The following is a 132,374-nucleotide window of genomic DNA, read 5'->3' as shown; positions in this document are numbered from 1 at the left end:
GCTGTCTGTGTTTTGTAGTTTTCTCCATGGACCTTCCTCTTACAGCTCTTCACTTCTGTCTCCATGATCTCATCATCACTAGCTGTCTCTTCTTCCTCCTCTTTATTATCTTCTTCATTGTCTTCCTCATTTTCCTTCTCGTCCTCTTCTCCTTTAAAACCTATTGACCCTCTCTCCTCCACGTAGCGTCCCAAAAACCTAACCTGCCTACGCCGACCCCATCGGAGCATCCCAGCGGATATCAACTCAGACCAGCACAGTCCTTTCTTAATCACCATGTTGACATAGCTGGTAATAACAGCTGGGCTTGGGCTCGGGTTCTTCCCTATTTCTTGTTCCTTGGGAGAAGAAACCCCCATTACCCAAAAACTCCATCGATTCCTTTGCACTGCAATCACATGCGGTGGAATCCTACGATATAAAACATCTCCAGCAATCTCCGATTCCATGGAGTACTGTTCATCTAATGTGGGTAACATCTTCGCATCCACTTTCCTCCGGTTCCGTTCGCTGAAGTGTGCTCGAAGAGAATACATGCTTGGGTACCTTAACGACACGCTGCACTTAGACTTCTTACTCACCTTACAAACAAAAAACACCAAGCACACAGTTATCGCCAGGATTCAAAAACTAAATTCATAAACAAAAAATTTATTTATCTATTACCATGATAACACGAACTAACTTGAGGTGCTCTGGGGTTTTAGTGGGAAGCTTGGAATGATCAATTTCATAGTAAGACCCAACTCTAATATGAGCAACAGCATCTGATATAAAATAAAAAAAAATGAAAAGGTGGGCATTAATGGAGCATAATGAAGAAAAAAAAAAAAGTACGTACCATCGAGTGAGGAAGGGAGCAGCAATTGTCTGCCCAAAGCAATCTTCATTGCGGCCTCAAATCTGATATTTACAAAAAAGAAAAAACCATAAAAAAGAAGAAGAAGAAGTAATTTGAATATAAAAAGATGCATGGAGAGGAGTGAGTCAGGGCTTCCGAGAAATACTGAAAATGTAATATACTAAACACAGAACCGAAGTTATAACAATGGCGGCTTTGTTTATTGATTTTAGCTCCATCTATAAATTTTTAAATGACATATAAAAAGAAGAAAAGGGAGATAGCTAAATGAAAAGATCAAGCAAGAGAGGTAACGGAAAAACTTGAAAGTACAAAAAAAAAAAAAACTAAATTAGTTAGTACTGCATATTTTGTTTTCTCTGAAAATGCAAAGCAAATGCTAATGATCAAAATGAAAAAGAGAGAGAGAGAGAAACAGGAGATAACATACACTGGGTTTGTTGAATTAATCTGAGCACAAAAAGCCTGGAAATCAACAATAAGAAAACAATGGAAGACGTGAGGGGTGAAACGAAAGGAATAGCAGAAGAGAAGCGAGGAAATGAAGGCAGGCAGGATATTTATAGAGTTGGGTTGTGAAATTAGAAAAGTGGATCTCAGTGTGTGCGTGAGTCTGTTAGTAATGAGTGGAAGCAAAAAGCAAATAGCAGCATTTGCAGAGAGAGAGAGAGAGAGAGGCAATGATGACTTTTATTCCTGTTAGTGTGCATGAGCTATTTTTCCCGCTACCCCCCTAACTAATATCCAAATTTAACATTTAAAATTAAACAAAATTCGAATTATTTGGAATATAAACACACGGGGGTGGAGGTTAATTATAATAAACATATTAATTTAAAATTTCTATATAATTAACTTTATAACTTATTTTAAAAATTAATAATTATTTAATATATATACTTAATTAGTATATAATTATAATTTTTATAGCGAATGAATAAATTTTTGAAGACTTTTAAATTCGTTTATTGTTAGAGTAGCATATAATTAATAATAATTTTATTACTCAGCTTATTTTATATATTTATAACATAATTACTAATATTTGTGTTTGATTATTTTATATCTAAAATAAATAAATATTTTTATTTTTATTATTCATGAATATTATTTTTGAACATTATTAATTATATGCTCACGAACATATAGTTTAATGTTTACAATCATGTTTATTTAATATTCACAAATAAATTCATTTCAAGTAAAAGAACAAAAATTAATACATAGTTTTGGATAAACAAACACGGACATAAATTTAAAATTTTTAACGAACAATAATAAACTTTAAAATAATTAACAAACATGAACAAAAATCTGTGGTAAAAGTAGCTTGAATTAGTTTCACCACGTAAAAAATTGCATTCATTGCACTCTATGTAAACAAACTTAGCCATTTTTTCTATTAAAAATTCTATCAATTTTGCTTGAATTAATCCCTCCACTTCAGCATAGGGTACATATGGTACGTCACGTATCATTTTTTTATTGCTTCATCAATTATGTCAACAACTAACCGGAGAAATAGATAATTTTTTTTAACAGAAAAATAATTTACTCTTTAATTTAACATATTGATTTATCATTTTTTTCGATAAAAAAAATTATAAAACAATACAAAACCTTGATGGTACTTTTACCATTATCCAAACTTAGGTCATTTACATTCACCAATCTCCATCGAGGCCAAGCCTACTTCCCGTCCGACCAGTGAACAGGCCTTACTTCTGGATTTGTGAACATAGTAAGCAACTCAGTGTCCTTAACATTCAAGTCCAATAAATTAATTTCCATCGAGGTGCACAAAATTTTGGATATTATTTTTGCACCACTGATTTTCTTTTAATCCTATTTTAACTTCATCATTACATAAATCATGTGTGCGTATATATATATACATGCTTAACTAATAGCAATAAGTTATTCAGCTGCGGCTTCAAGCCTTCAACATGCACTTCCATATACATAGATCAAGTTCTAACATAATCCCACACGTTATAGTTTTTTATTTTTCTCATGCAATGGGTGTTCAAAGCCACAACCGAGATGCTTTCATGGAATCAACACAATTGATCCAGTTGTTCTGCGATTCTCGAGGTCTGCATGTGCCTGCGATGCTTCTGACAAAGGGTACTTGTGATTCACCCGAACCCGCAATACGCCCGATGCAACATTAGCAAACACTTCCCCTGCAGTTTCCAGCAGTTCATCCCGAGTTGACGTGTATTGCATCATGGAAGGCCTAGTCAAGAACAATGATTTGGGTGCAAGTGCAGACAACGGAACCGGATCTGGTGTACCGGATGACTGCCCAAAGCTCACCATATAGCCACGGGGCTTTAAACATGCCAACGAGCCCTAACAAAATATAAAACTTTTAGTAGAATCCTACAAAGTTCAGTGAAGTTATATCATCTGTGGCTGTGGATATTGTAATCCTTTAATGCCTTAAGAATAGATTCATCCTAAAAGTAAGAACGAGCAAAGTAGATGATAGAGCATCAGTCTCAGAACCGTGATTACCTCAAAGGTATTTTTCCCAACAGAATCATAGACAACTTCCACCCCCTTGCCGGATGTCATCTCATTGACACGGGAAACAAAATCCTCTTCCGTATAAATAATAACATGGTGACATCCATCTTCCTTTGCTTGAGCTGCCTTCTCTTTGGTCGAGACAGTTCCGATGACAGTGGCACCAAGTGCATTTGCCCATTGGCATAATAAAGATCCAGTCCCACCAGCTGCAGCATGGACAAGAACTGTGTGTCCCGGTTCGACCTATATTACATGATATTGTGTTAAAACCTTTTGTTAATACAATTATGAGTCTGTTTCTACATTTAAATGAGATTAATTGATGAGAGTTAATGTCAGGATAAAGAGAAAATAACCAAGCGCCAAATCTATAATATGATTTAAGTTATGAACAACTTGTATCCACGCAACCTACCTTGAAGCAACGACGTACTAGATACTGGGCAGTCATACCCTTCAGCATGATGGATGCAGCGATAATAGGGTCAACTGAAGGAGGAACTGGCACAACTTTGTCTGCTGGAAGAATCTGCTCCTCGGCATAGGAACCCATACGATCACCAGCATAAGCTACGATATCTCCAACTTTCCTGCCAGTCAGTCCAGGTCCCACAGCAGTCACCTCTCCAACAACTTCCATACCTGTAATTAAAGAATGGAAACAAATGATTTCTGTGATAATCATTACTGGCAAAGACTCATGCTAACATAGTGAACACATCCTTTTCCCAATCCATGGGGTTGGCTACTACGTGATGAGATGGAAGAGAAAGAAAATCTCGAAAATAAATTCAGTGTTCCATTTACTTCAGGACATGCAAGGAAAAACAAATACAGAATACTTACTGAAAAAGACCAAGAGAGAATTAATTCATTCAGATTTTAATTTAAGTTTAATATAGCCTGCATCGGACATCTAAAGTTCCATTGGTTAAAATAGTCACAACACCTTTCTGATCCATAAAAGAGTCCAAGGCCTAGCATTTAGACAATACTCGATGAGAAGAGACTAGAAAGACTTTCTGTATATCAACTAATCTGCAAAACACGTATCATATCAGCCTGGAATGTTCTGCATTTCTCATAATGTAAAAACTTGTTCTACTTTTAAACTTTCACACAAATCGAACCAACCTGGAGTGAAGGGCATGGTAGCAGCCTTATAAACTCCTTTCCGAAAATAGATATCGATGAAATTCAGTCCAACAGCTTTGTTTTTAATACGTATCTCACCCTCTCTGGGTTCCCCAAGTTCCACATCCTCCCATTTAAGGACCTATATAGCCAATGCAAAGAAATCAATTCAAGCAAACCATAGCCGTAAACACTCCAACCTAAGCTCCGTTTTAAAATTCGCAGGATGTAAACGACATTCATAACAAGAGTATGATCCTTCTTTATCAAAAAATTATCTTTCTAAAAAACCCAGAATTAATTCAATCAAAATTAAATAAAAAAGGCCAAAACAACAAAACCCAGAATAATTGAATCAAAGTTGAATAAAAAAGAAGGGCAAAACTGCAAGCAGCAAAGCATGAAAACAAGAAGAACACATATTTTTAATTTCCCAAAAGAACTATTCAATGAAACTCATAAACATTGTAATAGCAAAGTAATGAAGCATTGGAAAGGGTAAGAAGAGACCTGAGGTCCACCGAGTTGATGAACCCTGATAGCTTTCACCATTTTTATTGGCTGTGCTGTGGCAGCTTGGTCAGTACGTAGTGCCTTGGCTATTACAGAATTAATCCTGGGAGTATAAGATAACGATGAGTGGTTGGTGGTGTTATTGTTGGTCAGATTTTGCACCCAAAAGGTAGATGGGGAGACATTGGAAGACTGTGGTGGAATAAAGCGAAGCAAATGGAAGCGTTGATTGTTGAACCCAAGTTTTAAGAGGCCCACTCGGTTAACGTTTCCGAATTTGACTTGTTTAGCTTACATAATCACAATATCTGTCGTCTTCAAAGCGGCGTAGAGATAATCAGATGCCGGCTCCCTTTAGAAACTGGCCAAAATTTTTAATTATTTATGAAAATGACTTGCAAAAATTAAATTTCAATTGTTGACTTCATTTACGTCCTCAATCTACATAGCTGGCCTTATTTCGTCTATCTTGGCATCGCCGGTGACCGGAGCCTTTGGCCGCAAGCCCTCCATCCTTATAGGAGGAGCTACATTCCTTGCTGGTTCAGCACTTGGTGGTGCGGCTGTTAACGTCTACATGTTGATACTCGGTCGTGTCTTGCTAGGCGTTAGGGTTGGATTTGCGAACCAGGAATGCACAATAGTTTTATTTTCGGTTTAATTATGGTTTTAGTCCCTCCATTATGCTTTAATTTTGAGATTTAATTTGGCATAATTTTGAGGATGAAACGAGAAATTTTGTATTAGGAGGTTGAGATAAAATTATAAGCTTTTGGAGAGGTCAAGAATATAGGGGATTAATGGGAATTTCCTAAAAAATATCAGTCTAATTAAAATTTTAAAGAGAAAATTTTTGAAAATTTTAAAGGTTTTAAATGAAATTTTCAAACATTTTAAAAGACTCAATGACAATTTTCCAAATTTGTTACAAGGCCAAGACCTCCTTTTTCTCGTTCAACCCCTGAGGCTTATAATACAATTTCTTAATTTAAAGCAAGGGGGCCGAAGCATCTTCCCTTTTGGATCCCTCTCTTCATATTTCGGTCCTCTACTTTTATGGTATTATTAGTTTGTCTAAATTGACAATAGGATTAGTTGTTTTCATTAAAGTGAAAATTACATGGATTTTTTGGTTTTATCATAAATAATTCATTAAATATTTTTAACTAATAATAAATTTATGTCTATCAAATGCTTAAGATTGTTAAAAAAAAAATAGTGTACACCTAAGTCAAATTAGAGTAGAGGGATTAAATCTTAAATTTTAACAGTATAGAGGGACCAAAACCATAATTAGATCTTCTCTTTGAATTTGTATATATTTAGGGACCTAATTGTGTTTTTGCTTTGTTGCATTTGGTTTACAGCCAGTCACATTATATATCTCTGAAATGGCACTTCCCAGACACGGAGGAGCAATGACCATTTGCTTCCAATGCAGTGTTAGTCTCTGTAACACCCCTAACTCGCATCCTTCGCCGGAACAGGGTTATAGGATGTTACCGGAGTTTACAAAATAATTGCACATAATTTCATTATTTACTTTGTTCATATCAAAGCAGTCCACGAGAGTCATAGTCATTAAATCATTTATATCTTGAGCTACGGAACTCCGAATTAAGATTCGCTAAATTTCTCTGAAACTAGACTCACATATCTTCTTACCATACAATTTTTAGAATTTATGGTTTAGCCAATAAGTACAGTTTATTCTTTAAATTCATCCCTGTTCTACTGTTTGATAGTTTCGACTATTCTTCACTAAAAATTAATTATCTCCTTGTACGGGATTCGAATGATGTTCCTATTTGTTTCTATTGAAAATAGACTAATTAAGAAATTTAAACAGATAAATTATAACCCTTAATTATTTTTATACAATTTTTAATGATTTTCCAAAGTTAGAACAGGGGATTCCAAAATCACTCTGACCCTGTCTCATAAAAATTCAAATATCTCATAATATGAAATTCTCTTGCTTACACCGTTTCTTCTATGTAAAACTAGACTAAATAAGCTTTAATTTCATATCTCATTCAACCTCTAATTCAACTTTCATAATTTTTGGTGATTTTTCAAAGTCGAACTACTGCTGCTGTCCAAAACTGTTTTAGTAAAAAATGTTAATAACCAAGTTTATAACACCTTCACTTCCTCTCAATTAAACCCTATACATGCTATATAAAACTTATGATGCACAATAAAATTTACTGAAGTAATCTGGATAGTGTGCCCTGATGTGTTGATCCGATCCACCGATTTCACATCAATCTACAAAGAACATTAAACACACAGGAGTAAGCTTACAGAAAGCTTAGTAACTTCATAGGCCCATAATAAAATCTTATCAAGATTTCAATAATAATTTTAATAAAAAAGTATAATTCAACATTTCCTGCTAACCACAATCTCAAATAATGAATTTACTCAATCGAGCCCAATATCAGATATCAACTTGTTTCCAACATTTAGCTTCAATTGCACTTACAAATACCTGTCAAATTGAGGATCGTCTTACGGATTTGAGTACATCGTTTGCCCGGTGCCACGATTTGCTTGAATCTTTGGCAATGCTATAACTCAGTATGATTTTCTTCACTGAAACATCATACCTACTTCTCACAACGCAGTATGATTTTCTTTACTAAAATACCATACCTACTTTTCACAACTCAGTATGGTTTTCTTTACTAAAATACCATACCTACGTTCCACACTTTGCCATGGATCTACCATGGACTTATTCGTTAATTCATCACTGGTTACTGAACGTACGTACTCAACCTGCGTACCCCTTAATTTGAACTTACAATTGGATTTTCACATTTTTACAATAATCATAATTCAACAACAATACACAAATTAATACATTAAACCATTCCCACATTAACAATTAATCATAAAATTTCAGCCGTATGAACTTACTTGGGCAAATTTGTAGGAGTTGTAATATTTCAGGGACTAGTTTGATATTTTCTCTTTTTCGCGTTTATCTTCGGATTCCTGATCTATAATATAAATTCTTTTTCCACTCATTAGCATCTATTTCAATACTAATTCACATCACAATTCATGCCCTTCAATTTTCGAAATTACACTTTTGCCCCAAAAATTATAGTTTTTACAATTTAATCCCTACTCAATTAACACTTCAATTGAACAAATTTTTCCTCAAATAACACTTTATCTAATCATTTTAGGCTATTATACAGCCTTTGATATTCATAATTTCAGTACAAAACCCCAATTCCTAGCTTTTTCATAATTAGGTCCTAAAATAATTTTCTACTAAAATCACTTAATAAAATCATAATATAATGAAATTAAAGCTTAAAATCTATGATAATTCATCATAAAATTCCAGCACTTATTCATGTTAACTTACAAAATCACCCATGGAATCAAAAACTAATGAACTCAATAATTGGACCTAGTTGTAGAAGTCACAAAACATAAAAATTTTCAAAGAAAAAACAAGAATTGAACTCACATGGTGTAAAAATATGAGAAGCAAACTTGTTTCAGACCTCCTATGGAGTTTTTTCTGATGAATTATGAAGAAATCTCTAGATTTTTCAATTTTATCTTTGTTTTATATGTTTAATTTACAAAATTTCCAATTTTGCCCTTGTTTCTCCTTACTTTCTTGCTGATTTTCTTGCCCAAACTGTCCAGCTCATATAATTTAGGCCTAATTGTCTTTTAAATCCCTCCTTATTTGTAACACCCCTAACCCGTATACGTCGCCGTATAGGATTACAAGGCATTACCGAACAAACACAACCATTTTTTTTCCACACCAAATCTTAATACAAAACATACATATCCGTTAATTCAATATCATAGCACAACCGAAACTCATCCTTTAACCAATTTACAGCATAAACACCACTTCAAATTAAGGTTAGATCATGGTCAAATATACATTATGTTCTTTCATACTCTTTAGCCGAATTGTTTAATAAAAACTTACAAGCATTTTTACTATGTTTCAAACTTACTAATACAAACTAATTCATAATTTATTCATGATGTAACCAATCAAGAAATATAATCAAGTTATCAATCATACTAATTATCATTTATACAAATAGACTTATACCATAGTCGAATCATTTAAATCAATCACATTGAACATTCAACCTAGAATATATAAAACTAAGTTTAAACATAATGATCAAGCCATTTTTAACTAAACCGAATTTAAGCATAAGAAATAGACCATTAAAACATATTCGTTAATACCAAATTCAAAACGAAAAGTGACAAGCCATTTTCGCATGGCTCATATTCACATATCAAAAAAAAAATTAAACATATTAACTAGACTATACATGCCATAGGTTCGAGTTCAAAATATATAAAATACCAAGGACGGTCGATAGTGTGATAGACTATGCTGATGATCCCCGAGCTCATAACGCGTCTCCAAAATCTATAAGAATAGATAGACAAAGATAACCAAAGTAAGCTTTTATAGCTTAGTAAGTCTATAGCGTATCTAAAAATACATATAAAAGAATCACATAATTATTTAAGTAAATTTATCAAATCACAAATATCAAATATAATTACTAACCAAACATTTCTATATTAAGTCATTTCGTTTAAATCTAAAAGAATGTATATTTAACTAATATACATAAACGGACAAAGGTATATACATTATATGCATAAAATCAAATTACTAACATAATCATTATCTGCATATACAAATTTCTAGAGTACTTGTTGTTCAGTACTTCATCGATCCATTTATATATATAATTGTTCAATTACATATACCAAAAGCATAATTTTATACTTATAAACTATAAAGGCCGAATGCACATATTCACTATTACCCACCTATGCCGAATGCATACATATATACACTTATATCTATCTATGCCGAATGCAACAAATATATATCCACCTATGCTTAGAATGCCTAAATATGCACACATAAATATCCAACAATTTTCATGACATCCGATATATATATATATATATATATATATATATATATATATATATATATATATATATATATATATATATACTCACTAATCACAAAGATTCGAACAATTATATACTCATCAACATCTTGAAACAATGTTCATACATTCATCCATTTCATATAAAATCATATCTATATTTATACCAAATGCTTAGAATCACTTAATTCATCATATTCGGATCACGGCACTTAGCCCTTTAGGCTTATAGCCTGATTTAGATCACCAAGCACTTAGCCTGCTAGGCTTATAGCTTTGATTCGATCACCAAGCACTTAGCACTGCTAGGTTTATAACTTTGATTCAATTCACCAATTCCAAACTTAAAAATTCAATGATTCAACCGAATACATTTATATATATATTTTGAATCTATCATATACATGTATAATTACGTACTCATAATCAAAGCATGAATTTATATTTGTGTACTCATACATATTCAATCTAATATATATACATCCATAATTTCATTCCCAAATCCATATAAGGTATCATACATGTATATGCAAGCTTGTTCGATCCACATATATATATATATATATTACACACATATATATATTAGCACATTATATAAACACAACCATAACATTTGAACTTTTAATTGGATCCAAAATTTTTTACTTTTATTTACATACCTATTCGAACATCACATGTATATGTATGAAATTCACACATCAACTAACATAAATTGTATACTTGTAATTATAACTCATTAATTATAAAATAAATATACTTATATATATATTGATTTGATAACATGAATTTTTGCTAACAGACTTACCTCGGATATCAGCGGACACGATCGACTATTCGATTACTTTCGTTTTTCCCCGATCCAAATTCGTTTTCTTCGTTTCTTAATCTAAACATAATCAAATTTAACCTTTTTATTCATCAAAACATTGAATTAAGTTCAAAAATACATAAATGGGAAAATCACCATTTTGCCCCTAACATTTTGCACTTTTTGCAATTTAGTCCTTTTTGCACAAAACACAAAATACACAAAATTTGCCCATACCACACAAGAGCCGAATATTCATGGTTCTCATACAAGTCCACACATTGCATTTATTTCATATTTTAGTCCCTCAAAAATTTATTTTCACAATTTAACTCTAATTACTCAAATTCACTAAAAATTCAAAGACAAAACATGTTAATCTAACACATATATTTCATATTTCATCAACTAACATCACAAAACTCAAACATTCATCAATGGCACATTTCAAAATCATCAACAATTCACAAAATTAATACATGGGTTTTGAAGTATTCGAAGCAACGATCTCAAAAACGTAAAAATTATCAAAAACCGAACAAAGAACTAACCTTAAATTTAAACACAACAATGGCCGAACCTAGCTAGCTTTCTTCCTTTTTTTCTTTTGTTCCAATTCGGCTAGAAAAGATGATAAAAATGGCTTTATTATTATTTTTTAGCATATATTATCATTTATTTTAGTTACTAAAATAACCTTTAATAATTAATAAACAAAACATATATAATAAGGTTATATTAGTCCTTTGCCACCCACTATCTATGTTTTAGTCTAATTGCATCATAAATCCCCCATTTTAAAAAGACAACAACAATTAGGTACTTTTAGATTTAACCCCTAAATTTTTATTTTAAGCGATTTAATCCTTTTATTTAATCGGACACTCAAATGACAAAATTAAAACACGAAAATTTCACACAATTAAATTCACACATAATAAACACACAAAATAATATTAAAATATTTTTTTGACTCGGACTTGTGGTCCCGAAACCACTATGTCCGATTAGAGTCAAAATCGGGTTGTTACATTATTAGTCACTTAAGCTATTTAATCACAATTTAACAAATTTTGTACTATTTTCAATTTAGTCCTCTTTAATTAATTGATTATCCAAACGTTAAAATTTTCTAACGAAACTTTTATACTAACTCAATGACACTCCATAAATATTTATAAAAATATTTATGGCTCGGCTTATGAATTTGAGGTCTCGATACCTCATTTTAGACCCAATTTACCTATTAAATTCTTTTTAAATCACAAAATTCACTAATTCAAAAATTCTTCTAAATTCACACTTCATAATTATTAATTTATTAAATTTTCAAGCTTAATTTTTGGATTTAGTGATCCCAAATCACTGTTATCGACACAACTGAAAATTGGGCTGTTACAGTCTCGATGTTCTTTTGACTAACATTATAAACTTCAACACCTAAAAGATCAAAGGTGGATGGAGTTGGCGAATCTCCCTTGCACTTGCCGCATTACCGGCCTCAATCCTAACAATTGGAACAATCCTCCTCCTCGAAACACCCAACAACTTAATCCAAAACAACAATAATCCTGAGAAGGCCAAAACCATGTTGTAAGGTATACGCGACACCATCGATGCCTAAGAAGAACTAAATGATCTCATCAAAGCAAGCTTGATTTCGTAAATCATCAACCACCCATTTCGAAAAATTATAGATAGAAAATATAGGTCTTAATTGGCAATAACTATACCATTTTTTCCAACAAGTAATATTAGGCATAAATGTCATCACATTTTATGCACCAATTTTATTTAGGACCATTGGCCAAGGTGAAACTGCTTCGCTCGTGCCCGCAGCTTTAACTAGCCTTGTTGGTACTATCGCGACATTCATATAAGCACTCGTGGTCAATAAACTCGGTTAAAAGGCCTTGTTTATAATATGAGGAATTCAAATGTTTGCGACACAAATAACAATTAGAGTAATTATTGCTATTTTGTGAGGGATCATGGCGGATTAAGCAAAGGCTATGCTTATTTAGTTTTCGCTTTAATTTGTGTATATGTAGCTGGTTTTGCATGGTCATGGGGACCATTAGGATGGTTAGTTACTAGTGAAATTTTCCCACCGGAGATTAGATAAGCAGGACAAAGAAATTGCAGTGGCAATTGGATTTCTCTTTACATTCATCATTGCACAATCTTTTCTAGCTATGCTTTGCCGTTTCGAGTCCGAGATTCTTCTTTTTCGGAGAATGGGTTGTGGGCGTGGCAATGACCGCATTTGTGTACTTTTTGTTGTAGGAGACAACAAATGTGTTGATTGAACAAATAGAAAAAGTGTGGAGGGATCATTGGTTTTGCAAGACAATTGTTGGAGAGGTGAATGATGAGAAGAAGGCTTACACACAACAAGGGACATAATGCAAAAAAAAAAAAAAAAAAGTTTGCATGACCTTATATACAATGCATAATGAAATTCGATAAAAAAGTTGGAAAAAACTCATGTGAAGAGCTTTTTCTTAAGAAAAATATAGCATACAAAATAAATGTTTTTCTCAATGCTATTATTTTCTTTTGGTCTAATTTTGTTTTAGTCCCCCTCATGAAATGACATAATTGGATTCCTTTTAGTAGCCTAAAAGATTCGGTTAATGTAATTAGATAAAAAGATCTCTCCAGTCCCTCTCAAATTTGAATTGAGCAAATTAGTCCCTCTCAAAAAAATTAAAGTAATTTAATCCTTGTTAATTTTGAAAGTGACCAAATAAAGACAATTAATCACGAGATTAATATTTTCCATCAATTGTACATGATTTTGATTGGTATAATAATAAAATTAGCCCTCAAAGTTTACATATTCTGCCAATTTGGTCCTAATTTAACAAACTTGTCCCGTAACATTTGTGTAATTGTGTAAACATTGAGGTTAAATTTGTTGAATTTATAAGAATTAAGGTCAAATTGACAAAATATGTAAATATTGAAGTATAAATTTGTTACCATACCAACCAAATTTATGTACAATCGACGAAAGACATTAACGTAATGCTTAATTTTCCTTAGTTGCTCATTTTTGAAATTGACAGAGAATAAATTGTACAAATTTTTTTAGAGCGACCAATTTACTCAAATTTGAAGTTGAAAGGAATTGGATAGGTTCATTACTGTAATTTTATTACTAGTTGAAAATGGTTCACTGTGTAGTTCGTATTGTGCGATGGAATAACAATAGAAAAAATCATACCATCATTTTGGCGACAACAACTAATGGTATTTTCAATTTGGATCTACTAATAACATTTTAAAAATAAAAATAAATAAATTTATGCCAAATTAAAATAATTAAACTCCAAATTTCTATGTCGACCAAACCCGTGATACAGTGAAGTCCTAACATCACAATTAATCCTTTTCATTTTCAACTATAGTTTGTAGTGAAGTAACACTAAATTTCTTAAAACTAATGTGTAGACAGTCCAAAATGAAAAACCTTGGGAAAGTGGTCCATAATTTCATTAAATTTGTCACTATATAAGCCACAAATTAACAGGAAAATAAGTGCAAAAATGCACTATTCCACTTGATGTGCATCTTAATCTTAAGCGTCAAAATAATTCAATGTTAGTCTGTGTCATTTGATCATCTTTATCATAGTATACACTCGACCATATCTTTCTTGTTTTATTTTAAACAATTAAAATTTCAAATCTTTTTTTATGGAAATTCTAAAATCTGAGTCCAAACATTTATACTTCAAAATAGGTTAATTTCTAAATAAAAAATTATAATGAAATCATAAAACGACTAAAAATCAAGTTTAACTATACTAACAAAAATCTGTGGTAAAAGTAAATTAGGAGGTGGATTGTAGTTTACCTTAACTACTTGAAAATGGGTAAATTAGTCCATATACATTAGATCAAAAAAGTAAATTGGTCATTCTATTAAAAATTTTACTCATTCTATTGCTAAGTGATGGATGTGTTATTGTCTAATTGCTTGAATTAATTTCACTATGTAAAAGTTGCATCCACTCTATCAAAAATTTCGTCCATTTTGTTTGAATTAGTCCCTCCACATCAGCATGAGAAACATATGATACGCCACATGTCATTTTTTGATTGCTTCATCAACCATGTCAACACCCAACAGTAGAAATAGATAGATTTTATAACAGAAAAATGCAATCCATGTACTAGCATAAAACCTTCATGGTACTTTAATCCAAACTTAGCTCATTTACAACCACCAATCTCCACCGAGGCAAAGCCTACTGCCCGTCCGACCAGTGAACAGGCCTTACTTCTGGATTTGTGAACATAGTAAGCAACCCAGTGTCCTTAACATTCAAGTCCAATAAATTAATTTCCATCGAGGTGCACAAAATTTTGGATATTATTTTTGTACCACTGATTTTCTTTTAATCCTATTTTAACTTCATCATTACATAAATCATGTGTGTGTGTGTATATACACATGCTTAACTAATAGCAATTATTCATTCAACTGTGGCTTCAAGCCTTCAACATGCACTTCCATATATATATATAGATCAAGTTCTTACATAATCCCACACGTTATAGGTTTTTTTATTTTTCTCATGCAATTGGTGTTCAAAGTCACAACCGAGATGCTTTCATGGAATCAGCACAACTGATCCAGTTGTTCTACGATTCTCGAGGTCTGCATGTGCCTGCGCTGCTTCTGACAAGGGGTACTTGTGATTCACCCGAACCCGCAATACGCCTGATGCAACATTAGCAAACACTTCCCCTGCAGTTTCCAGCAGCTCATCCCGAGTTGACGTGTATTGCATCATGGAAGGCCTAGTCAAGAACAATGATTTGGGTGCAAGTGCAGACAACGGAACCGGATCTGGTGTACCGGATGACTGCCCAAAGCTCACCATATAGCCACGGGGCTTTAAACATGCCAACGAGCCCTAACAAAATATAAAACTTTTAGTAGAATGCTACAAAGTTCAGTGAAGTTATATCATTTTTCACCGTGGATATTGTAAACCTTTAATGGCTTAACTTATGAATAGATTCAACCTAAAAGTAAGAACGAGCAAAGTAGACGATAGAGCATCAGTATCAGAACCGTGATTACCTCAAAGGTATCTTTCCCTACAGAATCGTATACAACTTCCACCCCCTTGCCGGATGTTATCTCATTGACACGGGAAACAAAATCCTCTTCCTTATAAATTATAACATGGTGACATCCGTCTTCCTTTGCTTGAGCCGCCTTCTCTTTGGTCGAGACAGTTCCGATGACAGTGGCACCAAGTGCATTTGCCCATTGGCATAATAAAGATCCAACCCCACCAGCTGCAGCATGAACAAGAACCGTGTGTCCGGATTCGACCTATATTACATGATATTGTGTTAAACTTTTTGTTAATACAATTATGACTCTGTTTCTACATTTAAATAAGATTAATTGACGGGAGTTAATGTCAGGATAAAGAGAAAATAACCAAGCACCAAACCTATAATATGATTAAAGTTATGAACAACTTGTATCCATGCAATCTACCTTGAAGCAACGACGTACTAGAAACTGGGCAGTCATACCCTTCAGCATGATGGATGCAGCAGTAATAGGGTCAACCGAAGGAGGGACAGGCACAACTTTGTCTGCTGGAAGAATCTGCTCCTCGGCATATGAACCCATAGGATTACCAGCATAAGCTACGATATCTCCAACTTTCCTGCCAGTCAGTCCAGGTCCCACAGCAGTCACCTCTCCAACAGCTTCCATACCTGTAATTAAAGAATGGAAACAAATTATTTCTGTGATAATCATTACTGGAGAAAACTCATGCTAACATAGTGAACACATCCTTTTCCCAATCCATGGGGTTGGCTACTACGTGATGAGATGGAAGAGAAAGAAAATCTAGAAAATAAATTCAGTGTTCCATTTACTTCAGAACATGCAAGGAAACAGAGTACTTACTGAAAAAGACCTCGAGAGAATTACTTCATTCAGATTCTAATGCAAGTTTAATATAGACTGCATCGGACATCTAAAGTTCCATTGGTTAAAATAGTCATAACACCATCCTGATCCATAAAAGAGTCCAGGTTTAAATATTGAATATATTTGATTGTGCAGATCATTATCTTGAAGACCTAAAATCCGGTTTAGTATGGTTAAGTAAGCCAAGTAAATTAAATTATGAAATGGAAATAAGTATCAACAATCAACCATAAAGAGTAATTTACAAACTTTTATGCTACTCTTTTCATCTCTTGCTAAATGTTAACTCAGCTATTTTTTCCGGAACTTAGGTGCATTCACATTAATTTGTTCAAAGAAAGTACCACTAAAATTCAAGTGACAAGAGTCCAAGGCCTAGCATTTAGACAATACTCAATGAGAAGAGACTAGAAAGACTTTCTGTATATCAACTAATCTGCAAAACACATATCATATCAGCCTGGAATGTTCTGCATTTCTCATAATGTAAAAATTTGTTCTACTTTTAAACTTTCACACAAATCGAACCAACCTGGAGTGAAGGGCATGGTAGCAGCCTTATAAACTCCTTTCCGAAAATAGATATCGATGAAATTCAGTCCAATAGCTTTGTTTTTAATACGTATCTCACCCTCTTTGGGTTCCCCAAGTTCCACATCCTCCCATTTAAGGACCTATATAGCCAATGCAAAGAAATCAGTTCAAGCAAACCATAGCCGTAAACACTCCAACCTAAGCTCCGTTTTAAAATTCGCAGGATGTAAACGACATTCATAACAAGAGTATGATCCTTCTTTATCAAAAAATTAACTTTCTAAAAAACCCAGAATTAATTCAATCAAAATTAAATTAAAAAGGCCAAAACAACAAAACCCAGAACAATTGAATCAAAGTTGAATAAAAAAGAAGGGCAAAACTGCAAGCAGCAAAGCATGAAAACAACAAGAACATATATTTTTAATTTCCCAAAAGAACTATTCAATTAAACTCATAAAAATTGTAATAGCAAAGTAATGAAGCATTAGGAAGGGTAAGAAAAGACCTGAGGTCCACCAAGTTGATGAACCCTGATAGCTTTCACCATTCTTATGGGCTGTGCTGTGGCAGCTGCTTCAGTACGAAGTGCCTTGGCTATTACAGGATTAATCCTGGGAGTATAAGATAACGATGAGTGGTTGGTGGTGTTATTGTTGGTCAGATTTTGCACCCAAAAGGTAGATGGGGAGACATTGGAAGACTGTGGTGGAATAAAGCGAAGCAAATGGAAGCGTTGATTGTAGAACCCAAGTTTTAAGAGGCTCATTCGGTTTACGTTTCCGAATTTGACTTGTTTAGCTTACATAATCATAAATATCTATCGTCTTCAAAGTGAGTAAACATGGATAGGTCTAGACCCGACCCTAAATCACACAAAAATTGAAATGGATTTAATTCGTCCTATTCTTAAATCTAAATTCACATTTGATATTCTTAAATGTATTTATTTAAAAAATAGATATACATTAGATAAAAAAAATTAATCTTTCTATTAAAAATTTTATCTATTTTTATCTTTGAAAATTGATTAATCTATTGTATATAAACTGATATTCCTATTTTTGAATATATAAATAAAACAATTTCTGTATTACATTTGTTAGGCTAAGCAAATTTAAATTTACATTGTATATGGTCTGTTTATTTAATTAGTTTAGGCATGGGCGAATTCTATTGATAAAAATGGTTAAATTAAAATTAATTTATAATAAAAATGTAATTTGCCTTCAAATGAAGAGAATTATGTTTGATATTTTCAATCTTTAAATTTTAGCCCTTAAATGAATTTTTGAATTCCTCATTGATATGGATACCGGTGGAAGCTGTCTTCTCCATGGTTAAGACGAGAGATAATGTGAATATTCAAACAAAATTTGGCAAGATGTTGTTAAGCTCTCTCAAATTAGAAGAAGAGTTGGGTGCTGAATCACCATTATTTTGAAGCTTGCGTGGAGTGCCTATATCCACTCGTTTTGGTGAATCTCATAAACCAGAAGCTTACATTTTAAAGAAGATTAAAAGAGTCAAAGAAGACGGTACAGTCTGGTCTTATTTATTAGCTCTATAACACAATATTCAAACAAAGTCTGCTCCATTATCTCAAATCTCAAATCTCTCTCACTAGGTGGAATTGAGCCATGGCAGTTGGGTTAGCTATAGCCAGTGAAGGTGGCCAATACAATGGCAGGCTAACTTTGCTTGTACTTGTTTCATGTATGATGGCTGCTACAGGAGGAATCATCTTCGGTTATGATCTTGGAATTTCAGGTTCTTTTCTACTTTTATCTATCTAACATCAATATGCAAGATGTTGTTTTATATTTCATCTAAACTCGAGTGGGTTAAATGAATCAATTTGGATCATTCCGAATTCGTGCACTTATTCTCTACTCTTGTATATAGTCTCTATTGTCCTAGTAAGGGAAAAAATTGCATCCTTTTGAAGTTGATGTAATCGCCTACATAGGCATTGAAACACTGTCAATAAGCTGGATAACCTTCTTGGCATTTGCTTTGCTTGAAACAGAATGATTGGAACAACTTCATTATTGGCTGAAACTTTTTGTTAAAGCAGTGACTATTTTATGAATTTAAGGCTAATGAAACTTAGTTTAAATCGTCTAATTAAGTTTTAGTCCCTCTGCTGTGTTGAAATTTTGATAATTTAATTTCATCTTCTACTTTTATAATAATACGAGTATGGTGCTCAACCCACTCTTTGCGTTGAGTTAATTATTTGATTGGAAAAATTATAGGGTAAAAATTGGCATTAATGTTTTAGTTAACAATATTAACTATATAAACTAACTAATGACAATATAAAAGTAAAGAGATAAAATTGTACTAAAAATTAAAGTATATATATTAAATTTCAAATTTTAACTTAATATAAGGATCAAAATTAAAATTTGACCATCATATTATCATGTCAAAAAAAAAAAAGGCAAATCAGGGAGTCACTTGTTAATTTCCAGTAGTATAGATAAGTAGGACCAAATTTAAAACACAGCTAGTAGTAGTTGTTGCCAGATTTGATATTCTTTTACAGCTTTAAGCCTCTTATTGATATGTAAATTTGTTATTAGTTGAATTCTATCGATTTAAATTAAAGTGGTTAAATCTCAAAATTTAATATAATTGAGGGGTTAAACTACAATTAGACCGAAACAAATTGACACTTCAACTGAAGAAAAGTCAAACTTATGGAGGCATGTGCTGTGTTGTAACAAAGGTGGAGTGACGTCGATGGAGCCATTTTTGAAGAAGTTTTTCCCAAAAGTTTACACAAAGATGAAAGAAGATACCAAAATCAGCAATTACTGCAAATTCGACAGCCAACTGTTGACTTCATTTACGTCCTCACTCTACATAGCTGGTCTTATTTCGTCTTTCTTGGCATCGCCGGTGACCGGAGCCTTTGGCCGCAAGCCCTCCATCCTTATAGGAGGAGCTGCATTCCTTGCTGGTTCAGCCCTTGGTGGTGCGGCTGTTAACGTCTACATGTTGATACTCGGTCGTGTCTTGCTAGGAGTTGGAGTTGGATTTGCAAACCAGGTATGCACAATAGTTATATTTGCAGTTTAATTATGGTTTTAGTCCCTCTATTATGCTTAAATTTTGAGATTTAATTTGGCATAATTTCAAAGACGAAACTAGAAATTTTCAGGTCGAGATAAAATTATAAGCTTTTGGAGAGGATAAATCCAGAGTTTTTTTTTATCAAAAGGGCAAAAATGGAATTATAAACTTTTAGGAGGGTCAATAGTGGTGGAATTTAGCATAAGTTTGAGGGATCTAATTAAAGTTTTCAAAAATTGTAGAAGTCTGATTAAATTTTTCGAGAATCTCAGGGATTAAATGAGATTTTTTTAAAAAGGGGTCTAATTAAAATTTTTAAAAATTCTGAGAAAATCAATGAGAAATTTTGAAAATTTTAAAGGTTTTAATTAAAATTTTCTAAACTTTTTTAGAGCTGAACATTTTGAAAGACTTAATGACAATTTCTTAATTTAAACCAAGGGGCCAACTCCTCATAATTTGGTCCTATACATTTATAGTATTATTAATTTGTCTAAATTGACAATTCAGGGTTAATTGTTTCCATTAAAGGGATAATTACATCAAGCTTTTTTGGTTATATTTGGTCACATAGCGAGGGCAGCATGAAAATTTCATTAAATATTTTTAACTAATAGTAATTTTATATGTATGTGAAATGTTTAAGATTGTTAAAAAAATTGTGTACAACTACGTCAAATTAGAGAATAGAGATTAAATCTCAAATTTTAGTATTATAGAGGAATCAAAACCATAATTAGACCTTCTCTTTGAATTTGCTTATATTTTGGGACCTAATTGTGTTTTTGCTTTGTTGCATTTGGTTTATAGTCAGTCCCATTATATATCTCTGAAATGGCACTTCCCAGACACAGAGGAGCAATGAACATTGGCTTCCAATGCGGCGTTGGCCTCGGTGTTCTTTCGGCTAACATTATAAACTTCGGCACCGAAAAGATCAAAGGTGGATGGGGTTGGCGAATCTCCCTCGCACTCGCCGCATTACCGGCTTCAATCCTAACAATCGGAGCAATCCTCCTCCCCGAAACACCTAACAGCTTAATTCAAAATAATAGTAATCCTGATAAGGCCAAAACCGTGTTGCAACGTATACGCGGCACCACCGATGTCCAAGCAGAACTCGATGATCTCATCGAAGCAAGCTCGATTTCAAAAACCACCAACTGCCCGTTTCGAAAAATTATACAAAGAAAATATAGGCCTCAACTAGTAATGGCAATAGCTATACCATTTTTCCAACAAGTAACAGGCATTAATGTCATCACATTTTATGCACCAATTCTATTTAGGACCATTGGCCAAGGTGAAAGTTCTTCACTCATGTCCGCAATCGTGACCGGCCTTGTTGGTACTACCGCGACATTCATATCAGCACTCGTGGTCGATAAACTCGGTCGAAAGACCTTGTTTATGATAGGAGGAATTCAAATGCTTGTGACACAAATAACAATTGGAGTAATTATGGCTATTTTGTTAGTGGATCATGGTGGATTAAGCAAAGGGTATGCTTATTTAGTTTTAGCTTTAATTTGTGTATATGTAGCTGGTTTTGCATGGTCATGGGGACCATTAGGATGGTTAGTTCCTAGTGAGATTTTCCCACTGGAGATTAGATCAGCAGGACAAAGCATTACAGTGGCAATGGGATTTCTGTTTACATTCATCATTGCACAATCTTTTCTAGCTATGCTTTGTCGTTTCAAGTCCGGGATTTTCTTCTTTTTTGGAGGATGGGTCATGGTGATGACCGCATTTGTGTACTTTTTGTTGCCGGAGACCAACAATGTGCCGATCGAACAAATGGAAAAAGTGTGGAAGGATCATTGGTTTTGGAAAATAATTGTTGGAGAGATGGATGATGAAAAGAAGGCTTATACACAACAAGGGGCATAATGCATAAAAAAAAAAGTTTGCATGGCTTTATATTTGATGCATGATGAAGTTCAATAAAAGGGTTGAAAAAAACTCATGTTGAGAGCTTTTTTTTAAAGAAAATTATAGCATACAAAATGAAAATTTTTCTGTAATGCTATTATTTTCTTTTGGTCTAATTATATTTTAATCCCCTCATAAAATGACATAACTAGATTCTTTTTAGTAGCCTAAAACATTTGGCTAACATAATTAGATAAAAAAGACCTCTCCAATCCCTCTCAATTTTGAAATTAAACAAATTGGTCCTTCGTAATAAAATCAAATCAATTTAATCCTTGTTAATTTTGAAAGCGAGCAAATAAGGACAATTGATCACGAAAGTATCATGATTTTTATTGGTATAATAATAAATTTAACCTTCAAAGTTTACACATTTTGTCAATTTGGTCCTAATTTAACAAATTTATCCCGCAACATTTGTGTAATTGTGTAAACATTGAGGTTGAATTTGTTGAATTTATAAGAACCAAAGTCAATTTGACAAAATATTGAAACATTGAAGGCTAAATTTGTTAGATTTGCCAATCAAAATTATGTACAATTGATGAAAGACATTAACGTCATGCTTAATTGTCTTTAGTTTTTCACCTTCAAAATTGATAAGGATTAAATTGGTCTAATTTTTTTTAGAGGGATTGAAATTGAAAGGAACTGAAGAGGTTTTTTACTGTAATTTTATTACTAGTTGAAAATGATTCACTATGTGCTTCATATTGTGTGATGGAATAACAATAAAAAAATCATACTATCATTTTAGCGACGACAAGTGATGGTATTTTCAATTTGGATATAAGGATAACATTTCAAAAATAAAAAAGACAAATGTATGCCAAATTGGAAGAACTAAACACCAAATTTCTGTGTCGACCAAACCCATGGTACAATGAAGTCCTAATGTCACAACTAACCCTTTTCATTTTCAACTATGGTTGGTAGTGAAGTAACACTTGACATTTCTTAAAACTAATGTGGAGACGGCCCAAAAAGAAAAATCTTGGGAAAGTGTTCTATTAAAACACCCCAACCTGAATCAATCGCCGGATTCGGACTACAAGGTGCTACACTCCATTACTAAATCTACCTAATATGTTCATTTAAAAAATACCACCAATTCAAGTCATGTAGTACTAACTCTTATTTATAAAAGCTTATCTTAGTACGACTCGCATGTTGAATCAAATTAATAGTAACCATTTATAACCTAGTTAAGTAATTTATTTCGTCAAGGGAATTTAATACAATTTTAAGACCCGTATAAAACAATTTACATCGGAAGTTCTACTATATTGAGATAGCTACTTGCTTTTAAAAGTTGATATAAAATTTCCAAACTTAATTACAACTCAACTCGGACCCTGAGACTTCGTTTCTGGGTCGCCCTGCTGTATGTATATTATATCAAATAAGGAAAGTCGCATGAGCTCAGCAAATCCTGGCCTGATCCCTCATCGAATCCTTGAATCGACATAATACTTGCAATTCATGACAAAACACTGGTAAGTTCAATTGAACTTAGTGAGTGATCCATACCTGAAGCCATCATAATGCTAATGTAACACCCCTTACTCGTATCCGTCGCCGGAATAGGATACGAGGTATTACCAGATTTTACTGATTTTTTTTAAAACTCAATATAACCCCTTTATAAATATCTAATCCTCCCTGCAAATTTTAAACCGAGACCAAGCCAACACAACCAATCCATTTCAACATATTTTCAAGATAGATTTATTGTATTCATAAGATAATCTCATCACATGCCAAAACCAAAATTTGTTAGCCATACCAATGGCTAACCATACATTCATTCCACATTAACATCTACTTTACTAGCTTATACATGCCATTGATTTCCAAAATAAAGTTTCTTTATATACCGATATTTTGAGGTTGATAGTGTGATGCGTCTCCGACTAAATCCGACCTCCGAGCTCTTAACACTACAAAACAGGGGAAAAAGAAACAGGGTAAGCACTTTGTGCTTAGTAAGCTCATGTAACAAGAATTAATCTTACCTAATATTTTCCATACAATGTAATAAACATTCATACACCCATTCCATACATTATTCCCCTATCATGCACAAACTCAACATTCAAATTAGTCCAATAATTTCCATGTATCAATAATTTATACCATGATTGATGAGCTCATCAATACCATGATTTCCATTTCCTTGTTATTTTTCCATATTTACCCCGTTGAACTACTTGGAATTTCGATGGATTTTCAGAGGTACACTTTAGTGTACAATTTCGGGTCTGTCAATTCATATTCATGTGTGCACATTTCCATTTCAGAGAGCACACTCCCTCGAACCTCATCCTTACAATGGATTACCGGTCGAGCTAAATCCTGTAATATAAACTCACAGAGTATTGTCGGGATTACCAGTCCAGGCTAAATCCCCTGCAATGACAATTACTCTAATGAGCTTGGATCTGAATTACCAGTCTAGGCTAAACTCAGACCCTAATTCGGATTACCCGTCCGGGCTAAATCCATTTTCCACATATTCTTCGGGAGGGCTATATCAGGATAGGATCACTCGTCCGGGCTAGATCCTTTTTACCGTCACTTCCTTTTCAGAGATCCATCGAATTTTCCTTTCATTCAACCAGGATTTATTTCCTCTTTTCATCAAGTATATCAATACTTCATCAATTATCATATAATAAACATACAACTCATATTCACAACAATAACAAACATTTCAAGCATTTAAGAATATAATTCAAGTTACACGAACTTACCTCGACACTTGTTCGTAACCAAAAATCTACTAATCCCGAACTTTTTCTTTTCCTCGATCTTGCTTCGTATTTGAATTTTCCGGATCTAAATAAATAAATTTAATCATTAATCTAATACATTTCATGTTCATATGTAACATTCTCTAAAATTCCATTATTATTTATAGTGCATTCAAAGCTCTCTTACTGAGTCACAGTCACTAAATTATTTATATCTTGAGCTACGGAACTCCAAATTAAGATCCGTTAATTTTCCCTGAAACTAGACTCACATATTTTCTTACCATAAAATTTTTAGAATTTTTGGTTTAGCCAATAAGTACAGTTTATTCTTTACTAAAAATTAAGTATCTCATTGTACAGAATTCAGATGATGTTTCCATTTGTTTCATCTGAAAATAGACTCATTGAGGATTCTAAGAATATAAATTATAACTCATAATCATTTTTTTACAATTTTTAATGATTTTCCAAAGTCAGAACAGGGGAACCCGAATTCATTCTAACATTGTCTCACAAAATCTATTATATCTCATGATTTACAATTCCATTGATTAAACCATTTCTTCTATGAGAAACTAGACTCAATAAGCTTTAATTTCATATTTTATTCATCCTCTAATTCGATATTTACAATTTTTGGTGATTTTTCAAAATTGGACTACTGCTGCTGTCCAAAATTGTTTTAGTGTATGATGTTAATTACCATTTTTCCCTAAACTTTCAATAAATGATAATTTCATCCCTACTCAATTAACCTCTCAATTGAGCTGATTTTTCTCAATTAACACTTTATCCCATCACTTTAAACTACTTTATAAGCTTTGAAAATCATAATTTTAATACTAGTCTTTAATTCCAAAATTTTTCACAATTAGGTCCTATAAATCAATTTCTATTGAAATTACCTAATAAAATCATCTCATAAACAAATTAAAGCTTCAATTTCATCCTATTTCATCATAAAATTCCAGCACATATTCATAGAAACTTTCAAATTCATTCATAAAATCAAAAACTAATGAATTTAGTAATAGGACCTAGTTGTAAAAGTCTTAGAAACACAAAAATTACAAGAAAAAGGCAAGGATTAACTCACTTGGTGCAAAAATTATTAAAAACCAGCTTGAAGAAACCCTTAGGACGTTTTTGGCTGATGAGAATGCAGAAAATATGAAGAGAATTCTAGATATTCCACTTTAGTCCTAACTTTTAAAGCAATTTTTGCAATATTCCAATTTTACTCTTAATTCTTCAATTCTCCTGATTTTTCTCAGCGTATGCCGCCCAAAATATCTCCTTTTGGGGTTATTTTCAATTTATGTCCATTCTCATTTAACAATTGAGTTATTTAATCCTTCTAGTAACTTTTACACGTTTTCAATTTAGTCCTTTTTACGTAATTGACTATCCAAACATTAAAATTTTCTAACGAAATTTTTATATCATATTACTAATATTTCATAATTATTTATAAAATTATTTTTGACTCGGTTTCTGAGATCAAAGTCTCGATACCTTATTTTTACCCAATTTCTTCAATAATTTCTTTTCTAACTAACCACTAAATCGGTAAAATTTTTCTATCAATATTTTCATACGATTTTCCTATCATATCAATATTCATGCAAAAATATTAAAATAAATTTATCTTTAAATCAGATTTGTGGTTACGAAACCACTATTCCGATAACCTTGAATTTGGGTCATTACAGCTAACAAGCTAATACTTCAAGGATCTGAATTCATATATGATGTTTTCTTGTACAAGAACATTTCATCAATCTTGCTGGTGTAATCTTGAGTTCAGGCAGTTTAACTTAGTTGGTACTTCTTTGAGAACAATTCAGCTTGCTAGGTTGTATTAGATCCAGATCAAACGATGGATATCAGGAGAGCACACATTCTGGACTACTCGCAGTCTTGCCCATATAAGGCTTTCCCTTATGAGAGTTCATAGATAGGTAATCACGAATATTGGTCGATATAAATTTGATATTTTGGCGGACAATACTTGCGGATTCTTTCTTCAATAGTTGTCCTTGCAGAATCTTGTGCAACAATTTCCTTGAGAGTTATTCTTCGTGGATTCTTACTTGGGAACTTATGAAAGAAAACCTATAGATAAACCCCATAGCACATTTGTACTAATAAATCCAGATAACCAATTAAGACAAATCTTGGCGAATAGTTCTTTTTGCGGACTGCTATTAATAACTTGTCCTAACGGGCTCAAATTCATAATACGATCCAAATAGGTTTTGGTTTCAGACCCAATGATGCATATTCATACTTTGTGAAACATAACTGTGGATCCATAAAGAAGACCCCATTAAAGATTAAGTGGAAATCTACTCACCTCAATTAAGTAAACATTCTGGCGGACTGTCATATCCTGCCTCTGTCTCGCAAAAACAGATAGCCCATTCTTAGTGAACTGCTCTTAGAAACAGATAACATGTAGGCGAATTCATACAAGTGAATCCTTTTCTGTGAAATTTTACATATGAGATAGCCTTAACGAACTGTCATATATTTTATATATGGACTCACATAAACAGATAGCTCGTACCTTTAGAGTTGCACCATACCATAGATTACCAAAAAACAAACTCATTTTTGGCGAATTTATTAAGTAGACTCCATATTTATGGAAACAGAGTTGTGGACATAAACACGAATTTGCATACGTGAATTATCTCGCGGACCTCCATTGGATCTTGCCTTATAGGCGATTCTAACAGATGCGTAACCGTAAACTATTTCGCGGACCTCCCTGGTTCATGCCATAACCATAGACTTGCATTCATTTATACGGCTTAAAGCATCTGACTCTGTAAAGTCTTTTACTACCTATAAAGGGTTTTCATACGTCCCATAAAGGGCTCTTGTATACTGGTGCGCACATTTCTTCGTACAGTCCGCCCAAACCTCTGCAAAGCCAATATCATTAATATTCAGGTTCTGTATAGTTCGACCGGACCTCTAAAAATCCTCCTTGTTAATTTGAATGCATAAGTGTTCCCCCATAAGACTGGGGTCATTTGCCAATCTCGATTTGCATTCACATGCTACACTAGAGGCAAACTTTATAACATATCAAATTCTCATTCTCCGTCTTCCATCTCAAACACACTTTGACAGCTCTCCACTACTCCGCACAATTCATACACATGTATTTCATACACAAACAATCAACCAATATACTGTTTAAACATGAAACATATTATGTTAACATTTCATCCATATCACATGAATAAACCTACGTCCAATCATACATTTTCATGTCAAGACATAGCACGCATCTTTTGAGACCTAAGTTAAACATACTCAGCACATGATACTAAAAATAAATAGACATCCTTTAAGACCTAAGTGCTGGAACTAACCTGGAGGTTGACACCAAGTCTACCTACTTAGCTTTTCCATTGCTACATGAACCTCAATAGTCAAAAAAGTATAACAATCAATTCAGAATTCAAACAAAGATAATTCATCATCATAAAAACCATAATTCCTTTACATGCAAAGGCCATTTAAAATGATTACACGTAAATTTACCCGATACAAAACAAAATCAATGAATTAACTGAAATCCTTAACTTTCTCTCTTTTCTTTAAATGTATGAACACAAAAAGATTAAGAAGCTTATCAGCTTGATAAATCATCAGTTACTTATGCACAAACCTTATTTTCTTTCCTCCATGCAGACCGCTTCTTAATCTTTCTCTCTTATAACCAAACCAGTGAAGAAGATGAAGAAAGAATAGAAAAATGAAAGAACCACCCCAAAGAATAATGTCTCTCTCTCTCCCTTATATACTACTCCCGCACTTCCTTCATTAATTTCAAATTCAACACCCAAGTGTAAAAATCCACGATTACCATGTCTCCCACTATGATATATTTCTAGTTCAAATGTAACAAAACCAAAGTTGAAATCCAACTTTTCCTCAACTAGTCCTCAATTCCTCTTATTTCTACTAGAATCCGCTCAATTTGTAAACTTTTCAAATAAATACCCAAAATCACAATTTCAACTTAAACTTTAACATTTCGGGGTGTGACATCCATAATTACTTACAATTTGTCACTATTCCACTTGATGTGCATATTAATCTTAAACCTCAAAATAATTCAATCTTAGTCCATGCCATTTGATAATCTTTATTATAGTATATATATTTGACTATATCTTTATTGTTTTATTTCATACAATTAAAATTTCTTATTTTTATAAAAATACTAAAATTTGAACTACTCGTAAACAAAGATTGGAATTGAATTTAACAAATTTAAGATTGAAGTTTTAAATAGATAACTTAGAAAGATAATTGGAAGTCACCTTCAAAGTCAAGCATTTATACCCAACATTCATGCAATAGATTACTTATAAATTTTGAGAAAATAGAATGTCGGTAATGACAATATATCACAAAGAAAAGAGAAATAAAATAAAGAACACACAGATATTTTAAATGGAAACCCTTTAGGGAAAAAACCACGGGCAGTGGAAAAGAAAATTCACTATGTCGAATTTGAATAATTACAAGAAGAGTTTCGACTACATTTATTTATAGGTTGAAAAAAAACCTAATTCTAATCAAAGTCAAATATATTATGCTAATAAATGCTAAATATATTATACTCATAAATACTAAATCTTCTAGAAAAAAGATATATTTTGTTTAACTTGACTTGCAAGCAATCTCTTAGAATTTGGGTTACACAACTCTAATAATCTCCACCTTCACACGAATTCTCAACGAACAAGTTTTTCACATTTTCCATAAAACCCTTTAAAGGTTTAACTTCAACAATGAACACCAACCAAGTCTAAGCAATGCTCAAACTTGGTTATAGGAAGTGACTTAGTCATCATATCTGCAGGATTTTCATGAGTACTAATTTTGCTCACAATAATATCACCACGAGTAATAATATCACAAATAAAATGATATCTAATATCAATGTGTTTTGTTCTCTCATGAAACATTTGATCTTTTGTAAGGAAAATGACACTCTGACTATCACAAAATATTGTACTAATTTGAAGGTCTTCATTGAGTTCACTAAAGAGTTCCTTCAACCAAATAGCTTCTTTACAAGCCTCGGTAATCGCCATGTACTCAGCTTCAGTGGTAGACAAAACGACTGTAGTTTGCAAAGTGGCTTTTCAACTGATTGCACAACTTTCGATTGTAAAGACATAACCTGTGAGAGATCTTCTTCTATCAAGGTCTCCAGTAAAATCAGCATCAACTTACCCAATGACTCCATCTCTAGTTCTTTCAAATTGTAAGCAAACATTAGTAGTACCTCGTAAGTATCTTAAAATCCATTGGACTGCTTTCCAATGTTCTTTACCAGGATTCGCCATGTATCTGCTAACTGCACTGACTGCATATGATAAATTTGGACGTGAATAAACCATAGCATACATGAGAAATCCCACTGCACTAGAGTATGGAACATGTGACATGTACTCAATCTTATCATCTAATTGAGGAGACAAAACCGATGAAAGTCTGAAATGGGCTGCTAAAGGAGTATTAATAGGCTTAGCACTCTGCATATTGAACTTGAAAAGAACTTTCTCAACGTATCTCTTCTAACTTAGGTACAATTTACTTGCTTTTCTATCTATGAGAATCTCTATACCAAGTATCTGCTGGTCCCAAATCTTCCATCTCAAATTCTTCACTTAGTTGGGCTTTGACATTTCTTTATCTTTCCTTTATCTTTTGCTGCTATCAACATGTCATCAACATAAAGGAGTAGATACACAAAAGAACACCACTATTTTTCTTAAAGTAAAAACAACTGTCAAAACTACTTTTTTTGAAATAATGAGAAGTTATCAAGGAATCAAACCTCTTGTACCACTATCTTGGTGACTGTTTCAAACCATAAAGGGACTTTTCAGCAAGCAAACATAGTTCTCTTTTTTTGAGACTGTAAAACCCTCTGGTTATTGCATGTAAATATCCTCATTAAGTTCTCCATGCAAAAATATAGTTTTTACATCTAACTGCTCAAGCTCCAACTTATGTATGGCTACAACACCGAGCAAAGCTCGAATCGAACTATGCTTCACAACTGGGAGAACACATCTGTGAAGTCCACTCCTGGAATTTGACTATAACCCTTTGTAACAAGCTTTGCTTTATATCTGGGTTCTTCAACTCCTGAAGTCTCTTCTTTCTTTTTAAACACCTATTTACAACGAACAACCTTTTTACCTTTAAGAAGTTTCACAAGATCTTATGTTCTATTTTTGTGGAGTGATTTAATCTCCTCTTGCATAGCAAACATCCACTTTTCTGAGTCTTCACAGCTAACCACCTCAGAATAATTAGATGGCTCTTGGTTTGCATCTATATCTTCAGCCACATTTAAAGCATAAACAACTAGATCAACTTTGGTATACTTCTTTGGAGGTTTAATTTCTTTTCTAGTTCTATTTTTGTGATAGAGTATTGTGGTAAAGAAGCAACTATATTCTGAATTTTTGTACTGGCTTGATGAGTCGGCTCTGTTGTAGATTTTGGATTAATTTGATACTTCACTTACTTTTGATTTTCTTTATTGGAAGAGTCTTTAAGAAATAAGTTAAGTAGCATAGCAGTTTGATCAAAAACAACATCTCTGCTAATCATAACTTTTCTATTTTCAGGACACCATAACTTATAACCTTTTACACTAGCTTTATAACTAAGAAAAACACATTTAATGGATCTCGATTCTAATTTTTCATTATCAACATGAGTATACGCAGGACACCCAAAGATCTTTCAATCAGAATAGTCAGCAGGATTACCAGACCATATCTCTTGTGGAGTTTTTTTCTCAATGGCAATGAATGAAGATCGATTAATCAAAATACATACAGTAGAGGCTGCTTTGGCCTAAAACGACTTTGGTAAGTTGGCATTTGACAACATATATCGAACCTTCTCCATGATCGTTCTGTTCATTCGTTCTGCAATGCCGTTTTGCTGTGGAGTATGACGAACTGTCAAGTGTCTCACGATCCCTTCTGACTTGCACAGTTTATTAAACTCATCAGAACAAAACTCTAAACCATTGTCTGTGCGGAGGTATTTTATTTTTTTTCTCATCTATTTTTCAATCATAGTTTTCTAAGACTTAAATGCGGAAAACATATCACTTTTCTGCTTCAGGAAGGACGCCTAAACTTTTTTGGAAAAATCATCAATAAAAGTTAGCATATAATTAGCTCCACCTCTCGAAGGCATTCTGGGTGGCCCCCACAGATCAGAATGAATATACTCTAACGTTTCCTTTGTGTTATGGATTCCTCTAGTGAATCGAACTCTCTTTTGCTTCCCAAAAGCGCAGTGCTCATAGAATTTTAGTTTGGAAATTCCTTACCCATCAAGAAGTCCTCTTTTGCTCAATTCTGCCATGCCATTCTCACTGATATGCCCTAGGTGCATATGCCAAAGTTTAGTAATATCATCATCTGATAAGGAAGAGGAAGCGACAGCTATATCTTCAGTAATAGTAGAACCCTACAAAATATATAACTTGACAGTCTTTCTCTGCCTTTTCATCACAACTAGAGAACCTTTGGAAATCTTCAAAACCCCACTTTCAGCTGTGTATCTGTACCCTTTTGAATCAAGAGTACTAAACGAAATTAAATTTCTCTTCAATTCTGAACATGTCGCATGTCACTAAGTGTTCTGACAACTCTGTCAAACATCTTAACTTTAATTGTTCCAACACCTGTAATTTTACATGAAACATTATTTCCCATCAAAACAACACCTTCAGATACTGTTTCGTAAGTTGTAAACTAATCTCGATTGGGACTCATGTGGAAGGTGCAGCTAGGATCAAGGATCCACTCCTCGCTCACTTTAGAATTGTTGACAGAAGCGACTAGAAGTTCACTATCGCTGTAGTCTTCTACAACATCAGCTTCATCAAAATTTTCTGGTTATTTTCCCTTTTGATTCACAGCCTCCCTTTTGATATTGTTCTGTAGCTTATAGCACTCAGATTTAATATACCATTTCTTCTTGTAGAAGTTACAAGTTTTACCTCTGTTTGAAGACTTCGATCTACCCTTAGATTTACCGCGAGGATTCTGTTTATGTGTCCTTCCATGATCATCATCAGCATTTTGTTCTTATCTCCCATGAACAATGAGACTCTCTTTCTTAAAGTCGAGTTTAACCACAAGATGCTTCATCTTATCATACGATGCCAAAAAATCATAAACCTCATCAATTGTGAGAGACTCACTACTATATAAAATCATGTCTTTAAAGGTTGAATAAAACGGGGGCAACGAACAAAGTAGAACCAACCCTAGATCTTCCTTATCATATTGAACCTCCATGACCTCCAAGTTTGAGAAAATTTCTTTAAACACTGGTAAATGTTCGTGCACAGACGCACCTTCCTCCAAACGATGAGGATAAATACGTTGCTTCATATGCAACTTGCTAGTTAGAGTTTTCGACATGCATATTTGTTCCAGCCTTTTCCATAATGCAGCGACGGTCTTCTCCTTCATCATATCCTGTAAAATTTCGTTTGACAAATGTAGATGTAATTGTGTTAACGTCTTTCGATCCTTATGCTTCTTCTCTTCATCTGTTAATGATGAAGACATCTTATCTATCCTTAACAGGGTATTCTCCAGATCTATCTACACAAGAACTGCTTGCATCTTAATCTGTCATAATGCAAATCTGGTTTTGCGATCCAACAGCGAAATTTCATACTTCAAAGACGCCATTACCGTGATCGAGATGAACAACCCAGAAGCTCTGATACCAATTTGAGAAAATAGAACGTCTGTAATGACAATATATCGCAAAGAAAAGAGAAATAAAATAAATAACATATAGATTTTTTACGTGGAAACCCTTTCGGGAAAAAACCACGGGCAGAGGAGAAGAAAATTCACTATGTCGAATTCGAATGATTACAAGAGGAGTTTCGACTACATCTATTTATAGGCTGAAAAAAATCTAATTCTAATCAAACATATTTTATGCTAATAAATGCTAAATATATTATACTCATAAATACTAAATCTTCTAGAAATAAGATATATTTCGTCTAACTTGACTTGCAAGCAATCTCTTAAAATTTGGGTCATACAACTCTAACAAATTTAATATTCACCTACCTAAGTGTCAATATCAATGACGATAATATTAATTCTTTTAAGGTAGACAATGTTAAGTTTTAATTTTGGGTTTTACTACATATTTTATTAATTCACAAAAGTTAAGCACAATTTCTCAATTTACATAAATTAGAATCACGATGAAATTTTGTAAATATTGCCTATTCTCTGCTCTAAAACATTTGATTTAATTGATATAACGAGTTAATATATATTTAAAAATTGATTTTTTTAAAATAATAGATCTTTTACGGATATTTTGGGTTTTATAAATTTTATATAATGTATTTAAATAAAATAACTTAAATTACCCTTAAAAACTAGACAAACAGAACTTAAATATTGTCAAATATCATTATTTTTAAATATATTTTATTACACCTTAAAAGAAGACTCTGGCACTTATTTAACTTTGGCCATCAATGTCCTTAAAAATCAAAAAATTTTTAAAATAAAAACCTCATTTAAAAATAATCTCTTAAAAGAAAAACTATCATTTATTCCTTCTTAAGAAAATACTATTAATTTAAAAATAAGTATATATTTTTTCTCAGTCAAAATATATATTTTTATATTTTTCTTTAACCAATATAATGGAGGTGATAAAAGCTAATTTGTACTAGAAAAACTTGTTTTGATTGATTGATACTGATTGTTAAGGGTATTTAAATTTCAGTTAAAATCGAATTAATTGACTGAATCAATCTAATTCGGTTAATTGATTTAATTTGATTGGAGATCGATTAATGATTTTTAAAAGTTCGATTATCGGTTAATTCGGTTCAAATTAGGTAATTAACCTTATTAACCAAACTTAATTATGCAGTGTTTCAAAACTTAAAATTTCAATTAACTTTCAAGACAAATGAACATTATCAATGTATTTTTGATATGTTTTATACTTGTTTTAACAAAAAGGAAAACATATAGATTTCAATTAATTTGGTTAACCAACGAATTAACTGAAATATTTCGTTCGATTATTTTTTTAAAAAAATTCAATTTAATTAACGATTAAAAAGTATACAATTCAGTTAATACTAATTCAGTTCGGTTAACCATTACCTCTAACCACTATAAACATAGCTCATGAAAAGTGTGGTATATATTTTATTATAATTTTGTACATACTACCTATATTATATTATTTTTAGTTTAAAATAATAAATTTGATTATTTACTGTATGTAATTTTCCACGCACATGTATATTTTAAATATGAATATGTCATACTTGTGAGTCTTTTAGTAATTATTATTTTTAATAGAGATTAAAACAAATATAGAATAAAAGGGTAATTCCTAGCTTCACTAAGCATGCTTCATATGTCATTTAAGACCTTTATTTGGTGGAATTTTATTTTAGATAAAGAATCTAAATTTATTTAGCTCTAACATTAATTATATATGATACCAACATTATTTTATAGAATTTTCATCTTAATTAGTTAATAATTAGTTAATTTGCAATCATATTTACTGGCCGTGGAGTAAATATCACTTTCTCTTGTCAATACCTTCTATCTCTTCTATCTGACCATTAAGTATATTGACCGTAACCAAACAATTACTTCCATCAATAATTGTTTTACGCCTCTTTTGTAAGTTATATTCAATCCGTCCATGATTGTCCATAGTTTCACATCAAGTGCAGAACAAACGCCTATATTCCAACTGTAATCAGTAACCCATTTACTTCAGTGATCCCAAAATAGATCTCCAGAAGTTTGGTCGAATATTCTTTTAAAATAATTTTATTTATTCAAAATAATGGAAAAAGAAAAAAAAAACATAGTAGCATGCCATAATTGTGACAATATTCTTGCCTCCTCGATATGTCTAAAATTATCAACAACATAAAAAAGCAGGGATTAAGTTGTTGATATTTCAAAAATTAAGATTTAATCCCCATATATATATCTTTTAAGTCAATGAAAATGAAATTTAGTTGAATCTTATATACAATAAAATACATGCATGGGACCAAATCTACAAATTAAAGATTAATACCTAAAAATAATATGCAACCAAAATAAACCCATTCTTTTGATTTAATTATGCTATTATTCCTTGTATTTTTATATATTTAAGATTTAATCTCGACCAATTAGTTATTTAATTTTTCATTCTTTCAATTTTAATAATTAAAATTTAATTCATAATGCAATAAAAAAGTAAAAATAATTCTCACGTACTAATAAAATGTTATAATTAGATTTTAATTACGAAATCAAAAAGTAAAAATATTAAAATTTAAATGTGTGAAGAACCATAAATTAATAGCAAAAATAAACCCACTGCCATCGAAAATAACTTTGAAAGGAAGAGCTCTAAGAAACTGCCAACTTTTATTGTGTGTGTGTGTTTTTCCAATAAATATCCTTGAATACACCCTTTGGTCCCAGATTTCATCATTCTATTATGTAAAAATTAAGAAATTAATCCTTATATTTTATAAATAAAAAATAAAAAAGGTTAATAAATATGTAATTTTGAATATTTGATTTTCACTTTTTTTTTTAGGATAGCAATTTAACCCAAGACATTGTTATCCAATTGGAATAGTTCCCAAAGTAGAGGGATTAAATTAAGAATTAAACCCAGCTGAATTCAGCTACGACTCAATCTCTTTGAACTAAACAAATTTGATAAATCTTACCATATTATCCGAAAAATATGAAGTCTTTTCTGATGATTTTCTTGGAAGGAATATACCAAATATTTGCATTTTTATACTAACCAGAAGCAACCAGCCATTTTCGTTTCCTTTAACATGAACAAAAAAAACCCAGTAGCAGTGTGAAAAGAAAAGAAAAAGTCAACTAAAAATTGATGAAATTGTCGTCATCAAATAATGGTAAACGCTTCACGGCATAGTTGTCTCTGAAATCTGAATACATTATATGTTATATCAGTAATAGTAAATATATATATATATATACATATATTAAGTATGATTAGTTTAGTTTCTTGTTTAAGTATGATTAGTTTAGTTTCTTGTTTAAGTAAAATGGTGGATTTCTTGAAGCTGTTGAGCTGCAAAGGAAGTTGGTATGTTTTTTTAGTACTTTTTTTTCTCTTTTTGATTTGATATTTGTTTTACTTTTATGGGTTTCTATTAGTTCTTGAATTATCTGAATTAAGGGTATAGCTTTTCATTTATGTCTGTTTTCTTTTTCAAGCTTAAGCTCCAATGGAAAATGCCCTTGTTAATATATATAGATTTTAATTTGTACATTTCTATACTTATTTTCATGAATTTGTTTCTTTAACTTGCCTTGATTGATTGTATGTGTATATAGGTATATATATTGTAAGCAAAAGGGACATTATCTTTATCTATTGATTACATACCAAAAGAGTACTAAATCTGCAGGTTCTTTCCTTGTATTCAAGTTCTAAGCCAAGTAGAGTTGCTAATGAATAATGAACAATGAATAATTGTAACATTGTATTTTCTATGAAGCTGCAGATTATTTGGTCTTATAAGAAGAAACTGGCAGAATAATGGAGAAGAAAGAAAAAGAAGCAGAAAATGAACTGGTGTTGCCACCTTCTCCAACTTTAACTATTGGTATAGCTATCAATGGAAATAGAGAAAGCAAATATGTGGTTAAATGGGCATTGGAGAAATTCGTTCCTGAAGGAAATGTCATGTTTAAGTTGTTACATGTTCGTGCGAAGATTAAACTTATTCCTACTCCAAGTGAGTCAAGGATCTTAAAGATTAGTGTATCTGCTCATGGATGATAGTTAACTTTTTTGTTTCTCAAGAAACTTTTGTTAAATATTTGGGAAAATTTCATCAATTTAAGAATGCTATGTTTAATGCAAATTGACTGAAATCATATCGATTCTAGTGGGGAACTTGCTTCCGATTTCACAAGTTCGAGAAGATGTAGCTGCAGCTTATAAGAAGGAACTGGAATGGCAGGCAAATGAAATGCTTCTTCCTTATAAGAAAATGTGTGCTCAAAGAAAGGTATATTCTTGTTTTTCTTATTGAACATTATTGTGCATGTTCCCCCAAAAAGTGAACTAAATTTGCTTAAATTTTGAAGGTGGAAGCTGATATTATAATCATTGAATCAGACCAAGTGGCGAATGCAATAGCAGAGGAGGTTTCAAAGAACACTATCACTAGACTTGTTATCGGAGCTTCATCTCGTGGGATGTTGACAAGGTATTTTAACACAACATAGTGAAAAAAAGCAATTCCCATACCTTTTTGGATATGAATCAGTTGCTGTTGTGTAAAATCTACTGATGCATTGATTTTCATATTCTCGGAAACGGGGTATTCATATCGAGTTTTCCTTTTCTGGTTCGTCCTAGGAAAAGGAAAGTGAGCATCAAAGAGCCAGTCTTTGCATATCTGTTTACTTATGTGCTCTATATTTACTGTTATCCACTAGCTCCACCAATAATTTTGTAAATATGATAATATCTGTAGGAAGCTTAAGAAAAATAACTTGTCCTCGAGAATATCAGCCTGCGCTCCAAGCTTTTGTACACTCTATGCTGTTTCTAAAGGAAAGTTGACATCAATTCGGCCATCTGATTCAGAGATGAATGGAAGCACTAAAGATGACAGTAGTGAAACAAGTTTTTCTTCCAAGAACTCATCGGACTACAGTTTCAGTTTGCAGACAGGTACTTATCTTTCACTAAATGATTGACACAAACTACTCATAAAGAACCTTCATTTCTCTTTTCTGTAACTGCAGAATTAGGCTCTGTGGCAACCTATGCTACTTTCCGTTCTCCATCCCTGCCAATGCAGAGATCTCAAGCACTTTCAACGATAAATCAAACGCATTTACATTCAAGAACGAGTTCTCTTTCTAGATCGACTGAGTCCACTCAGTTTAAATCTCCCGATAACAACCATTCTCGATGCCAATCTCTTGACAATGCAGCAGGGAATGATGATATGAGCTCTTGTCCCAACAGTTCAGAATCTAGAGAAGCAGTCAGTCAAAATTCCAGTCGCAGAAGCTTGCAAACCGATCAACAATCATGGTTACCAGATCAAATATCAACCTTGGATGCACAGACAGACAATAATCCGTCCGAATGTCAGGTAGGTTTGGCCTTCATTGTTCAAAAACGGGATGAGTGTTATGCATCATTATAGCCTTATATGGTATTTCATTACTCATCATGGTAGCCTTATGAATAAGGATATTCATTCTTTTGTCTCATCATCTTTTCAGTTAATGGATGTGCATAGGTGAACTCTGTAATTTTCACGGTGCTTAAATTATAGGATGCAGTAACTCGTAATTTGCATTGACCTTTAAGTAGTAATTTACCTTCAAACAGATGTTTTAGTGAAGAAAAATGTGATTTTTACTGAAAATGCATAGTGCCTTTGGGTTTAGTTTTGGAATTCAATATGAAACTTGCACATATACGCAGGTAAATATCAACTTTGAGATAGAAAAGCTGAGAACCGAACTCAGACACATTCGAGAAATGCATGCGGCAGCTCAAAGTGAGACCATTGATGCATCCCAGAAGGTTAGTTGCATTATATCGACTTTGCCTTCTTCCCGAATCACATCTTTGCTGCTATTTGGCATCCTGGTCACTGAGCTTCTTTACTTTTCTAAGTTGTTCTCTCCATCATCTGTTCGGGTTAACGGACTGATTCACTTCTTTCTCTGTCAACACTGTTTTCTCAGTTGAATACTCTAAGTAAACGTCGCCTAGAGGAAGCAATGAAGCTTAAGGAGGTATGTTTGAAAGAGGAGGAAGCTAAAGAATTAGCTAGACAAGAGAAGGCGAAGTGTGAAGCTGCTATAAGAGAAGCTGTGCATGTGAAGGGGCGTGCCGACAGAGAAGCTTCACTGAGGCAAGAGGCGGAGATGAAAGCCTCTCACGAAGCTAAAGAAAAAGAAAAGCTCGAGAATTATCTGACAGGTCCCCTCCAGCAATACCAGAAGTTCACTTGGGACGAGATTGTGTCAGCTACATCCTCGTTCTCGGAAGATCTTAGAATTGGAATGGGAGCATATGGAACTGTCTATAAATGCATATTCCATCATACCGCTGCAGCGGTGAAAGTTCTCCACTCAAAAGAAAATGGTAGGACTAAGCAATTCCAGCAGGAGGTACAATTTCTTGGATTAAACCAAAGAAATAATAGTTCATAGATAATTATGAGGTGATTTGACCCTGAAAAATCTTGTCTTTCTTCCCTGTTTCAGCTTGAAATATTGAGCAAAATTCGTCATCCGCATTTACTTCTCCTTCTCGGTGCATGTCCCGAACATGGTTGCCTAGTTTATGAGTACATGGAAAATGGTAGCTTGGAGGACAGATTGCTGCGGAAGAACAATACCCCACCAATCCCTTGGTTCGAAAGATACAGAATTGCTTGGGAAGTAGGGTCAGCTCTTGTTTTCCTCCACAACTCAAAGCCTGAACCAATCATTCATCGTGACCTTAAGCCTGCGAACATTTTACTTGATCATAACTTTATGAGCAAGATCGGTGATGTAGGACTTTCCATGATGATAACTACAGATTCTTCCTCTACATCCACCGTGTACAAGGACACTGGACCTGTTGGAACACTCTGCTATATCGATCCTGAGTATCAAAGAACCGGGTTGATATCTCCAAAATCTGACATTTATGCTTTTGGGATGATAATACTACAGTTGCTAACCGCAAAACCCGCTATAGCACTAACTCATGTGGTGGAAACAGCAATCGATGACGACAACTTAACCAGAATTTTAGATTCAGAAGCTGGAAACTGGCCAGTTGAAGAAACAAAGGAATTAGCTATATTGGGACTGAGTTGTGCTGAACTTCGACGTAAAGACCGACCTGGTTTGAAAGACCGAGTTCTTCCCATACTAGAGAAAATGAAGGAGGTTGCAAATAAGGCCCGAAATTCAATCTCCAACATACAGTCTGCACATCCTAACCACTTCATTTGCCCCATATCAAAGGTATGCAGAGATAGTCTTCTACAATTTGTTAAATGAAAACAAGGATTTGTCGTCGTTGCACGTTGGATATACACTCAAAAGAACACACCAGCAGTAGCATATGCACTGATGCTTCACAATGCCCATTCCATTGCCTGATTGAAATTTGGTTTTTTTTTTTTTTTTTGGGTTCTAACAGGATGTAATGGATGAACCGTGTGTAGCTGCAGATGGATACACATATGAGCGCAAAGCAATAGAGAAATGGATTGAAACGAATGATATATCACCAATGACAAATTTGGCTTTGCCAAATAAGAATCTGCTTCCAAATTACTCTCTTCTTTCTGCAATTTTGGAGTGGAAGTCCAGAAAACAATGATTTCTTTTTCTTCTTTTTACTGTATATTCTTTCCCTTAATCCCACTACTGCAACTATATATATATATATATATATGCTTCCTTTCTGCAACTTCAAGTCCACTGTAAGTCTTTGCTAGTATTTCATCTGTAAGAAATGCAATTGTATATTATATATAGCGGAGGATCTTGAAATTTAGTTATGTTTTGAGCCAATATCAACATAATTCCATGGAACATGTTCTTGTTATAACCATGCTCGATTAGCATTATTATATGTTTATATATTGTACACACAAATAATTATATTTATCTAATGTAAAAATAATTTATACATTTTTAAAACTGTACAACTGAATCAAAATCAAAGTTCTATTTATATATTCAAACCACAATTAAAATTTCATCTATATAATTATGCTAAATGATAGATCATGTATCTAATCACACATTAGATTAAAATTTATGTATAACTTTAAAATTTATCTTGTTTAATTAAAGTAAAAAATAAAAAGATAACACATAAAATTCAATTATAAACGAAACATATAAAAGTAAAAAGTTGTTTTATGGGTATATTTAATCTAGTAGTTAACTATCAGTCAAGTAAAATATGTGTATCAAAATAAAGGGTATAGTAAAATAATAAAATAATATTTGCGAACATTTAACTGATAACCAATAAAATACATAGAAAATAAGAAAGCTAATTTTTTATGAAACTAAATATTTGGCACTGTAATTTGGATTCAAGTTATGTTAGTCGTGTTGTTAGTAGGGTTTTTTTATTCAAAAGAGAATTATAAATTTAAAGACTTGTTTATTTATATGTATTGTATTAAAAGATAATTTTTTAAATATATGTTTTCTTAATAAAGGATTAAAATGATAATTATCTAAAAATTAAATCGATCGAAGATTTCAATGTATTCCTTTTTCATTGGACCTCCGATGGAATTGATTTTAAAATATGTTTTCTATATATGGTCAATTTTTAATTAATTATTTGATCATGGCCACATAAGAGAACCCAATTAAAAAGCGCCACGTTATCATCTGAGCCCCACCGACCAAATGGGTCCCACTTAACAACCTCTTTGATCCTGGGTCAAAAAGATAAAAGCCGACGCTACCTAATTCGTCACTTAAGAGGAAACAAAAGGGTCTAATTTTACCATCAGTCTCTTACTCTCTCCATCTTTTAAAATTTAGTCCCTTTCCTTTTAATTCAAAAAAATTAATCTTCCTACTTGCACAATTTAAATTTTAAATTTCAATTAATAATTTATTAAATTTGAATATATTAATATAATCATTTGGATTTTATTTTTAAATTAAATATTTTATTATTAAAAGTTAAAAATTTAACATAAAAGGATAAAATTTCAAAAGTTTAATGTGTACAAGGACTTGAGTTAGAATTAAACTATAAAAAAACCTTCCCCTTTGTTGCATTCGAACAACACGTAACTGTGTTCTTCTTCTTCGAACCTGCAAAGGTTACTGTTTTAAAAGGGTTTTTCTTTTCTCTCTCCTAACTCCAAAGGAACGCACCTTTTTTAATCTCCATGTATCCACCCACAAATAAAGCAAGCAGCTTTATTAATATCTCTTTAATTCAATTTTCCTTATCTCTCTTTGAGTCTTCAATTGATTGCCCAGATTTCTTCTTCTTCTTCTTCTTCTTCTTTTCTCTTCAACTCACGATCTGCATTCGCTATTTTATCATGCTTTTCTTAAAACTTTTCCTTCTCTTTTCTTTGTGTTCCTTCACTTTCTCTCATGATGCCGACTTTAACCCTCATCTTCTCCCCAGACCACTAATCATACAACCAGAAGATATCGAGACCCAGTACGAAAAATTCGATGATGAACTCAACTTACACTGTACCAGTTGGAGATTTTCCGTCGAAGCCAACAATTTGAGTCCCTGGAAGACGATTCCCGAGGAATGTCTGGGCTATGTTAAAGAATATATGATCGGTCGTGGTTATAAACTGGATCTCGAAAGGGTTTCGAGTGAGGCTGGGGTTTACGCCAAAAACCTCGAGTTGAGTGGAGATGGAAAAGATGTTTGGATTTTTGATATTGATGAGACTTTGTTGTCCAATCTTCCTTACTACATTGAGCATGGTTATGGGTAAGCTGTTTGGTTGCTAAGAAATTGGGGGGAAATTGAATTTTGTGTGAAATTTTAATATGGGTTTCATTGATAATTTGCAGATTGGAGATTTTTGATCCTATTGAGTTTGATAAGTGGGTTCAAAAGGGAATGGCACCAGCAATTGAACCAAGCCTGAAACTTTATGAAAAGATTTTAGATTTAGGGTTCAAAGTTTTCTTACTCACCGGTCGAAATGAAAAACTCAAGTCTATTACAATCGAAAATCTTACCAAAGCAGGGTTTCGACGTTGGGACAAGCTTATTTTAAGGTAAACAAACATCATACCTCTTTTGATTCATTATTTATAGGATCCTATTAGCTGAGTATTTTTGGACTGGAATGGTGTTTTTTTAGTGGTTTTTGAGTTCTAATTGTTGGATACTAGTTTTTATGTTATGTTTGACTTTAAATTTGTTCATGCCTTGCCAAAGCTTGTTGGGGCTCGACTCCTCATTTCATTAGGACCCGATGTGGCTATACCATATATTTGTTCATGCCTTCCCTGCTTGGAGTGAAATCGTGAGAGGCTTTTGGCTTTACTGCCAATGTCTGTGCACGATGCTTATATCTGATTGAAGTTGAATGTTTGAAATTTCATTCTCAACTTAGTTTTCACTTCATGAAGCAATGTTTGCTTCTAGGAATGTTTTGTTTATCCTGCAAAAGCCGGAATTACTGATGTTTGTAATCGCCTACTGATCATCGTATTATTGTTCCATACAGGGACTCGGAACAGCACGGCAAGCTAGCGGTGGTTTTTAAGTCGGAGAAAAGGGGTGAGATGGTAGAAGAGGGATATAGGATTGTGGGTAACTCTGGGGATCAATGGAGCGATTTATTGGGCGCCGACCCATCGAGACGTTCGTTCAAGTTACCGAATCCTATGTACTACATTCCCTAGTAAATCCCTTTTAAATGCTTTTTAGTTTACCATGTCTGAAATAATTCTTGTAAATACATTGAAAATTCTGGAATTGTTAATCACATCCAGACTGTACTATAAAAGACTCAAAAAGATTGACATATGATTTAAGTAAAGGAAAATGTGAGTGATTGTATGTTATGGTTTCTTTTGATCTTATGAAAATTATGGAATAGTGAGTGAGCTTGAAATTTTCTATCCAAGGCCCTCCGAACCTGTGGATTCAGTGGCTTTCCAAATCCATGAACTAGTTCTAACCCGAACTTAAAAATTCAACTCAATTAATTTGAACTCAAACTTAATCCAATTTTATATTAAAAAAATCAATCATTTGAACCCGAATTGACTTGAATGACGAAATTAAAATTGTCTTGAACCCGAACTTAAAATTATATAAAATGTAAATATTTGGCACGAAGAAAGTGACCTAAAGACCAAAAGTTTTCCTAAGCCTGCCATTCCATGTATGGGTGGGGCTGAGATTGAAAAGTTTCTATTGGCTTCTGCAGATTCAAACAAGACCACATCCCCAAAGCATCCCCTTTGCTTTTAGCATTTATTTATAGGGCCGGTGCATTGGTCCCTAGTAGGTTGGCAAAAATCTTCCCACCTTGACTTTTATAGACTTTTTCTTAAAAAAATATGATTAATATATCTTTTGGTACTTATATTTGGTTTTAATATTCAATTTGGTACCTAGTGTGGCTTTAATATGTGTGCTCTAGTAAAAAAAATGGTAATTAGGACAAAAGAAAAACTCAAGTATCAAATTGAACATTGACGTCAAACTTAGGTGTTCGTATGGGAGAAAGAAAAACTCTTAAATATCAATTTGGAAAAACTCAGGTACCAAATTGAACATCGAAACCAAATATAAATATTGAATAATATATTAAGGTTTCAAGATCAATTTATGAAAATTTGCTTCTCATGTCTTCATTTATTTATTAAAATATTTATCTTTTAATTTTATAACTATTTTTAATTATAATTTCTTAAATTTTATAATAATTTATTACATGCATTTAAATTTTATAATATATATTTATCACAATTACCTAATTTTATAAATTTTTATCATTTTGGGAGAATATTGATACACTATTAATGCATGAGTCTCATGCACCATTAATAAATAATAACATGACACATTATTATTGAATAAGACAAATAATAATAATAATAATAATAATAATAATAATAATAATAATAATAAATACTAGTAACTTTATTTAATTTTGAAACCTAAACCCAAGTTAAAATAGAAAAGTTTGGATTCACCAACACAAACTAACTACTTCTGACACAGTTTTTTAAAAACCCTACGAAAAGTTTACAATCATCGGCCACCGGAAAGTATAGACGGTGCAACAGAAGAAGAAGGGGAGAATCCCTTGGAGAAGGAAGATGTATATGACATGGACTTGGCAAATTCATCGAGGCCTTCACGATGGGCAAATGCTAGGCCACTAGAAGAGAGACTAAATGATGATATTTCTGGCAAAGCCATATCCCTTTCTAAAAACTGAACAACATGGCGCATGGTTGGCCTTGCTTCAGGCTCCGAGTGAGAGCATATCAACCCAAGTTTTAAAACCAACTCAACTTCCTCTAATTCATAATTTGAACCCAAATTTGGATCCTTTGCCTCAACAATATCACCTTCGCGCCAGCAAGAATACACCCAATCAACCAAAATGACTTCATCTACTGGGGATTGTGATATTGGCCTTCTTCCACAAGCAACTTCAAGCAGAAATGCCCCAAAAGCAAACACATCAGTGCAGGGTGTGGCTTTACCGGTCCGAGTATGCTCTGGAGCTAAATAACCAATTGTACCCACAACATGTGTTGTTTGTAGTTCAGTTCCATGATCATATAATCTAGCAAGCCCAAAATCTCCCAATCTTCCATTTAATTCACTATCAAGCAAAACATTGCTAGCCTTAACATCCCTATGAATCACAACTTGCTCCCATTCTTCATGTAAATAAAGCAATCCTGATGCTACACCTTTGATGACTTTGAACCTTTGGCTCCAATTAAGGGTGAGCTTTGGCTGGTTGTACAAGTACTTGTCTAGACTTCCATTAGGCATGTAGTCATAGACTAGAAGTAGCTCACCTTTACGTCGGCAATATCCCAAGAGTTGAACTAAATTTCGGTGACGGAGACGACCAATACTCACGACTTCTGCCACGAATTCTTTCATCCCTTGTCTTGATTCATGTGAGACTCTTTTCACTGCAACCTGAAGTTTACTAGTTGGAAGAGTTCCTTTATAGACTCTTCCAAATCCACCAGCACCCAATAGCTCCTCGTCTTTGAATCCTTTTGTAGCAAAGTATAGATCTTTAAACTTGAATCTATGAGGACCATACTCGAGCTCCCAATCCTCAACAACTTCAGCAAACTTCCTCTTCCTCCTTGTATAATAAACAACACCTGAAACTGCTACCAAAATCACAGTCACTAAAATGAAAGGCAACCCAATTGTCAAAAGCCTTGATATTTTCTTTGGTTTAGGAAGCTTTGGAAGTTGAGACAGGGTAAGGTCTTTTGCTTGACCATTCATCTTAAAGCTCCAACCCAATACATAATGAGATGAGACAATAGTAGCAGTTGAGGATGAAAACCCAACATACATCTCATTGTTAACAATTGAAGAGAGATCACGATGCAAAGATAAAAGTGGAGTCTTGGGTTTAGAAACTTTAAATGGAGCTAAAGTAACATCCATTCGCTTACCAACACCATCATATTCCACCCAAACTTGTAACCTTTTCCCGCTGATCAGACTCAGGTTTCTAAACTGACGCCTGCCATTGCCATCCTCATAATATCCAGCTGGAAAAGCTTTTTCAGAAATTAACCCATTAATATCAATCCCAACGTGATTCTCATTGATGTCATTCAAGTCGGTGCTTTGTACTGTGTCGAGTTCTACAGCAACAATGTGGTTTGTAGCTTTTCCGTTACTGGACTTGTTGAAGAGTCCGAGATACTGGCTTCCACCTGCTCCGGAGAAGTCCTTGGTCGGTGAAATCACGAAAGCCATTCCGTTACTGCTCAAACCATGGTATTTGGAAAGAATAGCGAACACAAAGGTGGTAGAGAAGGAAGAAACGGAACCATTGGTTGAGTTCTTGAAGTTTATATGGTGAGGGTAGAAAGCTTGGCCTCTGCTTCTCTCGGTTTCACTGGTGAGCTTTAGGAGCCCAGTGGAAGTGAGCTGTGCGATGCCATTAAGGGTTAGATTGGCTGACCGGAAGCCATTGTAGATGAATTCAACATCATCGCTGCCTGCTAAGCTTATCATAAGGGTTAGCAGAAGAATTGCTAATCTGAAACTGAAACACACTGCCATGATCAGTATGGAAGTTCACAGAATCTGTATATCATGAAGAACCAGAAATTGAGCATTGTCAGCCACATATCAATACCATTATGATATACATTCACAAAGCAAGCTTGATATTTAGTTTAGCTGTTAAATCACAGTCAGTCACACATCAAAATAGAATAAGGACATGGGAGACCATAGTGTCAACGCCATGATCCACACGCAAATAAGCCCCTCGCAATAAACAAATGTAACCTCGCGATGATGAAGTAATTAACGAAGCAACCGGGCATTATGTTGATGATCTTGTACAAGAGAAATGAAGAAAACAAAGGTATTATGCTGATGATCTTGTGTTTGATGCTTGGATATGTCTCTCTTATTTCTTGATATGTCTTAAACTTGTATTTATATTAAGGAATAAGTTTGTGGATGATTATGGCCGTTGGGGGATGACTTCTAGCTATTGGAAGCATTAAATTAGAGTTTATTTGCAGTTACAGATATACTTGTATCAGCACAAGTGGACTTGTGTCGATAAAAGTCTTTAGACTTGTGACCGTTAGAGCCCAATGTATCAATAGAAGTCAACTTATATCGGTAGAAGTTTAAGGGTTTCAAGGGTTTAAACTTGTACCGGTAATTGTATCGGTGGGTGCAGGGGAATCCAAAAATTGCTTACTGACTCGCTTGTGTTGATAGAAGTTCCCTTAAGTATAGTTAAAAGTTTGGAGGTATGCTTCAAGTGCCCTCTGACTTACTTCTACCAATAGAATTTGCTCCAAGTATCAATACAACTTCTTAAACTTGTATAAAATGAGTTTAAAGCACTTAAAAACATTTTGGATTGACTTAAAAACATTTAAATAAATTAAAACACATTTAAAACATTTTTTTTGAGTAATTTTACAAGTCTTTGAAATGCTTTTAAAATATTTAACAAAATTTTTAATAATTATTTTTATAAAATGACTTAAGAAATATAGATAAAAATTTATCTTAAATGTTGTTATAAGCTTGGGACATCAATGCTAACACAATTAATGATAAAGGATGAGAAGGATGAACGCAAAAGCGGATCGTAAAGTTTGTCAAAATCGCGGATTTGACTTAGGACTCTAGACGTTCGGAAAGAAACTTGGATTTTTACGCAACCTAAAATGAAATTAAATCCAAGTGAGATAAAACAATTAAAACAAATAACTAAAATAAAATAATAAATCAAAGATTAAGGAAGCAATAAAGAAGATAAATGGAAAGATAAAACGTGGCATGTAAAAGTCCTAAGAAGCATTGGAAACACGAAGAATCCACAACCCCCTTCAAGCGGCTCTAATTTCTCCTCCAAGATAAAACCATTGGCAAGAAAAAGTTTGAAGATGATCCCCACAGTCTAAAATGATTGTTAAAACTCTTCTAAAAGAAACTCAAGAGAAATGCTTGAAAAGAAAAGCTCAGAGAGAATTTATTAACTCAAAAGAGAAATAGAATAATAATGAATTGTATGTATTATGTACAATGCAAAGGCCTATATATAGGCTAGCTAAATAAATCTAAATAAAACTCCTAAGTATACTAGATATCTAATTTTAATCTAAACAAGAAGTAGTTTTAAACTAAACTTTCTTGTTAACATAAAATTCCTAAATAACTTAAAATACTTAATAATTATAAAAAATTTAGAATAAAATAATAATAAAATAATAAGAGTTGATAAATAAAATTTTGGGCTCATATATAATAAAAATTAAGCCTAAAACTCAAACTCAATATGAAACGTCTAGGCTTCTGAGATCAATTGGGGTTCTTGAAGTGAAATGCCTAAGCTTGTTAGCATTTTCCACATGGGCTTATCATCATAGATTGAGAGTTTAGGCACACAAACATAATTAGTCTCTTCTAATTCATCATTACTGCAGAATTCATCATCTTGAAACTTCAACTATTCTTCTCGAATTTTTTTCGTGATAAAGTCTTGAACGACTAAGTTGAGTTTTGACTTTATCTGTTTGGATTTAGATCTCGTAATTGGACATTGATGGAAACTAAGCTCATCTCTATTATAGCCTTTGAATTGGGCTGAATTGCTCGTATCAATTAATTAAAATTATCTTCCATGTCAAACAAAACCCAAAATTTTTCATCACATCTTTACCCAAATGAGGAACAAGCAATTAATTTAATTAATTGTAATGTGTTTTCTTTGTTTTTAACTTAGTACGGAAGATTTGAGATTATATAATAAAAAGAAATTTAAGTTTTATAGACAATTATTAAATACGAGTTATCGAGTTAATTTCATTAAGAATAATATGAAAACATAAAATAAAATTTTAAAATTAAGAAGGGCTTAATTTAATTAATATCAATATTACAAGAACAAATCAATTAACATTGTCAAGGGATAAAAAATTCAACAATTTATTTAATTGATTTTTATGTTTTGAAATTTAAAATTTCAATATTGAAAAAAGAAAGAAATTTAGAATTTTGGCAATGTAATAAAAAGTACAATTTGACCATTTTTTAATGCATTATTTTAGTTTCTATCGTTTTTCACTTTAATCTTTAATTTTTTTTACCCCAATCAATACTTTAAAAAATAATATTTTTTGGGATGACCAAAATGAAAACAACCTAGAACTTGGGTGACCAAAATGAAAGTGTAAACATGATGTGACGTATACAATTAACAACTGTTACATATATAATGGTTGAATGACTAAAATGAAAGCGGCTTGAAAGTTGAGTGACGAAATTGCAAGGATTTCATTTTGGATGGCGAAAGTAACCCACCTAAAAGTTAGGTGATTAACTAGATAATTTACCATTTAATTACTAAGGCCAACGATAAATGGATGTATATAACCCCTCAAATTTATTCTTTTGTAACCCCTTAAAGAATGAATGTCCATAACCCTAAATTTATTATTTTGTAATTGTAACCCCTAAATCATTTACAGGATATCATAATATTGGTCCTTAATGCTTTGTAACTTATGGTACTTGAAGCTTTATAAATAGAGGAAATGTACAAACTTATTCTATTTAAGTGAAAATTGGATCATCTTTTTATTTTTATTCTATCTTTCTTTCTCTCTTAATCTTTGTATTTGTAATAGGCCAATTTTATCCGGCCCAATAAACAAAACAACACAAAAAAGAAAAAGAAAAAAAATAACACGTTCATTTACAAAAAAATCTATTGGCCCAAATACATTACCCAATTTACCCTAACCCAAATCTGCTAACCTAAAAACCCTAAAAGCCCAAGCCTAAAAACTTAAACTAATCAAGAAAAACCCTAGTCGCCGCGGCTCCTTACCATGTCAACGGACACGACACCCGAGGACTATCCCTCCCTGCCATCGTTTCATCAAAATGGCAAGGCGCGACCTTCCCAACGCCGTTAACCTTGCCACAAACTCCTACAAAAGAAAAGAACAAAAGAAGACAGAAGCAGAAAAGAAGAAATAGCAAAAGAGAGTATTTTGTAATATTTTTTGCTATAAAAGCCATAACGATCATGTGTATTTTTTTACGAAGAAATCGAAACAGAATACAAAAAAAAATAAACAGATTCAAAAAGGTAGTTCATTTTGTTCGTTATTTATTTTCTCTTCTCAAAAAATATAAAAGAAATTAAATAAAAATAGAAAGTTCAAATCTTTTACCTGATTCGTCGCGTCGTCACCGTAGATGGGTAAGACCATCGTCCCCGAGGAAGAGCGACCCCTTTTCGACGTGAAAGGCCCTTGGGTTCCTTTGAACCTGCCTGGGCTTCGCCAGAAAAGTGGGCACGAGGGGTGTGCGTTCAAAAAAGAGCGACCGAAAGTTGTTATTTATTTATTATTTTCTAAATTTAGAAGGCATTGCCTTCAGATCTGGGTCCTATAGGTGCAAAAAAGGGAAATTTTTTTAACTCCGGCCACCGGAGGAGGTCCGTCGTCCTTTATGGTCGTATATAGAGAAAGTGTTAAGAGAGAAGAGAGTTTTTTTTTAAAAGAGATTACAAATGATTTTTTTAGGATTTTTTTTACTTATATAAGCCCCCAAAACGACGTTTTGAGCTTGGCTTCAGACAATCAAAACGACATCGTTTCAAGCATAGCTCGACAACCCGACCCGAACTCTTCTAGGTCCGGCTTTTTTTGAAGAATGGGTTATTTTCCATTTTGGCCCTTCTTCTTTTTAGAATGTTTTTAAATTAGTCCTGTACTTTTTTATTTTATTTCATTTTTACCCCGTTATTTTGATTCCCTTGCGATTTGGTCCTTTGATCTACTGTCAACCTAAGGGAATGATACGGATTGGATTAATTGCCTTCTGAGTCCCAAAACTTCTATATTCCATTTTAATTTAACCCTTTATATTCCGCTTCCTCGTAATTTAAGCGCTAAATTTTGTTATATTTTCAATTTAGTTCTTTACTTCCCTTTTTCTTATTTATTTCGCAATTTATGCTTTAAGTTCTGTTTAAATTTCAATTTAACCCCTCATTTATTTAATTCGCCTTTTTATTTATTATTGTTATTATTTTATCCCTAAAATTTTATTATGGTTTCGGTTGAATCTTTTATTTAATCTTGCCCTTTTTATTTATTTAATTTCCAGCATTTTTAATTCCTTATTTATATTTTGTCCTTTAAGTTACATAACTTGCATTTTATCCTTAAGTTTCTTAATCATCTCATTTTAGTTCATTTTAGTTTTTATTTTTTTATTTTTTAGTGTTGATGTTATTGTTAAATGATTATCTTTGCTAATGAATATTTTATTTTGTTCTCACTAATATTACACAACCATGATCATAGCATTATCATACTTTTTATCATTTTACCATTTTTGTCATTACTAATGTTCCACTTATTAATTTACTATTATTGCCATAATAAATAGTATTATTAATCGGCTAAAATTATTCCAACTACCATGTGTTATTATTTTGTTATCATTTTTGACCACGTAAGCTATTCTATACTATTTTTGTCATTTCCATATTATGCAACATGTTTAAATATTCGTTTATTTTTGTACCAACACTTGAATAAATTAATTGCATATTGCATTAAACGTTGTATTCATTTTTACCCGATGCATAAAAAAGGATTTTTTTTAAACCGAGGCAATGTTCTTTGTTTAATGATTCGAGAAATAGTGCCCTAACTTACGGGGTATGACTTTATCCTTGAACCAAGATAAACGAGCATCCTTTTAAATTTTAAAATATATAAGACTTAGGTAATAATCAAATAACGAGAATCCTTATTTTCGAGGATTCGAGATATCGTGCCCTAACTTACGGGACATGATCCTTTTCTTGATTGACTCGAAATAAGAAGCTCTTTCCATAAAATTCAGTTTAGTTTGCAATCATGCAAGAAGGGATCGTATCTTAAATTTTCTTTGAATTTTCAATTCTCGACACTAAGACATCAAGTAATCAATTAGGTACCAATTTTGGACGTTATGAGGGTGCTAATCATTCCTCATACGTAACTAGCTCCCGAACTCATTTCCTGGATTTTTGTAGACCAAAAATAATTTTAATAAATCTAACATTTTATTAAAATGACAAAGCTTTGAGGTGATCCGAGCACACCTAATTAAAAAAGATCGGTGATGACTCACTTTTTTATTTTAAAATAAAAAGTCGATTTTAAAAAGGTTTCGAAAGTACTCTTCTTTTATAATAATTACTGTTTAATTTTTCGTTTTTTACAAAGCATTTAGTTTAGGCGTTAAGTTAGTGTGAGTGGCAGACCATAGTACTCATTATTGTTGAGCATGGACTGCAATGCAACAAGTAACCAAGAAGCTGTAGCAGCAACAGACCAGCATTGGAGCAGAACAAGAAGCAGTCTGTTTATTTTGTTTCATTTTGTTCTTTTGTAATGTGATCAAGTTAGCATGTAACTTGATATCTAAAGTTAGTAAGATTTTGATTTGAAACTGATGGATGTAATAGCTGACTTGTTCAGCTTTGCTTATGTATTATTTAGTTTACAATTAGACAACTTAGTGGGAGCAGTTATAAGTTTAGGTAACTGTCAAATTAGTTTGTAACTTTCAATATAATTTCAAATTATTGAATGAAAGATAATGACTTCCTTTTCAGTTATGTTTTTTTGCTCATTCATTTTCCTTTCTTACTGTTCATGTTTGCTGATGTTTGCTGCTATTTTGTTTCAACAAATGGTAATCAGAGCCTTTAGTCTTTGAGGACCTCTGTTGTTGTTTGAACCTTTCTTTGTTTAAAACAAACTTGAAAAGAAAGAAATCATTTTCTGTCAAACTTGTTTCAGCAACATGAGCTTCACACATCCTCCACCACCAGTATTTGCTGGAGAAAACTACCACATTTGGGTAGTTAAAATGAAAACTTACCTCCAAGCACATGATCTGTAGAGTGTAGTTGAAAGTGATGTTGAGCCACCTCCATTGAGAGCAAATCCAACAATTGCACAGATAAGGCAGCATAGTGATGAGAAAGCCAAGAAGCACAAACCAATGGCTTGCCTGCAGAATGGAGTGTCTGATGTGATCTTCACTCGGATCATGGCCTGTGATTCACTTAAGCAAGCATAGAAGAGGTTGAATGAGGAGTTTATGGGATCAGACAAGCCAAGGCAACAACAAGTAATCAATCTTAGAACGGAGTTTGAGAATTTAAAAATGAAAGAATCAGAGTCTATTAAACAATACTCTGATAGGATCATGGCCACTGTTAATAACATTAGGCTCCTAGGAGAGGACTTTAGTGATAGTAGGGTCGTAGAGAAGGTTATCACAACTCTCCTTGAGAGGTTTGAGTCGAAAATCTCCTCATTGGAGGACTCGAAGGACCTCACAACCATTTCTTTGTCTGAGCTGGTGAATTCCCTTTATGCACTTGAGCAAATGAGAGCTAATAGGCAAGATGAGCATCCTGAAGGAGCCTTTCAAGCAAAGGCTAGAGAAGGCTCAAGTTCAAGTCAGAAAACAAAAAAGCATTGGTTTGATAGAAGGGAGAAAACAAGAAGAGACACAGGGAGAATGAGGTTCCCACCATGCATTCACTGCAAGAAAACTAATCATTTGGAGAAATACTGCTGGAATAGACCAGATATTCGGTGCAAAAAGTGTAAGCAGTATGGCCATCATGAGAAGATTTGTAAAAGTCAAGAAAAGGCACAAACTCAGCAAATACAAGCGAAGACTACTGAGGATTTACAGGCTCAAGAGGACCATGTCTTTACTGCCTCATGTTTTGCAACCATAAGCAAAATCAAATGTAGTTGGCTTGTGGATAGTGGCTGCTCGCATCACATGGCAGCTGATGAAAGCTTGTTCAAAGACATTGATAGGAGCTTTAACTCGAAGGTTAGGATAGGCAATGGGAATCTGATTGAAGCCAAAGGCAGAGGTGATGTGGTGATCAACACTGGTTCAGGTAACAAAGTTATTTCAGATGTGCTTTATGTACCTGATATAGATCAGAACCTACTTAGTGTAGGTCAGTTGGTTGAAAAAGGCTACTCACTAGTTTTCAAGAATGATTCTTGTGTTATTAATGATACTCATGGAGTAGAAATTGTTTCAGCACCAATGGCAGACAAGTGCTTCATGCTTGATGTAAGCCAGCTTGAGAGAAAAGCTTATGTAGGCTTAACTAATAATGATGGTTTATGGTATAAAAGATTAGGCCATGTCAATTTCAGGTCACTTGATTTGTTGCACAAGCTAAATTTGGCAGAGGACATGACCAAGGTTGAGGCAAGTGAGGCTGTTTGTGAAATGTGCCAACTTGGTAAGCAGGCTAGGCTGCCCTTTCCAATTAACCAGGCATGGAGGGCTAGAGAAAGGCTTGAATTGGTGCACTCTAATGTTTGTGGACCAATGAAGACTCCTTCACTCAATGGCAGTAAGTACTTTGTGTTATTTATAGATGATCTGACCAGATTTTGCTGGGTTTATTTTATGAAACAGAAGTCAGAAGTGTTTGAAGTCTTTGAAAAATTCAAGGCTTTAGTTGAAAATCAAACTGGCTGTAAAATTAAAGCTTTGAGGACAGACAATGGCTCTGAATACTTGTCTGAAAGATTTCAGAAGCTATGTGAGCAGTCTGAGATTTATCATCAGTTAACCACAGTGTATACTCCTCAGCAAAATGGAGTGTGTAAGAGGAAGAACAGAACAGTGATGAACATGGCTAAATGTTTACTATTTCAAAGCAAACTTCCAAGCACATTTTGGGCTGAAGGAGTCAACACCTCTGTGTACCTGCTCAATAAGCTACCAACACATGCTGTGAAGGAAAAAACTCCCTATGAAGCATGGCATGGTCTTAAGCCAACTGTTTCTCATTTGAAGGTGTTTGGATGTGTGTGTTATGTTCTTGTACCTGCAGAAAGAAGAACTAAGCTTGAGAAAAGGTTAACTCTTGGCATATTTGTTGGCTACAGCAGCACCAAAAAGGGCTACAGCATATTTGATCCCTCGACCAATAAGATTTTGGTAAGCAGGGATGTCAAGTTTGATGAAGGAAAGTTTTTAAGCTTGGATGGTTCAGATTCAAGTCAGTTTGATGAAGATCCAATCGACAACAGCTTAGAATTAGCAGAAAATGAAGTCAGCAATGAAAATGTGGATGATTCTCCTGTAAGAGGGACCAGGTCCATTACTGACATCTATCAAAGATGCAATGTGGCCATAGTTGAGCCTCCGAGATATGAAAAAGCTGCAAGAAACAAGAGCTGGAAGAAGGCCATGGAAGTTGAAATTGATATGATCCACAAAAATGACACTTGGGATCTGGTAGATATACCTGATAAGAAAAAGGTCATAGGTGTCAAGTGGGTTTTTAGAGCCAAATTCAATGCTGATGGCTCTTTAAATAAACACAAGGTAAGGCTTGTGGTAAAAGGGTATAGCCAACAGTTTGGCATTGATTTTGTTGAAACATTTGCTCCAGTGGCAAGGCTAGACACCATGAAGCTTCTATTTGCTTTAGCTGCACAGAAGCATTGGAGAATTCATCAACTTGATGTTAAATTAGCCTTTTTAAATGGCTTTCTTAAGGAAGAAATATATGTTGAACAGCCTGATGGTTTTAAAGTCCAAGGAGAAGAGGACAAAGTTTCCAGGCTGAAGAAAGCTCTTTATGGCCTGAAACAAGCACCTCGAGCCTGGTATGACAGGATAGATGCTTACCTGTCTAGGCTCGGTTTTGAGAAAAGTTTGAGTGAGCCAACTCTCTTTGTAAAAAGGACTAAAGATGAAACTTTGCTGATTGTCTCAATCTATGTGGATGATTTACTGGTGACTGGAAGCAAGGTTGACTTGATTCAGGATTTCAAAGAAAAAATGCAAGATATGTTTGACATGACAGACTTGGGAATCATGACTTACTTCCTTGGTATGGAAGTAAACCAGTATGATCAAGGCATTTTTATCAGTCAACATGCATTTTCCTTGAAGATTCTCACTAAATTTCATATGGAAAATTGTAAAACAGTGAGTACACCACTAGCTCAAGGGGAGAAACTGACCAGCTTTGGAGGTCAAGAAAGAGTCGATGAAAGGGAGTACAAAAACCTAATTGGTTGCTTGCTCTACTTAACAGCAACCAGACCTGACTTCATGCATGCAGTTAGTCTATTGTCCAGATTCATGCACTGCTGCAATATAACTCATTTGAAGGCAGTTAAGAGGATACTCAGGTATGTCAAAGGAACTTTGAGGTTTGGAGTCATGTTCAATGAAGGAAGTGAGTTAGAACTGATTGGTTATTCAGATAGTGACAGGGCTGGATCTGTTGATGACATGAGAAGTACCTCGGGATATTTCTTTACACTTGGCTCAGGAGTTTTCTGCTGCAGACAGTTGCTCAGTCAACAACTGAGGTTGAATACATAGCAGCTACAGCTGCAGTAAGCCAAGCCATTTGGCTTAAAAAATTGCTATGTGATTTGAATGAGAAACAACTTGAACCTATTGAAATCATGGTGGACAACCCGTCAGCAGTTGCCATAGCCAAGAATCCAGTTTTTCATGGCAAAACCAAACATCTTAAGCTTAAGTTTCATTTTGTTCGAGAAGCTTTACAATCCAAAGAAGTAGGTCTCATTCATTGCAGCTCACAAGACCAATTGGCTAACATTTTAACAAAGCCTCTTGGTGCAGCAAGGTTCTAAAGCTTGAGAGATTTAATTGGTGTTTGTTGCCTACAGTCCAAGGAGGAGTGTTGAGCATGGACTGCAATGCAACAAGTAACCAAGAAGCTGTAGCAGCAGACCAACATTGGAGCAGAACAAGAAGCAGTCTGTTTATTTTGTTTCATTTTGTTCTTTTGTAATGTGATCAAGTTAGCATGTAACTTGATATCTAAAGTTAGTAAGTTTTTGACTTGAAACTGATGGATGTAATAGCTGACTTGTTCAGCTTTGCTTTTGTATTATTTAGTTTACAATTAGACAAATTAGTGGGAGCAGTTATAAGTTTAGGTAACTGTCAAATTAGTTTGCAACTTTCAATATAATTTGAAATTGTTGAATGAAAGATAATGACTTCCTTTTCAATTACGTTTTTTTGCTCATTCGTTTTCCTTTCTTGCTGTTCATGTTTGCTGCTATTCTGTTTCAACAGTAAGTTTTTGATTTGAAACTGATGGATGTAATAGCTGACTTGTTCAGCTTTGCTTATGTATTATTTAGTTTACAATTAGACAAATTAGTGGGAGCAGTTATAAGTTTAGGTTACTGTCAAATTAGTTTGTAACTTTCAATATAATTTCAAATTGTTGAATGAAAGATACTGACTTCCTTTCTTGCTGATCATGTTTGCTCATGTTTGCTGCTATTCTGTTTCAACAATTATCCAACGCCAGTTTCCACATGCCAGACCGTACATATTAAAGGTCACTGGCTTCAACGCCATCCTGGATGTTACCAAGTCCCCTGTAAGAAATTAAGCCTCCCCCTAATCTGATTCCATCTATACCCAAGTATATTCATCGAAAATTCGTCGCACTTTCCTTTACTTCTATCTTTTCCATTCACACAGCTCTTCTACCTTCTTTATCTAGCTCTGATTTGACTGGGAGAAGTTATCTTTCTTTTGGTACAACAGCTTATTCAACAACCCACCGTCACGCCAATGTCAGGTCCTATTCCATGAGTAGTTGTAAAAGTTTTCTTAAAGAACTACTTAGTATGAGTAACTTTCAGAAACGGCTCCAAACCCAAGTCACAAAGATTACTAGACTATATATTGTTGAAGTCTTGCATCATAATTTCATGGCCAGAATAAAAAGTTATAACCATAGGCAAATAGGCAAGCATGTCAATTATTTAACACTGCTTATCTTCCTTACTCAGGCATGGAATTAATAGACATGTTACAAAGGAATCAACTATCATATTTTATTAATGGATTTTCTAGAGTTTTAAATCAACAATCGACCCCCTTTCTAGTTTGTTTATATAAACCTTGCAAGTCAATGATTCCAGGCGTACACAGAAATCTTCAAACTAAGCTTCTTTTCTCCATTGCTTTGAGAGGAGTACTGAGAAAGCAGCTTTGTCATATTTCTATTTATATATATAGCTTCAAAGTGATGATACATGAGACAAGTCATTCTTTTCTTTCTTTCTTCCATTCGAATACCCTCCAAGACATGCTTTCCAAGAAAAGACCTCGCATACGAATTGTCCGAAGATCCGATAAATATTCTCAAAATGCTGAGGCCATTGCCAACAACTATGATCTTTTGATACTGATTCTAGTTCGTTTACCTGTTAAATCTCTTCTTCGATTCAAATCTGTTTCGAAAACCTGGCACTCTATCATCTCCGATCCCGAATTCTCTCGTCGCCTTTCTCTCAACATATCAGGTCTCATCATGTGCAAATTAAGTTAGCAAGTCAACAAACCTGAATATGGCTTCATCCCTCTTGGAAACAAATCATCAACTGATGATGCTCCCTTTAAGTATCTGGATTTCATTAACCACTCATCAGGTTTGAAAGTTGTGCAGTCATGCAATGGATTGCTATTATGTAGTAGCTCCCGTTATTACAACAATTTCAATTATGATTATTACATTTATAATCCTACAACCAAACAATTTGTTACTATTCCTTTACCAAGTAACCTGCAGAATGCTAGAGTTGTATGTCGTTTGAGCTTAGCATTTGATCCAACCAAGTCACTTCACTATAGAGTTGTATGTGTTCGAGACCCCGACCCATGGCTCAACATTTTGGATGATCCAGAATCGAACTATGTGAGCCAACAAATCGAAATATACTCGTCCCAAACTCGTTCCTGGAGACTCTCCGGTAGACCTTTCCTTTCCCATGTCAACACTGGGTTTGGTGGTGGGCTGTTTTGCAATGGTACCATTCATTGGCTTGGTGCATATAACAATACTTCTTTCTATTTCAACGTCGAAGACGAGGAACTTCGAGATTTGCCAATGCCTCCAATTCCCGATGATTGGGAAGACCTTAGGCGGGTTCTGTATTTCGGGGAATCTCGAAACCATTTGCATCTTATTGAAATATATCGACCTCCAACAAGTCGATTCAGTGTGTATGAGGTTGAGAGTGATTACTCTGGGTGGTTTGTGAAGTATAACATTAACCTTGATCCACTAATAGTTGCATATCCAGGAATGGTAAGGACTTATTGGGATCCTTCGGATTTGAATTATTACGCGTTTTCCATTTTTTACATTGTTAGGGAAGCAAATGATGAAGAATCATACATGGTATTGCATATACCTGAGAAGGTTATTCGGTGTAGTCTAAAAGATGGCAGCTTCAAGAAAATATGTGATTTGGATGCAAATGAAGCTGAGTATAGGAGCAGCCCTGCTTTGATTTTATTGGCCTATTGTTGTGTTGGTGAATTCATTCAAACTCTATCTCCTGTATCACAACAATCTCGAGAATAAAATTTATTATTACTTTTCATCCTGCCAAATTATATATAAATTTTATTGCTTGAATTTTTAAAGTGGGGTGTGTTTTGCATTTTCGGGCAAATAAAAAAAAAAAACAGAATCGATGCGATAATGAGGAGGAGCACGATGACGCGACGGACGACGTTCCGACGAGCATTTGTAATCCTATTTAGAGAGTTAACGGAATATCTCTTGCATGATATTTGATGAAGAGCTTTTGGAATAGATTTTGAGAGAGCTTTGTATTCAGGTTTTGGATTTTGTTTATTTAGGTTATTTTCTCTATCTTGTACTCTTTGTCCGTGAGTTTTTACTCTTAACTAAATTTTTTTTATGTAAAATTTGTGTGTTCGATTTTCTCTATTTTTTTCTTTCATTGTTTATGCAGATCAATTCTCAATAAATGATAAAATAAAATTTTAGGTTTAATCAAGTTGGTTAATAGAGACTTACTAAAAATGTTACATTCACCAAATTCAGCCATGCTTACAATTGTCTCCAATGCTATCCTAGTAAAAATGAATTGATAATTTTTTTTCCAAGATTGAATGGAATGTGTTATGGGTAAATTACATTAACAATCCCTAAACTCTTCTTAAGCTCAATTTTGGAAAATTGATCTTGTGGTCATAAAAATTCTAGCTCCATGTTTATTGGCTTGTTAATTCTGTCTCCTTCCTTGGACAGCAACAGCATTGTCATTGTGATAGTTGACTAATTGCATTTTATCATATCATAGCAAATCCTTAATTGTATATTCAACCATCCATCCATACATCCATACATACACCCAATGTGTTTTATGACAAGGCACCCATGTGCCTCATTATCAATGTTTTTCATTGGCTATGTAATATCTGACTAAACTTCTTCTCTCCATTGTGTTTATATATTGCTTGAAACTGTTGATTCGTGAAGCAATTCTTTTTTCAATCCTGTTGGGTATTCGGATACTCTCTAGTGTGCTCTCCACGAAGTGGCCTCGGATAGAATTGACGAGATCCGACAAACATTCCCCTAATGCGGAGGCTATTGCCAATAACTATGATCTTCTGATGCATATTTTTGCTTGTTTACCTATTAAATCTCCGTCACCTCCGATCCCAAATTCTCTTGTTGCCTTTTTCTCGACGTATCAAGCCTCATCATGTAGAAATCGAGTTCTCCAATCATCAAACCTGAATATGGCTTCATCCCTTTTCGAAACATGTCATCAACCCATGATGCTACCTCTCTATTCATCTTGATTTCATTAACCACCCTTAAGGTTAAAAATTTAATGTTTTAGTTGGTATTTTTATTTTTAAAATACAAGTAATTTGATTCTTTTTGAAAGGTTGAGGGTCAAATTGAGCTTAAAAAAACATAACAAATACCAAATTGAAAAAAGATATAAACGTTGAGGGCTAAATTTATCATTATGAGTTAGACTTGATTAAAATATGTCATAAATCCATATACTCTTCACAAATTTGAAATTTAGTGTTTGTACTTTTATTCTCGAATTTAGTCCTTCTACTTTTCAGATTTCAAAATTCAAGTCCAATTGTTAGCATTGTTAATTTTTTTATTAAATTTGCTGGGGTGACATTTTGAAATAAATAAAATGTTCACTTAGTAGCCATATAACTACAAAAATAACATTGTAATGAACTTGAATTTAGCAAAATAATTTTAACATCGTTAATAATTAGACCTGAATTTTGAAATATGAAAGTAAAGGTATTAAATTCCTAAAAATAAAACTACAAGGATAAATTTCAAATTTTCAAAGGGTGCAAAAACTTATGGCATATTTTAACCAATTTTAAAATATGACCTAACATTTTAAAAATGTGATAAGTTCACATAACATTCTAACTTAAACGCATAGTATTGCATGTAATTAGTGAATAGGGTATGAAATCAAGTCGATTTAAATGCAATAATTTGTGCTAAGCTACAAATGAGTATGTCATGTCATACAAGGACCTTTTGTAAGTAGTACATTGACTGCAGACAGCGTATTAATTAATATATATATATATATATATATGGGTGAAGCTAGAAAAAATTTTGAGGGCTGGAATTAATTTGTATATTTTACTATAGCAAAATGAAATTTCACTATTTTAATGGCATATATCTTTATAAGTTTAAAGGTTTAAATCAATTTTTTCTCATTTTGAGAAGTCAAAGTGTAATTTTACCATATACTAGTTTAAAATTTTAAAGTTATAAAAGAACTAAAGGTAAAATTTTTTTAGGGCCGGCCATTGTCAGTCCCTTAGTTCCGCCCAAATATATATATAGAAAATTAAAACTTCAACGAAACAAAAAAAAGAATAAAATATCATATATTATAAATGGATTTTCCAGAATTTAAAATCAACAACTGACCAATTCCTAATTTGTTTATAATCCTTGCAAGTCAATTAAAACTACTCCATTGCTTGAAGAGGAGCATTGAGAAAGCAACTTTATCATATTTCTACATATATAGCTTTAATGTGTTGACACATGAGACAATTTCTTTTCAATCTTATTCAGTATTCGAATACTCTTTAAAATATGCTCTCTAGGAAGAGACCTCGGATGCGAATTGTCCGAAAACATTCTCAAAATGCTGAGACCATTGCCAATAACTATGATCTTCTCATACAGATTTTAGTTCGTTTACCTGTTAAATCTCTTCTCCGATTTAAATCGGTTTCGAAAACCTGGCACTCTATCATCTCCGATCCCGAATTCTCTTGCCGTCTTTTTCCTGACATATCGGGCCTCGTCATGCGGAAATTGGGTTCTCCAGCCAACAAACCTGAATATGGCTTCATCCCTCTTGGAAACAAATCATCAGCTGATGATGCTCCCTTTAAGTATCTGGATTTCATTAACCACCCATCAGGTTTGAAAGTTGTGCAATCATGCAATGGATTGCTATTATGTAGTAGCTTCCGTTATGTCGACAAATCCAATTATGATTATTACATTTATAATCCTACAACCAAACAATTTGTTATGATTGCTCTACCAGCTAACCCGCAGGATGCTAGAATTGTATATAGTTTGAGCTTAGCATTTGATCATACCAAGTCGCCTCACTATAAAGTTGTCTGCGTCCGAGACCCTGACCCATGGCTCAACATTTCAGATGATCCAGACTCGAACTTCGTGAGCCAACAAATCGAAATATACTCGTCCCAAACTCGTTCCTGGAGACTCTCCGGTAAGCCTTTCCTTGCCCATGTCAACACTGAGTTTGGTGGTGGGGTGTTTTGCAATGGTGCCATTCATTGGCTTGGTGCATGGAACAATACTTCTTTTTATTTCAACGTCCAAGACGAGGAACTTCGAGATTTGCCAATGCCTCCAATTCCCGATGATTGGGAAGACCTTAGGCGGTGTCGGTATTTCGGTGAATCTCAAAACCATTTGCATCTTATCGAAATATACCAACCTCCAACAACTCGATTCTGTGTGTACGAGATTGAGAGTGATTACTCTGGATGGTTTGTGAAGTATAACATTAATCTTGATCTACTAACAGTTGCATATCCAGGAATGGTACGGACATATTCCGTTCCTTCGGATTTGAATTATTATGTCTTTTCGGTTCTTTGTATTGTTAGGGAAGCAGATGATGAAGAATCATACATGGTGCTGCATATACCTGAGAAGGCTATACACTACAATCTAAAGGATGGCAGCTTCAAGAAGATTTGTGATTTAGATGCAGATGAAAATGGTTATAAGGGCAGCCCTGTTTTGATTTCCTTGACATATTTTTGGGCTCATCATTTCATCCAAACTCTCTCTCCTGTATGAAGGATTACTTATTACATAGTATATATATTTATATATGCATGTCTGCACCTATATATACATATATGCAAAACAAACAGAATCTTAGATATTAAAGGTATTACAAATCAAACTTGATTGCATAATTTGCAATTAATGCTACAAGAATGCATCCATATCTTTTTCCATCAATTCTATTGCTGTATGAAATAAACAAATGCTAGCAAACAGTTTCACTTTTAACTGTGATATAATGAAGCCTTTACAAGCATATTAGATTAGCACGAGCCACCATTATTCCTTTCTTTCAAATATTTTCCCTCTTTCCCCACATCAGCTTCTTCCCATTTTCTACCTTCTGACTGAATCAGCTGAGCTACTCTCCAATGGGGTGAACATGAAGTTCCCAGAAAACATGGCTTCTTTATCTGCAAATTAAATCCCAAATTTTAGATTAAGTTTGAAGACATTGGATTCAACATCATAAACTCAAAGTTCCCAATAATAATCACCGTCAATTAGTTAGTTGGACTGATAAAAAATAGCCTACCAGTTAACGAGAGGCAACTGACTTCACGACGAACATACCTTGCCATCGCCTACAGACAAAAACATAAATCAACTCAAAATAAACTTACATTGTTCATACTGTATTTCATGTTATGAGCACAGTCGTTCTTCTCCAAAAGGTTAAAATATGGATAGATTGGCATTTCAAAAAGGAACTAAAGAAAATACCTAACAAACCAACACCACATCCTACATAACTGTTAATTACAATGGCATAAAAGAAGAGATGGGAACATGCCTGGACTGTATGTAACGCGGCAGCATCTGGCTTGGATGTTCCATCATCAGAAAAGATATTCCTGCAAAATTCCAAACCAATGTTTGAACCTGAGTAAATTCATTGCCAAAAATGTACACCAAATGGTGATGCAAGTAAGATCGGGTTTGATAAGCCTCAGAAGGACTGAGAGTGGCTACAACTTCATTGTACCACCCAAACTGAAAAAGGGACCAAGTCTAATTCCATACTTTCATGGCTATCCACTGGGAATCACCAAGTTTCGGTATAACAAATTACACATGTAGTTACTGTAGTTCAAAATGGCAGGCATATAAATTATTAAACAAAACTAATCTTCCTTGCACAGGCATAGAATTAAAAGAGAAGTTGCAATGAGGACAACCATAAATGACTGGAATAAGTTCCAATAAAGATCTTACCTCCATATAACCTCTGTTAGCTCCTCGTGTGTAGCCTCCGGAAGCAAGGCAGCATCATAAGCAACAATATTTCCATAGAATATCTTCTCCAATTCTTTCATCCATTTCGTCAAAAGTAAGTTAACCTGCCATTTCAAAGATAATAAAACTAGCTTCACAAAAACTATTCAAGTCTCAAGCGATATAACAGCAGATCAACATACTCCAGCTTTAGATACTCTGAGCTCAACATCATGATTATATATCTCATAGACGTATTGTCCTAATTCAACACCATCTTTTCCTTCAGCTTTCAACCGGCGTAAGCAGAGCCACATATGAAGTACAAGCAGTGAAAACGTCATCCTGAATGTCTTCTCCAAGCTAAATACTGCACATAAAAAAGACCAATGTTACTGCCAACAAAAGGAAAACCCAAAAATTTAATAGAAGTTTTCATATATATAAAAATAAAAGAGGATAGAGACCTTCATAAATAGCAGGTTTATCAACTTGGGAAAGGACACGCCTATATATAACATTAGCCCCTCGAATTGACTTGCTTTGTTTACTATAGAAAAGCATCATCTTGAGAACAATACGCCTAATGCCTTCATACTTTGGGTCTTCCACTCTAAGGGGAGAATCTGGGGCCAAAGCCAATGAACAAGGCTTAGACCAAAACATTTTATCCAAATTTGCCTATCCAAAAATAAAAATCCAGATCATAAACAACCCAATAAAAGATCTTGAAGAGATGTATTGGTATAAATTCATATTGGGTATATTTTTTGAGAGAAAATAAAAGATGTTACCGATGATTTGGCAGGTGGGAAGGAATCAGCAGAAGGAGCAGGTGCAGGTGCCACAGCTGCATAGCTTTGGCGATGAATCAAACTGAAATCTTTGCCTAATTCAATGGAATTGAATGATCGTAGCTTTGAGAGATGGATTAAAGCTCTGCTCCATCGAGGTAGCATTTTTCTTTTTGAGAAATGAAATCTGATTTCTTTTTACAATCCAAAGGGGGTATTGCTTCAGCTTTCAAAGCCCTAAACCCTCGCTAACTGTAACTGAGCCACACTCGAAAACGATAGAGAGGAAAAGTCAGTAAATCGTGCGGTGCATATTAACTGATCAAACAACCTCGATACCAACACCAGATTTATCCACGTCACCCAAAAAATATAATAATATAAACGTATAAAATATTTAAAATGTAATAATTCATAAAAGAAAATCAGAATAAGAATTTTTTTCAAGGATTTTTTTTTCGTTAAATTTGACAATCAAAGTCTACTTTGTTACTTTTATATATATATATATATATATATATATATATATATATATATTTGTTTATTTTGATATTTAAATTTGACAATTAAATCTATTTTTATTTTTAAACATGAATTTCGTCAGGTACACTTTGTTACCTCTATTTTTTGTTCACTTAGATACTTGAACTTGATAACGAAATCTACTTTAGTCTCTAAGTATGAATCTCGTCAAAATTTAATTATATGACCATTCTTGAAACATAATAAAATTGATTGATTGGACTAATTAGATTGAGAATTAACTTATTTACTGTTCCAAACAAAAAGCTAAACCGATTAAAAAAAAACTAATCGAAACCAATAAAAATCAAAATGAGACAAAAATCAATTGTTAAAAAGTTAGACCGATTTAATAGTTTTTATTTTCTTATTTTTATGAATTTTAATTATTTATTTAATTATTAATCTAACAATTGAACCAATCAAACCTATCAATTCAAAAATTAGTAATTTAATTGATTTAATTAGAATATTGTATATAACATCCACTCATCACACTTGAAAAGCACCGATATCAAATTGTCACGTTATCAAATTTTTATATTTTTCAAATTTAAAGACAAAAAATCTAATTAGCAGATTAAAATACCAAAAGAATAAAAGAATTACAGATACTAAAATGCAATACGTAAATTTTACAATTTAATTAATTTTAATCCTAAACTTAGCAAATATAAAAATTCAATCATATGATAATTATAAAATTTCTTTAAAAGAAATTCAGATGATTATGACACAAATCTCTAAATGCCAATATTCAACTATTATTGTATCTCCATAATTTGTACCTTTAATTCTTTACTTCCACCAAAAGATAATTAATGCATCATAATTACTCTTGTTCATACAAAGTACAAACAAACAGCTGCAAAAGCTTCATAACAAAATTAAAAAATTAATTATATTACATTAACAAAACTGACACTGGTATAAAATAAATGAAGGATTGGCCAAGGCGTACAAAATTTGGCAGGTACTATTTAACCTTTAACTTAAGCTTCCTATAATAACTAATTTTAAACTGAAAGTTGAGACTTGCTGTCTTACCTCATTCAACCCTTTTCTCATACAATGGTTTTTCCCCAGATAAATGAAAAATGGGGTAATGGTTTACCATATCCTGACTGTCATCAGAGGTATTCGCGAAGGTTTTCACCACTCATAGTCTCCATCTCCTTGAGGATATCTTGTGCCAATGATTTGACCGGTAACTCCACATCTTCCAGCAATTCACCTAGGAAGGGGATGGTTTCTGGTAGCAGTACCAAATATTCTTCTTTTAATTTCTCCAGAAATTCCCTAACTATTCTCAACCCCAACACTCGAGCACGCATCTTCTCACTCCGTGTTTGCATCAATACCTGTCGTATTTGAAATAACAATACAAGTCAACATGGAACTACACAAAAGGTTTGAAATGATCAGCTCTTGAACATATTAGATGATATGAGGGCTGTGCAATAAGGTATCAAAAAGACTGCAATTCCGAGCTAAAAAGGGCAAAAAGGATAGAAAACCACCTCGTGGTTCAGGGGCTTCCACAGCAGGTCAGTTCCAGCAGTAACAGCCATCTGACCTATGCAAACAACCAGCAAGTCATCTACTTCCTTCAGAGACGGTACATCGATTTGCTCTTCAACGGAAGTTGGAGGCTCAATGACAAGCTGAGAAACAATGGGCTTCAATAAAACCTGCATACGAAATTCAAAATGTTCCATCAGTGAAAACAATTAGAATCAGGATGAGCAACCCTAAACAATTGAATTATCAGAGCCATTCAACATATACTTATTACCCATAGTTTCTAAATAAGATGATACACAAAGAATGCTCAGTAAATAGATGAAGGGCAACATATACAAGATAAAGGAATTGTAGGCATCTGAAAAGTGAAATCCTTAAGATTATCACAAGTCAATTACCCAAGGGTCACCTAGCTATGAGATTGAATACATACATATGCATGTGTGTATAGTTTTAAGGAATAATTTAACATATACATACACTTTAATTAGAACCAACTCCATGACCTATAAAAACTACAATTAAGAAAATAAGATTTGCTAACCTGAAAGTTTGATGAATCGAGAAACTTCTGCCTTCCAGTGTCATGGAGAAAACATTTGTGTAGTGATGATAAGATCAATGCCCTAAGATGCCAACTTTTAAGTGATACGCCGCCATTTACAATATTCCCATCCTCCTGAACCTTGGCTTTCTTTTTCTTCCGTACTAAATCAGAAGCTTTATCTGCAGAATCACTAAGCAGCTGTACACAACTCTTGACCAAGTACTTGAAGTAGGGGACAAATAAAGACCTGCATTTTGGAAGAACAGCATATAACTCTAAACCAACTGACTAATAGATAATAAGCACATATATAAAAGCGAGTTGTTCAAAGCAACAGAGAACTATTGCAGCATTTCTATGATAAACGGAGTTCCATGTCTGATATGACCAAGTCCTGAATAGAACAGCACGTTATCAAATTTGTGTATCTGATAAATTCATGCATCAATTTTCATAACCAAAATGTACTCATCTAGGACCACAAACCTTCAATATACAAATGACAGAAAAAGTAGAGAACAGAAATGAATTCAAAAGGAAAATCGTTGAGACCTGGAACTGATGAAGATAAAGGTGAACCACACACTGAGAAGACATTCAGAAACTAACCATAACTCCGCATCAAATATGAATAAGAAACTTGAGAAAAATTTAATTACCTATGATTCTCCACAAGTTTATTAACCAGGCTATAGAATGATATAGCCCTGTCAATATTCATGGTTCCACTACCAGCAACATCTTGAAACTCTGTCTCGGCCCACTCAATACTCTTGGCAAAAAGAGGTTTAAACATATTCTCTGTTAGTTTCATTGTAAGAGAAACTATCGCATTGATGACGCTTTTTTCTACAGCATCAATAGTTTGAACTGTAACAGGGTGTTGCCGACGCAAATCAAGAGCAACCATGCATTGGTCAAAAATCTTTCCATAGAAACCACTAACTGATGTCCTATCCATTTTACTAACTAGATCTGCTAACATTTGGAAAGCAATCACCAAGCTTGAATCCCCAGATTTAACAGCACCCAAGTATATCTTTAGCAAAGGCTGAAAAGTAAGTCGAACCTGGACACAAAATCAGAAGAAATAGTAAGAAGGATTAGCAGGCAGAATAAGTGGGAGTTTCCAGACGGAGAGAAAGAGGGGGAAACAGAAACTGAAAAAAATAATAACTAAATGAAGACTTACAGGTATCTTATCAGTCAAGAGCTTTCGCACTAAATCAGCTCTGGTTTTCAGCTTTAGATCTGAAGCTGACACATATGCAGGATGAAGTACCATTAGTTCTATGATATCTCCAAGATATGGGTTTAAAAATCCCCCAAGCTTCTCAACAACTGCTTCCAAAGTTATAAGAATAGACAGCAAAATGGAAGTAGATTCATCACTTCTGCTTTCTAAATTGGAACTCACAGATATTCCACGAGACTTCCTAATAACATTTTCCATCATACAAGGAAGCTCAGCCAGAGCCTTTGGTCCAAGGACATTAACCAATGTGCCAGTTGTTTTAAGGCAGCTGGAAGAGACAGCCATGTTGTCTGAACTGATGCCTTTCATAACTGATGCAAGGCACATGCCAAAGACTGAATGATTAGAAGAAAACCTCTGTGCCAGGATATCCAGTGTTGAAAGTGCAGCCAGTTTCAATGACACATTTGATTCATCAATAGAATCATCAACTATCTGAACAATTTCTGCACACATCTTCTGAAAATATTCAAGAGCAGTATCATCCAAATGGAGCTCATAGCTATTTGAATTTGGATCCAGATCTCTTTTTTCCTTGCGCTTTGACTTAACAGAGACATGGTCCTTAAGTGTTTCACATAATATCTCGAGAGCCTGTTTGCAAGTACAGTTTATTGGTTAAATAATAAGCTCATTGTTAGGAATTTAGAACTGTATAAAAGTGACCAAAAACAACCAACATTTTGGGATACACTGTTACAGATTTGAATTGTGCAAAATTTTAGGCATAAAACACAAATTTGCACCCCGTAATGGAAGATATCTCAGTCCCAAAAATCCAAATCCCCAAATTTAATAGAAACAGAAAATTACTGAAGTAGCCACATTACCTTCTTTCTCACAGTGTTATCCGCATTGCCAAGTAATTTGGTGATGCATTCAAAGCATGTGGAAGGCATCATACTCATTGTAATTGTCTTCAATATAGCATGCACACATGCCTTAAACTCTTTCCAACTTCCAACTGGAATTCCTATTTGCTTTCTTCTTGCATCAACAACTTGTGAGAGAAAGACGACCTGCTCTACAAGTTCTCCAAGTTTTCTCTGCAATAAGCAAAACAATATTCATATCCAGATAATGCTTCTGACTACCATAAGAATAAAATGAGAATCAGAAAACACATACAGTCAGCTAATTGGTCAGGCAAATGAGTTACGGAAAAGCTTAGAAAGATAATAGATTTTAAGTTTCAAAGTATAAGAATTAAGAAATTTTACAAAATAAAAATAATAATAAAAGATCATCAACGGTTACAACCAAATTAATGAAATGAAGCATTCTAAATTAAATCATCCACCTATAATAGGCTACTATCATATAGGCTACTATCATGTTACATGGATTCCAAGTCGTGAATCGGAAAACGCATGCAAGATCTAACCCACCATAATTGTGTAAAAGGAGTAATGCTGACAAGACTTTATCCTTTCACTGAATAGTTGAAAAGTGGCTTACAAAAACTAAAAGAAATGATCTTCACTCATGGGTATAAAAAGCAAAAACCAACCAACTTCAGAGTTATTGACCTCAATTGGGTTAATAATTGGCTCAACTCGTTCATAATTGAGTAAAGCTCGAGGTTAAGTAGCTCAATTAACAAGTATTCTAATACTCAACTTTTGAATGTTAGTGAGACGCATGTATTTTCTTAATTGAGTTCATTCTTCATGATAATCAAACTAACTAGTGGCCAGGTCAAAGGCAAGGAAAAAGCTTGGTTGACCTAGAGCCTTACATTCTATCACTTCGACTCGATATACCCCTATTCAATCTATCCACAACTTCTATTCAATTAGATACACAGATTTTTTGAAAGAATAGCATATAGTGTCAAGTAATTTGTCAAAAAGGAAAAATGAAATAATCCAAATATTTTTCCATGGTACAACATGAACAGGGTTAGTCATTATATATGCACATGCATGAAAACCTGGTGAAACACCGAGTTCGGTCTGCAATATATTGGCTAACTATAAAGAATGAGAAATTCTAAAAAGAATATGGGCTTATACCTGGATGCTATCTGAGTTCTCCCTAGATTCAAGCTTCAATGCAAATTCTGGGTCTTGCAATTTGTATAAAACAAAATGCATGGCAAAGAAGAATTGCATAAACACTTCTTGAGTGAGATCATTCGGTCTCATTACTTGAAGAACCTTTAATAGAGAAGGAAGCCAAACCCGGCACGAGTACTGCCCACATATTTGTATGGCAAAGGCATACTCCCAGTCTTGGTGTGCAGAATACAAGAAACTATCTGAAGCGAATGTATCTGTAAGGCAAGATAGTCCTTTTCTTGAAACTAATGAACGGAAAAGGAGGACAAACAATGAAGCCAAACTATCAATCTCCCCCAAAATCCTGCAGAAAACGAAGTTAATTCAAGCAAACACTGAAAATAACCGACTGAAATAATCAAGTTCTAAGTTTAGATGATACCTCAATAAGAATGCAACAATCGACAGCCTTCTATGGTCAGCAATTTCAGGCAATATGTTTACGAAAACCTGACCAAGCCAAATTGGAGTGTTAGAAACAACAAATCCAGATATACATAAACAATGAAAACATTTAAGATACAATTACCCGAAGCAAGTTTTCTGTATTGTTGGTCTTAGATAGCCAGCATGGAACAACAGCAGATATAAGATCTTCAAACACATGTTGAGAATGGCTATCAATCTGTAGATAGATGTTAAGAACAGAATAATTTGTAAATAAAAATTCATTTAAGAATGCAAATAAGGTTTCGAAAAATTTGAAATAATTCATATTCCAAACAAGGTGAGTTTTAAATTGATGGGGAAAAAAACAACGATTTGCATTCAAGACGTTGTCCAGGATTTCTTTAAAAGTTAGTAAAGTATAATGAGAAAATTGACTAATTGGATACAGTTCAAGACATATAAAGCCAAAAGATAGTTTGATAAACCTGTGAGACTGCAGATTCTCCAATAACCATAAGTATATCCAGTATGTGCTCCAATATCCTATTAGGAACTAACTTTGAAATAGTGGATAACAGGGTAAAGACATGATTGCGGGTTACTCCATCCGTCGTCAAACGAGCACAATCAACCAGCAGTTTGACGTCAATTTTATCCATTATGCCATCCTGCCAATGACATAGGTGTTATCTAAAATCAATAAAGAAAAAAGGAAAAGAAACAAAGGGAACTAGATGCAGTGTAATGTTCTACACTTTCAACTGCAGAACAGTAGGCATACCTTCAGGGGACTACTTCCATCCATGAATGAAGCAAAAATATCATCCAGAATTAACAATAATGTTTTCTGTACATAAACAATTACAGTAGACTTCGACTGAGGAACACCAGAAGTTTGTATCCAACTTCCATCTTGAGCGAGAACACGATGTACCCATTCATCGGAGAATGCTTTCCTGATAAGCTTAAATAAGGGACCGACAAGGAACTGCCTAAAACATTTAACAAAATACAATTATTTTGTGGAGGAATTAGACTTGATTGGAAATGGCAAGGCTTCAATTTTAAACAAATATCACAAAAACAAATTGATGCAAATAGAGAAATATCATTTGTAGAAGCAGACCTGTTTGATATGTCTTTCTTCAGAAGCAACACATCAAGAAGGGAGCTAAGAAAATAGAGAGTCTGTTCTCCTTTAAAAACTAAATCATAACCAGGCTTTGGATTAGCAGCTGATTTCTTTTTCTTCTTTCCATCAGCTGAAACAATTGCGACTGGATCCTCCTTAAATACAAGATCAAGCATCTCACCTACTGTAGACGAAGCAATCTATGACATCCAGAAGAATGCAGCTAATTATCACAGTTGCCTTTATACAACAAAACAACTCCCAGAGGAACCTATTCTCTAATGTAAAAGCTACAGCATGGAGATAAATTTATCACACCCTGATCTTGGTGTCATGAAAAGTTTCAAATTACATGATATTTTAACCAAAACATCTTCAAACAACTAAAAACACATTCAGGTTCATTTTGGTCCTTTATCACTGTACTACTGATGTAAATCATGGTCGCCGTGCAAAACCAAGAACTTATTGCACGTAAATTGCATCAAGCATAGGACAAACTGTAGAAAACTTCTAAAATCTTTTCCAAACATAAATCTGACAGATGTGCAAAATTTAGTACTAGTTCATCCTATATTTTTAAACAACTTCAAGATTAATAAAATATGAACTAAGAGCTTAGAAGAGCAAATACACTGGCACTAACTATACATACTATTCAAGAAATATTTATATGATTCATCAAAAGAGAAAGGAAAGTGCAATTGTAAAGGAGGGAGAGAGGAACAAACAGTTAAACGCAGCAATGCATCTCTGGTTGCACTATGAATATCACTATTACTGTTGTGAAACAAAAGCACTAGCTGTCGAAACATTTGACCCTGACAGAACAAATAAAAGAAAATTAATGAAAAACCATTCACCCAAGATGAACTTTGCAATCTAGTATTGTATTGAAATGATCAATAACAGCCATCAGCCATCACACAAACAGATTGATAATAAACATCTACCCTATGTAAATTATATAGATAACCATCCACTCTATAGAAATATATCAAGTATCAACCACAACCATCCGCCCTAAGTAGACACAATCAACCAAAAGAACAAACGAAGGGCAAGTATCATTTTCACATCAGGGACAAAGACCCAAAACCGTACAGGATTAGCTACAACTAATTGCACAAAGAGATCGATAATGATCGTGTATGAAAAACTTTTCAAGGATAAGCAAACAATCCAAGCTTTATCCATCAGTGATCAGAATGTACACACACAGCATTTCCCAAGTTCAATTTATCAATCTAAAATCTGCAGGAACACTTCCACTTGACATGTAATACAATCCCTCAGGCTTGTCTGGTCACGGCACAAGAACATATATATTTGTCCTTTTTCCCCCTTACAACATCCTATTTCAATTCATTAACTAGGTAAAACATTGAAATTTAAAGTAATGCATCCCAGAAAAGTAATAGAAGTTGATAATAATAACCTGTGTCTCATTTGTCAAGCCACTGTAGAATTGACTGTTCAGCTTTTGTAAAACAGTAATACAGGGTTCTTTAATGGCAGGGTCTTCTGGAGACTTAGAATCCAACTGAAACAAGAAACATAAAAGCTTAGGATTAAGTCCTGAAATCCTAGTACATAGATACAAGTTGAGAGGAGGTTCATACTTGCAATGCCTTGAACACATGTTCAGAAAACTGTCCACCAAGAGACGAGGGCAAAATACACATCTAGGACAAGCAGAGGACAAAATCATCATTGAACAGCTATGATCATAAAATCATACTAAAATTTAATGATAAAAAATACAGAGATGCATGCCTATCTTAAAGCCATATGAGACAAACCAACTAAAACCTTACCTCCAAAAGCAAGCACAGGATCATAATTTCAGCTTCTGACAATTTGAGGGATGAGTTTTCCAGGTCAAAATAGCATTGACTTCGTTTTCTCAGAAGCAGAGATAATAATGCCTCAATCTCTTTAACATGCAGAATAGCATTCCCTAATCCTTTGAGCAAAGATAAAACCTTTAGCTGCCAACAAGATCAAACCAATAAAAAATTTTCAAGTCATTATCACTAGTCACACATGAAAATAACAATAATCCCTGAAATAATATCACTTAAACAGGGAGGAAAAATAGGGAACAGCTAAAAGGGCAAACCTTTCCAGATTCAGAGAGATTTAGAGCAGAACTTAATATGAAAGCCAGAATTTTCTCCTTTGTAGATTTAGTAAATCTGAAATAGAATATTTAAAGAGAAAAATATATTATTAAAAACAGCACAGCCTCATTATACAATTTAACGCATGGAAACAATCATATGTTATGAATAGCGCAGAACAAGTTAGCTAATGACAACATAAAACTCAATTTCATATATCATGACATTGTTCTACCAGATCTATTGAACACAATAGATGCAAGTACATGTAGCAATCGAAGATTACATTTACAAAGCAAACTGTTCACTCCACTGGGGGAAATAAACTAAAGGAACATCCTTTTTAGTGAATAAGTGAAGCTATTTCAAGTCGTACAATGATTAGGCTCTAATTATTGTAAATGCCCAGCAATAAATTATATTAGAGAAGAAACAAAGCATGTCAATACCTTTGCTCAATGTTTGGAGAAACCAAAATGCTCTCACAAGACGAGCCAAGCAAACATGTCAAGAAAGAAGGGAGGAAATTCTTGTCAGATAATATAAGCCTCTTTTGCTGAACCATCAAGCCCAAAAGTTCATCAAGAAAATGGCTCCAAATTGCAGTATTTCCTGTTAATAATCCAATTCCAGTTATAGTTTAAATAAAAAGGTGAATAAACATAACCATATGAAATAAAAATATCATCCATCATACCATTTTTCTTGCTGGAGAAGTCCACTTGACACCACAATTTATATAGCTTTTCAAAACAGTCCATGGCAGCAATCCTAGTAGCCTGAAAACAGGATCTCACATATTTATACACAAGGAAGAACTCAAAAGAAAAGGGAGACCATCGTGAGCTCCTAAGACAAGCCAGCATTTAAAAATTTTGAAAACTGGTGAAACCTGACTGTCACTGGTGAGTGGAAGAAGAAGCGAGGGAAATTCAGCCAAAAGTTCAAATGGTAGTCTATCATTTAGCTGAGAACAAAGAAATGAGAAACAATGAAGGCTCTCTACTTGAACTGCAGCAGGAACTTCTGCAAAATCAACGACAGACATAAGCTTAAGCAACAGTCTCTTCAAATTCATTTTACATTGTAACTTTGCAAGGATAAATGCATATCACCCTTGAAAACAGAAAAAGAACAAGGGGAAACCAGAAAAACACCTTCTGCTGTATAAAACCTAGACAGAAATCGAACAGGTGAAACTTTGCACTTTGTAAGGAAGTCATGTAGATGCTTCTCAACAAGCTCTTGAAGGTGTTTCTTGAATGCATCCTTCAAACTAGAACCGGCTACAAAGATGAAAAAATCCTGAACTCGGGTAATACCATTCTCATTGTCATCCTATAGAGAAAAGAAAAGGTCAGGGTGACGCAACACAACCAGCAAAACAGCAACAGAAAGAAAGAAAACTATCACCAACCAGAAAGAATTCAGCATTGACTGCTGAATCAAGTAACCTCCAGAATAGGCATATAAGAATATTCTTATTTACTGTATCAACATCAGCAACAAAAAGCTGATCTAGAAACTTTTTGCAATCCCAATCAAGCATCTCTTCATTGAACTGACAAAACAAAAGAAGAAAAATTGAATAATTTGAACAAAAAAAGTAAAGAGCAATTTAACACCAAATAATAACAGAAAAATTGACTTCAACCTCATGTAGAGAGTTGCCAAGTGTAGACCCAAAAGCTTCCCACTGAGACTTCAGAACCGGAAAGCAAGCATCAAAAAGTACCAAAAATTTTCCATCTAATAGATAAAAACATACAGAACAAACACTTAGTATAGGTGCAAAAAGCAACAGCAAGGCAAAAGAAAACTTCAGGTAAATTATCATGAGATATATGAAGCGAAGAGTTTAACAAAATTACAAAGTTTCTTCACTAACAAATCAATTTTACATTAAATCACCCACCAAAAGCAGACATATTTAATAGAATAAAGAAGTATCAAAAAGTTGCACATTAAGTTATCGATAATATAGTAAAACTGAAATGTTAGCATAAAAGCAGAAATCCCAAGACTCATGCATTCCACCAAAACAGTAAAGAAACATACCGTCTATCGACATAGAAAATGACTGCATCAGAACCAAAAAGAGAAGGGTCTTTGATGATTTAAAGTTGTCGCAACTTCTGGTAAGCCAAGGCATATACTCAGTAGGTTGCATCAAGAACTCTTCCGATAGAAATCTAACAATTTCCATATTAACTGTAGATACAGTGCCACGCTTCTGCATTTTCTTCTCAAATCTGCCAACAGCCTCCACATCAACAGAGGATCCTGACAGTAATTTCTGCAACTTTTACAATTTCAAAGTTATTCAGCACACACAGAACCTAATAGGTGAACAAATACAATTAGTAACTGAAATTTAAAGTGAAAAACAAGTAGACTACAACCTTAGACTTTCACCTAAATCAAATGTTACTGCTACCTCTAAAATTTTGACAGCTATTGATCCCCCAAGGCCAAAATACATGGCAATTTCATATAGAATGAGGCCTTTACAGGCCATTAGAGAGAGATTGTTCCAGTTCCAAAATTCAATCTTAAGTCAAGATATGACCAAATAAAACACAAATCCAAAACTCAATACCCATTCATCAGCCAAATTATATTCTTGTGATCTTATCACCAATAGGTTTTAGGATGGATGCTTAACATACAATTAAAAGTTACAGACACAAAAATGGCAGCCAATAACACTCTTACAGCCAAAAGGCCCGTGTTTCTTCATAAAAGGAAGAAGAAAAGAAAGGGAAGACTCACCACTTCCTCCCCAGATGCAGCTGCAAGTGTCTGGAAAAATGGCCATTTTATTGTCTTGGCCAAATCCAAAACCTTCAAGCTCAACCTATGAGTCTGCACACAGGTAAATTTATTACATATCAATTAAGAACAGAAGTATGGCTTAATAGGTCCCAATAGGGCACCTTAAGAAATTAAGTAATAAAAGCACCTCTGGCAAAATTAGTAGTAGTGAGAATATCATGGAAGCAACTTCTTTCAAATAATCTATCTGATCATGGAAGCTGAGCATGGCAATCTTTAGGAATGAAACAGCAACATCACAAGACAAAGTAGAGTTAACTGACGAACCTGAAAATGAAGAACATAAATCATGAAAAACAAAGCCATTGCAACTCTGGTGTGCTGAACCCTCACTATCTCATAAATTCAATTGAACAAATCCTAGGCAGTAGACAGAAACTATTACCACTGCTTTTTATCTAACATGACCTCATTTAATTCACGTGCAAGAAAGATAAACCTAAGAGGGACTTCACTCAAGAACTTCTGTTACAAGAGTGTCCAATTTTTAAATGCCTGATAATCTCCTTAGGTCAACCATAGAGCATCCGCCATATACCAATATCAGTTAAAAAACTCACTCTCTAATCAAATAAAAAAAAATCACTACGCAGTGCTAATCAAGCCCACTGCAGAATCAGAAGGAAAGTAAGTATTTTCTCAACTTGTTTATTTTCTCTTTTGTTTGGCAACAGATGTAAATAGGAATAATACAGAAAAACCAATGAAGAACCTATACTCCTCTGTTTCTCCAGGAAGTTTAGAGGCAGTAGCGGAGACAGTTAAGATTTCAAAATTCAACTTACTGACCTAATGTCAGAAAACTTAGACATTTCTTAAGCACATCACGTAATGCTTCAAGAAGATCCAAAGGACTAACTACTTCAGTCAATCCATCCACAGACAGAGCAGCTTGAACTACTGTTAAATCATCATCATGAAGCTGGCGCAATACAGCATCTTTAACGGCTACAAGCCTCTGCCAACAGAATCATGGGACAAACATCAGTCGAGAAATGAGATAATCTAATGCACCTAATTTATATAGTAAACATACACACAAAAATATCTTCTTCCAAAAAGAGCCAATTTACTTGCCAACCGATCTTAATAAGACTGCTACACCAATGTCATACTAAAAGAATAGAACAGGTACAAGGGAGAAAAGTGGGCCACTACCATTTACTTAAGAAAAAGCACAAAAAGGAGAAGAAAATGTCATCTGTGAAAATAGAAAGAAGGAAACACAAATAATGCAAAGAATCGAAGTCATTTGCTGCAAGAAGGAATTAAAAAACACCATATCCAAAGAAATTCAGGAGAGTAAAGCAACAACGAAGTAACTTAAAAACATTAGAAGTATCGTCCTGAAAAGAAAGAGTGAATTATTCAAGCACCAGAGACAACATTATCAGATCAAACTAAAGGCTTGAAGCAGCAAATAAGTAACAATGCAGAAACCAAAACTACATGTATAATGCAAAGGAATTACCTGTGCATCAAGAGACTTCATTTTAACAATAGCAGATCGGTTAAGCCCTGAAAATGTAGCACGTCGAACCTCGGGCTACGTCATAGCACCACAGCATAAGAAGCCTTGAATGTATATTCAAAAAGTCCTAATAATGTGATGCTAAATAATACCTTAGGATGGTGTGATGCAAACCAGATTTTGGACTCTGAGAAGGCTATTGATAAATCTAAATTCCCGTCCAATATTTTACTCAAGAACTCACATACAGTGTCTTCTTTCTTGGATTGTACTTTGGCATCCTATTAGAATAAGTAAAGACCAAAACAAAAACATAAGACCAAAAGCATGAAAAAGATAAAAACAAGCAAAGATATGGAGTCATAGTCAAACTAACCTCTAGGAACTTGTGAACAGCTCCATGAAATTGTGATGGATAATTCTTCTTAATAGTAGCTAAAACATTCTTGGCCCAGGTTACTGAAAAATATTTCACAGAAGATCAAGAAATAGGACATAATTAGCATCAGTGGAAAAAAAAAAGTATGCCTACAATAGACAGTTAGCCAACGAAGACCAAAAGTAATAAAAATAAAGATATCAAAGTAAATAAATAGTACCCTGAGCACCTATGAAACAAAATTTAAAGTGAAAGAAAAATGTTGATAAAGTATAAGACATACCTGATTCAGAAGATACCAATTTGCCATCCCTCTCAGATAATTTCATGCAGGTTAGTAGAATCTTCGAGACAATAGGATCCACTAAATTCCTCAGAGGAACTGAATCTATTACTGATATTAAAGCAAGATGATATGAGTCATCAGAAGAACTGCAATAAACAAAAAACAGCTTAGAAGCAGCAAGTATGCAAAAAAGCAGGACAAGTAGCAAAAACTAATCAGCTTCACACCTTTGATCAACCAGAGCTTCCAACAGTATGGCAAGGAATCTATCGATGTTAAATTCCTTGGATAGTTCCAGAAGAACAGCACCAATATCCCTTTCAAAGCATGCAAAAAACCTAGTAAATTACAATTGAACCTGGTGACAAAGACTTGCAGTACTGCATTAAATTTCTAAACAATGTTCAAAGAAACAAGGAGTTACTTGATATCCCTCAAAGCTTCCAAAGCCTTCTTTGGGAATACATCAACAGACTGTGACTGCAAAATTTACACAAACTAAATTAAGAAAAATTGAAACTGGACTGATAAAAATAGAACCTAACATTTATTGCAGGATGACTAGATTCTCAATTTGAGTGACTCCAACTAGAATCATTTTGTAAGAAAGGCACATTGAGCACCTATTCAAAACGGCCCTTTAATCATATAAAAGGATCCATTAAAAGAAAAGAGTAGGTAATAAGCGTCATCTCAAGTTAGTAATTTAACAGAGATAGTATGGCTAAAACACCGACCGAATGAAAATATAGATCAAGCTAATATATTTTTTACATGTAAATGGTTGAAACTTGAAACATGTAAATGGTTGAAACTGACACAAAGCTCCCTTGTCAAACATGTAAACATAGTAAAAATATGGAAATCAAATTCACAAATGATATGCATGTGAACCTCAAACGAAAAATGCCAAAACCACACCAACAGAGAATGATTGAAATTATTAACTCATAAAGAACAGGATTTCAGGATGAAATTGTTTTTTGCAAATTACATATTTGGCAAGAGCAGGATGCTGTTACCTGAACAAGATTTATCAAAGCCATAAGGGCCAACCGAAACCATTGCAAATCAGTTGACTCTTTTACATCTTCCCTAGCAACCTCAGCAACTGTTCGAATCAAACTATTTACAAGTTTAGGAGCCAATGCCACTTTATTTGCTAGTAATCCAACAATCATCAAAGCACCGGCCTACATAAAAATTGTATATAATTCAATCTAACTACATCTTCAAATCAGCAAACTAAATATCGTGGGACAAAAACCATAAAACAAAATAGAAGGAATAGTAAAAACAATTTCCAAATTATCACACTTATGCCTTTAAAATACCTTGTGATCAGAACCTCCTTTTACACCAAATTGAAGACCAGAAGCTACAAACGGATGGATTCTCTTCACAATGTCACTGTCAATTGTTGCAACACAACCCAAAACTTCAACAATAACTGCAGTGCAAAAGCTAACCACTGGTCTTGATGCCTGAAATTTCTTTGTCGGAGATGCCTACAGCAGATAGTAACTCATATGAGAATCACCAGGCGATAGCAACCAATTTACCATTTTATACAAACAGTAACTTACATAGTTGCACAAGGCCTCCAAAACTCCCATATCTCGAATACATTGTTGCACTATAACAGACCTAGGAGGCGGTGCACCAGAGGCTTTAACACCATCCAAAAATTTCCATTTACTATTCCTGTACCAATCAAGAAAAACAACCCACCATTTACAAACAACTATTCGTGATAACCAAGGGATGATAAAAAGAGAAACTCCACATTTTCCTTACCCTGTGTTGATTAACTGAACTATTCGAACAAATGCATGCGTGTCATGGTATGGAAGCACACATAAAACCAAATCCTCAACATTGTAAACATGAATCCTGTAAATGCCAACGCCAATCAATTAAACATTATGTACAACAGAAAAAACATAACAATAATAACTAAAAATCAACATTTAAAAAACAAAACATTATCACAAAAGGTGAAAAACTAAAAACAAAACATTATCACAGAAGGAGAAAACTAATACTTACTTGTATCGACGTATCAAGTACTCAAGTGTTTTAAGAGAGGCAGGAAGTTGAAGATGTCCTGATAGTAACCGCAAATACGAACTTATCGAGGCATTAATTTGATTATTTTCATCTACTCCCATCAATTCTCTATCCAATTCTTTACTCTTGAGATTGAACAAATCATTCTTGCAGTTTCTAAACCTTTCGTCCACGCCTACTAGAATCTCTAGCCCTAAACACAGCATGAAACAATTATTTTTTAACAAAACATATCATATCAACAACCTTCGTTGAAAGAAATAAGAATTACAAAGCGGGAACTAACCTGACAGTGCAATGTCCAGAATAGTATCAATATCAATATCAGCAGCTTCTTTGGGGTTAAACAAAATGGAAGGGCGAGTTAAAGGACGCTTTTGAGGTTCATTCTCAACTTGAATAAACGTTTTGATAGCCTGTAGCTGAGAAGCTATAGAACTCGCCATTCCTTTCTTGTTTTCCTTTCTTTAACAATCGAAACGAAGGAGAGAACGATTTGGGATTTTTAAGAATCAAAAAAGAAAGAAAAAAAAATGAACTTTCAAACCAAAGAGAAGAAGTAGACTCAAAAACCCTAAGCGCGGCGCCGTTTTCAGGTATGCTCTGGGGTTTAACCGCCTTCCTGAAATTCTCTTCTAAATTTGTGAAGGTTAAATTAGTCATTTTATAGCTGAAGAGATACATTTAGTTTTTCTATTTAGGTTTAATTCTGTCCATATCCCTATACTCTTCACATATTTGATATTTAGTCTATTTAAAATTGCAATTTAAAAATATTTTCTAAAATTATGGTGACTGTGTATTATTCTTAAAATAAAAATATTGAAACCAAACTTATAAGTAAACTTTTTTTAAATCATATTGCTTATTATTCTTAAAATAAAAATATGGCAATTTAAATGGATTTCGTAAAAGTAGGGTGATTGAGAGCGAAATTAGACCTATCTACACTTTTTTTAACCGGCTGAGAAACTAATTGGGCCCATTTGAAAGTTTTGAAGGCCATTTACTGAAAAGTCCATTAAACGTGAAAGGCTGTTCAGGCCTACCTACTATAGAAATAAAAGACGGCAAACGTAAACCCACCCAGAAAACCTTTAAAACTATTATAAAATTTATATCAATAATATATATAAAAGCACACGAATTTAGAAATCGTTAAAATATTTTACGAAAAATATTACATTGCCATAATTGCACATTTAGATAGTTAATTTTATCTTATTTTAATTTGAATACAATTCTAAGCATTCAATACATAATGTGATAAAGTATTTAATAATTTTAAATTAATAAGTGTTTACATAAAATTTAGCTTTAAATTGAATAGAATTCTAAATATAAAATGTGATAATTTAATTTATAATTATTAATTACAGTCATTTTAAATTGAATTTTAAGCTATATAAAATTCAGACCATTAAATTCACAATGTAATAATTTAATGGGTAAACTATAAAATGTACTAAATTTCGGAGAATTTTTTCACTAATTTATGAAAAGTTATATTTTAGTCACTAAAGTTATTAACTTATTACGTTTTGGTCACTCATCCGTTAATTACCGTTACAGCCTTAATGAAAAAGTGAGGTGACACATTAATTGAAGGGTTAATAATATGTTAAATTTTCATTAACCATTTTTATACATCTGAAACAAAATAATATGTTAAATTATCGTTTAAGTTTATTTGAATTTTATTTTTATTTTTTAATAATGGAATGAGATGAGGTTGTTTGGATCGAATCTACACTCTCATGTCTACAATAAAATATTCTTGTCACTCATAAAAAATTATTAACAATTTTATATGAGGATTAAAATTGTTGTTTTAATTTTTATATAAATGCACCAACTTTAACCAAATTCACATTTTTTATTGTAAAGAAACCTCCTTACTACTCTTATTAATTTTATATTAATTTATTATTTTATGGTCTACCTTGGAATGTTTAGTGTCTTATAATTAATATAAAACAATTAATTGCAGGAAAAAACTTTAATGCTTATGCTTTTCTTTTATATTACATGTTTATGATATAGTTAATAAAATTTTATTTCGATCATTTAAATATAAAAGTAATAATATATCTATATTTGGAAATTGTTAAGAGATGGAAATTATTTCATGCAAAAACTTTTTCACTCTTGCACAGAAGTAATGGAAGGGGCTGATGCGTGTATCAAACATGCTAACTCCCTGAAATTTTGTATATGTTTAAAAATCTAACCATATTTATTGTATATTTTAGTAGAAAGGAGTGGTAAGAATTTTCTAGTTTCAAAACAATTTACTCACGGTTTTCTTAATGAGAAACTGGGCATCTCTTCATCACTCGACTAATGGTTTGGTGATGATTGCAATTGTATGGTAAAAGGTAATTTTATTATATCGCTAATTCTAGTTTTTCTCTTTAAAAAATTTTAAATCTTATGCCTTCATAATTTCTAAAACTAAAGAATTTTTATTTAAATAATTTTGTTAGTGAATGCGAGGAATCTCTTTGAATACATTATTGTTTAATGCTTTAAATTTAGGAAAGAGAAGATAATCATTGTGTCACGTGCCGAGACTTTAGCTCCAGTACCGTTCAACCTTAGATTCGATTCTTTCGTCAACAAGCCTAAATTAGCATTTGATTTTCACTTGGGAGAGGCCTTGACACTGGTGGAAATATTTATATTACTCAAAGCTAGCTTGAACATACAAACAAGTGAGGGGAGTCTCTACTTATATAGGCAAGTCTCAAATGATCCAATGATTACAATTGATCCTAATGGATGGTCAATATCACATTCTAGAACCTTCTCACCTAACCTTATTAAATGTTATACAAGGGTGGAGAGTTATAGAGCTTCCGAAACATTCTACACAAATTCGGTCTTTCTTCGTATTTTTAAAGTAGTTTTTTCAAGTTTATTCAATTCTAGATTTGATGATGTGTTACTCACATGCAAGACGTGACACTTGTACGTTGTACTTACCTTTTAAGTAACCTAAAACTTTCATGTATAAGTGATAATATAAAACCTAAGTCTCAACAGAAATACTTTATTTTCATCACGAAAATTTGGTAAGCTTAGCCCCCACGAAGAATTGGCTTGCAACAATGGTCTCGATTGACTAATGCTAGTTTTCTTGTAAATAGAACCACGCGCTAGATGTTCAATTTAATGGCAAAATTGTCATGGGAATGAAAGCTGCAGTCATGAAGTAATTAGGAATTGCTTGTAAAACTAATTTAGCAAGAGTGACATACCCAACTAAGGAAAGTTTCCTAGTATCCCAATCATCGAGCTTTCTACGCACTTTTTCTAGTATGAACTGTAAAGTGTTTATTGTAGCACGCCCATTGAATAAATAGCTGCCTAACTACACCCTCAAATCATCCACTCTCATGAAACTTAGTATATCACTGATTCCAATAGCTAACTACTCTTCGAAAAATAAACCTGAGTCTTGCGGCATTCACCTTATATCGAGTACATGACTAACTGTGTTAGGTTCGTCTTGTAAATCAAAATGTGAAATCATTAGACACATGTAAACTAACTTCACTGGAGTCTAATTTTCGGACCAAACTTCTTGATCAGTTAAGTGTCCCAGTCCCTCCATGCATAGCACAAATAACATAGGGGTAATGGGTTCCCCTAATGAATGCCATAACAGGCCGAAATGATTTCATAGTCTCACCATTGTACAGTACCTGAAAGGATGCTGTAAGAATACAACACACGACCAAAAGACAGTGAAAAGCATACATCAACCAAGGTGTATTCCAGAAAGTCCCATCCTACGTTTTTTCGAAATCCATTCTAATAACCATGTATTGACATCCTGCCAGCTATAAAACTGGGTTGATTTGGTTGCACTAATTTGGACATAAGAGGCCGCAATCGGCAATGGATTAAAGATAATCTTGGTTATCACCTTGGTTCTTGTTGATCCGTTCTAACAGTTGAGGAATTTCCTAAATTGTTTACCAAGAAAAAATATTATTAAAATAGTTAAAAAATTTCTATATAAAGAATCCAGATGTTTGTTAACTGACTAATGATCATAAGCCTATTTTGACTTAACCGCTTTCTTACATCACAGAAACAAACAGTCAAAGTTAACGACTCCACGGCACTTTCATTTCTTACTTTTTACTGTCACTACAAAAAAGAAATTTCCGCAAAAATCACTAGTCTTTGACAAGCTTTTGGATTTTAAATTTTCCAATGGATTTATCGATTTCCAGTCCATTCCGCGGTGCTTTTCCTGGACCAACTTCAACCTTCATCCTCAATCCGAAATCTCGATGTTCCCATTCCTTGAATTTCTTTAAGCATCGAAACTCTTACAGCAAAAATCCGCTCTTTTCCCGCCAAAAAATACCGATCAGAGCTCAGGTTTCAGATCCGGCGGTGGATGATGGGTTTGTCATTGACGATGTCCCTCACTTGACTGATTTCCTCCCTGATTTGCCGGTATTCACTTCACTTTTCAGCCTTCATATTTTATTTTATTTTATTTTTTGCTTTCGTGACTGTTGTTGATTCATTTTCCGAGTCTGGAATTGTTTTAGTTGGATTAGTGTAGAGAAAATCATTCTTATAATGATTAGGAATTTTGGGCTTCTGTTATTTGGTGTTGATAATAATAAATTGGACGAGAAAATATGGAAAAGAAAAAAACAGTCTAAATGAACTCTCCTTATAAAAAATAAAAAAGAATTGAGAAGTACTTGAGTTTAAGTGATTTGGAGTAAAATTAGATGAATGTTAGAGTCATAAAATAATTGAGCTGCTTTGGAAACCATCAATGTACGAACTTGGAAAGTATTTAAATAAGAAAAGTATCAAAATGAAGAGTCTTTGATTTCTAAAAATCTCTCACATTTGTAGGGACTTAAGAAGTGCATTGCAAGAGATGTTGTCACCTTAAATCTCGCTTTGTGATTCTTCTGACTTCGCTTATTCAATTAGTTATCTCTCAATGTCACTTCTCTTCACTTCCATATGAACTTACAATTTATACTGTTGCCCAATCTGTTGATATCCATGCTGTATTTCTTCATCTGGTTTTTTAGGGTTTTGACGGCATTCGAGTTCTTCTAACTTCTTGGTTTTGTATTCCTTTTATGCATAAATCATATCTTTTTGTTGTTTTTTTATCTATTTACTTTTTCTTTCAGTCGTATCCAAATCCCTTGCAAACTAGCCAAGCATATGCTATCGTCAAGTAAGTGCACTTATTTTTGGTATAGTTTTCGTAATAGTTGTGGTCAATTTTAGTTTCATGGTCATGATACTTTAATCTTCTGTCCTGCCAGGCAAACTTTTGTTCGTCCAGAAGATGTGGTTGCTCAGAAGGTAGGTAACCAAGATAGAAGAAGAAGAAAATGAAGAAAAACACATCCCAAAGTTGTCCTGATAAACTTATTCTATTTGATTCGATCCTACAATGTCTTATCTGTTTCCTTTGTCTTGTTTAGATTGTTGTTCAGAAGGATAGCTCCCGAGGAGTACATTTCCGGCGTGCAGGGCCCTGTGAAAAGGTATGTTTCTTAAGATGTCATCATGCTCTTGACATGGGTTCATTAGCCTATTTAATGCATTTTTTATTGCAGGTATATTTTAAATCAGAGGAAGTGCGTGCTTGTATAGTAACTTGTGGTGGTTTGTGCCCAGGGATCAATACAGTCATTCGGGAGATTGTCTGTGGATTAAACTATATGTATGGTGTTGATGATATACTTGGCATTCAGGTTAGTTCATTTGATATTACATTTTCTTTGATCATGTGTGGATTGTTTTTGATGAACTCGTGTGGTTTTTGCTTATTCATTGAATATATCTACTGTTCATCTTTCTTATATTCGTTTAAAATTTGTGCATGAACATAGTTTTTAAAATCTGAAATTGTGTTAGCCATTTTTCTCTTTCAGCAAGAAAGACAAGATGGTTTTCTATGGATATAGTATCTTCATTTGAGCTTAGTTTAATAGTTTTCAAGTTCATATTTTAACTATTGATTCCAGATTGTCTAGGTTCTTACCCAGTTATTTCATATTCAATTGGTATTTTACAAATTCATGGTATAGTATGGCAATATGCAACATGGCAACTATCATTCTCAGTTGATGTTTACTGCTACGAGAAACTATTCATGCTAGCAGGACTGCTGCATGTTTTGTGTTATTAATTAATACAAGGCCCTAAATACTGGCTCCATGTCAACTGGAAAAATAATTGACTAGTGCATCTATTTTCAGCACATGATTTTTTTATTTCACTTGAAAAATATTTTATGGTGGCTCCTTTAAATGTTCACATGTTTAATAGGACTGTTGCTGTGAAAAGAGTTTAAAGAGCTTCTAGTTTTTCTAGATTCCACAGTACATTGCGCAGTTCACTTTGCGATCATTCGTCTGTTTTTTTTCTTCTTTATGTATGTTTCTCGGTTCTCTTAAAACTTAATTTACATTCTTTTACATTGATTGTATTAAATTTTAGTTGGTTGCAACATTGTTTCATCGTTATACTGTTGAAATTTCTAGGGAGGATATAGAGGCTTTTACTCTAAAAATACCTTGATATTAACACCCAAAGTTGTGAATGATATCCACAAACGTGGTGGCACCTTTCTTCTCACTTCACGAGGGGGTCATGATACTCAAAAGATTGTTGATAACATCCAGGACAGGGGAATCAATCAGGTAAGCAGTTGCTTTCTTGTCCATAACAAAGGTCCCTCACTGGTAGGTAGCTTGTCAAAATCTCTATGGATTTCAGGTTTACATTATTGGAGGAGATGGAACCCAGCGAGGGGCATCTCGGATTTATGAGGTAATAGGTCTTCCAACGTAAGATCATTCCTTTTACTTAGGTGTATCCATCTTGATCTTTTTGGAATTTATTTTTTCTATTTCTTACTTTCTGTTGTTTCCTATGGGCACATTTTCTTCAAGGAAGTTGAGAAACGTGGTCTTAAGGTAGCAGTTGCTGGCATACCCAAGACAATTGATAATGATATTGCAGTAAGTTCAACCACAGTATTATAATATTTGAGAGAGTAAAATTAGGTAGTATTTTGCGGTGGTCATATGACTACCAAATTTGTTAACTCTACAAAGAATATAAAGTATGTTTTACTTTTAGTATTTAGACTAGATCCATGCTCCTATCGTTTGGGTTTTAGATAGTACTATATCAATTGAATTTTAATGCTTATAAATACTTCCAACAAAGAGGGTACAGTTCCTGGGTAAAAGCAAATAAAGTGGCGTTCTTTGTATCTGCAGTTTTTAGAATGATTGGAGTGTAAAACATCTTAATAATTATTCAATTACAGGGCCTCTTTTTCCAACTGTTGACTGCTAAATTTACATATTTCTTCTGTTTCTCTTACCATATTCTCTTTATTCTTTAAAAGCCCTTTGCAAGGCCACGATGGATTATATTTTTCTAATGCTCTTATAGAAATATGATTTTCATATACAACTTTGAAGGTTGCAATCTTCTGTTTAAACTGACTGATTATAATTGTGCCTGGCTCAAGGTGATTGACAAATCTTTTGGTTTTGATACTGCTGTTGAAGAAGCTCAAAGGGCCATTAATGCTGCACATGTGGAGGTAGAAAGTGTGGAAAATGGCATTGGAATTGTCAAACTCATGGGAAGATACAGCGGTTAGTGTTTTGAACTTTATAGAAACTACATGATAATTATGTAGTTAGGGGATATTTTATCATCTCTCTTTATTATATATGGAGATAATGCATATTATGTGTGTGTGTGTGGTGTGGTGTGGTGTGGCTGGCATCCTCTTTAACTATTACTCATGCAGGTTTCATTGCTATGTTTGCAACACTGGCAAGTCGCGATGTGGTAAGGTCTTGGTCCCATTTTCTATGCAACTAGCTTCATATGATAAATACCTCTGAATTACACTGAATATTAGATGACTATACCCTTTCTTGTCTTTTTTGTTATCATTGTTTATTTCCCCATACTTCAATTTCCCAAGAATTCATTCAATTTGAGTAAAGAGTAAAGTGTAATATTTTGGTTCAAATTCTTCATCTTTGTGTGGTTGATGTCTAACAATATCATAATATTTGACATGCAACAGGATTGCTGCTTGATTCCAGAATCACCATTCTATTTGGAAGGCAAAGGTGGACTCTTTGAGTTTATTGAAGAGAGATTAAAAGAGAATGGACATATAGTTATTGTTGTTGCTGAAGGAGCTGGTCAGGAATATCTTGCTCAAAGTATGCAAGGAATTGATGAGAAAGATGCATCTGGAAACAGGCTTCTCCTTGATGTTGGTCTCTGGTTAACCCAAAACATCAAGGTGGGATGCATAATCTCTCTTATCAGCTTCAGATTTTTAATTCAGTACATAATGGTATCACAGTCTCAACAATACCTTAAGGAAAAAACTAAGGCTTTTATTTCTCCTTCCCTTAAGCAACCTTTCTCCAGAAGGTTTTTTATTGAAACGAGCATTGAAGTGGGTGCTAGTTGTAATTAATATTCCTTTGCTGGATTCTGTGTTTAATTTCCTTTTATATAATCATATATCAATGCAGCTTTTGAAATAAAAGCATCTATAATCTAGGAAATCAGAAAAAGAAAAGATGGTGTTCTTTCATGCATTCTGAACTATTTACCGAGAGGAAAATCTTAGTGCACCGCCAGAATATTATGTTGCATGAAACATTTTTGATTGAGTTGAAACTTTAATATGGACTGGTTCTTGATTTCTGGTTGTAGTAATTTTCCTTCTTGAGCTCCATAACAGAAGGGTTTTAGTGTATTAACATAACAGCTCGTGGTGTATAATTATAAATTTTGGAGGAAATTGTAACTCTATTGTGTTACTAAGGGTCCTTGGTAATCAACCCTCCTTTTGTTCTTCTCACCTGTGCTTTTATCATTTCCCCTTAATTATTTACTACTTCATGCAGGATCATTTTACTAAGGAGCGGAAGATGGCAATAAATATGAAATACATTGGTAAGTTCAACATCATATCTTTTTTATCCCCACTCTTGTCCTTGTGGCTAGTGCAATTTTATTTGATCTGTCATTTTTATAGTTAAGATAATCCTGGTTAAGAGATTTGGGTGTTTTGTCATGCTAATTTTACTACAACCGCAAGAAAATTCTTGGATATGCATAATCCATATTTTGCAAATAGTTAGGTAAATGATGGTTGGTGCTGCAATTACTTGATGTGTTATGCACTTGATCATGTGCTACCTCCTGAAATAAGATGCTTCTGTCTGTTTCATTATGCTTGGTACTTTAAAGAAACCTTGTTTAAATATCATGACCAAACATGAAATCATGAGCCGCAGTTTTACTGCAAACCTCTTGGAAACTTGTTTTTCTCTCATTGTCATCTACCAAAATTTTAGTGAATTAACTGTTATCATAAAAGCAGCTGGTTTAAAATTATCTACTTGCATGGACACCAAATTTCATGAGACATCTTTTCATTTTAAGAATCTTTGCTTGAGTTTTTGATGTGGAAGTTAGTGGGCAAATTTGAACTCTCTAGATCGGAACTGCTTGTTCTTATTATTTCATGTGATAAAACTAAAATTTTTTTTTTTTTCATCCTCCAGATCCTACATACATGATACGAGCTATTCCGAGTAATGCATCAGACAATATTTACTGCACCCTTCTTGCTCAAAGTGCTGTGCATGGAGCCATGGCTGGATATACAGGGTTCACAGTTGGACCTGTAAACAGCAGACACGCCTATATTCCAATTTCTGTAAGCATTAGAGTTTTCAGTGGTTTTAACTTTATTTTGAAATCTAATACTTATGCTTGACATCTAATTGCATTTATTCTTTTGAAGTTAAAATGTTTCTCCATGAACTAACTTGTTCAAAATTCAACTGGTTTTTTCCTCACCTTACAAGCATCAACCCCCAAAACTGAAGATAATTGGTTGTTGTCACCTCTTTGCAAATTAACCTAGTTTTTGTACTGTATTGGAGTTGACGTCTAACTTGGAATGTTGCTGTATGGTATTTCTGTTTCAGCACGTTACTGAAACTCAAAACACCGTGAAGTTGACTGATAGGATGTGGGCTAGACTTCTTGCTTCGACAAACCAACCGAGTTTCCTGAACTGTGATGAATCAACAGGTGGGAAAGTCTGTAAAGATACTATCGACTTGATCAACAACATGAAGATTACATCTATTTAGATTCAATGGATATATGCTCCGATGTAAACACATCATCATGGCTACATATTTTGCCTCTAATAATTTGCAAAATCACTTCAACTTCGAAGCTGTGAAGTCGCCATGAAGGATTGTGATTTTAGACAGTCTCATATCTGGTAAACTTCTTCCTTGTACGTGCTCTCTCATATGGTAGATTTACCATCTGCATTTAGCTCATATTTGGGTTGCTACAGATTTGTTCTCAGTTTGGATTGTCTCAAGAATTTGATATCATCATGACACATTTCCAACCTATATGTATATTATATTGAACCGGAAATTTTTGCTTCAAAGTGTATCAGCATAGATATTTCAGTTACTTTGATTCCGATGTTTATCCATTTTCTTGGATCCTTACGTGGATCTTTCGTTGCTCCTTTTAAACTTTGAAAACTAAGTAGGCACGTTTGCATAGGCCAAGAAGACGTTCTTAAAGTGTATATTATTGTCAAATATATGTTGGAACACCATATGTATTCACATAACATGATATTGATCGTTAATTTGTTATATTGACATGCTTGCTCGAACAACATGCATTTGGACCCTGAAACTCTGATCCTCCCTTGTGGTATATTCTCTAAATAGTAGTGCTGGTTAACTTGTTGCTTATGTTTATTGGAAAAAGTATGTGATGGGTCTTGGACTTGCAGAAGTCCCTTTTATTTAATAGACATGTCTTTAAGGTTGGAAGTTGTGTTATTGGCTCATGATAAGTGATATCCAGGTATCGTTTATGGCAAAATAATGCTAACCGAGTTCCGATCCAATCCAACTTTATAGGAGTAGTTTTGTGAGGGTGGGTTTTCAATTTAAATTTTGAGTTTGTTTTGCCCCACTTAGCGAGAATTATCAAAGCACCCTCCTTTTAATTTTATAATTATTTTTGGAACTTCTATAAGACTTTATAATATTTTTACCTAATTTTAACTGTCTTAATTAGTATAACATGAGGAGTTATGTAATAGTTTGGATTGAAATTGAAGTGTTTTTCTTTTTCCATAAGGTTTAATATTTAAATTTTACAATAAATTTTAAAATTATATATGAATTTAGATTTAAAGTGTATTTTAATATATGAATTATGATTTAGTACTATTATGTGCATGATTTTATTCAATTACATATTTGAAATTTTGATTTTAATCAATTGTGTACAGTCGGAAAAGAACAAATCACTTTATTTATGTTCACATTAATTAACTATAATTATTTGTGTAAACATAAAAGGGTTTCATATCAATAACAATACTTTTAATTTGTAAAACTTAATCAAAATCAAAACGTGCTCTAAGATGTAATACCAAATTGAGCAAAACTTGAAAAGGTCAATCCCATCCCAATCAATAAGCAATATATATATATATATATATAAAAAATTGACATGATTTAGTCTTTAAATTATACGCATCTTTTCACATTGATATCTAAATTCTTTTGTCGAAAAAAATGGGTACTTAAATCCAGAATTCAAATTGCAGTAAAAAGAAACATTGAAGGAGCAACAGCAAGAAAGATGTATCTATGCTACTGTCATTTGCAGATGTATCTATGCTACTTGGGGAAAGCAAGATCATGACAGAAAAAAACATAAAAAATACAATAAGCACAGAATAGAAAAATGCTCTCAATCAGTATCCAAAAATGAGATAGCAAGAACAAAGCACAAGTTGGAGCACCATACCACTCAATATTATGTAATCAATACCTAAATATATGAATAGTAGTCAAACAAGTAGTCATCATAATAAAGATGAGGGAGAAACCAGTAGCAATATCAGCGGCTGGCTTCCCAAACCTGATAACAAATAAGGTTAGGTATGAAAAGGATAAAAAGGGAAAATCATAGATAAAAATATGGTTATATTTGTCAAAGGAAAAGGCTTCTTGGTTCACTGGTGTAGGTACACTGAAGGCTTTGGCTCTAGTCAAAGCAAAATAGCATTTTTGGAGTTTGTAACTGCATTGAGGCTGCGTTGAGATTTCAGTGAAACACTAGCCTAAATGTGCCTTTGTGGAGGCAATCAGTGATCCAAAGAAAGTCAAACTTAGAAAAAAGGTCTTCCCATTAAAGTTTGCCATGATTCTCTCACAAAGACAAAGGGATTAGATATGAATTATAAATTTTTAAAGGAATTAATTTATAATTTACCATTATATTAGAATTTGAATTTAGTCTTCAAATATCAACAAAAAAAACTTCAACTACTCTAAAAAGAATTTGATTCAAACAATATTGTTATCCCTTTCTCCCTACTCAATTTAGCATTATATTAACTGAAACATAATTTACTATTACCCATGTTTTCTTAAATCCAATGTCTCATGTCAAATTTAAATTATCTTAAATAGTAACTCCCGTGAATTACTAGACATATCTTTAAATTTTGATAATAGGTAAATTGATTTATAAAAAGATGCACATGGTTTTGACTTTTTTGAGTCTAGTAGTCCCCATCAAGCTATATATTCTATCATTCCACTATGAGAGCAAGCTGGGAAATCCAAAGAATCGAAAATGGATATGAAAGGTTGAAATTTATGATACTGAGATCATATGAATAAAGGGTTGATGATAATAATATTATCCCTCTTCTCTTTTATCTTTATAAGTCGGCTATTTAATAGTCTGCAACTTGCTGTGATGGGGGCGGTTGTTAGTACATCTCCATCACTCGCAACTGGTTAGCGCACTATTATCTATTAATTATGTGTTTATATTTACACATTGCCATACAAGAGTAGTAAGCAATATCAATATTGCGCTTATCTGCACACAATGTTATGACGTAGCACCTGCACCAATAACTCAATATAATAGTAGCTAACACCACCTTACATATAATAACAATTATTGTCAAATAGCCTTTTAATCTAATGATAACAACAAAGTATTATATTGTAAGTCTGAGCGTTTGGTTTTGATCTTAAACAATCTCATTTTCCTCCTCAATTATAAAAAATATTATTATTATTATAGAATATCAAAATAATACCTAAGAGTCTGAATAAGAACCTACTTTATCTAGACTAGTCATTGATCCTCAATATGAACATCATATATAAACCCTTCAACTTATACATTTTTTAGCAATATGGGATTAATCCCAACCTTGCAAACTACTAACAAGAACAATATGAACCATTGAGTATTCACCATTCAAATTTATTTTACTTTTATGAATAACGAAATATCCGTTATCCGAAACTATTTTGTTTTTAGAAAATAATTTATTTGAATTTGATTATTCAAATCTATTATCTACTTTTTATTTTTTTTTCCTGACCATCGAACGACTTTGGAGAGCCTCTGTGCATTGCCAATGGCTTTACGCTATCGGGTTGGCTCTCCTGCTCCCCCCTCTCGTAGTCGGTGATACTTTCTCAAGTCCTTTTGGACTCCTCTACAATGACTTCTTTTGTCTCTCTTTGAACTCCAATGATTTTAGGATTTTTTAAAAAATCGAAATTAATCTAATTCAATTTGAATCAACCTAAAATTAATTCAATTTATTATTCATATAGTTGACAGGTTTGTGCGTGTAAATATTTCTTTTGATCAGTTGGTATTGACATTATTGTTAATATAAGAAGATGATTTAAGCATGTTAAAACGCATTTATTTTATCATTTAAAGATTAAGAAAATATTGTTAATAATTTTAGAGAAAACCCACCTCTTCTAATGAGAAAATTCATACATGTGCAAAATATAGTCCAAATAATATCTAGACTTTAGCAATACTCTTTTCCATAGTTGAAAAATATACCATAAACTTAGAAAATGAATTTGCACTAAAATTCCTACTTATTCTAACCACATTTTTTACTCATTCATAGCACGCACTAACAAAAGAAAATTCAAAAGAGATATTTTAAAATTTTAGATTTAATAAATTAAATAAATTATTTTTAGAATTATAGTTGATATATTTACAACTTATACTTTTATCTACAATAAAAAAATTGAAGAATAATATTACATCATAAAATAAAGTAATAAGATACATTACGCTCCAAATGAAAGAACGCGAGTTAAAATATTAAAAACAACATTGTTTGAAGCGACAACTATAAACTTCATAAATCATAAAATAGACGCGAAATTATAAATTTTTAAAAATATTTTAATTATCATCTATTTTAACTTCCATCACATATTTTAGTTTAATAATTCTCATGTCTAAATCTCCATATGCTTGTAATTATATTATAATTATAGAAAACTGATGTAGAAAGAATCATAAATATCTTTGGGTAGCATAGATGAGCCTTATTGTATAAGCAAAACATAGTCCAAATAATATCTAGACTTTAAGCATTACTCTTTTCCATGGTTGAAAATGAATTTGCACTGAAATTCCTACATATATCATCATACCTTTTTCTTTTCATTGAAAATTTTAAAATTATTGAATAATAAATATATACATCATAAAATAATGTAGTCATTTAAATCCATTTTTAAAGATTTAGTCTTTTTACTTTTATTTATAGGAATTTAGTCCCTTTACTTTTGATTTTAAAATTCAGGTCCAATCTCATACTTCATGTATTTAACAATTAAACCTAGATTTTGAAATATGAAAAGTAGGAGACTAAATTTTAAGTTTGTGAAGAGTATAGGGACTTGTGGAATATAATTTTAACCTTTTCATAATTCAATAAAATTAATGTATTATTTTTAAAAATATCTAAAATAAAATCTATGTAATTAATTCTTAAATGGGATAAATATTAAAAAGATACATAAATTTTGATGCAATGTGTAATGTTTTACATGAATTCTAATTTTCTGCGATTTTATATATAAATTTTTAATTTGATTAAATTTTTACAAATCACTAACAACATTATCGAATTAGCACCATTTTACATTGATACAATGCATACACAAACAATTATATTAATCCAATATGAAAATAAATGTACGCATTCGCTTTTATAAATGTGAATAATTGAATCAAAATAAAAGTTTGAATATATATATGAATCACAATTCAAGTTTTATATGTATAATTGCACCAAATCAAAATTAATGTATCAAATTGTATATTAAACCAAAGTTCATTTATGAATTTAATATTTATCCCAAAAAAAAAAAACCAACTAAGACCAACATTGTGCCATATTCCTCTCCACAAAAACTTCAATTGCAACTTTATATACAATTCATTGTACAATAAGTTGTTGAATTCTTACATTTTCTTCAAAAAAAAAACATAACTCTAATCGGTAACTTTTTTTTACCTTTTTTTGTTTATTTATCAGGTTATTTATTGGAGTGAGTTGAATAACTAATTCTCCGCATTCTATAGGTCCATTAAAGAGTAGATGTTGGCCACGAATTTTAAAGCTGTTCTATACTAAAAGTGAAAATTAAACTCTTAACCTCTAATTAAGGTAGGAGAGTCATTTACTATCTCATCTAACTCCCCTAATTTCTATTTAGTAATATTGATCACGTTATTATAAAATACATTTGGGCATTTAATACATTATCTAACATGTCACCATAACACGTTTTCTAGTTAAGAGAGACAGTCCATTCCGATCATCATCATCAAGCTCACCCTCTTCTTCCTTCACCTCCCAAGCCATTTCACTACTTCCCGGCGATGTGACGTCACTTTCCGGCAACCAAACTCTCTTCTCTCTCCTCCTTTTCCTCCCGGTAGTAACCGCCGGAGGCTGGCTTCCCTCTCCGGCTTCAAGTGGAAAATTCAGTATTGCTTTCTGACCCCTCATTTTAAACGCAGCACAATCATACGCCTTAGCAGCATCGACATCATTATCGTAAGTCCCTAACCATACCCGAATCCCTTTCCGGTTCGGGTCACGGATCTCCGCCGCAAACTTTCCCCATGGCCTTCTTCGTACACCTCTATAATGCCTTTTCTCTTCACAGAATGACTCCTTTGTTATCGGCGCTGGTTCTACACCATGGGTGAAGATTTCAGGGAGTTGATGGCTTTGGGGTTGAAGGTGAGAAAGGAAAAAATCGAGGGTGTTTATGAAAGCATCGACGGTGGCAAAGTCACCGAGAAGGTGTTGTCGAATGAACTCGAGAGTTGTTGATTCTTCAAAGGTAGCCGGCATTGTTAAAGTTTACAAGGAATTTGTATATGATGAAATTGGATATGAAGTTGAAATGTGGGAGTGAGTGAGGATCTATTTATACAGTGAAGATCAAAATCTCCCTATCCCATCGCCATGGAAATTGACAGCCTTTTCAAGTGTGAGACTCACCTTGGGGGGAAAAATATCCTTTGGATCCATGCAAGCATACTACGATATGAGAGCACCTATCTCTCCTAAAATTTAAAATTTAATTATGATCTCTTCAAATATAAATATTTATATTTTAACCCTCCATAAATTATAAAATTTTACATTAATATAATGATAAAATTACATTTTTAACTCTCTCAAATTTAAAATTAAAATTCGAGGTCTCCAAAAACAAATTCTGGCTTCCCACTTGTCGAAATCGAAACGTTGAATATTAAACAAAGTCATAAATAAAAATCCCAGCCCTGGCATTGCCCGTTGGTTTATCTCTCAGTGTTTTGGTTTGCCCGCAGTAGCTTGGAACTGTTTCTGCACACGGTTTAAGGGATGATCTTATCCTTTGACAATTAAAGCAGCCCAAAAATGGGGTCCTTTTAATAGGAGTTCTTCAAGTTGGCTCTAGATACAGCAACTGAAGTGAAAAAGATTGCCCATGTCATATATATATATGTCCTGAGGTTGCTGGGACCTCCCAAGTTGTTCAAGTCTTATCCATGTATATGTTTGGCAGATAAGGAGCTATGGTGTAAATTGAGGGAGTGGACATGCAACATTTTAAGAGACAAATCACTTTGCAACTAGAGTGGCTACTGGCTACTTGGAGGGATCCACACCCCGACTAACCCTCTTGTCATTTTATTTGACAGCTTCATTATGAATTGTGTGTGTAAGATGACCGGATTCAAAGCTAGCTATTTCTAGTTGTTTCTAATTTGCTAACTTACATCCCTAGGGACAAAAAGTACTTGTTCTACCACTTGCTAAGTAGACCCCTACCTAGACCATGAACAAGTGAATGCCAGCCTAAAATATGAGAGAGTTTTGGTAAAAATATAGGCTTGAAAAATGGACTTAAATAAAAAAATAAGACCCGTTTAAAAAATGAGTCAAGTCTGGGGTAAGGCATTTTTGACCCGGCCCAGCCCAAATTCACTAAATGACAATTTTTTTTGCTTTTTTTAAATATTATTTTCTTATTGTTTTCTCCTTATTTTGCTACCATTTTACTATTATGTTGTTACTATTTTGTTGTTATTATTTGGATATTGTATAAAACTTATTTTATTGCTAATTTTGTTATTATTTTAAAAACATTTGTTAATTTTGTTATTATTTTAGAGTCATTTGCTTCTTAAGTTGCATCTATCTTAGTATTATTTAAGTATACATATTTTTTAAAATTTATTTTCAATTTGTTGTGAAATATTTATTTTGATGTTTTTAGTATTTTTGATGTATTATATATTTTTTAAAATTATATAAAAAAATATAAAAATTAATATGGGTGAGCTAGGTCGAGCTCAAGTTTTAACATTTTTATCCGGGTTGGGCTTGGGCAAAATTTTAGGCCCATTTTTCGGGCCAAGCCTAACAAACAGGCCTAAATTTTTAGTTGAGCCAGGCTCGACCCGACCCATGCACACCTCTACCCCTACCCCATAATCAAATCTTGCATGCATCTCTTTGCCATGTTACTAGAAAACACTTTGTAAAATGTGTTGCATATAATTTTTAGAGAAAAGTAATGTTTTCGGTAATTGACAGGTTTCAGGTCACTAGCATAATTTCCTTGTTTTTGGGATGGCTTAATCAAACCGCTATAATTTCTCTATTTCAGTCTTTTAACCACTGTTGATGATTTTAAAAAGAACCCCACAAGATTCCACTATAATAACATCGCACCTTAGACATTAACGAAAATTAGAGATTGTCTCGTGCAAGCAAAGTTATACATTATTCTTAATAACCAAACCAATTAAAGTAATTAAGGAGAAAATTCAAGTTCAAACATAGAAATAATATTGTTGAGAAGAGCTATCACGAATCCTAAAAAAATTAATCTTCATAAACTTAAAATGGACATGAAAAATACCCTAATTATACCAACAAAAAAAAAACCCTCTCAAGTGGTAAACTATGAGCTTCCAATTGCCCAAAAACAATAAAAAGGAATTTAATCTAAAATATATAAATTTGAAAACAAAATGAATAGTCGATTGAATGCAGAATAACAAAGAACTTATGTTTAAGTAAAAAAATTGTTCGGTTCTCCCAACTCCAAATTAATGTTGAAATAATTATGGGATAAATATTAAAATTATACACAAACTTTAATTTAATGTATAATTTGATATATGAACTTTAATTTCGTACAATTATACACATCAAACTCGATTTTAGTTCAAATGTATACGTTTGATTTTGATTCAATTATACACATTACAAATATGAATACATCAACTTATCTTTATATTAGACAAGTATAATTATTTGTGTATATAATATGTAAACACAAAATGGTGTTATTAATAGTTTGTGAAAATGAAATCAAATAAAAAAATAACAACATCAAAATTTACACTAATATTGCATATTAAATCATAATTAAGCTTAATATATCCCAACAATTATATTAAAACTTCACTTTAGATGGGGACTTTTCTTCTATCAATATGATCTCAAATCTAAATAGATTGTAACCATTTCAATTTTAATTATACTTTACACTAAACATCTTTATCTTATATTAACAAAATTATTACTCATCACGGAACAAATATTAATTTCACCTACTTTCTTAAATTTTATTAAATGTAATTGCGTGATGTATTCATTAACTTTCATATCCCAACTTGTAATTATGATATATTCTTTAAAATTCCATTTTGAATTTTTATAAAATCCCATTCTTATGTTACCGTATATAGTTGCTTTCAAATATATATTATACATTAATTTAGATTTTGTGTTATTTTATATATAAAATTATAATTTGATTAAATTTTCATAAAATATTAACAAATTATTGAATTACGTATTGGATACGTAAACAATTATATTAATCAAATATGAAAATAAATATATGTATTTATTTCTTTACATATGTATAATTGAATTAAAATGAAACATAAGAGTCACAATTCAAGTTTCATATGTATGATTACACCAGATCAAAATTCATGTATATTCTGTAACCATCCAAAAATTATATTTTGTTCAAATAATTAACAAAAACCCCTTACATAAATCTTAATTAATTAATCATAACAAAGGTTTGATTCTTTTTTTTTTTTTGTAAAAATAAAATAATAATTTCATTAAATAAACAAATAAAGAAACAAATACAATTTTAATTAAATAAAAAACCTTAGGCTTTGGCATTCTCTAGCTTATATACGCTAATAATACTCATACTAATCCAAAACACACACCTCTTCGTTAATCTATTTCTTGACGGCCGTTAACTTTTCCGTTTATAGTAGATGATTCAAGCCGTCACGTCAACCAACCTTTCCTTATTTAGTAAACGACACCACCATCATTACATAACGGCGAGTCCTGAAATGGAATAGCCAAACGGAGATAAAGGTGATAATGGAGGAATACTAAATATTCCCTTCATATCTTCACTATCCCAAAACCCTTTCCAATTTGACGGCGTTAAACATACCCCCGTCGTCGTTACGTTTTCCGTTACGTCCTCCTTTTTCACCACTTTCCTCCTCTCTTCTTCTTCTTCTTCTCTTTTTCTTTTATTCGAGGGTTGGGGTTCAGTTGAGTTCGAGTTTCCGATTTCGAGAGGGAAATTCAAAATGGCTTTACTTCCACGTAGCTTAAAAGCAGCTCTATCATAAGCTTTAGCGGCTTCGATGGCGGTTTCGAAAGTTCCGAGCCAAATTCTAGAACCTTTTCGATTAGGGTCTCTAATTTCGGCTGCGAACTTACCCCATGGTCGTCTTCTTACACCCCTGTAATGCCTTTTCTCGTCATGTTCCTCGATGGCTTTCGTGGCGGCGGAGGTTATGTTAACTTTCGATGGTGGAATTGTGACGTTAATAGAAGGACGACGTTGGCTTAGGGTGGATTGTTTATGAAACTGTGGTGTTGGAGGAGGTGAAAGAAAGGTTTCCATTGAAGGAAAATCATTAAAGAGGTGTTGCTTTATGAGTTCTAAATCAGATGGTGTTTCTCCGAAAGAAGCCATTTTTGGGAAGCTAAAATTAATAAAATGGAAGTGAAGTTGGAGGAGAAGGTGATGGATTTGAGTGGAACAGAGAGTGTGCGGTGGGTTCGTATATAAAGGGGGAGAAGATACATGGAGATGGGAATAAAGAGATTTTCATAGGAGGTTTCCAGGATAGACACGGGAAGTATCCTCTACTTTTAACCATGGGTCCAAACTGGAGGTTACATTAATATCATCCAATTTGGCATTTTCCTCTACCCCTCTCACGTCATTTTTAGATACAGATTCAATTTTTATATTTTTTAAAAATCTAAAAATTATTAATTTTGTTTTTAATTTGAAAATTCTAATGTAATATTTAGCCTGTTGAAATGGTTAACTGAATTAACAAATTTTTTAATCATTTAATTGTTAATCAATTAAAATTCTTTTAAAAAATTAATTGAACTGAATTAACCAAAGTTTATATATTTTTAAATAAGTATAAAACATATAAAAAATAAATTGATAATGTTAATTTGACTAAATTAATCGAATTAAAATTACATATAATTTGTATTATTAATTATTAAGTTCGGTTAATTATTCGATTTCAAATCGAATTAACCAACTTCCAACCGAATTAGATTGATTCAGTCGGTTAATTCGATTTTAACTGAAATTTGTACACCCAACCAATAGTTGACAATTCTACTTTTTCTTTTTAAATTATCATTACGTAAATTAACAAAACAAATTATTATAATTGTAATGAGATGAATATTTTGTTAATCCTTAAATTGAAGGATAGAAGAATTAAAATTATTATAAATTTAAAAATAAAATTGAATTCATCAGGGTTTTACTTGGACTAGAATAAGAACTAGAAAACGAGAAAGAAGGATAAAATCTGGGTAATGATCGCACAACTTTTACAAAACATAAAATGTCTTTGGGACTAATCAAAAGTAAGTGTGTAATGAAACCATATGTCATGTTTTACCGACAGTGACATACTGATTTTTATTTTTATAAAATTTAAATTCATTAGTAAAGTAATTTAATTATATTTCCAAAAATTAAAATGAGCATTGTGTTCATATATGTATATGAGTTAATTAAATATTAAAATTTACTAAATATATTAATTTAATAATTTTAAAAAATATATTATGCATAAAAGTAAAACGAGATTTGAGATGTTGTAAGCAAGAATGTTTTGATCTTTAGCTATCAAGTTCAAATACTTGGATTTAGTGTTTGCACGTGCCGTGGACTTTCAAAAGCTGTTGGAATGGTGGTAAAATCTAAACTTTTTGCCAAAGCAATGTTGAAAGTTTTGCCTACGCAAACTTTTTGACCATTCCAAAACCAAAGCTATTACCATTTTCAATGTTTGTAGAATTTTAATTACCACGTTTCTAAATGTAATAATAATAATTTATAACCCACTAGTAAGGGTTTAGAATGATGGATTAAAAACATTTATGAGACAAATCACTTCCTATGCATAGATGGACACTTGATACAAATCATCTTGTGTCCCCCACGATGCATCATGTGGGAACCACAATGCAACTCTTGCTTGACCTTTAATGCTTATCAATTTTATTAAAGGTCTAGAAGTATCGAACAACATTTCGAAGTTCACACTCTAGCACCTTTTAACTTACCCTCTTTTAAATTTTTTTTTTAGCGGTAAGATTTTGAGAACCTTTTCTCGAAAGTAACTCTCTCAACAACCAAGCCCTTCTTCCTCATAAAATTAGAGACAAAGATCACCTTCATCACAACCTTTGTAGAGAAGATCAATGGAGAAAGCTGAACAAGCAACATCTTTTATTTCTCAAGAAGCAGTTGAAATCCGTCCTATTTAATAACATTATAGATACCCAATTTTGGTTATTAACATTTTATCTCTTCCTTAAAATAAATAATCTTAACATTTTGATTAACGATCATCGTCTTGTGTTTTAAGAGATGTTTCGCGAAAGATATTTAACGTGATACCATTTTAAGAGCAATCATTATACCATTTGAAAGCATTTGATTAAGACAATTTTAAGGAGCTTTAATCGATCATACGAGTGGAAGATTCACAAATTTTGCATTATCTATATATATATTGAAGACTTGTTTCGTTGCTTTGGCTACGAGTTGAAAAAAGCACTATTTGCTCATCATAAGAACTTGTCAAGGGGAAGATATTTTGTAAACAAATTGTTTTTTTTTTTATTTAGTTTGTAAATAAGCTTTCAAGGAAAAAGTTTGAGTGGAAGAGTGAATCTAATTAAATGTGTAGAAATGAGATTGGAACTTGGTAAGTAAGTTGAACTTAATCACATCTTGTACTATTCATTCATAGTGGATTACTCTGTGAGTAAGGCTTGATAGACATAGGAAGGGTAAGGCTTGATAGACATAGGAAGGGATTTCCAACCGTGTAACATATGCATTGTTGTTACTTTCTTTTTACAGTTGTTTCTTTAATCACGATTCACAACACAACTGACAAGCGACTCAACACTATCAAATAACATATGACTCTAGATTTTCGTGGGTAAACTGTTAATGAAAGATTTGTTAGTTAATAAATTGTTAACCAAAACCGCAATTTAAAAAAAATCTTTTCTTTAAAATGTTTTTTTATTTCATAGAATTTAACTTTTTATGTTACGTTTGGTTGGAGTATTATTTTTTATATATGTTTTAGTATATGAGCTAGCACAAAACTAATTCAATCGATAATATTTAGCCACTCCCATGACTTTTTCTAGCGAAGAGAAGGAAAAATTTTCACTTATTTTAAAGATGTCTTATTTTACAAGACTTTTTACTCATATTTCTAATTCCATGTTTAAATTCACACTAACTATTTTTTTATGTCTAACTATTGTAGTACACAAGTAATAAAAGACTTTTCCTTCTATTATTATTCCTTCTATTATTATAATAATAATAATAATCTGTAACACCCTATACCCGGTTTGATCCAAGGAACCTAATATAGGAATATTATATTTAGTACCAAAGTGATTTTGGCTAATCACTAATATATTTAAACATTTAAAAAAATTAAGTTTTCATAAATTATATTTTTGTCCCTACTACTTGGAACACACTTGATCTTCCTAAGTACGCGACTTTTTATTCAAAATTTTGAAACATACCCTCTTGGCACTTGGAGATATGATGAGATGGATGCTCACAACATCAATTACAACTCTTCAAAATTACTGTACCTAATCTGCTCACGGAAAACAAAATCGTACGCTGAGTAAAACTCAGTGGTATTTCTATAATCCGAATATTTAAAGACATGATAATATAATAAACACAATTAAATTATAAGGACGTATTAATGTCTAGTATCATGACTATCATTTTTTTATTAAACAATATCCTATTCGCACAATTGCTATATAAATGGTTATTCACATATCAAACCATATTTATTCGTACAATGACATTAGTCATGCATTAATACTCAATTCATGAATACATCATTATATACCATACTCAATTTTCATCACTTGCTATATAATAACTTTTCATAATTTGTTCACATATCATTTAAACAATGACACTATTCATTCCATATTCAATTCATGAGTATTTAACTCATGTATTCTATGTATTTACAACATATTTCATATTCTATTTTCAATTTCATTTCTCATACCATGCCATTTAAATATCACTTATAAAACTTTATTATATGTTTACCCCTATTAACACGACTCGGGTGCCTCATCGAATTAATCCGAAGTAATAAATTGACACCCAGCGTCTCATCGACTCAAAGTCGAAGAAATCCCTGAACTCTTCCAATCTTATGGCATGTCATCTATATCCGACTCAGCCCGATACAGTTAATAAGGTTCCAATTCACTTTTCAAACACAACCAATATTCATTTCAATTCAAATAATCAATATGTTCAATATATATACCAATTCAATCAATATAAATTAAATAAATTCATCACATATTAAACCAATCCATTTCAATTGCAAAACACAATAATTCTCACCTCAACACTTACCATATACATTAAATTAAAAAACAACAATTAATAACTAGTTTTAGATTATAGAAATACAAACCGGAAATTTCGAGCTATTCGACATCGACTTTATCTTTTCCCTTTTTAGTCGATGATTCCGATATGACGTTAGCTACGGAATTAAAACAATTAAAATTCATCAATACACCACAATTCAATTTCATATTTAATATTTAATATTTTAATTTTTACTCAAATATTTCCTAAATTTCAATTTAGTCCCTAAACCGAGACTAACTTTTATTCTTCGCATTTAGTTCTTTATTTTCATGCAAATTCCACATTATACTAAATTCAACTCCTATTTCACATAAATTCCTAAATTTCAAAATTTTTACAAACTTATAATTTATTCCACAATTTAATCCCTTTCTCAATTCTAACTTAAAAATCTATCAAATTAATCCCTAATACTCAAATTATTCAACATAGACAACATCTAAAAATCCAAAAATTTCTAAAATTTCAGCATAGGTTAAGTAGTATTTAATACTAGGATTTCAAAATATAAAAATTACAAGAAAATGGACTAAATTAACTAACCAATTGAACTTTAAACCCTTGAAACCCTAACTTTTCTCCTTTCTTTTCCCCTGTTTCGTTCTATTCTCTGTTTCTTTTCAATTCCTTTTTCTTTTCTTTTATTTATTTTGTTTTAATTATAATAATATAATAATATATATTTACTTAATTAATAAGCAATACATATTTTATTATTAAATACACATGTTTATTATTATTACACATGAATTTACCAACACCATCTACTTGTCAATTTATGGCTTAATTTCTTATTTAGTCCCTTCACTTTTCCTCTAATCTATAATTCAACTTTCTCCCTATATGCAATCTAGTCCTTACACCTAATTACTCTTAATTTAAACAAATTCACCTAATCAAAACCTAATTAACCACACAACTAACTTCGTAAATGTTTTTAGTAAATATTTACGAATCCGTTTTACGAAAACAGAGACCCGAAAGTACACTTTCCAATACCCGTGACTATCGGGTTGTTACATAATCAAACAAGTAATTACTCTCGTAATTTTACACTAAAATTTGTACTATAATGAAATGTGTATTGTAATTAATTAATCATTATATTCAGTACAAATTTAATATTTTTTTGACACAATGTCTAAAACTTATCATAGTCTCTCCCTAAGACATAAATAAGAGAATAATGCGTTTCAACTTTCAACGCACTCGAACCTACGTCTTCCTGCATTGACAACAATACTCATACTAATCGAGCTAAAACATAATCAACTATACAAATTTAAATTAACTTTTTTTAACTCTGAATTATTATTGTTTTAAATTGTTTAATCATATTTGAAAAACATTGGATGTAATCATTTTTAAATATATTTTTATAACATCTAATCAATTAATATATTTAAGATAATAGAAGTAAAAATTTAAAGGCTTAATATAACATTTGGTACTTAAATTTGATATTTTTTTATTTGATATATGGATTCGACACTTTTTCTAATTTAATATTTAATATTTTTATCCGATTTGGCACTTGAACTTATTTAATGTCATACAAATTACTCCAATATACTAATCATGCTATTTTTTCGGGGTAGTAAAAAATCAATCCATGCTTGTCATCTGGCAAATGGCATGGTGTTTTTTTTTATGCATTTTAAATGTTCAATTACTTTTAATTTAATTAATCTATTTTATTTTTATTTTGGGTTTTAAAATTTATTTTATTCAATATTAATTTCTAGTATAGCTCAATGCATAACTTTTTAACAGAATTTCCTCGATCTGGTGATATTTTTGTAGTATAACAAGAATTTTTAACACCGTCTGTGTTTTGAAGCAATTTGTGTATCATTTAAAAATTTAGATATCAAACCTAAATACCAAATTGAGAAAAAATTAAATACTAAATTAGAAAAAATATCAAATATCATATTAAGGGAATCTTAAAATGTTTGGGGAAAAAACTCACAGTATATAAATGTGCAATTATGAAGGGAAGATTGGGGTTATTTTTATTCATCAAATAATTTAAGAATATTGATTTTGATTAATATAAATTGTTAAAGAAATGATTGAAATTCAACACTTTCAGCACAGAGAAAACATTATGAATAATTGTAAAAGTTTCAGTTATTGAAATTCATTTAATGGACCTTTTATTTTAACAGTTTGTGATAATTTTAAATTTAATCATTTTATACGTTAACTTATCGAATGTTAATATTAAAATAAATGAACATTTTGTACCCCATACCATTAGTTAATAGTCTAGTCATCGTCAACTAGTCAACTCATTGACATTTACATATAGCTGTCCATTGAAGCAACATCCATTACTTCTTTTATAATTGATTAAATTTTACTATTAATTTTAAAATAAAAATAAATTATTAGAAAGGATGACTACAAAATTCGAAAAATTTAATCTTCATAAAAATACTTTAATCATACAAGAAAAAGGGTTTTTACAAAATTATTATAAAAAATAAAAATAACTAAAATATTATAACTTTTTTATTTACTAAAATATTATAAAAAAAATTATTTACCAAAAAATATAAAAAAACAAAAAGCAGAAGAAGAAAAAAACCTGACAACAACCTGATCAGGCCAACCACATTGATAATTTATTGATAATATATTGATAATTTCCAAAAGAAAAAAGAAAATAAAATTGCGGTGTGGAACTGGAACTGGAACTGGGAAGTGACATAAGGAAAGCCACGCGGGGGATCGTCGAAGGTACGTAAGGCGCGCGAAGGCATGGCCAATGGGCATTACCGCACGCCACTTATAACTAACCAACAAACAAAACCTCTTGACCACCATGCATTCACTATTATCAACGCTTGAATTCTGACTTTCTAAAAGAAATAATACTTTTTTTTCTTATTTTAATTATTTATAACAATTTTTCACTTATATCAATAACATTTATAATTATGAAATACGATCAATATTCAATTAGTTCTCTATAATTGTATATGGTCTAAATTTTAACTAAAATTATAGTTATTTCATATAAGCAAGCCCATAATGATCATTTATTAAATGAAAATGATCTTAATTAAAATATTATTTTAATAAAATGATTAAATTTCACGTGAAAAATATATCAACCGTATTTTATTAACTGAAAATAATTTTCAATGAGTGGAATTAAAATATCAATTCAAAAACTATTAAGTTCCCTAATTAAATATTCTACTATTAATTTGACATATCGTAAACTTATAAATTAGTCACTCGAATTTAGTAACTCGTTATAAATTAATCAATTTAATTTGATAACTTATATTAATTAATTGAACTTGTTAGATTTACGAACTTTATATTTAATTTAGTTTGACTGCGGTTGATACTCCTAATGGGCATGCAAAGGGAGTCAAGTCGAGTTTGTTGCAAATTATCAGACATCAATTAGCAAGGGACTAGAATATTAAGGTATTGTATCTTCCACATTCAGTTCATATAGTTGCAGATAATATGGCAGCTCTAGGCGACCATGACCCACTTGGATTGTGTATTTACGATAGTCCAACCAAACAAGTTGCTACGAGATTACTACAAGAAAGTATTGATGAACTCTGTAAGGATTATTATGGCTAATTGTATTTAGCTTATTCTTTCTACAAAAAAAAATGCATAAAAGTAGTAATACATGCATATGTTATATGTCTTTTAATTTTATTAATTTGATTCTCACATTCTTTTTTTTAACACAATTCTCACTTTCTTTATTAGATGGAAATTCACGATATGAATTTTATGGTAAGTTTACAATTATTATCTCTATAACTGAAAAATTTTGGGTAACAAACGTGGTTGTTATTGAGAGGGTTGATTGTATTTATATTCAATCTTTGACTTTTTTTTGTCATCTGGTAATTTATTTTGAATCTCGATTAAATTCAAAATTGAGTTGAGCCAAATCTTTAAAAGGGAGAGCAGCTCTTTCAATGCTTTTTTTTTCTAATTCTATTTAAAGAATGTTGTTTAAATTGGATCAAGATCGATTACTATACATGTTTGAACAGAGGGTTAGAACAATTTTAGAGTGAACTGGGGTGGTGGGAGGGGTCAAGCGGAGGCCTTGGCCCTACCCCCTAAAAGAATTAAAAAATCACATTTTTATTCTTTAAAATATATAAAATTATTAATTAACAATGGTAAAGTTACATTTTGGCCCTCAAAATGATATATTTTAATTTAAACCTTTAAAATTATAAAGATATTAGCTAATATAATGGTAAAATCACATTTTAACTCCTATAAAATTTCATAACATAATTACATGACCTCCTAAAACAAATTCTGATTCCGCCTCTAAAAATGAACCACTGAAAACCAAAGTTGAATCACGAATCACAAACCGGGTGAACCAATTTATTTATGTTTTTAGCCCAAATTAATGACTCAAATCGAAAAAAAAAAAAAACCCTCCAACTTATCCAACTCAAATAATTAAACCAACCAACAAAATCCACCAAAATACTTAAAAAGGTGAAAAAAAATTAACTTAAATCAGAGTACATAATTTATGTTTACATCATTATTAATATTTATTTACACTTGTATTTTTTAATTTTTTCTAATTTTATTTTACTTACTTTTAAAATTTTAAATTTACAAATTGATTCAACCAATTGAAACTAATTTCAAAATCATTGACTTAGGAACATCAAACTTTAAACAACTGTTTACATTATTACGTAGTTTTTTTTCTTTTAATAATTTTATTATAAATTTTGATTATATTTATTTTTTTACACAAATTTATTTATAGCTCATCTACAACTAATAAATAGAAGGATAGTACGCTTTAACACACTCGAACCCACATCCTCCTACATTGAAAACAATTATAAAAGTACAAATATAATATAAAAGTCTTACCTCCTCAATCAATTTTTGTTGTTTTATGAAGTTATCAACAATTCGTCCAAATTTCCTATAAAAAGGAAAATCAAATTCGACGAAATTAATTAACGTAACGTGAATCACGCACTTTATATTAGTTAATGGAAGAAAAAATAATAACAATTGTTGTGAAAAGGAACTACAATTAATTTTATAAAAAATATTAATATTTAATACACTATTTAGTGTAGAATTTGTTTATGTATTAATATACCATTAAAAATTTAATTACTTATTAAAAAATTAACTATACATATTTGTCTTTAAAACTTTTAATAGAATAATGACAAATAATTTAGTGTTAATTAGTATATAAATCTGCACATAAATAGCATATTAAGTACAAATTAAAAAAATTATAGAACCAATGAGGCCTTGACACGTTAATAAAAATTGAGCTATGTGTCTTTGAGTATTTATATTTGAGACCTATCACGTGCAATTGCCATATGTAACTAGTCCCATCATATGTTGTTATCATGTTTAAATTTTAATTTAGTTTTAATTTGAATTATTCGATTTTTAGTCCATTGATATTGATGTTAACTTGACTTTATTTTGTAATTTACCCAAACATACATTTCTCAAGAAAAACAGAGGCTAAAAATGTACTCTACATAAAATTGGAATTTAATTTCTATGCTTTTAATTTTAAGAAATTATATAGAAAACAATTAATATTTAGATTAAAATAGAAAAAAAAAAACAAATAAGACAGAGTTGGGTCGGCAAATAATTTGAAGTAATAGAAGAAAGAGTGAAGACAATGGGGCAGGCCCTATCATAATCGTAAAATCAATTAATTAAAAAAAAGCAGCTATACCTTGCTTTTGACAAGTTGCATTTTATAACGTACAAGGAAGAAAAGCGTGAAAATCACTTCCACCTATTTAAAATTTAAAGGACCTACACCTATGTCACAATTTCAATACACATAAATAATATATTTGTAGTAATTTATTTTTTCTTTCATATTTCAATTATATATATTTTTTATTATTTTCTTCTCTATTGAAATTCTATAAAATATCAATCTTTTTATTTGAATCTCAACAAAACCTATAAGTTCAGTCCATTTTTGAAGAAGGATTAGCGGAACTCTTCCAAACTACTTTCACAACTCTTCAAACACTCTCAAACCACCATTACTGATTCTTGACTCTCCGTGTGAACTATTTCTAATTTCCTAACACTAAACCTTGTATCAACAATCGGCATTGCCTGTGGGAAACAAAGCAAAAACCATGTCTCTACCGTATGAAAACATCCCCAACTTCCAACAATAAGTAGACTTCCTACGAGGGGTGTAAATGAGTCAAGCGGAAATAGATAGTGGCAAGCTGAAGCTCGACTGGGAATTCGAGGCTTGATACTATAGGCTCGAGCTTGATGAACATCAATATCTAAGCTTGAGCTCAACTTGAGACACAATTGAGCTACTCAAGTTTAAGCTTCATTAAGCTCATTTTTCAATTTTTGAACTCAAGAAACTTTTTCTATATAATAAGAATAATGATATAATTTCATAATATAAAAATACATTAAAAAGAATAGCTCGATTAGGCTTGTTAGTTGTTAGAATTGAGTATTATCATGTTCAAAGTCGACTTGAACGATATCTTGAGATGCTTGAGCTTGATAATTACGAAATCGAATTTGAATTTTACAAATTAAACTCAAATAGCATGTGAGCATTAATGTCTCATTTATACTATATATACTTCCTGCAACAGTACAACCCAACTCCCTCTTATATTTCTTTCAACTTTGCCTCAAACTCTTTCACTACCTTCTTCAAGTGAGCAACCTTCCTTTGCAATGTCATATATATAGAGAGAGAGAGAGAAACCTAAGCTACTTGAAAAAAAAAAAAAAAAAACAACCTTCGTTTGTTTTCAAATAAGATCAGTCATCCTTTTGCTTGGTCATAATCTTATTCTTTGAGCTAAACTAATCGTAATTATTATGCCATGCTGATGTCATACTTATATTAATTAATGAAGTTACATGACAATCACATGCTCGTTATTTAAGAAGCAGTCCCCGTGTAAATAATAAGAGTATAAGACAACAAAAACAAATAAAAAAATTTCAACAATAATAAATTTAACCCATTAACAATACTGAGGCTAATCTCAAACCCCATGTGATGGCTTGATGGTCAAAGGTGTTCACCACTCCAGGTGTGACTTAGATTTGAGTCGTGCTAGTCGTGTTTATTGTTTGGGCTTTGCCCTATTATTGTAATTCACAAAAAAAGATACTAAGGGTAATCTCTATGTATTATTTTTTGTTATTCACGTATATGGTATAATGAGTTTCAATGTTCAATTTTTTTTAGGTATAATCACATGTGTACTCATCTGTTTTACAGTCTAAGAGTGTTACACTTCTCCGCCACTCAAACACGTGTCAACACTAGAAGTATTGCTGACTTCCCTGTTGACTCCATCTGAAACTATGCATTGCCTGACCATCTTTTCTCAACACCCTTTGGTGAGACCATCTATCCCTTCCTCGAAGGAGCTAGCCACCCACTTTTTAAGTATGAACGCTCTTCAGGTGTGAACACACCTTTAAGGCTATAAGGGATCCAGTTGAGCATAACAACCTTATACTAATTGAATGAATAATGAAATGGGCCCCACGATACACGTCTTTCACGCATTGAATGAGAATAATTTTATTCATGGCAATTTGTCACGTCACAGTAATGGACAAGGGGGTTTCTATAAATACCCTAATCAACAATGAAGAAGAGATTAATTTTCAACACCCTAAAATTACTTTGAGCAATTGCCGTCTTAGTCTGTCCTCTTGTCCTTGTTCTGGCTCTTGGCCTCCTTAAATGAACTAGCCTCCACGGCCCCACCTTGACCCTCCTCCCTTGTTGTACACTGTATCAACAAAGAGTAATCATGTTCGGGTTGGGATGGTATTCAGGTAAAGTCCTTCCAATAATGACAACTCTAAAATTAGAACTTGGTTGAAATACCTAAAGAAATCTACTACCACTTTTTCTAATCACTTATTGATAAGATTGAACCTAATTGATCCTTCAATGAAAGATTGCACAAATTCTTAAATTGGTATCTATCTCCTTAGCTTTGGATCTTATGATTGAATCACTTAAAAACTTTTTAAGTCTTGAGTGCATCTACTCCATTTCCATAAGCTTAGTTGGGTTCTTGAATATCTTGCTTGCCTTCCATGCTATCATCAGATAACCAAACTAAAAAGATTGTAACAATATCTAGCACTACATTAATATGAAAATATTTTTGAAATATTACAACCCAATTAATTAGCTCTTGGAAAATATATATTAAACAAATGGAGTAATTGTGGATAGCAGCTTCTAGCCAAACTTTGTCTCTATATAATCAAACTGACGAAAGCATATATAATATTAAAAGGATAAAGGCATACAATATTAATCACATGAATTATATAAACTCTTCGTCAAATACCAAAAATAGCTTCTTCTCATTTAGACCATTTTGCTAAACCTTTCATTTTATTTTTTATTTCCAAAGTCAGAATTGGTAATTTATATTGTAAGATGCCTTAATTTATTCAATGTGATATACAAGTGGAATCCATATAAAAGTACACTTTTTCTATTTTATATTGATTGGAATAAGGTGTTTCAACCTTACTACACTGCTTCTATTTGACATTGATTAGAATAAGGTTTTTTCAACCTATGAACAGATGTAGTCTAAACTGCTTGTGTACCATTTGAATTCTACATTAGTAAATTTTCTTCTCCTCTGCTCGTGATTTTTTCCCGAAAGGGTTTCCACTTAAAATCTCTGTGTTATTATATTTTCCTTTCTTTTTGCTTTGTGATTGTTCTATATTGTCATTGTCGATGTTCAACTTTTACAATCTACGTATTGATGAAGGAAAAATAACAAAAGAAAAGTGAAGTATATATATAAAAGGATTCACTTGTGATAGTGTGAAATTAATATGATTTTACGTACATATTTTTTGTTGGAAAAATTGTAATTTTTAGAAACTTTAAGGCATATTCTCAATTTATAAAGGTGGAGAGATGAATCATAAAATTATGGTTTTATATTCTACTCCATGAGACCTTTACAACGGTATATTATATGCTCAAAATGGTTGAGTGATAAATGAGAAATTGATGCTCAAAGCAAGCTACTTGTGAATATTTGTTGAGGAAAAGAAAAACTTAGGTTCCACATTGGTTAAATATCAAGTGTGAGATGTATATATGTATGAGAACCCACTTAAAAGATAGTTAAATGATTAAGTTTGAAACCTTGTCTCAAGCGTAAGAGGGGTGTAGATCCAAACCCATTGGGGTTCGTATGCATCCCCACGATGTGGGCGACATGAAATGTCTTGACTGGTCAAGCCCAAAATGGGTCTACGGATATTTTGTGTCTTTATTCATGGATATTTTCAAAATTCCTCCATATTGAATGCCTATAAAAGGCTAAAGATTTTTTTGAACACGAACAAACACTCATACCGAGTCTATTTTGCTTTCTAGAATTCCTCTCTTTTTCCTCTTCATATTTTCCAACGTTCCAGTGATAGAAGAAGGGAAGGTTTATTCATTGATAGCTGCAAAGGTGCTACTACTTCGATCATCGTGTTGTTGTATCCTTTCTCCAAATACTGTAGGAGCGGCCAAATCTGTCTTAAGGAAACTGTGTAAAACAGGCCTCAATATCTTGTAAAATTTGATTCATTATTCGATTTTGGTTTTTCATAATCTTATTTATTTAATTGAAATCTCGTATCTGATATTTTAAATATAAATATTTATTTTATTTTATGTAAATATTTGTTTATTTATATTTTATTTTATGTAAATATTTATTTAATTGAATTCTCGATTCGATATTGAATTCTCAATATCTTGTATTTCCTCGATGTCATTCTTAATAAAATTTTACATAAGCTTAAAACAAAACATTTTTATAAAATTTTCTAATACTAATATTTTAATAATCCAACATCATATTTCATATTCTATTCATAACGATCGTACATGTCAAGTTTGGAGTAAATTATTATTTTAGATATTTATTTTTTGTAAAAAATTCAACTATCGATATATACATATATATTTTTAAATTTTAGAAATATCATTAATTTTTTAACCTTTTTGTGGTTATATCTTGGCCTGAAAAGCTAGAGATTGTAAAGGCTTATTTATTAAAATGATCCTAAAATCTTAATAAATTTTAAAAGAAGAAAGACTTAAAATTTAATGACTTTTAAATAAAACTTTCAAATAATTCAATAAATAAAATGAAAATTTTCGAATAGTTTAATTATAGTTTACTTATTTTTTTTTTTAATACAAAAAGGAGGGTCAGGCAATAGCAACAAAAGGACTAACAAAACTTGCTCCCTCCTTGGTTCCTAAAGCCTTTATCCCTTGATGGATTCATTTGTTCCCGTGGCTTGTAGCACGATGCACCACCCAATACTCCTTCCATATCCCAGGAGCCAATTATTAGAGGGACATATGCAAGGGGCAGGTACGTATCTTGCCCCAAATTAGTAAAATTGTTTTTAAGATCCCTTAAAATTTTATAAAATTATAAATTAGTGTAACATTAAAATTATCAATTATATTTTGTTTAATGCCAAAATATATGCTCATTTCCCTTGTTTGAATATAAAGCCATTTGTAATTATAATTATAAATTGCAAATGAGAATTTTATTCATCTTTACATTTGTTTTTCAACATTAAGCATAAACTAGTGGAATCCACGTGAATCTCATAAAACAAAACCCGTTCATATTAATTATTTTATTTCCTAGTTTTTTTCTGGTTTTAGTTTTCTACTTCACAAAATTCATCTTTTGTTATTTCTAAAATCTAATGCGCCAAACATATGATCATATGTGTAATGTCATGTCAGCTTGTTATTTCTACACATATTACTCACTAAAAATTCAGTTAATGGATTAACGATTATCAATCACATCAAGATTGAAATTTTAAAATTCGAAAAAATACAAGGACTTAGAATGATCCAATTGTAGAATATGGACCAAATTTTACAATTGTATGCATCGCACGAGATTGATAATTGAATTCAACCAAACTGGTTTATTTTTTATTGTTTAGATCAAGACTAAAATTGACCAAATTAAAATCGGCACAACTTTCATAAAGTATAAGAACTAATAACATAATTTAACGTAACTCTTAAAAAGTAAATGAATTATGTAGTTGATAATGAAAGTTTGTGAAATGAGTAAATTAATATAGATTAATAATATCACCATGATGATGAATAAGAAACATTAAAAAATCAAATTAATAAACCTTATCCACTTCGCGTCCTCTGCCATTAGACTTCATCTACAGGCTAAATTAATGCTATGTGGGAGAGGAGAGAAATCGGTTTGATCGATCGATTCAATCGATTTTTTCAAATCGATTTAATATATGAGAAAATTGATTATAGATTATTGGGTTGAGTTTATATGATTATATAAAAATAAATTATCGTATGTAGTATTTATATGTCAATAATAATAATGCAATACAATGTAATAGCAGTAACACAACATAATACTTGTAATTAGACAGAGTTGAAAATTAGAAGAAGAATTTTGTTGAGGCCTGTATGAACAGATTCCTTAAGACAGATTCGACCTCTACTCGGTGCTTTGAGTAACGTTGGACGTCTGTTTTCCAGGATACAACAACAAACGATAACAGTCAGTAGTAGCACAACAATAGTTATCAATCAAACACAATCTTGCCTTTCTCTATCTTCAGGAGGAATGAATTTAGAAGAAATTTTTTATATTGATGGTTTTTTATGATGTTTTTGGAAGTCTCCTAACTTGGCTTTATATAGAGGAGATGAAATGAATGAAGAGATTTAGACTGATTCATGAGGAGTGTTGTTGAAAAGTTAATAGATAAATGAACAGACACAATGAATGAAAAGATGTAATATTAAACTAAAAACAATGAATCTGTTCATCAAGAGATAAGATTGTTCAAAAGATACGACTGTTCATCAAGTGACAGAACTATTGTTTAAATATTTGAGCATTAATTTATCATTCATCACTCAACAATTTCGAGCATATTATATAAAATATAAATCAATAATTTATTTTTCAAACCTTCAAATTTGTCAATAAAATAATATGTCTCAAAGTTCTAATATATCTATTATTTTCTAACATATTATGTTTTTATTATATATTATATATTTTAAATAATTTTAAAATAATATAAAAATAAATTAATTTCTTAAATAAAGATAAATATTATTAAACTCAAATTTAATTCAATCGATAATTTAAACTTAATATTCTGATTTCCGCCCATAGATGTACGTGTAAAGCATTAAGAATTCCCGAAACCGCCCGTAGGTAATATAGAACTTGTCTTGTCGTGTAATAGACTTGTAGACAAAAGGTGGATTAAGAACTTTATACAGCCCATCCATAGCCTTCACGTGCCCCACCTTTCCTTCCAATTTGCCCACTTGCATTTTACAAGTTTCATCCACTTCCCAAAAGACAAACATACAACCCAACTTTTTAATTTATTAATTTATTTTAATTCAAATTATAGTTTGTGTCAATTTAGGGATTGAGTCGATAAAAGTCTATGGATTAAGAGTTAGATTGCAGTTTGTTTTCACTATTTAAAAATTAATAAATTAATCTATATACATTAAATCAAATAGTAAATTGATATTTTATTAAATTTTCCATCTATTTTTAAATAATTAGGAAAAATACAATTAAGCTCTTAGTATAATGTCTCATATTTATTATACCTAATTGAGATCTTTTACTATATTAATGTTATGTTTTAATTGAAATGTCAAACATTATAAAAAAATCCTGAGCTTAATCGAGTTCATTTTAAAAAGAAAATCGAGTGGGAGGATCAAATTATATTAAATTAAAACCTAGAGATCAAATCTTCGTATTAAATATAGTATAAGGATGAAAATCTGAAATTTAACATTTATTTTGGTAAAACATCTCTCTAATCTCTCTTAATTTCGATATTTAGCAAATTGGTTCTTTCTCAAAATATTAGAACAAGGATGAAAATCAGAAATTGACATTTATTTTGGTAAAAAGATCTCTCCAGTCCCTTTCAATTTTGATATTGAGGAAAATGGTCCTCTCGAAAAATAGAGCAATTTAATCCTATCAATTTTGAAATGGAGCAACTAAAGACAATTAATTTCAATGTTAATATTTTCATCAATTGTACATATTTTTATTGGTATAATAACAAATTTAAATCTCAAATTTTATATATTTTGTCAATTTGGTATTACTTTAACAAATTTAACCCACAACATTTACACAAAATATATAAACATCAATCGCTAAATTCATTATAATACCAATCAAAATTATGTATAATTGACAAAAACGTAAATATCATTATTAATTGTACTTAATTACTCACTTTCAAAACTAAATTACTTCAATTTTTTAGAGTACCAATCTGCTCAATATAAAAATTTAAAAAAACCACAAAAGTGTTTTTACTTGTATTTTATTCTTACTTAATTTTAATTTTCTTTTCTCATCTATAAATACCCTCCATCTCCTTTTAACTTGTGTCCATTAACAATCTCATTCTCCTCCATTTTTTTTCTCTTTGATTTTTCATTGCTTTACACTATTAGATCAATCAGAAGCTTAACCCTAAAAGTTTCATCAGAATGAACAGTGTTAACCTTTCTCATCAATATCCTCGAACATCAAGCTTGACTTGTCTTAACTCTTGCTTGACAGAACACTGGGGTGATTTGCCCTTAAAAGTCGATGACTCCGAGGACATGATCATCTACAATTCCCTTCATGAAGCTCTTAACTTCGGTTGGTCACCGACGACAACGGGTTCAACGGCGGCAACGACAATTAAACCCGAGCCCAAAGATGAATCAGCAGAGATTATGGAAAACGCGAAGCCATTGGGGTTGACTCAAAAGGTGGTGAAAGGGAGACATTACCGTGGAGTTAGGCAAAGGCCGTGGGGGAAATTTGCGGCGGAGATTAGGGACTCAGCTAGGAATGGAGCAAGAGTGTGGTTAGGTACGTACGAGACAGCTGAGGAAGCTGCTTTGGCTTATGATCGAGCAGCTTATAAGATGCGTGGTTCAAGGGCTTTGCTTAATTTCCCGCATCGGATCGGTGACAATGAGCCTGAACCTGTTAGAGTTAAGGCTAAACGGGGGGCAACAAATGAGTCGGTTTCGTCCAATGGTTCATTTCCCAAGAGAACGAGAAGCTTGGAAGCTAACAAGGCTGAGTTGACCACTGTGTTTCAATTGGGTCTATTGCAGCTTGGGGAACAGTTATTGGTGAATTAAAAATTATCAGAACTTTAAAAATGATGTTGATGAGAGAGAGAGATGCAAACCCCGAAAAAGATAATCTCCATGAACCATAATCTTAAAAATAACATTGATACTACATTGGTTCACTAAAACAAATATTTTGTTTATTTTTGTTGGTTTATTGTAAAGCAAATTGAAGTTATGTGAATAGAAAAAGGCAGTAGTTTTTTTTCCCTTTGATTTTGCAATGAGAGTCTAAACATAAAGCTTTGAAAAGTAGGATTTGTTTCTTTTCTAATACTATTTAATATAATTTTAATTATTATTAATAAGGACTATTTTCACAATTTACGCATATATCTTACACAATTAAACGGTGATTATTAATTTATTAAAAACTAATGAATGAACTCAATTTGAATTTAGATGTACTAGAACTTGAACATAAGCTGACGCTAACCTGTGCGTCACCGAAAGAGCTAGCAGGTCCAGTCTCCTTAAAATGAAAAAAGAATAGTATTATCACCACTTTAAAAATGATAATCTTTTATATTACAATAATAAAATTACATTTTAATTCACAAATAATTTCTAACTTCGCCTTTATTCATTAAAAAAAACATATTAGTTTAAAGCTTGTAATCAAACACAATTGTCAACTTTGTAATAACAAAAGGAATTAGGGCATTGCCACAACTTTTCTTTCACTTATTGGCAAAGATGATTTAATATGTTGGAGCAACTTTGAACTATTACTTTCTACTTTATCAATGTTATGGATAAACTTGCTTTAATTATTCATACAATGACTTCTTAAAGGAAATTGACATCCGAGTATATCCTTTGGCTTATCATATATCAATTTATTTAATTGTTTTGAGGATACAATTTTGGTCTACATAGGAGAGCATTTTAAATAAATTATTATTGTTGTTAATCAATTTATTCAAATGTGTTGAAGTGCATTATCCTCCTTAAATGTTGATAAAATTCTATAATGAAATTAATATTAAATAAAAGAAAAATTATTCTTTAATAAGTATGCTTTTCAAAATTTAAATTTGTATATTGCTAAAATCTAAACTATCGCTAACAATGTGTCTCAACTAATTAACGATGACAAATAACACGATAATTTGAGTTTTATTTTTATGCAGGAATAAATCTTAAAATTATTTACTAATTTTGGTGAGATGTGCAATTTGATACATTAATTTTAATTTGGTATAATTATACACATGAAATTTTGATTATGATTCAAATGAATATATGAAAATTTAATTTTACTCGATTGTACACATTTAAAAGAAATAAATATATTAATTTATTTATATTTTAAATAAATATAATTACTTATGTATGTAATATATAAAACTTAAAATAGTATTATATCGATAGTTATGTTAGTAGTTTATGAAAATTACATTAAATTAAAATTTCATGCGTAATATTATACAAAATTAAAATTTACGTGTAGTTTTGAGATTTATTATTTAATATAATGATAGTGAAATTTTACTTATAAAATGCAATTATTTTTGTACTAATAAATATGATATTTTTCGTGAAATATAAAATTGAAGAAATTGAGGTTACCCAATATTTCTTGATATCGAAAACAGTATGACTTTTCAAATAAGGAAATTGAGAGTGAGTTGGGAAATTATTTGTCACTTGTCAATTTATTGTCTCGCGACTTTCGATAAAGTTAGTTAACATATTTCAAAATTATTTAAGAAAATTCTTTCTGAGATATTTTATTAGGAGTGAAATCAAATTATTTTTAAAGTGATAGTACTAAATTATAAAAATTTTAAAAGGTTAAAATATAATTTTATTATTTTAAAGGACTAAATAAATATTTTCCATATTTTAAGGGTAATATGCAATCTGACCATAAATTAACTTGTAATTTTATTATTTTTAGGAAATAAGGTTCCTGCCAACTCCTCCAATATTTGGGGTTTTTTACAATAATATTATAAAAAAATAAAAAATAATCAAAATATTATAATTTTTTTATTATTTACCAAAATATATAAAAAAACAAAAAACCAAAAAAAACAAAAAAGTCAGACAAATGAATGAATACCGATCAAAGCCAATGGCATTGGCGGCACCAATGGTGCCATACAGATTGGCGGCACTACTCGTGTTATAAACACTACCTCTGTCCAGCTGAAGGGAGAAAAATCAGAAGAAGAAAAAAGAAGAAAAAGAGGTGCTGCAGAAAAGAAGAGAAAAAGAAGGTATTTTTTAAAAAATAATTGATTATATTGTTGTTATTGTTTTGTATATTTTCTAATATTTTTTGTTTTAAGTTAGTTATTAAGATTAATAAAACTCAAATTGATAGTTTTAGTTATTATTATTATTATTATTATTATTCTGTTGTTGTTGTTGTTAGTACTAAGATGTTATTAATGTATTAAGATGTAACTTAGTAGTATTATTGTTAGTAAAAACTAATATTATTATTATTGTTAGTTATTATTTTATTTACCAATATAAACTAGTTAGTAAAAACTAGTATTATTATAGTTAGTTAGTTATTATTTTAGTAAAACCTAATTAATAATTTTAGTGTGTATTATTTTGAGTATAAAATTATTAATATTATTATTGTGTTAGTTATTAGGATTAGTAATTTATTTACCGTTCGAGAATTTTTATGAGATTTTGTTTTTTTTTTACAGATTAAATATTGAAGATGGATGCTAAGTTTATTGTATGTGTTTATTTCGATGGAGTCATCTTGACAACAAGTGTTGGATGTGTATTTGAATATCGACAACAAATAGCAATGAGATTTAATAGAAATGTATCGTTCGATGAAATGAAGGCAATGATTAATGCAAAAATTCTTAGACGTTGTGGGAGAAGGATATAAAAAATTTTCTACAAGTTTCCAGTTTCGACAAATCCGGTCAAATTCATCGAAATGGAACTTGTAGACGACGAAGACGTGGAGACAATGGTCGATCTCTACTGTGGGAATGGGAGTGAGAAGAATGCACCGATTCACTTATTTGCTGAGTTAGTCGGTATGGAGCAAAATGAAGATGTTAATGCATCTGATGAAGAAGACGGGGCTGAAGAACCGTGGATGGTGGCTCCAATATCATACGTTGATAGTGAATCAACTATGGGTGGGATCGGTATCGACCTGAATATTACACCCGCTGTTGATATGGTTGGTGGTGAAGAAGAAGGTGCTGGCGAAGAAGAAGGTGGTGGCGATCATTGGGATGAAGAGGTCGATAGTGACGGTGATCCCGATGTAGACGATGTACCTAATGATATTGATGATGAAGCCATTAACGCTTCTTCGATCGGGGAGTAGATGCGGCGTATTTTGATACACAATAATTCTGGGCCGCACATGTCGCTCATAGACCCTTACGTAGTGTATGTAGCTGAGTTCCCGGAGTACCCTGAAATAGTTCATCCTCGTGGGATGGCCGTAACATCTGATGATGAGGCATAGGCCAGAGATTCAACTGTAAAGAAGAGTGCGTATATGCCATTAAACGGTACAGCATGAATATATCGGTGGACTATAAAGTCTCCGTGTCTACTCCGACAATATATGTTGGGGAGTGTTGAAAGGCAATGGAAGGCTGCAATTAGCGGGTACGAGCTGCATTCATTAGAAGTTCTCAGATGTGGGAGATACGAAAATTTGTTGGTCCTCATACATGCACATCAACACGTATGACAGAAGATCATGGAAAACTTGATTCGAAAACTATTTGTACGTGTATCATACCAATGGTGAAGGACATGCCGACCATTAAAGTTTCGATACTGATCGTCATAATGCAAGCACGATTCCAGTATCGAGTCTCATATCGGAAGGCATGGATAGCTAAACAGATGGCGATGGAGCAACTGTATGGGGATTACGATTTGTCGAAAAATGAGCTTCAAGGTTGGATAGCTGCTATGCGGGAGTACATACCGATAACTGTGATTCAGTTACAGACAAGGCCATATTACGGCCCGGATGACCAGTTACAGCCGGTAAAATGGATTTTCCATCGGATATTCTGGACGTTCGATCCATGTGTGCGGACATTTCCCCACTGCAAGCCACTTGTGCAGGTGGATGAGACATGGCTGTATGGAAAATATACACAGATCCTACTTGTTGCAGTTGCTCAAGACGGTAACAGAAACGTACTCCCAATAACATTTGCTATCATAGATAAAGAGAATATGGAGTCTTGAGAATTCTTCCTCACAAATCTGCGGAGGTATGTTATTAGGAACGATAACATTTGCATCATCTCTGATAGAGGGAAGGGTTTAATTGCAGCTATTAGGCGTTCCGGTGTGCCGTGGAGATCCTTTTACTGCAATCGTCACATTGCGTCTAACTTCCATAAAGATTATAAGAATGCAGACTGGAAGAGACAAGTCGTGGCAATAGGTAAATGATAACCTTATATTTTCAATATAAGTTGTAATGTTTGATGTTATTGACTTACTAGAACTTATTTTTCCGTAATACGTATGCAGCGTACGAGTTGGAGCCACATATTTTCCGGCAAAGAATGATCCGACTTGAGAGTGACATGGAGGGGCAGACAAACACATCTTTCCGACAATAGTTGGGCAAAATGGAGCCGTGGCAGTGGACTCAAAGTTTTGACGAGGGTTTTCGTTATAGCCAAATGACCACAAACTTAGTAGAGGGGATCAACGCTGTCTTGTTGAAAACACGTCATCTTCCGATTGCATCAGTATTTTCTGCTACTTTCTACAGGCTGGCTACTTTGATGCCAAGAATGGATCAACAGCAAGTCGACCAGATTCAGGCGAGACATGTGTTTGTCGAACATGTCAGGGATACAATGGTCGTAAACCGTCGGTTGGCGAGGTCAATGAACGTGGAAATATATTCACGACGACTGGAAACGTTTCTAGTTACTGAGACCATCAGTCGTCAACCTGGTATACCAACTAGGTCATATGGAGTTGATCTCTGGAATAGATGGTGGGAGTGCAGGAGGTTCGAAACACTTCATTATCCCCGTGCGCATGTCGTGGCAGTGTGTGCTAAAGTCAACCTTGATGCTGAACAATATGTCGATGATGTGTACACGCTGGAGCGCACATTGCGTGTCTGGGAGAATGAGTTCCCCGTCCTGCCTGACCTATTTACGTGGGAGGTGTCGCCGATGACTTTCGAGCTTTTCCTAGACGGAGGGCTACGGAGGAATCCAATGTGTCGTCCGCAGTCAAGCAGAATCCGTAATGAGATAGACATTAGGGAGAAATCAGACGGAAAGCATTGTGGAATATGCAGGTTAATTGGTCATAGTCGGAATAAATGCCCTAACCGAAACTTTCATGTTGGACAGTCGTCCGAATCATTGACCTAATGCTGTAAAATTTTTATGCATATTGTTATAAAAAGTATAATTGATTTGAAATAATTTTTATTATTCGGCTTATGCTTACGCTTAAATTGTATCCAAATTGTATTCAAATTAAGTTATAAAATACAATGTGCGTATTTGGAACGCTTAAAATTATATCGAAAATTGAAGCATTCATAAATTTATACAAAAGAGCATTAAACCCTAAAATTGATGGTTCGATGGTCTTGTCCTGGGGGCAAACCTACGCGGAGGTCGACGATCATGTCCTGGGCGGCGACTAACATCATCACCCGGCGCAGGTGGGGGTGTGGCGTGCATAGAGGAAAAGTCTTGTGGCTCGTTCGCCGCTGACGAACTTGAACCGGAATGAGTCCCATGATGCTGCGGATAGGGGTCGAACGGGCCGGGCATACCGTGCTGCAGCGGGTAGGATCCAAACAGTTCATACTCGTAGGCATATTTGCCCTCTGCGAAGCTCAGAACATAGTTACTGACCGCCAAATCCGGACGATAGCCATGTGAATCCACATTTGACCCTGACTGTTCGGGATCTGGCTGGGGCTCCTGCTCCTGCTCGGGCTCTGCTAGTTGCGGAGGATAATATGCCATCGGATCTGGATCCACCGGGCTCCCTGCGTCCGATCCCCCAACTTGCTGCACGTGTGGGGGGATTATGGTCGATTGGCCTCCAAGTAAATATGGCTTCCTGCAACCATAATACCATTGTATATACTCTAATGATGGTTGCGGGTCGGTAGCCATAACCATCTGAGGTACTCGACGCAATCTATCGTTCCACAGTGCCACAAATTTCTGGTGCTGAATTCCCCAATCCAATTGAAATATTCCTCTCTTTGTCATGCCGTGAACTTCCCCCAACTGGCATGGTAGATCCGGGATAGGTTAGATGCATCCAAACTGCCGTAGTACCCGGTCTCCGTGATACCACTCGACTACGTTGAAATTGATAATTGGTACGTTAGTGCACCATACGTGGGAATCAACGTATGCAGACGAGGGTACAACATTTGTAATTTTCGGCCTTCGGTATGGCATCCATATAAACTGCATGATTAATAACATTGTAACGAGTTAGAGCCATAACATGTGAGTAAGATATAGAAATAGAATAGATGTCATGAATATTGGAATAGCAGGTTACCCCTTCCCGGGCATGCTGTTCAATCATGAGGCGGTATATTGGGACATTATATGACTTCCCGATGCCTGGACGAGCAGTCCACCTACAAAAAATATTATAGGGTTTAGGGTTGGTAACATTAGTCAATATATTATGACTACAAATAATAACAATTTATATTTTATCACCTGAGTGGCAGAGGATACAGATATGGTTGGTGACTAACGAATGCCAAAAACGGCAGCCGATAAAGCGCCTAGGACTGCAGCAGTATGAGGCATCCGCCGATGTCGCGCACATTCGGCTTTGTCGCCCGACAAAGCTCCCGATACAACATTGCTAGGATGGCGGAACCCCAGCTATACGACCTAGCAGTGGACAAATCAGCTAGCATGGGCAAGTACATCAAATGCACACTGTCGTCGTTTGCATTAGGCACGAGTACTGCCCCTACCATATGCATGATGTACGCCGAGCAATAGACATCAACTCACCTTCGATCTTGTGATCGATAATTGTCAATTTGGCTTTCAGCCATATAAATTTTATGCCGGAAAAATATGACTCACCGTCCCCTGGCGAGTCTCCTAGGAGCTGATAACAAAGTGCAGTCGGTTCGATAAATGAAGATACTCCCGTTACGGGACTCCCGTCAATTGGGAGCTCAAGCTGCAATGTAACATCCTCCAAGGTCACCGTGCACTCCCCGCAAGGAAAATAGAAAGTGTGGGTCTCCGGGCGCCACCGCTCCACTAGCACAGATAATAAATCAAAGCGCAAGTCGGAGGACCGGATCAATTCTACTGACCCAAATCCGGCTAGCTCCAAGTACTGCATCAATCGTGCATCCGGAGCTTTCTTTAAAACACTCACACGGCCCCTTAATACTCGGAACGAGTCCTGATAGTGTTAAATTATAGAAAACATATTACGATAACATAATTTATTTGTATATACTGCGTATATCCTTTTTAAATAAACAGAACTCGTGATTAACAAATAAAAAATCATACTGAGTTATTAGCCGCATCAGATATGTGTTCATCGTTTCCAATCAATGGAGCCATTGCGATGCCTGCAAGTTGAAAAAAATTTAGTAAAAAAATCTTACTTCGGCCATTTTTTCGTATTTTTTTCTCCGCATTTTATTCCTTTAAAAAATATCATAATTTCTAATTTTATAATTTTACATTATTTCAGTGCATAATGTTTGAAATTTATTAATTTAGTGTGTTATTTAAAATAATTTGGTGTAAGAAAATAACCCTTATCCCTGCCCTTTGCTCGTATTATTTTCTCGATTTTTATTACTTTAAATAAAAATATATTATTCTCGTATTTTATTATTTTATATTATTTCAGACATTTTCTTTGAAATATTTTGTATTAATTATTTCTGAATTTTAAAAAGTTAGTAATACACTCTTACTTACGCCATTTGTTCGTATTTTTCTCTGCATTTTATTATTTTAAAAATATCATAAACTTAGTGTTTTATAATTTTACATTATTTCAGTGCATAATGTTTGAAATTTATTAATTTAGTGTGTTGAAGGGAATAAAAGAAAATAATAAATAAGGAGGGATTAAAAGGCAATTAGCCACATATTGGTGCCGCTTTTTTATTCCCCTCCATCATCCTTTTTTTTTTCCCTCTATTATTTTGATAAATAAAAAAATGTTTATAATATTTGGTATTTTTTATTTTTTGTAATATTTTGGTAAAAACCGAAAAAACCATTTTCTCGCCTTTGCTCGTATTATTATTTTCTCGATTTTTATTACTTTAAATAAAAATATATTATTTTCGTATTTTATTATTTTACATTATTTCAGACATTTTGTTTCAATTATTTGTATTAATTATTTCTGAATTTTTTTAAAATTTACTAATACACTCTTACTTTGGCCATTTGTTCGTATTTTTCATCCGCATTTTATTATTTTAAAAATATCGTAATTTTTAATTTTATAATTTTACATTATTTCAATTTATTATGTTTGAAATTTATTACATGTACATTTTTCACATTTTTTCCCCATTTTATTATTTTCGTGAATATACAATTTCGTTTTTTCTTTTCATATTTTATGTTTTCTTAAACATATTTCTTTATCATTTTACTTTTAATGTTATTTTCCTAAAATAACTAATTTCAACTTCCTAAGTAAATTTCATAAAAAATCCTAATCAACATACAATGTACATACCATTAATTTTTCATTCTAAATATACGACAACAAATATATATATGCTAAATAAAATAATAAAATATGTATAATGTACATAACATAAATTTTAACATACAAATATTACAAAAATTTAAATTTATAAAAAAATTACATTTTTTCTTTTTTTCCTTCCTTCCTCTTCTTCTTCTTTTTTTTTCTCTTCTCCTTTCCTTTTCTTTCATTCTTTTTCTTTCTTTTTTCTTCTCCTTTCCTCTTCTTCTTCTTCATTTTTTTTTCTCTTCTCCTTTCCTTTTCTTTCCTTCTTTTTCTTTCTTTCCTCTCCTTCTTTCCCTTCCTTTCCTTTCCTTTCTTTCTTTCTTTCTTTCTTTCCCTCTCATTCTCCCCCACCACCAACCGCCCCTATTAAGGCTGGTGCCGCCAATGGTTTTGGCACCATTGGTGCCGCCAATGCCATTGGCCTGATCAGTCTGCCGTCAAATCGGTGCAGGCTTTTTGCTGGTTTTTTTTTGTTTTTTGTTTTTTGATATATTTTGGTAAATAATAAAAATAATTATAATATTTTGGTAAATAAAAAAGTTATAATATTTTGGTTATTTTTTATTTTTTAATAATATTATTGTAAAAACCCTAATATTGCTTCTAGCTTCTAATATTCAATAGATATATTATGCTTCGTTAAATTTAAAATCGATTTAGCTAAAATTATTTTTTATTCACAAAATTCGAAATTATTATTTTTATTAAGATCGAGCTCCATACAAATCGACTTAATAAATATGAATAAAATTTGTTTAATTTTAAGTTTAGATTATTAAAAAAACATTATTGGGGCTCGTTAGTCGCTATGATTAATTAGTTGAATTTCCAAGTAGATGTTCTTTTCATATTAAAGCCAACAATAATTATTCTTCATTATTATTTTGGAATCTTTCCTCTAATTATTTCTATTTTTCTGGTAGACGAGACAAATGATTAGGTTAATTGGTTGTTAACATATGTTTTCATGTTGGTTATCCACCATTAATTCGAGAGTTAGATTATACTATTATACACTTATTTTACTCACTCAATTTTAATAAATTTTCATTTTCGTTCAATTTTTTTGATAAGTACAACAATGATCATAGAAGTTTTTATTTGCAATGGCTTTTTTAAAGAGTTTATAAGTATAAATTCCATGTTCGATCAACTATAATTAGGATAACTCAATACAAAGCATAACAGGATGCAAACTGAAATATATACGAGCCTAAATCAAAATAAATCTTGATAGGGTCCACATGGTAAGACTTAAACTCAAAATAATTTGAGAAAAACGTACATATAACAACTTTGTATGATGAAACTCCAAACCTCAACCCTGCAATACTTCTTATCTAACAAATTTATAATTTTCTCATTATTTTGTTAAAAAAAAGTAAACAAGATTATAAAGCGAGGAGAAATATACAAGAGAAGAGAAGATGAAAGGATGATTCAACTTTCACATTGGCCTTCAATAAGT

General features: G+C 32.6%; 14 protein-coding genes, 1 long non-coding RNA gene and 1 pseudogene across 24 annotated transcripts in view; 8 read left to right on the top strand and 8 right to left on the bottom strand.

The window, feature by feature from the left end:
* Positions 1–890, bottom strand: part of LOC105803383 (protein DYAD) — a 2,787-nt gene extending 1,897 nt beyond the window's left edge. The window contains exons 1-3 of the mRNA XM_012635536.2: positions 842–890; positions 667–767; positions 1–581 (exon numbers count right to left, since the gene is read on the bottom strand). The exon at positions 1–581 is cut by the window's left edge and continues 99 nt beyond it. Of these exons, the coding sequence (XP_012490990.1) occupies positions 1–581; positions 667–767; positions 842–890 (731 nt within the window). The remainder of the gene's footprint in view (positions 582–666; positions 768–841) is intronic.
* A 1,834-nt stretch (positions 891–2,724) lies between these two features.
* LOC105785274 (uncharacterized) lies at positions 2,725–18,216 on the bottom strand. 3 transcript variants are annotated; one of them, XM_052633414.1, is made up of 5 exons: positions 17,844–18,216; positions 4,532–4,673; positions 3,813–4,039; positions 3,383–3,640; positions 2,725–3,217 (listed from the first exon to the last, which is right to left on the bottom strand). In XM_052633414.1, the coding sequence occupies exons 1-5, from the start codon at positions 18,102–18,104 to the stop codon at positions 2,912–2,914; spliced, it is 1,194 nt and encodes a 397-aa protein (XP_052489374.1). In that variant the 5' UTR covers positions 18,105–18,216; the 3' UTR covers positions 2,725–2,911. The 3 variants fall into 3 exon arrangements, with proteins under 3 accessions (XP_052489374.1, XP_012466729.1, XP_012466715.1); XM_012611275.2 differs by lacking the exon at positions 17,844–18,216 and adding an exon at positions 5,042–5,561; XM_012611261.2 differs by lacking the exons at positions 2,725–3,217; positions 3,383–3,640; positions 3,813–4,039; positions 4,532–4,673 and adding exons at positions 15,308–15,755; positions 15,926–16,183; positions 16,355–16,581; positions 17,334–17,475 and having other exon boundaries at positions 17,844–18,181.
* LOC105803391 (hexose carrier protein HEX6-like) lies at positions 5,463–13,234 on the top strand (annotated as a pseudogene).
* On the bottom strand, positions 9,262–10,911 carry LOC128042418 (uncharacterized). Its single transcript, XR_008197791.1, has 2 exons — positions 10,826–10,911; positions 9,262–9,479 (listed from the first exon to the last, which is right to left on the bottom strand). It is a non-coding gene; the product is annotated as an uncharacterized LOC128042418 (long non-coding RNA).
* Positions 18,217–18,722: 506 nt separating the features above from the next.
* Positions 18,723–22,411, top strand: LOC105785268 (hexose carrier protein HEX6). Its single transcript, XM_052633196.1, has 4 exons — positions 18,723–18,873; positions 18,963–19,105; positions 20,070–20,392; positions 21,227–22,411. The coding sequence occupies exons 2-4, from the start codon at positions 18,976–18,978 to the stop codon at positions 22,307–22,309; spliced, it is 1,536 nt and encodes a 511-aa protein (XP_052489156.1). The 5' UTR covers positions 18,723–18,873; positions 18,963–18,975; the 3' UTR covers positions 22,310–22,411.
* A 14,523-nt stretch (positions 22,412–36,934) lies between these two features.
* LOC105785294 (U-box domain-containing protein 35) lies at positions 36,935–41,779 on the top strand. 6 transcript variants are annotated; one of them, XM_012611317.2, is made up of 11 exons: positions 36,935–37,129; positions 37,575–37,648; positions 37,745–37,978; positions 38,133–38,254; positions 38,334–38,455; positions 38,726–38,925; positions 39,000–39,355; positions 39,694–39,795; positions 39,960–40,388; positions 40,485–41,237; positions 41,416–41,779. In XM_012611317.2, exons 3-11 carry the CDS (start codon positions 37,780–37,782, stop codon positions 41,596–41,598), a joined length of 2,466 nt encoding a protein of 821 aa, XP_012466771.1. In that variant the 5' UTR covers positions 36,935–37,129; positions 37,575–37,648; positions 37,745–37,779; the 3' UTR covers positions 41,599–41,779. The 6 variants fall into 6 exon arrangements, with proteins under 6 accessions (XP_012466771.1, XP_052488999.1, XP_012466778.1 ...); XM_052633041.1 differs by lacking the exon at positions 36,935–37,129 and adding an exon at positions 37,167–37,323 and having other exon boundaries at positions 41,441–41,779; XM_052633040.1 differs by lacking the exon at positions 36,935–37,129 and adding an exon at positions 37,168–37,323 and having other exon boundaries at positions 39,006–39,355.
* Positions 41,780–43,049: 1,270 nt separating this feature from the next.
* Positions 43,050–44,804, top strand: LOC105785323 (acid phosphatase 1). Its single transcript, XM_012611370.2, has 3 exons — positions 43,050–43,716; positions 43,800–44,009; positions 44,465–44,804. Exons 1-3 carry the CDS (start codon positions 43,145–43,147, stop codon positions 44,640–44,642), a joined length of 960 nt encoding a protein of 319 aa, XP_012466824.1. The 5' UTR covers positions 43,050–43,144; the 3' UTR covers positions 44,643–44,804.
* Positions 44,805–45,796: 992 nt separating this feature from the next.
* On the bottom strand, positions 45,797–48,277 carry LOC105785303 (L-type lectin-domain containing receptor kinase IV.1). Its single transcript, XM_012611337.2, has one exon. The coding sequence runs from the start codon at positions 48,028–48,030 to the stop codon at positions 46,003–46,005; it is 2,028 nt and encodes a 675-aa protein (XP_012466791.1). The 5' UTR covers positions 48,031–48,277; the 3' UTR covers positions 45,797–46,002.
* An 11,385-nt stretch (positions 48,278–59,662) lies between these two features.
* LOC105785307 (F-box protein At5g07610-like) lies at positions 59,663–60,943 on the top strand. The gene is made up of 2 exons (XM_052633972.1): positions 59,663–59,879; positions 60,006–60,943. Exons 1-2 carry the CDS (start codon positions 59,663–59,665, stop codon positions 60,941–60,943), a joined length of 1,155 nt encoding a protein of 384 aa, XP_052489932.1.
* Positions 60,944–63,416: 2,473 nt separating this feature from the next.
* Positions 63,417–64,900, top strand: LOC105785312 (F-box protein At5g07610). Its single transcript, XM_012611361.2, has 2 exons — positions 63,417–63,836; positions 64,083–64,900. Exons 1-2 carry the CDS (start codon positions 63,503–63,505, stop codon positions 64,754–64,756), a joined length of 1,008 nt encoding a protein of 335 aa, XP_012466815.1. The 5' UTR covers positions 63,417–63,502; the 3' UTR covers positions 64,757–64,900.
* On the bottom strand, positions 64,818–67,031 carry LOC105785331 (uncharacterized). The gene is made up of 7 exons (XM_012611382.2): positions 66,757–67,031; positions 66,430–66,643; positions 66,166–66,332; positions 65,963–66,087; positions 65,541–65,601; positions 65,283–65,331; positions 64,818–65,160 (listed from the first exon to the last, which is right to left on the bottom strand). The coding sequence occupies exons 1-7, from the start codon at positions 66,919–66,921 to the stop codon at positions 65,084–65,086; spliced, it is 858 nt and encodes a 285-aa protein (XP_012466836.1). The 5' UTR covers positions 66,922–67,031; the 3' UTR covers positions 64,818–65,083.
* A 991-nt stretch (positions 67,032–68,022) lies between these two features.
* LOC105785338 (uncharacterized protein At3g06530) lies at positions 68,023–83,972 on the bottom strand. 2 transcript variants are annotated; one of them, XM_012611435.2, is made up of 39 exons: positions 83,637–83,972; positions 83,330–83,543; positions 83,078–83,173; positions 82,867–82,984; positions 82,615–82,788; positions 82,303–82,473; positions 81,705–81,760; positions 81,508–81,597; positions 81,278–81,426; positions 80,992–81,074; positions 80,768–80,896; positions 80,616–80,690; positions 79,934–80,102; positions 79,272–79,411; positions 79,082–79,174; positions 78,368–78,611; positions 77,964–78,058; positions 77,727–77,870; positions 77,467–77,647; positions 77,202–77,335; positions 77,007–77,088; positions 76,759–76,921; positions 76,309–76,384; positions 76,004–76,177; positions 75,809–75,871; positions 75,625–75,729; positions 74,918–75,007; positions 74,181–74,386; positions 73,836–74,046; positions 73,540–73,722; positions 73,194–73,289; positions 73,047–73,114; positions 72,620–72,968; positions 71,435–71,650; positions 70,542–71,198; positions 70,009–70,418; positions 69,347–69,596; positions 68,799–68,969; positions 68,023–68,639 (listed from the first exon to the last, which is right to left on the bottom strand). In XM_012611435.2, the coding sequence occupies exons 1-39, from the start codon at positions 83,794–83,796 to the stop codon at positions 68,409–68,411; spliced, it is 6,516 nt and encodes a 2,171-aa protein (XP_012466889.1). In that variant the 5' UTR covers positions 83,797–83,972; the 3' UTR covers positions 68,023–68,408. The 2 variants fall into 2 exon arrangements, with proteins under 2 accessions (XP_012466889.1, XP_052489322.1); XM_052633362.1 differs by having other exon boundaries at positions 78,368–78,605.
* Positions 83,973–87,441: 3,469 nt separating this feature from the next.
* On the top strand, positions 87,442–93,910 carry LOC105785371 (ATP-dependent 6-phosphofructokinase 4, chloroplastic). 2 transcript variants are annotated; one of them, XM_052633657.1, is made up of 14 exons: positions 87,442–87,823; positions 88,531–88,577; positions 88,669–88,708; positions 88,831–88,893; positions 88,966–89,103; positions 89,896–90,054; positions 90,131–90,184; positions 90,307–90,375; positions 90,897–91,026; positions 91,185–91,225; positions 91,470–91,694; positions 92,311–92,359; positions 92,974–93,128; positions 93,216–93,386. In XM_052633657.1, exons 1-14 carry the CDS (start codon positions 87,575–87,577, stop codon positions 93,237–93,239), a joined length of 1,443 nt encoding a protein of 480 aa, XP_052489617.1. In that variant the 5' UTR covers positions 87,442–87,574; the 3' UTR covers positions 93,240–93,386. The 2 variants fall into 2 exon arrangements, with proteins under 2 accessions (XP_052489617.1, XP_012466904.1); XM_012611450.2 differs by lacking the exon at positions 93,216–93,386 and adding an exon at positions 93,403–93,910 and having other exon boundaries at positions 87,447–87,823.
* A 5,017-nt stretch (positions 93,911–98,927) lies between these two features.
* On the bottom strand, positions 98,928–99,918 carry LOC105785381 (ethylene-responsive transcription factor ERF106). Its single transcript, XM_012611460.2, has one exon. The coding sequence runs from the start codon at positions 99,687–99,689 to the stop codon at positions 99,093–99,095; it is 597 nt and encodes a 198-aa protein (XP_012466914.1). The 5' UTR covers positions 99,690–99,918; the 3' UTR covers positions 98,928–99,092.
* Positions 99,919–102,992: 3,074 nt separating this feature from the next.
* Positions 102,993–103,962, bottom strand: LOC105785390 (ethylene-responsive transcription factor ERF105). The gene has a single exon (XM_012611470.2). It carries the CDS (start codon positions 103,864–103,866, stop codon positions 103,204–103,206), a length of 663 nt encoding a protein of 220 aa, XP_012466924.1. The 5' UTR covers positions 103,867–103,962; the 3' UTR covers positions 102,993–103,203.
* Positions 103,963–121,421: 17,459 nt separating this feature from the next.
* LOC105785399 (ethylene-responsive transcription factor 2) lies at positions 121,422–122,383 on the top strand. The gene has a single exon (XM_012611481.2). The coding sequence runs from the start codon at positions 121,532–121,534 to the stop codon at positions 122,180–122,182; it is 651 nt and encodes a 216-aa protein (XP_012466935.1). The 5' UTR covers positions 121,422–121,531; the 3' UTR covers positions 122,183–122,383.
* Positions 122,384–132,374: the final 9,991 nt, after the last annotated feature.

Source organism: Gossypium raimondii, chromosome 7 (assembly GCF_025698545.1).
Source record: "Gossypium raimondii isolate GPD5lz chromosome 7, ASM2569854v1, whole genome shotgun sequence".
Lineage (NCBI taxonomy): Eukaryota > Viridiplantae > Streptophyta > Magnoliopsida > Malvales > Malvaceae > Gossypium > Gossypium raimondii.
The sequence above is the reverse complement of the archived record's forward strand: the minus strand, read 5'-3'. Positions and strand labels throughout refer to the sequence as shown.

Coding starts and splice junctions, on each gene's coding strand:
- LOC105785381 (XM_012611460.2), bottom strand. CDS start 99,689: ATGCCGGCTACCTTTGAAGAATCAACAACTCTCGAGTTCATTCGACAA.
- LOC105785331 (XM_012611382.2), bottom strand. CDS start 66,921: ATGCTACCTCGATGGAGCAGAGCTTTAATCCATCTCTCAAAGCTACGA. Junction 66,644..66,756: donor TCCCACCTGCCAAATCATCG/GTAACATCTTTT, acceptor ATTTTTGGATAG/GCAAATTTGGATAAAATGTT. Junction 65,332..65,540: donor CCGCGTTACATACAGTCCAG/GCATGTTCCCAT, acceptor TTTTGTCTGTAG/GCGATGGCAAGGTATGTTCG.
- LOC105785268 (XM_052633196.1), top strand. CDS start 18,976: ATGGCAGTTGGGTTAGCTATAGCCAGTGAAGGTGGCCAATACAATGGC. Junction 19,106..20,069: donor TTATGATCTTGGAATTTCAG/GTTCTTTTCTAC, acceptor GTTGTAACAAAG/GTGGAGTGACGTCGATGGAG. Junction 20,393..21,226: donor GAGTTGGATTTGCAAACCAG/GTATGCACAATA, acceptor TTTGGTTTATAG/TCAGTCCCATTATATATCTC.
- LOC105785307 (XM_052633972.1), top strand. CDS start 59,663: ATGCTTTCCAAGAAAAGACCTCGCATACGAATTGTCCGAAGATCCGAT. Junction 59,880..60,005: donor CCTTTCTCTCAACATATCAG/GTCTCATCATGT, acceptor ACCACTCATCAG/GTTTGAAAGTTGTGCAGTCA.
- LOC105785338 (XM_012611435.2), bottom strand. CDS start 83,796: ATGGCGAGTTCTATAGCTTCTCAGCTACAGGCTATCAAAACGTTTATT. Junction 82,985..83,077: donor GTTCAGTTAATCAACACAGG/GTAAGGAAAATG, acceptor TGATTGGTACAG/GAATAGTAAATGGAAATTTT. Junction 76,385..76,758: donor TCTCCAAACATTGAGCAAAG/GTATTGACATGC, acceptor ATTCTATTTCAG/ATTTACTAAATCTACAAAGG.
- LOC105785294 (XM_052633039.1), top strand. CDS start 37,780: ATGGAGAAGAAAGAAAAAGAAGCAGAAAATGAACTGGTGTTGCCACCT. Junction 37,979..38,132: donor TAAACTTATTCCTACTCCAA/GTGAGTCAAGGA, acceptor TATCGATTCTAG/TGGGGAACTTGCTTCCGATT. Junction 39,356..39,693: donor ATAATCCGTCCGAATGTCAG/GTAGGTTTGGCC, acceptor ACATATACGCAG/GTAAATATCAACTTTGAGAT.
- LOC105785390 (XM_012611470.2), bottom strand. CDS start 103,866: ATGGCTTCTTTCGGAGAAACACCATCTGATTTAGAACTCATAAAGCAA.
- LOC105785274 (XM_052633414.1), bottom strand. CDS start 18,104: ATGAGCCTCTTAAAACTTGGGTTCTACAATCAACGCTTCCATTTGCTT. Junction 4,674..17,843: donor ATCAACTTGGTGGACCTCAG/GTCTTTTCTTAC, acceptor TTGGCTATATAG/GTCCTTAAATGGGAGGATGT. Junction 4,040..4,531: donor TACCATGCCCTTCACTCCAG/GTTGGTTCGATT, acceptor CTTTAATTACAG/GTATGGAAGTTGTTGGAGAG.
- LOC105785312 (XM_012611361.2), top strand. CDS start 63,503: ATGCTCTCTAGGAAGAGACCTCGGATGCGAATTGTCCGAAAACATTCT. Junction 63,837..64,082: donor TTTCATTAACCACCCATCAG/GTTTGAAAGTTG, acceptor TCAACATTTCAG/ATGATCCAGACTCGAACTTC.
- LOC105785303 (XM_012611337.2), bottom strand. CDS start 48,030: ATGGCAGTGTGTTTCAGTTTCAGATTAGCAATTCTTCTGCTAACCCTT.
- LOC105785323 (XM_012611370.2), top strand. CDS start 43,145: ATGTATCCACCCACAAATAAAGCAAGCAGCTTTATTAATATCTCTTTA. Junction 43,717..43,799: donor TACATTGAGCATGGTTATGG/GTAAGCTGTTTG, acceptor GATAATTTGCAG/ATTGGAGATTTTTGATCCTA. Junction 44,010..44,464: donor TGGGACAAGCTTATTTTAAG/GTAAACAAACAT, acceptor TGTTCCATACAG/GGACTCGGAACAGCACGGCA.
- LOC105785399 (XM_012611481.2), top strand. CDS start 121,532: ATGAACAGTGTTAACCTTTCTCATCAATATCCTCGAACATCAAGCTTG.
- LOC105785371 (XM_012611450.2), top strand. CDS start 87,575: ATGGATTTATCGATTTCCAGTCCATTCCGCGGTGCTTTTCCTGGACCA. Junction 90,185..90,306: donor GGGCATCTCGGATTTATGAG/GTAATAGGTCTT, acceptor ATTTTCTTCAAG/GAAGTTGAGAAACGTGGTCT. Junction 91,226..91,469: donor CACTGGCAAGTCGCGATGTG/GTAAGGTCTTGG, acceptor GACATGCAACAG/GATTGCTGCTTGATTCCAGA.